Source organism: Chaetodon auriga, chromosome 12 (genome assembly GCF_051107435.1).
Source record: "Chaetodon auriga isolate fChaAug3 chromosome 12, fChaAug3.hap1, whole genome shotgun sequence".
Lineage (NCBI taxonomy): Eukaryota > Metazoa > Chordata > Actinopteri > Chaetodontiformes > Chaetodontidae > Chaetodon > Chaetodon auriga.
In genome coordinates this window covers 4737921-4865669 of record NC_135085.1, presented here as the reverse complement: position 1 = coordinate 4865669, position 127749 = coordinate 4737921, and the positions used below count along the sequence as shown (strand labels likewise).

Sequence of the window (127749 nt, the reverse complement as noted above, 5' to 3'; positions counted from 1 at the left end):
CATTTTCAAAAAATAAAGAAAATGATGTTTGCAGAAAGTTTTTTTTTTACACTGGCTTTCTATCCTCAATGGCTTAGTTCATGTAACTAATGGAAAAGGCCCTGGGGCCTCTGAATGAAATGGGAACAGAAGACAGACGGTAAAAGTGAGTTTGATACAAACACGTGCAGTTCCTCTGCACTGAGGGGCGCACAGTGGTCATCACTGTACCCTCACACCAACAAAGACCCAGAGCTTCAGGTTATGGCCCTGTGGGCGACCTCTGCTGTTCTTCTGTTCATTCTGTAAAATCTGAGCTGTGTGCCCCAACATCTTGACGCTGAAGTCGACCTGGCTTTTCAACACTTTAATGAATCCAGCCAGTGCTGACTTGGTGTTGTGTGAATACTGTACATTAAATGGTCACTGTTGAGTTCATATCTTCCATTTATCTACTGTATCTGTACAAGCACTCATTCCTGTTTAGAAGTAAAAACATGTGCAAAAAAAAAACTCCATATTTGTTCAAACATGTGTTGCCTTGTTCCACCTGGGAGCCAACAGTTTGACTTCAGACCAGAAATAAAAATCTTTGCCCATTGTTGCCGACTCCTCCACTCCACTGCTCCTTAATCCAGCCTCCTTCACAGGGCTGGAGGATTTAGAACAACACTCCTGCAGACGGCATCTGCAGATTTATTAAAGGGGGGGAGGAAGGTGATTGTTTGTGGTGGGGGCATTAGCTCTTTGGGTGTTTAACACCATGGCACCAGGACTCCATGTTAAAGGGACTCTTGTCCTTTTGTTTGGGCCACTTATTTTCCCTCACATAATTGACAGGTAGGTACCCAACTAAAGTCAACTGGCAGCTGAAAAATAAAAATGTCTGCTCAGTTCGTGAAAGTGTCTGCCGTTCTGACCGGTTACTATGCTTATTGCCTTACCTGGCACAATTATGCAAGATTACAGATATTACCAGGCTGCTTTCATTCCCACTTGTTCAAAAATGAGTTAAGACGGTCTGAGAGCTGTGGACACACACACTGCAGACAGCTGCTCCCTGAAGAGAGCGGGTGGACAATTTAGCTGTGCATTTAGTTAATGTTCTGCTCAAACAGTCGTTAACAAGCAGGATTTTTTTTTTTTTTACTAATTTAACCTTAATCTGCTAAAAAGTTAGAGATTAGCAGGAATTCATGCGAATGAAATCATCACTATACCTGCACAGGGCAAGGAAATATTCTAGTGTTGGCATCCATCAGCTATCTTAAGAGTGCCACTGGGATTTGTTTGGTACCCCTCCACAAAAAATGAAGAATGCACAATTTTCTCTGAAATAATTTGAAACTGACAAAAGTAATGATCATCCATCATTGTTTATTCCATATTTAATAGAAATCAGACTTTGCTTTGATTTTTTTTTCAACATAATATTTAAAAAAATAAAACAAATGAAAATGGCATGGACAAAAATGATGGTACCCTTAACCTAATATTTTGTTGTACAACCTTTAGAAGCAATCTCTGCAATCAGACGTTTTTTGTAGCTCTCAATGAGATTTCTGCACCTGTTAACAGGTAGTTTGGCCCACTCTTCCTGAGCAAACTGCTCCAGCTGTCTCAGGTTTGATGGGTGTATTCTCCAGACTGCAAGTTTCAGCTCTTTCCATAGATGTTCGATAGGATTCAGATCAGGACTCATCGAAGGGCACTTCAGAATAGTCCAGTGTTTGTTCCATTCTTGGCTCTTTTTAGCTGTGTGTTTTGGGTCATTACCTTGTTGGAGGACCCATGACCTGCGACTGAGACCGAGCTTTCTGACACTGGGCAGTACGTTTTGCTCCAGAATACCTTGATAGTCTTGAGATTTCATTGTGCCCTGCACAGATTCAAGGCACCCTGTGCCAGACGCAGCAAAGCATCCCCAAACACAACCGAGCCTCCTCCATGTTTCACTGTAGGGATGGTGTTCTTTCTTTGACAGCTTCATTTTTTCATCTGTGACCATAGAGCTGATGTGACTTGCCAAAAAGCTCCAGTTTTGACTCATCTGTCCAAAGGACATTCTCCCAGAAGGATCGTGGCTTGTCCATATGCATTTTAACAAATTTCAGTCTGTTTTTTTTTTAATGATTTTCTTTCAAAAGTGGAGTCCTCCTGGGTCTTCTTCCATGAAGGCTACTGTCAGTCAAAAAGTGACAGATGGTGTGATCAGAAACTGATGTACCTTCACCTTGGAGTTCAGCTTGTACCTCTTTGGCAGTTATCCTTGGTTCTTTGTCTACCATTCGCACTATCCTTCTGGTCAATCTGTGGTCCTTTGCTTTCTCTGGTCCATGTTCAGAGTGGTGCACACAATGATACCAAACAGCACAGTGACTATTTCTCTCCATTCAAATAGGCTGGATGACTGATTACAAGATTGGAGACATGTGAAACTAATTAAAGAACCTAATTAGTTTGAAATATCACTATAATCCAATTATTTATTATCTTTTCTAAGGGGTACCAACAAATGTGTCCAGGTCATTTTAGAACATCTTTGTAGAATGAGCAATAATTTATCTCTTCTCACAGCTTCTTTGCTTTATTCTGTGACATACCAAAAGCATGCAAGTATACATGACAAAATAGCTTTTAATGCATCACTTTTTAAGAGGAACGAAACATTATTTCAATGAGCTATAAGGGTACCAACAAATTTGAGCACGTCTGTATCTAATAACAAAAGGTCGGTGCCCTTTTCCACAGTGGCAAGTTTATCGTGATGACGTCAGGGTTCGTGAGCTGTGGCAGTGTTTGTCAGTGGGCTTGGTTTCCCTCCTCTGCCAAAAACATCCCAGCATCCTACAAACACACAGTTGTTTTTGGTTCAAAGCAGCAGTTGCTTTTGGTTTGGCCATGACATGACGTGCTTATCTCGCTGCCTAGAAGTGTCGCAGTACGGGCGTGTCACCATGCATGAATCTGTGTGCGTGTATGTGTGTGTCTGTGTGTCAGTGTGTGTGCAAGTGCATCTGAGATTACTTGACGTAACGAGAGTCACTTGTGAAAAATTGGATGTGACTCTGCGTGCGGTGTCTGTGCACGGTGTGCGTGTGTGTTGTGTGTGTGAGAGAAAGAGAGAGAGAGAGAGAGAAAGCAATTTCCTTTGCCTACTACCGTGGTTACCTGACCCTGACAGGAAGTGTTTAGTTGTGGCAGGTATGGATGGAAGGACACGACTGGAAGATGGTGGTCCTTTCACTCTGCACACTGGAAACTATACAGATGGTTACAATTAGGCAGGTCAGCGTGTGTGTGTACATAAATCTGAACACACAGTCACATTCTGATGACTCGCCTACCTCATGAGGACAAAATGCAAGTCCCATAATGTAAGCCATTCAATTTTAAGGTGAAGACTTGTGTCAAGCTTGGGCTAAGAGCCAGTATTAGGGTTAGGCAAGTAGCAGTTCTGGTTAGAGAAGGCTTCAGGAAATGAATTTAAGTCAGTGTAATGTCCTCTGAAGTGATGGAAACAACTGTGTGTGTGTGTGCGTGTGTGTTGTGTGTGTGTGTGTGTGTAGCAGCATGTACATGTGACGGTTTTCATAAAATCCCCATTTCAACATTTCTTCTTGACAAATACGTTAATTGTTAATGATTTTCCAGCACTGAAGCAGATCACGACACATTTAGCATCACACACACACATAGACACACGAAGCATCACAGGTACAGTTTGCCATCAACATACAGAAGTACTGTACAGTGTTTTTAGATTTCAATTAACTACAGCCCCAGTTTGTCTCTCATATATACTCACAATTTTTACATTTGAGGCTTTTGCACTGAACATTTTTTGAGTCGCAGAAATAAGCATAAGGTAAACTTTGAAAAACCTGGCACATGAACTTCTTTTTCAAAGACACTCACAGACCCCTAACAACTATTCTAACCTGCTCGTAATGAAGGTATTCCATTCATTGCTCAATAAGTGGCCAATTTCTCAACATGCAGCTATTTTTTGTCAAGTAAACAGTACATGGCAGAGCCTAGGCACAGATGTACTTGTTCTTATACATCACAAGTAGAATATGAATGTGTTACTTCACATGGAAATATAGTATAGATAAATAAAACAACACAACACATATACATATATACATTGACCTGGTCAGACGCATGTATATGTAAATGTCTTAACATCAGTGTGATCCCCATGGTTTTGGTGTAAGAGGACTTCGCAAAGCATAACACAAATCTAGCAGAGGAGTAAGGGGAGAGACCCCAGTCCACACGAGCCAGCTGTTGCAGGATATGCACCTTGTCAGGTCAGTGTTTTGAAATGGTCTACAGTGACCACACTGTGTGTGTTTTATTATTATCGACATACTGGTGTCTGAAGGAAACTGTCATTTATGACGGTCAGCAGAGGGAATGGCCAATCACAGCTACACATCAACATGTGGACACTAAAGGTGAACAACTGGTATCATCTGTTGGTCTATTTAATCTCTCCTCGCACTCTCAAAGTATTGCAGAAGCTGGTTGTATAAGGTTTACAATGTAATTACCACTGAGAATGGAAGATAAATGAAACACAAATAAGCAAACACTGATTGAGCTCCTGGTCTCCAGCCGTTCTAAAGCAGCGTTCACATGCACGTTATGATTAAAAACCTTGTGACTAAAAGCCCTACAGTGTTTCTGACATGTTGTTGTTGTTGTTGTTGTTGTTGTTGTTGTTGTTGTTGTTTTTCCAAGCAACTGCGAAGAGCAAATGATGTTTATCATTAAATTTCCCATGACCACAGCATGACATTATCGCAGAACATTTGATATTACTGTTGAAAGGGCAGGGTTTGTTGGTGGCTTAGATGTGGTGCAGTTGTAGTTAGTATTTTGGTAGAGTGTAGTTTTTTTTAACCTTTACTAACCTTTAACCTTGATTATTGGTTATTTAATCCCAAATGTTGAATTTTATGACAGATATTAAAAAAGGAGGATGAAGATACTGACAATAGTGAGGAACTGGTTTGACTGGGTCAGCAAAGATTCTGGATATGACTCCATGTTTGAGGATGACGAGGACTTAGAAGACGACGATGATGATGATGACATCAGACCTCGCTTCCCTCTCATCCAGCAGTTGCCCTAGAACATTTTTGGGGGGCATGTATGGTCACAAGTGTATAAACTATTATGCATGAGCTGCATTCACTGAGCGCTGTAATCCAAAGCACTTTCTAATGTGTCTCTATTTCACCAGTTTCACACACACACACACACACACACACAGAAGATACAGACCAGATGAGAAGGATGGTTGATTACAGGACCAGCTGGAGTGCGGTGGTCACCTTTCTTTCAGTGGGTTAAGTAAGTAATCCCCTCAGTGAGACTGGAAAAGCAGCAGTCTCAGTGTTGATAAGTTAATTTTACGTATATCAATTCTATTTATTACAGGAAGCTTCTTCAATTTAATTCCATTTTCCATCAATACAAATAGCTACCAACAATGCTCAGGTTTTATAGTTGTGTCAAAAATGTATTCATGACTTGTTTTTCTGCTTCAGGGCAGGACCACTCTGTGTCTGATGAGAGTGGATTAACTGATCAGTCATCTCAGGAGGACCACTGAACCCCTCTCTGGACCCTACCAGGCACCAAGCACAGTCTGAAGACCCAGACCCAGACCCTGCCTCTCCAGCCCCACCCCTGACACCACCCTCTTGAGGTTGATACCTTTTGTGTGCACACACTCACACAAGCACACACACACACACACACACACACACACACACACACACACACACACACACACACACACGAGACGGTTCGGGCTGAATGAGAGAATAAATGAATCCTCAGGTTAAAAGTATTTGGTTTGTCACACTCAGTCCAGACAGTTGCTGTATACTTCATGTACAGTATGTGTGCTGAATAGTACAATGCAGTAATTATAAGACAAATTTTCTCAATATTTCTTTTTTTTTAAGATTTTTTTAAAATGAATGAATAATGTGCGACGGCACGGTGGCGCAGCAGGTAGTGCGCGTGCCTCACAGCAAGAAGGTTGCTGGTTCGAACCCCGGGTCGGGCAGGGCCTTTCTGTGTGAAGTTTGCATGTTCTGTTAGGTTAATTGGTCTCTAAATTGTCCGTAGGTGTGAGTTGTCTGTGTATGTTGCCCTGCGATTGGCTGGCGACCGGTTCAGGGTGTACCCTGCCTCTTGCCCATTGCTAGCTGGGATAGGCTCCAGCCCCCTGCAACCCCAAAATGGGATGCGTGGGTAAAGAAGATGAATGAATGAATAAATAATGTGCAAATTATGATTTAGTGTGTCTGTATTCAACTAATTTGAGATTTTTATGAATATCCCAAAAGCATTGCATTGTGACAGCTCATCACAGAGGTGTAGTAGATAGCTGATAAGTAGATAGCCATAAGACACCATGACTTTCTGAGCACTGGACCTCCACCACATGCATCTGCCTCCCTCTAAATTTTTTTTTGCCAGTGGCCACTCAGAAGCCCTGAGTCCACCACTGTTTGCTCATATACAAAAAAATAATGTTTCACCCACAACAGCTTTCCTGCAGAGGCTCTGTCAGAGCTGAAATGCATACTGTTCCTGAATCCCGAGTGATTATTTTTTCATTGCTGAGGTACCTGAGCGCTGAGGCAGATAACCCTGCTCTGGAGTACACACTGTGCAGAGTTTGTACTCCACAACAGAGCTGCAGCAGGTTTGCAGTTGCAGAAAAGTCAAATTATGATACGTGAAATAAAAAGTGTCATGAAATAAAATACCATTATGACATAATAAACAATAAATCGACCTTTGAAAGAGCATTTTGAAATAAAAAAAAATCTAATATAGAATAAAAATGACCTCCTACAAAACTGCTAATGGATGAAAGAAAGAATGAGGAGTTTAATAATTTCTTATACAAATTGACCATATGTCTATTTTGTCAATTCATAATTACTTTTTTTTTTTTTAATATTGCACACTCTGGGGCTCCAGAGGATACAGTGTGAATGAATGAAACCTGTTTAAAACCTTTACACGTGCACATAAAACAGTCCAAAGTACGATGAAACTGATCTTACTAAACAAACACTGAGGAAGCATGAAGCACACACAAACACACACATGTCATATGTCACTCATAATAAAAGAACATTAGATATTGACAGTGATGGACAGAGCATGAAAATGTAGAAAATATCAATACTACTGTCTTTCAAACTGCCACATTTTCAGTAGGGTGTTAAATCTCTCAGCAGCATAAGTTTTCACAACCAAAATGAAAACAAAAGCCTTAATGATGATTACATGACAAGCACAGGAGCATATCTAAAAGTTAGGCAGTAAAAATGAACAGCAACATTTCAGCAGCAATACATTTTCCAGCTTATTAAACTCTTCATAGTCTGTGACCTTTCTCCTTAACCGTGCACACGTCTCCTTCCCTCAGTCTCTGCTGCTTGTTTTATCTCAGCATGCTGTGATGCATACGAGGATATACACAATCACTTCCTGAATGAGAGGTCAATGCCACCCTTTTCTCTCCAGCCTCACAATTTCACAATTCAAATGTCAATCAAATTCTACATGATGCAAAGCAAAAAACAAAGCCACCAAAAGGTGAATATAATGAGACAAATCATTTGGGTGAATTCTGGCAGGATTGCACCTTTAGTACTGAACGCGCTGTTGCCTGTTTTAGTCATTTAAGCCTCACATGAACATCAGAGAATCGTAAAAAATGAGTGCATTTTACTTTCTACTTCCACTTCTAATAACACAAAAACTTGATGTGAGATCAGACTGGTACTGTACCGCCAACCAACCAGCTCATGAGGTAAATAGTGTGTGTGCGTGTACATACTTCTCTTCTTCATCTCCAGCTGCTCTTTCATCTCAGCTACAGTACCCCATCACCAGGACAACCAAAATAAACAGCGGGATTGTGGGTACTGTATCGACATGTCAACAAAGAGTAAGGGGGCGTGGCCCGGTGGAACCAGGAGAGCGCCACATCTGGGCTTCATTAGCATCACAGGCCAATGACAGATGACTTGTATTCTGCACAGCGACACAATGCTCGGCTGGATGGCGGCCTGCTCTGACAGAGAGGGAAATGACATCATCAAGGGAAACTGATGTTTCCTGGGCCTCGGGGAGCCATCGCTGGACCTGGAGGGATTTTATTTACTTGAGTTTTATTAGGATTGCCATTAACTGATACAGTAGTAACCATATCAGATTTCCTGTGGCCCAAAACGATCTTAATGAGGTCATCAAAGTTGAAATGTGTTTGCATGTGTGCTCTCCTGCTTTCTGTAGAACAGCTGTCCACACAGTGTTATTGTCATAAAAATAAGGCTTACGTGTGAGTGCATTTCCTTTGCGTTGTCTACCTCAAAGCAAAGCACCAAAATTTGAGACTTCTTACAGAGATATTTCTATGGGCCCTCCCCACATCCACTGCTATTCATTCCAGTATCATTATGGGCCCCTCCTCACATAAGAGCCCCCAGTCCTACATCCCAAACTACAGCCAATGCACACAGTGATTTGTAGTTCTTAATCTACACAAAAATGCCCACAAAAAAAATTCATTATATTCTTCCTTTTCAGTTGGAATACCCTCATCTGACAGTATCAAGGAAGAAAAGTGCTTTCTGTCCTCTCACAGGCTGCATCACTGATGATTAAAGCTTAATTTGCCGTTGAAACTTTAATTAATGATCATTGAGGCAGCCATTTCCAGCTGGTTTTGACAGCTATTAGAGAATTCTGCTGCCTGTTTTACAAAGCCTGACAGCGCTCAAGCATAGAATGACAATAGCTGGCATTCATTTATGTATGTTCATGTGCTGTCTGCGAAGCGTTTCATCAAGACTGATCTGGCATATGAATAATCTCTCAACGATTTAAGATTGACATTCATTCACAGCGGTTCCTGGTGTGTTACCCAGTGTTCTGTGTAAGATGACATGATTTCAGGCTTGTGCTGTGCTGAAACAGTTACCTGGTCCTACCTGGTAAGACTTCCATATTGACTTTTAGAAGCACTTATTCAGAAATCAGACATAGATGGAAAATCACTGTCACATTTTCTAAAGGGTTTTTTGATATCTGCTGAATGCTGCTCTGCTATTAAGTAGTATAGTTGGTTCTCTGATGCATTCAAGTGACACAGGGCAGATTGATGGAAGGAGTGATGAAGGAAGACGAAAAAGAGGAGGGTAAGGGAGGCAGTTGCTCTTTGACCCTGCCGTCTGAAGTCATCAGGACATAGTTAACTGGATCAGCAGTAGGTTGAGGAAGATGATGTGGAGACATAACATTTAAAGTTTAAAGGTCAACACAAGATTAGCTCGGTTATGGTAGATAATTAACGTCCTCTGCTCTGATAAATATCTGTACGTTTTACCCCTCAGCTGCAGTCAAAACTCTCTGCATCTCTGTTTCAGTCAGTGGATTTTTCCAAACTCCCTCAGCGCTCCAAAGGAAACTGCTTTTTATCCTCAGAGGCTAGCTAGCGTGCTAGTGCTCTTCTGAGATTGCAGCGGTCAGTCGAAGCTTCTGGATTTCAGTGGTTACATTGCAACACAAATGCCCTTCACAGCCTCTTTGATGTAGGCACTCAAATACTCACAACATGAATTATTGATAGAGCTGTCGTTTGAATGGTGAAGCAAAAAAAGGCTGAGAGTTCATTGTTTTTACAATATCTTCATATAAGCCACCAGACCTGCAAGCTGAAGGTCTTTGCAGTCACAACATCCACGGGGTAATATACATTTCACACTGAAAGTGAGACAGAGGCAATGCAGCCATCAACTTATGACCACTTCTAAAGGTCAGCACACACCAGTGGATGATGCGTGTCAAAGTGCCAGCATCCAGTGTTTGTTATGTAAGCCCACACGCAAGTGGCATCAGGATACGCCACCCATCTCACTCCCCAGCCTTGACATGCATCAGCTCTGCAGAAAAGCAGCACCTTTATCGCATGGCTGCTGCACCACACAGCCCACAGCGCAGCCAGTGTGTTGTACTTAAGACTCTTTTGTTCAAGTGAAACTGCAAGCAACAGGGTCTTTCCTCAAATCTCCAAATAAGTCCTGTGGTGCTGAGTGCTGAAGCCACAGCTTCAAAGCTCTGTCTGTCAGTTGGTTGGCTAACACAGCTAAAAATCAGACTCCAAACTCACTGAAAGCCTGTTGTTGGTGTTGACAGACCACTTTCATCCCGTTTCTGTATTCCTGTGCTAGCACACGCGGATATGTTACAATATGTCTGAGAGCTGAGGGCAAAAATTCCATTCACTGTCTGTATGTATTGGCCAGCATGTTTGATACCCATCAAGGCACTTCCTACCTCTGTCACTCTTATGTTACAAAACATAGAGTGTAGCCCACTTCAAAAAAAGGACTTGATCTTCAGTATGTTAACATGCAATACTGAGGCTTTCTGAATATCTGGAGACATACAGTAATGCCAAGTAAACCTTAAAGAGCCTATTATAGCGATAGGAAAACATTCCCTTTTAGTTTTAGGTTACTTTTGCATGGTCACATTCTTTCATATGGTACCTCCATCTGTGAGTTTGAAATGTGTGAAGCCTGCAAAGTACATTTGCATTTGTAGATCCTGTAAATATACCTGTCATTGATTTATGCTTTTCTGAACTAAGTAAATATGAAACCATTTTTTTGCTTTTGTCTATAGACATGTATATGACCTTATAATGAGTTCTTTTGAGTTCAGGCTGCTGTCCAATCATTATTATTATATTGTTCTCATTCAAGGTAAGCCATACTCCTTTAAACAAGGACCTCTATATCAATGATTCCCAAAGACTTGTGACCCTTTAGAACGAAGCTGTGTGTGCCTGCAACACCAAAGAGTGATGATCCCCTGACAAAAGAAAAATCCCATGGTCCATTTCAACTTTGTATGATCACCTGATAAAGTTGATATGGTGAACATTCTAGCAAACAGTTGCCTATTTACACATCCAGCAGGCACATAAGTGTTTGGACTCATGTTTGTGTCAACCTGATGAACATAAGTCCAATATTAACTAACTTTTAGTTCTGCCTGGTCTCTACCAGTTCCAGAGGTAAAAATCTAGCTATTTAGCTGCTAGATGCTCCATTATGTTCATCAGCTAGTTGCTAACTGCCTGTCTGCTGTTTGGTGCTGAGCAGGTTATGAGCAGCTGTTTTTTTTTTTAGGTTTTTTTCTGAAAACAGGTGCCTGCTGGTGCTCCAAACAAGGTGGATGAGAGCAGTGAGAATGAACAAGAACAGTAAAGCTATGGGCTATGAAACCAGAACAGCTGAAAGACACTAAAACTCTCTGTAAAGCTGAGGGTCAACTCCAAAATCAGGTCATTATGCGACAGATTAAGTTTTTTCCATTGTTAACATAAAAATGCTCATTAATGCAGCTTTGATTATCTCTCCACCCCTGAAGTATCACATCAGTGATGTAGATGTCAGCTATGGCCCACATGGTGAAAAGAGCGGCTTTAAAGCAGCTTTTCATTCTGGCCAATAAATCAGTTTATAGATTACTCGATAACTTCAAACGCAGAAATATAATTCCTGTCTTCTAACTTATCTCTATATCTGTACGTTACATAACTCTTGTCTCAGTGGATAATTTCACATTATTACAAATTATTTAAGTAATTTTAGCCATCACTGCTCTCAGTTTTGATAAAATTGTGCTCACCACCATAAAAAAAACAGCACTCTGCAAAGACGTCCTTTATTTTCATCTCTGAATACTCCACATCTTGGAAACTATTATATGAGTTATACTTTATATTTATTCGCTTACAATATTGCTTGTTACATATTGAGTTGAGCGGAATATACATCAGTTGGTCCTCAAGGTTGGAGATCAAAGCTGCGTCTGTCAGTCTGCTGATGAACGCAGTTAAAAACCAAAGGCCTTGACTCACTGCTGTTATTAGAAGACTTTCATCACTTCATCTCAGGGCACTTACATCAAGCCACCACCGTTTATCAAATCATATCATAATCACAATAAACCACTCTGAGTCCAAATGTGGACTTCAAAGCTGTAGTAAGGTATTTTTTTTCTTTTTTCTTTATTTCAATCTTTCTTACTCCGTCCGTACTTTCTTCCTTTGTTAGTCTTGCTCCATTCTTCCAGTTTTCTTCCCTCTCTCTTGTGTTCTCCCTGTCACTTCTCTCTTTAAGCTGCTCCATCTCTCCTCCGTCTATCTGTCCCTCCATCTCTCGTCCCGTGCTCTTTGACATGTCTGTGTTTCCTGTCCTTTGTGAAACCCTCCTCCATGTCACATCTTGTTTTCCTCATTCTATCCTGTTTTAATCCAGTTCCCGCCTCCTTGTGCAGCAGAGTCACGCTATTGGAGGAAATGGGTGAATAGTGGCTGCTGAGTGACAGGTTATTCTGGGCTGACTGTGGAGGTAAACACGGCGAGGTAATGGAGGTAAACGTCCGGTCAGTAGGCTGGGTGGCACACAAACAATAGGCCAGTAGCTTCTGGCTGGCCAGCGACACAGTCAGGACTGCTGCTGGCCCAGAAAACCCAACCCAATATATCAAGCTTCTTTCTTCTCCTTCTCCTTCTTCTTCTTCTTCTTCTTCTTATTATTATTATGTGATGTGGGTCTTGTAGCACAATATATGCTAATAGTGAGTAAAGCCTCTTTTTTGGGGACCCTGTCCAATATTACATATTGCACAGAGTGACAGAACGCCATGAAATACAAGGTTATACAAAGTAGTACATGACATACCTTCCATGTCAGCAACAGTACAATCTCTTATAGAAGATTATTTTTGAGTTCTTCAAATAGCAGTAAGCAAAGTCATATACTGGAGGAAGGGTGAACGGTGAACCTGAGTCATTATTCTCAACCCAGTTGTATGTTTTTCTTCAAGATGCGAGGTGATAGAGGCAACACTATCATTCAAGGACAGACAGGCAGAGCAAACCAGAGTCTTGGCAGTAGAGCAGACGTAGTAACGCCGCTTGTGAACATAACTTTTAGTGGTCCTGGGCAATCGGACAATCGTTGTTGTTGGATCCTGTCCAGAATCATATAATTCTGATATTGAATTGTCTGTTTATGTGCCATTTTTATGGTGTGTTACTGACTGCTTGTCCAGCCTGTCCCAGCATGTAATACAATAGCACATGTGGACGGATCATCGCATCCATAAATATCTTGGCTGCATCTTTATGCAAATCCAACAATACAGCACCAACTACTTCACCAGGCCTAGATTTTATTCACTCTCTTACACTACCTTATCACTTTGAATTGTTTAATGTGTTGATAGTATTTGTAATCTGTATGTGATATCTTGTTCAGAAGTGTGGAGTAAAGAGGGGGTTTTATTTGTCTCACTTACTCTAATTACTGAAATATCTGTTGGATCTTTGTTTGTTATGTTGTAGTGACTAATGTAGCCTTGAGCCAAGAGTAAGCTCACTTCTTATTCCATGTTTGCATCTTTGAAAAGGGCAGTAACAGAGCAGTTATACGTGTCTATGGTAACAACAAGTGTCACCTACATTTTCAATGTGCTAACTGTTCATGTAATTTCAAGTAAATGTAAATTGTAATTATTGTCTTCTACAGTTCCAGAGGGAACGCCGCGATTGTCTTTGTTTAACTGACAAGCCAAATGTTACATTCCACATTGTGTTGAAAATAGAGTTAAAATCAGCTCCTTCAGTCAATCTCCTTCAAACTGAAACTGATATCAATATCCTGCCTCTGTCTGGAGGTGTTAGGCCAAGTGGGACACACACACACACACAGATAGAGAGAGAGAGAGAGAGAGGAAGCGTGTGAGGCCCTGTCCGCCTGAAATGAGACCTTTCAGTAATTTATTCACATTGTTGGCCAATGCAAACCAACTGCTAACATGACACTGTCTGATGCAGACATGCAAAGAAGTCTGTGACCCTACACACGCATACATGCATGCACACACACACACACACACACACACACATGGTCACACATGCACACAGACAGACGGACAGTTCTGTTAGTGTTTGAAGATCTTTAAAGCAAAATCTGTGAGCGATCATGAGTCAGCATGTGACTGCAGAAAAAGAGCATTAATTCAGTACACTCATATTGTGAATGAAACAGTATGGACTCCAGGTTGATTGGCTCTAAACAGCGTGTATTCTGTTCACTCTGGCTGGGAAACTAATTCATTGCAAGAAGAATGACTTGTGGTGGTTTTGCAAGCCAATCTGCTGCAGGCAGAATTCTTTCCAATCTTCACTCATATAATGTTAACATTAGCACAGAAGCTGCGTATTCACTGAGCTTTTGGCTACGTAAAAAAAAAGAGATTTGTATCCCCAAATAAGGCAGCACAGACTCACACAAAGCGTTCTCATTCATTTCAATGAGACAGAGCGAGGGGGCTGACGGAGAGGGCTCTCACAACGTTGAACCTTGCTCAGCTTTAGGTGCACCCAGCCAGGCACTGATCATGATGGAGAGTCAGTGTTCGGCTGCATCACTTTACAGTAATGTGATGGCACTTTTTCAGTAACAAGTCATGTAAGTTTTCAGTTTTCAGTTGGAGTTGTGGGTGCTGCACCAGTAACCACACTCAATGGCAATGTCCCTGGGTCCTGGTGTGTACCTGAACATCACTGCAGCAAGGTGAGAAGATAAACCACCTGAGGTCAGCAAGAAGAAGATTTTCAGGTGTTGTAAAGTAACTTTTAAACCAGCCTTGCTGGATTGTATTTCATCATCTCACTGGTACCTGATTTAAGGTGTAACAACTAATAATCGTACGGTTGCCAGACAAAACAATGATGGCTACTGCTGTTGTCATGTGTCTATAACTAAACATCTCCTGGGTTCAGAGGGTAAATGAGAAGAGGGGAGACTGAATGGAGGAGAGAGGCATGGAGGGGGGAGGAAGTAAGGAGAGACCCCTGGACCCTCTTTGAGTGTTTATATTGCAGTGGTAGGATATCCTGCTACATGATGAACTCATTACAGACCTGTGCAGTCTAGGTTCTGTGTGTGTGTGTGTGTGTGTGTGTGAGAGAGAGAGAGAGAGAGAGTGTGTGAGTGTGTGTGTGAGTGTGTGAGTGTGTGTGAGAGAGAGAGAGAGAGAGTGTGTGTGTGTGTGTGTGTGTGTGTGTGTGTGTGTGTGTGTGTGTGTGTGTGTGTGTGTGAGAGAGAGAGAGAGTGTGTGAGTGTGTGTGTGAGTGTGTGTGTGTGTGTGTGAGAGAGAGAGAGAGAGAGAGAGAGTGTGTGAGTGTGTGTGCGTGTGTGTGTGTGTGTGTGTGAGTGAGTGTGTGTGCTGAGTGATCATGCCAAGGGTCAGGGGGGGATCATGCCAAGGGTTTGTTGAATCAATATAGCTGCAGTCTGTGCTGTGCAGATCCTGAAGGAATCAAAAAGCATAAAGGTGTTTACTCTGAGCGTGAACCAAATATTAATTTGATTTGCATAAATGTGACTGCTTTTATTCTAAAGTCAGTGTTTTTGTGGGCCACAGTGAACCAACATTAAAGATGTTTGCTGTACCTAGCTGGTAACATGCATACACACCTTTGTGTGTCTGTGCGACTGTTTGAAATCCACTGCTATGTTTCTATGTGTCATCCCTCCTGCAAAATTCAGTCTGAGCTCACCTTGAGGTCCAGGTCATTGCAATTTCATTACAAGCCATCACAATTAGTTTAAGCATCGCACTGCTGGTTAAATACCAACTAGATAGAAAACTCTTTAAGCAGTTCCAGCATCAAACATAACAAATGACTGTAAACACAAACCTTTCATTTGACCAAAACGGGTGTTAGGAAACAGCATTTCTCATGCGTGTTCTTGTGCGATTGACTGTGCCGGTAACAAACACAGAAGACAATACTTACAAATGATCTGAATGCAGATACAAAGCACAGATCTAAAATTGTAAATAAAAATGCTGAAAAAAATAGAAACTAATGGAATTGTTTATCAAAGTAAGCATCCCAACATTTCTGAATATTGTACTGCTAACCCTATTCTACATTAACTGATTGTGGGGTAAACATATGGAGCCCCGAAACAAGAAAAGGCAATAAATATCATCAGACAAGTAAAAAATATAACCGAATACATCAATAAATGATGTAGTGACGTAAACAATTAACATGTGTCCAGTCAGCTAGTTAGAAAAAATAAAACTGGGGAATGAAGATAGAACTGATTTAATGATATATTTAATAATGAGCTGTGTAGAAAATAAAAAGGGTTAGGGTTAATGAGCCAGTAAATGAACAGAGTAAAATAAATTTTATTTTACTTGACTTCACCTTACCCTTCACTCCCTTTTGGCAGTTTTGGGACTTGTTGCAAATAACTCTCATCAAATGGGGACAAATATCACCACTTAAAACTACTTCATATAGTTTTTCCTTAAATTTTCCTTGTGAATATTTACTGCAGAGCTACCTCTGGAATTGAATGTAAAAGATTAGATGATTAGCTCTCTACAACTGCAGGACGCATTATATTGAGAGCTTCCATCATCGGCTGCTGACACATGGAGGATGTTGGTGTGTTTCAGCACTTTCAAAAAACTGACCATCAGGAAAATCGCCAAATCCTTGATGTGTTCCTTTAATCTTCACTGTTGAACCATTTCCATTGTCACAAATAAATACAGTCAGATGTAGAACACAGGAAATAGCATTAGTTCCTGTGGTTGCGCTCTACTAATAGATTTTACACATGTACACACACACACAGACTGGTGATCAAGCGCAGATCACCTTTCAGCAGCATGCAAGTGTGTGTGTGTGTGTGTGTGTGTGTGTGAGAGAGAGAGATAGAGTGCGTGTGTGTGGGGTCACTGGGCCTTCCTTCTCACTGTAGTCACTTTGACATAGAAGTGTGAGGCTGCTGCCACTTGATGGGATCAGTCATCCTGTTTCCATTTCTAACATCAATGAACACTCTGCCCTGAGCAAACACTCAGCAGTGCTGTTGGTTACTGTTGTTTCCTCCTAAATTAATAGTTTGATCAGATATTACTGTGACTAGTAAAGAATATGTGACCACCAAGACAGCGTTAAAAGGAGAGTGAATGTTTGAGCAGAAACTTGACTCCTGAATGCAGCTGTCATTCTGTGTCTGCTCAATGTGTGAACAGGCAGTTTTAGTTGAAGAGATGTGTCAGCCAGTGACATTTGTTTAGTTGTTTTCTGCCCTCTAGTGGCAGTGGTTGTTAATACATTGTATTTGAACACACACCGAGCGCTCTCTGTGCCACTTCTGTCGACTCTTGTAAACTGTCATGCTAACATTATCAAACTCAAGTAAACTTTCAGCCTTGTAAACGAGTCCCATCTGTCATCTGTACATGTGCAGGTGATGCAGACTCACTTTGCTAAAGATAACAACCCAGATGCCCAGACTCTCCAGAAACTGGCAGAGAGGACTGGCCTCAGCCTCGAGAGGAGTTTCTGTAGAAGTGAGGAATATTACTTTCAGACCGGTTATCAATCCATTCTCCCTGCATCCAGGTTTGGTTTCAGAACTGTCGAGCTCGTCAGAAGAAATACGTCAGCCCGAATCCTGCTTCCTCAGCCATGATGACTTTACTTGCTCCTGGTCAGCTGACACCACCTTTGATGGAGGATCTGCAGTACACCAGCTATGTGTCCCCAGATGCACCCCTCCTCACTACACTGACTTATATGGATGGTAACAAACATGACCGAACACTTTTTACAGTGACAGAAAGAAGCATGATGAGTCCTCTGATGAGGATGAATCACCTGTGGAGCTCATACTCCTGAACTACAGGGGCAGCTGTGCCTCAGGAGGTAGAGCGAATTTATATACACGTTGCTTTGGATAAAAGTGTCTGCCAAATGTCTAATTGTAATTGTACTCATACTTCTGCCTGGTTGCCTTGCTCTTCAAGTTTCTGTCCAGCTCTTCAAGCCACACTGTTTGAGTTTGTCTCAATCTTTTTTGCTCAGTTAATTATATATCTAATGTAAATAAGCGATTGATCACAAAATGGATGTAAACTCTCAGTAAGAGCACTCTGGTCCTGGATAATCATCCAGAACATAATGTGCACCCTTTACCAAAGTCCAGGTGTTCAGCAGCACCTGTCCCCCTTCACAATGCTGGAGTGTTGTCCTAAATCCTCCAGCCCTGTGAAGGAGGCTGGATTAGGGACCTCATGACCTGAAGCTCTGGGTCTTTGTTGGTGTGAGGGGACAGTGATGACCACCGTGCCCCCCTCAGTGCAGAGGCACTGCGCATGTTCATGTTAAAACATTCGCATCAAACTCACTTTTAGCATCTGTTACCATTTCATTCAGAGGCCTCACAGCCTTTTTCCATTTGTTAAATGAACATAAAACAACATTAAATATATGCTGTCTATTGTTAAACTGTAACTTGAATATTTATACATAGAGTATCAGGAAAAGAAAAGTGGTATATTGCAATAGTATTGGAAACATATCACAATTTGGTGTAACAACCCATATTATGTACTGCTGGTCAAGTCATGCTCATGTTATGTCTCACAAACCTGCAGTCATGTTTCTCTTCATATGCAAACACAGAGATTCACGCACAATTCAGAACTGTCATCATTTGTGTCACAAGCTGAAAGTGCTCTTTATCAACCTCCACACACAGAAAAAAAACATCAGCATCATTTCCTGAGTCTGTGTTTTTCTTCCATTCAGTCAGTGAGACACCTTGAAGCCGGTGGCAATGTGTTTTTTCTTTCACTTAAGTGTGATTGTTGGTCAGACAAAAACAAGCAAACTCACATATTTCCTTGTCCCATCTAGGAGGAAATTTTACATTTGTCACATTTGTGTGTGTGTGTGTGTGTGTGTGTGTGTGTGTGTGTGTGTGTGTGTGTGTGGTGAAGGTGCTGAAAAGCAGAGAGCAACAACTTACTCAACAATGAAACATGCATCAGCCAGAGACTTACTCATACGAACACGGAGGTGAAAGAGGAAACCAGAATGAACGGGATGATGAAAGAAAGAGAGTCAGAGGCAGTGAGGGAAGGAATGTGTGTGTGTGACTGAGTCCTGTGTTTTTGTCTCACAGCCGCTGAAGGCTGAAGAGAAAGGCATGTTTTCCACACAGAGAGACATTCTGTTTGAAGAATAAACTTAAGATAATGATTTAATTCCAACTTTCATAAATAAGAACTAAAAATCTGTTTTTAAAAGCCTGCTAGAGACGCTGGTGTACTGTCATATGTTTTTGCATATCTGCCAACATCAACACTACTGATCAATCTGTGATAAACCTGTATCAGCTGATACAATCCTCCCTGCTCTGCCACTGTTTTAGCTAAACTGTCTTTTTTGTTTGTGCAGCATTGATTATCATTCACTTTAATTCATTCTATGTGTGCACTGGTCATGTCAGCAGTGAGAGATACTGTATGTACCACAGTACTTCTATGACTGCTGGTGTTAATACTTACATTGCAGATGAAGATATTACTGAAAACAACATGTGGTCAGCATGTAAAAGATAGTACTTTATTAAAGATTAAACCAGTGGTTCCCAATCTTTTTGGCTTGTGACCCCTTGCAAAAAAGCACTGTATTTGGAGCCCTTTTGTCAACTTTCAGATGTCTATGACAGACATTTATCCTTTAAACTTCTTATGTGATTTGAATATCTCTTTGAAGCCCAGAGAAGTAAAATGACCCCTCATATTTATCAGATGACCCTTTGAAGGGGTCTGACCTCAAGTTGGGAACCGCTGGACTAAACAATAAGAGGCTGCTTATGCACTGATGTGTCAGTGTTAACAGCTGATAGTGTCAGATATAATGATGACATGTCCATCACAGGGATTTTTTTTTTTCCAGAATGAGTTCATATACTTTTGATGCTTTCAAAACATTTTGCTGATTTTTCCCCCTATACTCATATCTTCTATTCCACTTGTGTACCATTAATAACCTTTTAATGTACACTTAGCATTGTTCAGAGTGATCATGCCACATGCAGCCTGATATACCTTATAAGCCTTTAATCCACTGGGTGGTGCTGTACGTTCATGCTATCTCCATCTGGTCGGGATCCATGTTGCTGTCTTGTACACAGTTTTGTTCTTTGCAGGAGCAGCATGAACCACATTTCACTGTTTGATCTGTGCCAACTCCTAACTAGCAGCACTCCACAAACAGAAAAATAAGACTGAAAGTCAATTCTCTGCCTAAGCAGCCAAAAAATCATGCTACATTTTCAGGCTGGCATTAACCTTTAGGAGATAAACTGATCGTGTGCAAGGCAGTGACATATCAAATTGTATTGAAAATAAATGGGGGAAAAAAAAGGAAAAATGAATTAGTAATTTGAAAAACATAATATTGGTGCTTCTGCATCACTGGTTGTCTGCACTGGAAAAACCCAAAACATCAAAAAGGGTCGCAAATGTTGGATGTAAAACCACTGATGTTAGCACAGCTACAGTACAAGAGTGAGACACATTCCTCTCCCATCCTCTGCTTTTCTCTCTCTCTGCCCTCCCTTCATCTTCTCAGCCCCCTCCTTTATCTTTCCTCCTCTCTCATCTCTTCATCCTCTCTCATGCCTTCTCTGCTTTATTCAGATGGCATACAAAACACTGCTATACTGCCACAGAGCTGCAAAATAAAAGGACTTTCTTTTTCCTCTTTTATCCTTTACATGAAATTGTGAATAACAACGCACACTGAATTCAAAACACTGTCTACAATGCTGTCAAAGTAACGTTTGCAGCAGTATGAAGTCACTGACAGATTTTGCCATATGAATTTTATTAGCTTATCTTAGCCTCTCCAGTCTTTCAAAGAAGAATTGTGAAGCATCAGCAGCCTCCAGAGCATCAAAGGCTGACATGACCTTTTGTACTTTTGCAGGATAGACAAGCAAATGACCAGTGTGGAGGTTATGTTGTGTGTTTGTTCGTGCATGTATTAGATGCAGCAGAAATGTCAGAGACAACAGGAGACTAATGTCGGAGGTCAGATACAGTGTCTCTACAACAGTGTCTCTACAACTGTCTCTATACTGAGACATCATATGTTTCAGACCGACCACATCTTCTTTCCTCTAACTCTGCCCTCCATCACCATTCTATCATTCCCACTGCCTGCCTCACCCCTTCCTCACCCATGCATTTGCTATCTTCCTTTCCCTTCTCCCCCTCTAACCCAGACACCCCCTGTGCAGCCTCGCCCCCAATCCCCCTACAGCCTTAAAACTCTGCCTTCCAAATCTCCTTTCACCCAGCCGTCTTTCTCCCCACCCCCAAACCCTTCCATGCTGCCAATCATTAAAAAAACTCAACCTGTTAACTGGATGTTTGACTTTCATGTTAGCTGTTAGCGCTAGCTCAGAAAAACAGCACTCATATGATTTTAATGAGCAATCAAGAGGGATGCTAAGGTGGAATTATATGTGTTATCTTGCTGCTTGCCCGCATATACCCAGTATGAATGAGTATAAGTGTGTGAGAGTGAGCCAGTGTTAATGTGGCATATCCAGTGTATCAGTGTGTCAATCCCTCAGCTAAGCCTTGGCTCTGCAGGGGTTCACTCCTTATGTAGGTCATCAGATGGTTAAAGAGTTAAACTCTTCTGGATTGGTGCAGACTAAAAAAGAATGGTTTCCACTCCAACAAATGCTCTGTGTGGCCTAAATCCTGCACAACACTCTCATGCAGAGGTGGTGACCATCACAACCAGGCAATTTTTTGTAAGGGGGTGCTTATAAATGTTAGCAGCAGTTTTTGCAGTATTGATTCTATAATAGTGACACAGTAAGACACATGATTGCTCCCAGTTTAGTGAAAGTCTGAGACCCAGAATCACAATGATGTCCTGTGTGATGGATACAGAGAATTGAACCTATGTACATACATACATACATACATACATACATACATACATACATACATACATACATACATACGTGTGTGTGTGTGTGTGTGTGTGTGTGTGTGTGTGTGTGTATGTATGTACGTACGTATGTATATGTGTGTGTGTTTGTATATATGTGCATATGTATGTATGTATGAACAGATGTGTATACACACACACACACACACACACACACACACACACACACACACACACACTGTATATATGACAGTGGCCCTTTTCTGCATAATGAGTACTTTTACTTTAATAGTTTAACTAGATTTAGTTAATAATACTACTGTTAACAAGTTTGCCATATCAAATTAACAGGTGATGACACGTCAGTGATGTATTCACAGCTTGTTTCTGCCGCTAAATCTGCCAGTTATTGCAGCTTCAAAGCGGACAACAAGCTCACAACAACATACAGTATGTGAGAGCTCACTTTTGGAAAGCAGCAGTGGTAACATGTGGAAGCTCACTGTCCACAGTAGACTTACAGTTCACAAGACAGCTGCATCATGAAACCATGGAACTTAATCAACTCTCTGTGACACAGCAGCCGCATGTCAAGAGCATCACACCGCTGGTATTTATGACAGAATTATATAACAGAAATATAACACACACACCAAGGGTTGGTGTGCTGATCACTGCGAGCAGACTTGAGAGAAGGAGAAAAATGTTGCTCACTCTTGCATAGTTGCACATGGATTTCCTACTCTATGACAGAATTTCCAGTCAGAAACAACTTATATGGGCAAAAGACAGCAACCTGCACCCTTGTCTTTAGATGGTGTTTGATTAGAATATTAATGTCATCATTTAATTCAAATTAAATTTTCAATTTTCATTTTTATTTTATTATTTCAAATCTTTCATTGTCTTATCTATTTCATTGTTTTTAACGTCACTTTTATTTCTATTTCTTATGTTCATTAGTTTTACTATTGCACTTAATCTGTCTGACAGGTGCTATACAGATAGAGTTTGATTAAATGGGTGATTGAACCTGTTGTAAGTAGAATAAAACCTTCACCCAAGCAATGAAATAACTCCTCATGCTGATGTCTGTGTCTGGAGTCTTGTGTTGTCTCCTTGTATCTGAAATCTTCATCCTGTGTTACTGTATGCTTCAAATCCCTGGTTACGTCTGTAATTGTTGGAGTCCAAGCTAGATATTGGTATTTTTATTTCATGGGTTCTTATTCCTTGTCAAAGACCTGGTGCCTACATTACCCACAATGCAACTTGACTGCAGTTTGATCAGAGATTTGGGTGTGTTGTGCTAGCAGCAGCTAAGGTAGCCTTGATCCTCTCACCACAAACTGTGATTAGGAGTAGGCAGGGGTCTGGCAAACTCACTTCTTTGCAAGTCACACCCCCAAATTGAACTTTTCAGCTCAAACCGACACTGACTCAAGTGACATCACTTGAGGCAATTAATCAGACTTCCCACACATATCTTGGGAGCCACAAAAGACTTTGTGCAACTTCTTACAACTTCATTACACAGTGCCTGTTTAGCATCAGCATGGTAGAAATGTCATCCTGAGCATCTTAGCATGCTGATGCATTTAACCCAAAGCACCACTGTGCTAACTTACAACTTGACAAGGCTGCTAGCATGGCTGTAGACATGTTATCTGTTTTTATTTTCTGTGCATGTGTGTGTAAATGGCTTTTGTTGTAAAACCCTATAAACAGCAATATCTGCTTATATGTGCTTTTGTCAAGATGGGTCAATGTAGTGATGACAATTGGTGCATGGAAAGGTTGGTTAATGATGAGCAAGGCAATAGGTGTACAGTGCATGTGGGAAATGTATGCATTTGTACGTTGTTTTGTCTACTAACACAGAGGAAAGAAAAATGAAAAAGGCAGATGGAGGATTTCTGGAATGGAGTGCAATGATAAGAGGAGTGGAAAAGAGTGAGAAGGTAAGGAATGATACAGCAAAAGAGGAGCGAGAAAGAAAGAGGAGAGGGTGGATGGTGTAACAGATTGGGTTTGGCTCAGATAGGAACAAAGATACTGATGATAGAAAGAGAGAGGAGGGGGGATGATGCAGGCAGGCGGGATATTGCATAACACTGTGAGACCTGGAGAAAGGAAAGGAGAGAAGGAGGGAACAGCAGAGAGGTTGATGGGAAGATAAATGGTGGAGAGGACGGTGGCAGTGACGCAGTCTGTGAATGAAGCCACTCCTGACTCCTCCTCTGCATGAACCTGATGAAGCCTCTGGCTTGTCATCGAGAGCTGCTGCTTTTAACTGAACCTTTATTTTGCCTGAACGTCACCTGAGATTCCTTCAACTTCTGCCAGCTTCAAAGGAGACCTGATGAAGTCTCACATCTTTAGTAAATTGAAATACAATCAATACATTATGACAAGTAATATTCTTCAATATGTTTGAACATTTAACCTGAAAATTAGCTGATCACAGCTCATATCTATTGCATTACAATATCAGAGCTGCATGAATCAATATTTACATTTTAACAATGGATCAAATGAATAATATAAAGAGGCTGCTCCAAGCGATGGACACACTGAGAATTATGGCCTCTATTCTGCAGCTCAGTGACAAACTCTTATTATGTTTGCCTGTTTGAAGTGACCACATGGTCCAAACTTTATTTTGCTTATATTAGCTCAACCTGCCTGCCTTGGAGTTCTGCTCTTGTCTGCGGGACTGACTACTGAGGATTGGTCAATTCAATGTGAAATCTGATGGTTAGAATTGTATTCAGATAATGATGAAACATGGAGGGAGAATACAGATCAGGTAGACATGGGAGGTGTCAAATCGAAGGTGCACCACTCTGATGGCTAAGTTCATAAGACCAGAGGCATGGCCAGAGGGGTTGTTTAGTTGAATATGTTTGTCTCGTCTGCCTGACCAGGGCTCTGAAACATCAATAGTTTAACTGCTGTGTATTGATAGATCCATGACGCTGTCCGTGGTGCTGAAGTAGCAGATGGATTTGTAATTGCATCTTTTTCTCTCAGTCCCGCCCTTCTGTCAGTTTCATCTTGGATCCATAATATTCTCTAAACTACACACTAGAAATAATCAGTTCTATATTATTATATAGCCAATATACTCTAAAGTATTGTCACCTTCATGACCAAAGTGACAAAAAACAAAATGTAGTTGCAGAAGAGCGAGAGGATCATAGAGACACACTGCTTCCTGTAGTATTCCTATAATATTCCTACATTTTTTTGATCATTCAGTAGCTGAAAATACACCCCCAAACCAAGACACCTCTGTAGAAAAATATTTTAGGGGGGACATAACCCAAGATATAGTTTTTACTATAGATGTTTGGTATGACCTGGGAGTGGAGCAGGTAGTGTGACTGAGGAAATTAAGCTGCACTCAGTGCACCATGCTCAGCTGCTACAGTTATGTAATTTGAGGTCAAGTCTTTAGCATTAAATCTACGGTGTGTTTTGAAAATTGAGCATGATCGAAATGGTTAATGTCCACATGAAGTAAAAGAACAGTCCTTCACAAAATAAAGATTCGGCCTCATAGCAATTTTATTAAATCCAAATTATAATCACAATTCTAATATCAAGAATGGGTGTGTAAGTAGGTTGGTGGTGTGGGGGCAGGGGGTGCTCCCATTGGACCATCCCCCCTGTTAGAAATGAACAAATGACTGACTGCTGTAGACAGTATGTGATATTTGAGAGATTATAAACAAACCAACCAAATCAAAAGGGAGCCATAATCCCAGATAATCCTATAGAAACCTCTGCTTCTCCAACAGCCAGTTAGTCATCTGGCTAGCTACCTTCACCAGCCTGCAGGTCAGGCAGCCATCCAGTCAGCCAGTCAACTTCCTTTAAATCTGGACTAGCTTTTGATTTTGTGTGTGTGGTATGTTTTGGGTTACATTCATTATTTGGCCATAGACGAAGCCATTGCATGTAAACCCAATTTTGGGTCAGCTACTTGTTCCCATGTAGCACGTGGCTAACATGTTTTGACTTAAATGGCTAGTTAGCTGAACACTTCATTAGAGCCTATAATGTCTCTGCCTAAAACCCTGCATCCAAGCGACAAAATCTACTAATTCTAGTTATGATTTAGATTATATACAAAACTGATTCCAAAAAAGTGGGGACGCTGTGTAACGTGTATATTTTTGTAAATATCTGCTTATTCTGAATTTGATGTCAGCAGCACATTTCAAACAAGTTGGGACAGGAGCAACTAAAGACTGGGAAAGTTGTGGAATGCTCCAAAAACACCTGTTTGGAACATTCCACAGGTAAACAGGTTCATTAGCAACAGGTGATAATATCATGATTCTGTATGAAAGGGGCATCCTGGAAAGGCTCAGTCCTTCACAAGCGAGGATGGAGATTGTATAAAGGATATTACCAGAGGTAATACCAGAGGCTCAGGAACACGTGGAAACACCTACACAGAAATGACTGTATTCTGTTTTTATTTATGTTTTACACAGCACCCCAACTTTTTTCTTTTTCTCTTTCTTTTTCTTTTTTTTTAATTGGGGTTGTAGTACAGTTACATTGGAAGAACAACATCAAGAGATATTCCAATATGCTTAGGCAAGTTCAGATTTTTGGGTGTGCCGATATTTGGTCCACTATGCGCTACACAACAGAAGGAGCTCTGCAGCCTGAAAAGGATAAAAACACAACATATCAGAGTAAAGTAACAAATTCTTGGGAAAGCAATTCAGCTTCCTATTTGTGAAGTACTCAAATCTGAATTTGGTGGTGGAATCTTACAGTCTCGGTATGTTTGCTCTATTGGTTCATGCTCATCATTTTCAGTTCTAAACATCACGCCACAAACCATTTCTTACACAAACACTGCAACCATAGCACACGATCCAAGCAACAGCACCTCCTCACCTCAGGACCTTTCACTTCATCGAGCTGTTTGCACTACTTTTACACTGCCACTGCTGTTACTTAGGGCTCAGTTGCCTACTGTATTTGCATTTTAGGTTATCTGTCTTTGGAGATTTGTAGATAATGGCCTCTTTTACACTGTACCTGTTTGCATTCTAGCTTCTTGTTTAGATTCACTGTACTGTACATACTGGCGGTTCTGTCCATAGTGTACATATTGTAGTTTTGTTAATGGTACATCATTGCTGTATTCACTTATGATATTACTATAGTATGCTGTGTGTATTTATGTAAATTGTCAGAAATGTAGCACTTGAAGTGGTTCTTCACTGGTAACTGTCTCCCATTGAACACTAAGTTGTTGAAAAGAAGAGGGGCTTTTAGAGAGGTAATGGCTTATTTATGGTGCAGTGAAAATTCAATTACAATATCAATTATACGTTTGCTGTTGTTTTATTTGATCATTTTGAAGATGATAATTATTTTTGTGTTATTTTGTGCTGATGTGATGTTTCTGTTGGTCGAACTTGATCTTCAAACCTTTTCATCTCGGGTCCATGGATTGACGTGTCATCATGTTGACATGCTGTTCCTTGGAATTACTGAAATGTGTTTTTCAAATCCATAAACAAGATGAAATACATTTGAAAGTCTCATATTTACGGCAGCACGTGAAGGAAGCAGCAACCCTCTGCCTGCAGATTCAGGGAAAAAGCTCCTTGCTCCTGATTGGCTGAGCCGTCTGAGGAGGGGGCGTGGCCTGTGCCTGCGTCCTGGCACCAGTCTGCTCTGCAAGCAGCGAAAGGTGGAGAGATTTTCACCATCACACACTCTGACTGTCACACACACACAGACACACACACACTCCGCGAAAGAAACGGGACACATCGAAACGGTGAGTGGAGTAACCTCTTTCACAATTAACATCTGAGTCACGGTGTGTCATCGCGTGATTGTCCTTGTGTGAATCCTCGCGCTGCGCCAGCCTCTCGTGCGTTCTTAAATGAATGATGATATATTATATCATATTTATAGCGTTTCTTTTGTAGGTCTCGCGCTGCAGTGGCACGGACATGGGCCTATATTTAGCTTTTGATATGGCGGACTGGTGATTTGTCACGGTTGTGCACGGTGTTCCCCATCACAACGGTGGAGCAGAGTGGGCGTGTGAGGGGGGATCTCTGCCTCTCATGCAGGGCTCCGTGGATTCGTGTCTCTTTGTTATGGTGGTGCCGCAGTCGGGATGGTACACCCCTCCTGCTGAAAACCCACTAGGCTGTAGTACTCCAAAAATATATTCTTATTCTCCTCCTGCACGAGCTCATAGTGCTCCTCACTCATCATTAATGAGCGCATAGAGGCTTCACTGCATCTCACTTCACCTCTTTAACCTTAATATTCCCATATGGGACTACAGTAACCTATAGCCTGTGGATTTTAGTGCTATTTGTCTCCATCGTTTTTCTCAGACAGTCAGGTTCAGCTCCAGAGCAGTCAGGGCCTTGTTATATAAAGGCTTTTTTTCTGATGTTGCTCAGCCTATACACCAGTTTTAGGAAGAGTCTGTGATGTTCTATAGGGACTAAGCCTGCCGTTATACAATAATACCCCCACCCCCCGACTCCACACACACACATACACAGCTACACACTGCATCCCGTGTGTCTATGTGGATTAGTACACATTGTTCCAACGGCACTCAGGTCTTTCTCTCTCTCTGGCTGTTTCTGGTGTCGGTCTTCAGTCTGCCTCACATGTGAAATTGAACATGCTGTGTTTGAGGATGATAAATGCATTTTAAAGTCATTAATGGATGAGCTGCCGCAGCGCAGACACACTATGGAAATACCCTCTCAGAGCACGTATGTCTTCATCGTCCCTTACATTTCAAGCACAGGCAGAAGTGGCTCTGAAGTTTTACTGTACAGTAATTGAGTCTGGAATATGTGGTCTCTTTGGAAAGTTTGGGGTCTAGAAGGATTTGACTGTGGGACAGGGGTCAGTGCTTGGTGTTGACCTGCTGGTGGCCCCTGCAGGGTTGCAGAGGTCAGGCATTTTTCTGACACACTTTGTTTGTGCAGACTTTCAGCCTCGCCAGCTCTGCCTACCTGTCGCCTTGTTACAGTCTCAGTCGCTGTCACTCATCTGTCGCACCGTATTTAATCAGAAGATCCTCTTGAATTTTCATTATTTAGGCTACTTTTTGACACAGCTGCAGGGCATAGACTGGGTCTAATCAGTATCAGACAGTGACATCTGATGATAGATCAAAACATTATTTTATGCATTATTAATTTAAGGAGGTGGTAGGAGGCAGTAGACCAGGAGGGCAGCTGCTCAAGAGGTTCTTGGTCTGCTTTTTATTTGAATAGTTTTTTATGGTTTAAAATTTTTGTATCTTATGTAGAATGAGCATCATCATCATTTTTTACAAAGAAGAAGAAGAAGAAGAAGAAAACCATGATGGAGATGGGTTTGCCTTTTCCAGAGCATATATGACAAATGGCTCCATTGTAGATTTATTGTGGGTTCTTCTTTGGATGCAGGTGTATTTCAGCATCTCACTCGTAAGGGCCCGCTCTATAAAATTGGGGGGCCAGCTTTCATCAAGGCCCCCCTCACCCCACAGGTCCCAGTGTAACGGCACTGTCTATATTCACACCTCTGGTTTATTCCCCTGCTGCTCCTTATCACATGTCTAAGTGTGCTCGAGCAAGAGACCAAACTCACTACTGTTGTTCTGTGTGTGTGTGTGTGTGTGTGTGTGTGTGCGCGTGGGGAAAATTCGAAGTCACTTTAGGCAAAGGTAGCTAGAGTAATTATTTCATTATCAATTCATTTATTGCTTATATTCTCAATTAAATTTTTTCCACATAATCATTTAGTCTATTAAACATCCTGAAATGAAGAAATGGCTTCAAACTGCTTTTTATTTCCAGCACTTTCAAACTCATCAATATTCAACTTACACAACAGAGGTGAGACAAAAGCAGCAAATCCTCACATTTGAGAAGCTTGGACCATTTTTTTTCCCCTAAAATGCAGTTAATCTCCCAAATGAATGTATTGTTTTATTTTGATCTTTGACATGAGAGAGAGAGAGAGAGAGAGAGAGAGAGAGAGAGAGAGAGAGAGAGAGAGAGGAAATGTGGAGAGAGGTGAGGTGGTGTACATCAAGTCTTCACCTGGGCACCATAGATGTCACAGTTTAACAGTTCTGTGTGTGTCGTTGAACACTAGACCATCCGTTTGCTTTACTTTTAGCCAAACTTTGTGGGGTAATCCTAAAACATACGTACTGATGACAATAACAACATGAACTGCAGCTCCTGTAGTTTACGTACCAGAGGCTGCTCTCCAGCTGTCAGAACTGGAAACCACAGCAGGTATCGTTTGGGAGTTTGATGATTGATAATTCCAACATTTATCTTAAAATGTGTCTTTCCCTCATCCCCAAAATACAGACAAATTATGAGTTTCTCAGTGTTGTGATGTGAGATATTGGTCAGGGTGTTATGGACTGAAACTTTATCCTGCTTTTTGGCTCGGGGAGAAAACGTTCTGAAAAGATTCAAGGGACAGTGATGTGACAAAAATGTCAGAAACACAGGTTTGTCATGACTCAGGACCTTTGGTGGTCATGATGAATGTCTGTCACTGGTAGACAGCAGACCCATTCCTGTCACCGGCCAGTTTACTTCAGTGGTTCACAGGACGATGAGCAGCATGGAGGTGAATGAACATACACAAATACATGAAAGTATGGAAGGTGATTTTTGTTTCATTTAAAGATAAGTGAAGAAAACACTCTGGTGGTGAGATGCCAGATTTGTTGTTTTATTTTTTGGTTAAGGATCTGTGAAACAGTATAACCATCACAGCATAATGAACAGTGCCCAGCTTCTAATTACAGCTTGCTGTGTTAACTGCCATGTAAACTGTGTGCCCCTGTGGATGAGCCCCCCCCCCCCCCCCCGGCAGCAGTTCTTCTTAAATAGCACATATTTTATGGGAAATATCTTGATGACTGATCAGTGATGGACAGGCTCATCAGAAAGACAACCAGCCAAGAATAACAATAAAACATAAAGAAAGAAAGAAAGAAAGAAAGAAAGAAAGAAAGAAGAGGAAGATACACCCAGCAAGAGACTGCTGCAGTAATAAATGGATGGGAGGCACATGGGAGCAAAGAATTTCCGTAAATGCTCCTAGCAGGATCCCATATGCAGAGGGCCTTACAGTGTGTGCAGAAGTAGAAAATGGCTTTGTTTCCTTTATCGCCTGCATAGCAAGATGACAAGGATTGTAAATGCAAAAAATATGTCACAGTACTGTTCAGATAAGTAAGACAGAATGAAAAGAAAAGCTAGTTCAAGTATTAGTATTTGAGGTCAAGCTTGTGAAGGTGTGTTCAGACTGAACGTGAAACAAATGTTCGGGTGTGTGGACGTCATGTCAAGTTTAAAGTGTTTCAACGTCAGTGAAAAATAAACACTCATCCTGAGGCTGCCGGACTTCACTATCAGTTACGGAGGAGCACTGAGGGGAGACCTGCCTTGAGAAAAATAAGAAACAAGTGGAGTTCCTCTTAAATGTTGACATCAATTCAGAGGCTGAGACTGAACTGTCAACAGCTCCACTCACACACACACACACACACACACACATACACACAGTGACTGTGTATGTGAGTAGCAAGCTAATGGATCCACCTAACATCTGTACATTTGCTACAGTCCCAGTGGTCAAATTTCTCCAAAACACACCTGAGCTCTTCTCATGAACTGGCTCCACATGAGCATCAGCACAGGCTGGAGCAAATAATGTGTGTAAATATTAAAATGTACACCAGTTTCAAAACCTAGATCCTCTAACAGGCACCATAAGAAACAACATCAGCATGTTGGCATGGTAACACTGCATGCTGACATATGTTACAGCCGAGGATGACAAAGAGCAGTTTAAGATGGCCAACGACAGCTGAGGCAAAGTTTCAGATGATGAAAGTTAAGTCACATATCGTGGAGGTGAACTTTGCAAAGTGCGTCTGAGATGTTGTTGTGGCCAATGTTCTGGATACTGGGAGCAGCTTGACTGGAACATCCATAACATAACATGGCATTTCCCTTTCCTCAGAGAGACTAGCCATGACTGATAAGCTAATGGGGTTGGGATATCAGATACAATTTCTGCAGTTCTATTTGCAGAGAAATGCAAATTTTGAGGAAGTGAGAGGCAGAATGTAAGACACATGAGCATAAAGCTCCTGAGTGTATGGATCATGGACTGCAATGGTTTGGCCTTTGCACGTATGGCTGTTTTGTTGTTGCATGTTGGAGACTGAAACGGCGTGAGGAGAGAGGGGGATGCAGTGCTCCCACCCCGAGAACCCCCACACTTTTAAAATGGCTGCTCCACCCCTGCCTGAGACTACAAGCAGGAAGCTTGATGGATTATCAGAGATGTTCTAATGCATGGCTGTTGTGATGATGATGCCATAATTTCTGCTTTAGGGATTGGTAGGATTACAAGCAATCCCTCCCAGATTACCAGCCAAGCAAACAAGAAGTCAGGCAAGCGGTCATCCAGCCAGGTATACTCAACATTCAGCCAGTCAAGGCAGCCTTTCAGAGTCACGTAGGTTTCCAATGAAACAGGCAGTCAAGCAGTTATCCACCTGACCAGCCATTCTCTATGCAAGTAATGTGAATCATCACAGTCGGTCATAATGCACAGCTTTAACAGGAAATGTGCAAAGTGTCCAGTCATTCAGTAAGTCAACAAGTCAGCCAGGCAGAGCCAGCACAGTAGATATATGATCTAATAGTGTGTAGCCCCCTGAGGCAATCTCTAAGCCCTGATAGTAGTTTGTAAAACGTAAGATTACGTAACAGCGGGGTCAGAACATCAAGTTATCCCTTCGTGTTTCTGCGTAACATCAACTCCGCCTGTATGAAGGAGCGAGATGACTCCAGTAGTGCCCTCCAACCATACTGAAGTCCTCAGTAAAAGTGCTTTATGATAGCCTCCAGCGAGGAGGGATGGGGCAGATGGGAGTGAAAAAGATGATGATATGTAACCAGGGATCAAATAGTGCTCAATGATGTATATACAGGAGTGTACCTGCATGACTGGCATAGTTTGAATAAAGGCAGTGTTGCTAACAATGATCATTAAAACCCACAAAAACTCTTCTTCTTATTGCTCTGCAGATGGAAACATGCCAGCTTGTTAAATAAGTATGAGAATAAATTGACATTGTACATAAAATCCACCCAAATGGTTTATTTTAGGCCGTAAGTGAATGTTTCTCTTTCCGCCGTTTGTCCAAATCTGAACACATTAAAACGGCTCTTAAATATATTTTTATATTTACGATGGGTCAAAACGAGGTGCGATGTGTCAGGGGCTGCTCATAATAAGAAACCCACAGAGAAACATGAAGTGAAAGTTAATGTTCGACTATGGAAACAAAAAGCAGCAGCACCACAGCGGCTGCACTGGATGACGACAGGAGTCAGAGTTTCTGTCATCCAGTATTTCCATTTTTTTTTTAACTGGAAAATCTGTTGAAGTTCTATCTGAAAATACTGAAAACAATGCACAGTGTCACAATGTCTGCAGATGTGGAAATATTCCAGTTCTGCATGCTGTTTTTGCTGCTTTTCTGAGCCCGCCCTCTCTCTCACCCCTCACCTGATTTGATGAATTTAGACTTATTTTGACCAATCCAGAGTCGGTGGTGATTGTTGGAACAGTGAAAGACAATCCGAGAAGCTTTTGGTGAGTTTTATTTTGTTTCTGTTGTGTTTGACAAAAGTGTGTTTAAGATGATAAAATGACTGTTTCTGTGAATGGAGTCTGGTGGCTTTGGCGAGAACCAGTTAAAAAGAAGAATCTCACTTTTAGAAATAGTGTCTGTATATTGAAATATGGCAGCTGTTGTGTTTAAGTTTGCACTCCCCCCAGTGGCTAAAAATCAATGACTGCAGCTTTAAAGCATCAATCTGAAATGTGTTGGATATTACAGGACATGTATGCATTCTTGTATCTCTAACTTGAACAACCCTTTACTGTTCATCTACCATTACCTTAAGCTTTGTCGAGTATCAGTGTGAGGACATAATTTCAGGAGCTAGATGCATGAGAAATGACCATGTTGGATTCAGATGACTCACATGAGTGCGTGAGTCTGAGACTGCAGACGGGATAATTTCCCTCCGCCTGGTAATGAAGACACAGCGGGAAAACTTTCCATTGGTACAATATTGTCCTTTCCCTTTGAGTCCGTCAAGTCGGCCTCATGCTGTGCTGATGAGAATAAGGCTGCAATCTGTTGCATCAGTGACTCTTGAGAATCCTTCGAAAGACTTTCAGTGCACTTCATTTGCAGTAGTCGTTTTTATTCATTATTGATGACCACAGAGAATTATGTAAGCTGTGAGCTATCTGTTAGAAGCCCATTGCGATTGGCACGGTGGGATTTACAGACCCGAAATGCCTGCAAACATTCATTAATTCTGATAGAATAAATCATCAGTGAAGAATGGGAGTAACACTCCGGCTCTCTGCAGAGGCATCGTCCTGCCAGCAGTCATGTTATCAGCGAGATTCGTCCATGGTGCCGCCTGTTATCTTCATCGCCTCCTAAATTTATATGTAGGCCGTGTTTTTGTTGAATGGTGACTCGAGGGAGCTGATCGCTGAGGAGTTAGGCATGTTAGTAGCTTCAGTTGTGGTTACCATGGTGATCTTGCCTGGTTAACCGTGAATCAGCTCTGTGAAAGTGAAAGGCCTGTGTGAGGCAACCTCCTCACTGACTGAACGGCCAAGCACCTCACACCGGTGTGTCATTACTGTATTTTATTGCACGTTTTATTTCACATTATCATAATTTATCCATCCCATTATTTTCCCGACTCGGATCTTTTCAGTGGCTTCTTGATGAATATACAGTGGCTCTCTGTTAGCATATCTCTTTGTGGTTTGGTTTTTTTCCCTCCTCTTTGTTTTTGTAATTGCCTCGACGTCATTGTAAATGAGCATCGCTCCTCAATGACCTCTCGAGTATAAATAGAGGTTGAATGAATGGGTGAATGAATGTTTCATTGAGGGCTCTGCACTATAACAGCTCAGCTTTAAATAGGGGCTTTACCCAGAAATATAGTTGGGACTTGAGCAGTGGGTGTTGGATGGACCTGATACTCACAGAAAGTAAACAGAAATGAATGTGTGCCACCATAACTGATTAAAAATAGGTTGGAGATTGGTTTTGAATGCTCACTTTATTTAGTTTTTACATTTTACTTGTGTTAGGAATCAACTAAAAGATAATGGACGTATGAGCCGAAGTTAACAGAAACTGGTCCAGCTGGCGTCTCAGTGAGGGTGTCTTTTGTCTGTCTGAGTGAGCAGGACTTATTAGACCAGTTGTTTGCAACCTTTTTGGCTGGTGACCCCTTAAAACAAAGGGATGTTTCCTTAAGGCTTCTTGTCACAGGTTGCATATGTCTTACCAGCTGTCAGCAGCTCAGCCGAAGAGCATTTCTTAAACTCTGTTTTAATCGCATTGCAACTCTTCAAGTTCACCTTCTGTCCTGACCACCAGGCTGGGAACCAAAGCTGAATTAGTATGTACTGCCACGCTTGATCTAAGAGTTTGATCCTTTCGTGATTTTAACAAAGTTAAGCAAAAAGTTATTTGATCGTGGAAGTTCATTGTTGACCTTGGGAGCTGCGTGTGTGACTACATAGTCCAAACTGACAGATCCACATATTAGATGTTTGCTTCCTTTAACCACATCACACAATCAGCAAATCAATCACTGATCAAGACTGTAAGAAGCACCGAAGTCCTGGCCTGATGGAAATGGTGTTCTTTAAAGGCCTCTAAACTAGAAATAGCATACATTAAATAAAATAAAATGAATAGTAGACTATGTTGGTGCTGTAGAGTTTAGCCCTGCTCATGCTGGATTTTTGAGGCTAATGCTGCTATGGATATTTAGCATTTTAAAAAATCTGATTCTGAGACACATAAACATCACATAACCTATAAATAATCTCGACACAAATCTTTATACAGCATCAACATCAACCTGTCAGGGCTCTGTGGTGGACTATGTTTCTAAATGACCTCAAACCTAATTTGGCATTTCTGTACTGTCGTGTTGGGACAGAAGCTTCTGGTTTCACCTCAGCTTCCTGCTCTCTTTCCATGATTGGAAGGAGAAACATGTAACTGTAGGTAAACTAGCAGCATTTATAACTGATGTTCTTCTCAGAGGCAATTTAACCAATGAATACCAAACAAATGGAGTGAAGCACCATGACGACTGACCTGGATGTATGTAGGAGATGCAGTGAGCAGATCAAAGGGAAAGTTCAGAGGAAACAGCAAAGGTCGCTCTCTCCTGCTGAGGGAAGAGGCCGAGATTGAGATCCGACCCGACATCACACGGTACAGTAGAGCCCGGGCGGACGGGATGAGCGTGTGTCTTTCTCGTTTTCATCATCTCCTTCCAGCAAGCCTCCATCAGTGTGTGTTTGTGATTTGAAACAAGCAAAGGTCTTTTCTGTCCCGCTGATCACGGACGCTGACGTTCAGATTGGACCTGACATCAGACTGTACAGCAGAGTGAGGGACGAAATGTTCGACTGTATGGGACAACAGCAAGAGTTCATCGCTTCAGCTGAGAGTTCAGAGCAGAATAAATCAAAGTTCATGTTGTCTTCTTCAAAAGGTCAGACAGTCATCAGAAACACTGTATGTGAACGGTGAACGCTATTTCTTACATTTACATATTTATATCCACTGATGAAATAACACATTATCATGAATCCCATCATATAATGCTTTCCAAATTAATGACATAACCTATGAAGTGCTGTGTAGGGTACATTTCTGCTGTTTAGTCCACTAATGTTACTTAACATCATACGTTATGATAGATAAATATTTTATGTGCCACCAAAAAGAGCACTGTACTCATGTCTAATATTTATTTTGATTGATGTGCAGTCAAAGCATATTTTTAGGAGAATGGTGAATGTAAATAATGTGATGTAATAGATGAAACATTTTAGTCTTTTTCGGGAAAACCATGCAGAAGAGTTTGTATTCATTTAGCAGCCCTGAGTTGTGCCTGCAGTCCTCCCCTCTGTCTGCCTATCAGAGAGTCTGACAGCAGCCTGTATGCAGCCTGAAGGGACAACTGGAGAAATGTAAGTTAAAATGGTGCAAAGATTATAGTTTATGTGGATGCATAAACTGTGGAAAGGGCTATAGTATATACACATACACACACACACACACACACATACACACAAATATATATGTATATGTAAATAGATAAACCTGCATTGCAAACATGTGCTCTAAACTATTTGAAATGAAATCTGTTGCAGCAAATCCAACTCAGTCTAAATACAGTTCTTGAGGTATGACTCACCGCCGGTTTTCATGTGCCTCTATAGAGATAAATATCTGCAAATGCTAGTGTGTGTGCGCCTACTCGGTCACTGTATTCAAGATGTCTTGAGTTGCAGTAAAAAATATACCTTGATACCTTTTAAATTGTAGGTCTTGCCGTAGGAAACACTGAGCAAAGGAATTATTACGTTCCCTTTCCAAAAGACACATATAGCCCTGAGCTGCTTCCATCTGCTTCTGTTTGCCTCCTTTTTTTTTGCCTCCTTTGTTCATGCTGTCTGTCCTCCTACACTCTCCTTTGCATAAATAAACAACCGTTTTGCTGTAAGACGGTTGCAGTGTGGGGGACTGAGAGACACAGTGAAGGACGGTCTTTGTTTTCATTCTGGAGTAAATATATGGAGATATATACTGTGTGTACTTTGACTGAAGTAAAGTAGTAATAGCACAGTATAGAAACACTCAAGTAAAAGTCTGGCATTGAAGATGTCACTTCGCTGAGTGCAACAAGTATTATGATCAATATACACTTTAAGTACCTGCAGTAAATGCTCATCATGTATAATGACCCATTTCAGAATAACAGATGGAGGTAGCTTGTAAAGGTGGAGCTTATTTTAATTGCTTTATAAATTATGAATTTCCCCCTGAGGATCAATAAAGCCTCATCTTAACGTTTGATGATGAATACACCTGCAGTGATTGGATCATTGTGTTTTGTGTGTGTTATTGATCTGATTCTGCAGAGAAACTAGTAACTAAAGTTATCAGATAAATGTCGTGGAATATGAAGTACAGCACTTTCTTCTCAAATGGACATAAAGAATAAAGTAGCAGAAAATAGAAATACATGTAAGTACAACTACCTCAACTACCTTAGTTACTTTCCACCACTGTGTTTGTGTGTGTGTGTGTGTGTGTGTACACGTGTGTACAACAGATGGCATTATTGACTAATGTGAATTCATTTCTCAATAAGTTAATAAGTTGAGTCTATGAAATGTCAGACATAGCTCCAAATCACGGCTTCCCAGAGTGCAAAGGGACGTCTTCATAGGTCTTCTTTTGTCTGATCAACACTACAGTTACAACTATAGAAACAGAGAAAAGAGGCAAATCCTCACACAAGACGAGCTGCAGCAAATGAATCAACGATCGATTATCAAAAGAGCTTCACAATAAATATCTGAAACTATCTACTGTGGAACTGGAAGTGTTGACGGTGCCGTTCAGCTAACTTTAGGAAAAGTTGACTGGAGTTACCTTTCCACAAAGGCCGTTTTTGTTCTTGTTGGGATTCATTTTGAAACACAGCATGGACGAATTCCATTTGACTTCATCACATGATGGACACGGGCTGCTCAGTGAACGGACGTCTGCAGTGTAAAGACTTTCACTGAGTCTTCTTCACCCTCCTAAATGCTTCACTATCATCAGAACCGTGTAGGAAAAAACACGAGCAACCCAGACTGACCAATCACAGCTCTTGCAGCCTCATGGCACCTGCATCGCCGTGTGGACTTGGCAGGTTGTGTGATTTCGGGCTAGCCTGGAGTGTAACCACTGAGCCTTTGACCACAGCCATCACACTGTAGATACGGCTCTGAGCATAAACTATAAATCCAGTTCAATTTCCAGTGAGGTATAGAGATTTTACAAATGGATTGATACTCTGTCAGCAAGTACCTTGACTTTAGGAATTGGGATGGAGTTTGGTGTCTGACCACATGACTACATACTGAACGTACATCAGATGCAGAACAACATATGAACGCTGTCCTGAACTTCGAAATAAACAACGTGCTGCCTTCCTCACAAACTCCAGTAAAAACACAAGATCTCCCTGTAATCGCCCTCCTCTGCTCTCATTTCACCTCGTTGCTTGCTCTCCTTCACTCGCTCCTCGACACTCCTCTCCCTCTCGTCTCCTGTGTGCAGCCTTCATTTTCCCGATCATCTCTCACTTTGAGAACACAACACGCAAACGCAGCGCAGAGCCACATCTGACAGATTTGCGCCGTTAGTCATGCGGAGGGTTGAATAAGCTGACTGTCTGCACCTCTCTCTCATGTACTGATGCTATGTCTGTGTGTGTGTGTGTGCACGTATGTGTGTCCTGTGTGTGTGGATAGGTCGACACAGTGTGTTGTCAGCAGTAATCTAAACTGCTGCTGTGCATGTATGTGTGTACATGTGTATGTGTGTGTGTGTGTGTGTGTGTGTGTGTGTGTGTGTGTGTGTGTGTCGGAGCTTGTGCCCATCAATAAGGAGACAGCGAGGAGCTGCTGAGTCACCATGGCGACTGGCTGGGCAGCCATGACAGGATTTCATTAACTCATTCGACGCCATGAGTCTGACAAATGGGAAGATGTCTCAGCTACAGCCGTGGTGATGCTTTGGTTTCCCCTTTGTCCTCCGTGTTTAATCACACAGACGGATTCTTTTCTCATGTCTCCATCCATTTGTTGCAGCAGGTTTTATGAACAACATGAACAAAAGCCCAGAGGGAACTCATGCAGCATGCCTGCGACCACGAGTTAAACAGATTAGAATGACATGGCTGTAAGTTTCACAGCTGACGTTTCCGAGCTAAGCTAGTGGACTCCCAGACGCATTTCAGCTGTCTGGATTGTTTGCTCCAGACGAAATGAGGCAACTCATTTATCCTCTGCAACTGCTGGCCTTGACATCTTAACTGTTGACGAACACATCGAAAGGAGCAGTCCATCATTTTAGGAAGTGTTCCTGTTTGCCGTCTAACCACACAGATGAAATAGATATCGATCCTCACATCTGAGCGGAGGGGAGACAGCAGCGGGCAGGAATCATTCCTAAAATCTCCGACTGTTCCTGAAAGCCGCATGAGACAACTTTACAAGGTCGTCATTGTTAAGAAATCATCAATCATGAAGCTGCATTTGATGTAAATGTGCATTCGGTCAGGGTGCGTCAGTATTAGCAGCATGTTAGCAGTTGCTTCTTCACACAGACGTTCTTCTATTTGGTACGGTGACAGAAGTATTCTAATGGCCTAATCCGAGGTCAAAAAGGTGGGGTGGGGGGAGGAGATTTTTGAAGGTATTCGACTGGCCAACAAGCAGTTCCGACATAGTGAATACTAGACCTTTAAATCTAGTATTCACTCTGCTTTTAGCTCAGTTTAGGTCTCCACCAACTCTTGAGAAAAGTATTTGGCTCTTTTGCTGCTAAACGCTGCACCATGTTCACCAGTGAGTCTCTGCCTTTGTCAGCCTGCTGTTTGCTGCTGAGCAGGTGGGGTCAGGGCCCTGTGAAATTTATAGAATTTTTTCCAGATTCCATTATATTTTTTCCCAAATGTTCCCAGTTTTCTGGTAAATTTTTTCTGAATTCTGTGCTTTCATATTTAAGCACATTTTCTCATCCGAAACAATGTCTCCTGATGTGATGAATGAATACAATTTCAACTGATAAATAAGAAAAGATTCAAATTTTAATGAATATTATTGAATTTGATGTAACACAACGTTGCATTTTTTTTTTTATCAAATGCATGCAGCTAGAACACAACGGGTAAACGGCTCTGACAGAGGCTGCTCTCACCGGCAGCACCATTTTCTGTGATATTCTGAATTTCACAGTTGATTCCATTTTTTATTGTCAGATTCAGAGAAATCATACGACCCTGCCCAGAGTTTATCAAGAGTTTTATTTTCTTTTCACTGAAGGTTGATGGGATCGGTGAGAGTGAACCAAAATGGTAAATCCCAAAGCATTGAGCTGAAAAATGCTCTGCAGAGAGCTGAGCCGAGCTGCAGTCAGGTGACAATTCTCTGTCGGTTCATCACTACAAGTGACTGCTCAGACATCACACATAGTGAGTGATTGCACTGTTAAGATACGAATATTAATCAGTGCAGCCTTACGATGTTTTTTGTGTGAAAATCCTTTGCTGGTCTATCTTTAATCAGACAGACTGTGCATGTGTGGTTTGTGTCTATAAACTACTTAATTTCCTTTATACAGTATTCTGTATGGGAGATCTGTGATCATCCAAATCAAGTCATCACACCTCAGTAGATTTCCTTGTGATTTTAATCCATTTCGCCACCACTGATGACCTTTTAACAGCACACACGTACACATTCTATGCTTCATCTGCTGATCCAGGCCCAGTATCAGCAGTTTTACAAAGAATAACTCAGCACATACTCTTTAAAGTTGCAGTGCAGCTGGTTTTAGAGGTGAATGGGTAGGCTATTATTCTATCTCACAGTTTTACCTTACGGCTAAAGTGTTACAATACTATTCCACACAGCTGTACCCACGAAGGCAGAGCTCCAGCTCACAAACACTGAGCTCCAGCGCTGATCGATTTGAATCATTTACATCCTGAACCGTCAGATTAAATGTTTGAAGCTACACTTTTTCTTACATAGAAGAAAGATCACACTGCTGTGAGTCTCTATATTTAAAGATAAAACTGGAGAGGAGATAACACACATTATGTTATATTTTATTCAGGTTTGCAGCTACTTTTATCCTCTGCAGCAGAAAAAACAGCTCATCACACAATGCAGTGAAATGTGAAGTTCCATGTTTTGGTAGCATTAAGTTTGGATGAACTTCTTGCTACCTTTGGTGATGTTCACAGTATTGTCGGGCGAGACTCACCTACAGAGAGTCAGCTTAAACAGATTTATTGAGCAGACAGAGCTTACCTCTTTATGCTGACTCAGACGCAGCATCAGTGTGATGTACAGTAAGATATCCGGAGAGACAGCCGTCATGGGAGACAGAGAGCAAACGACTGCATGTGAGCATACAGTTGATTTTCTGCCGAATGATTATTCCAGGCTACAAACTGACTTTTATTCCTTTTTATTCTCCCTCTGTCTCTGTCCTCCTGTCTGGGTGTCTCTGTTCACCTGTGTGTGAACCTTTCAGCGGGTCGGACAGTAAGACTCAGAGCTGCAGAGACCTCAGGGCTGCTGAGTAACTAAAGTGCTCCAAAAGCAGCGATGTGCTTCACTGTGTGTCAGGCCGCCAGGCAGGTTGCACATTAATTTATCATGATTACACTGAGCCGAAAATAGTCCTCGCCACTTTACATGAAACAATCCTCAGAAAATCTAACCACAAACAAAGATGCTTTATCGACTCACGTGAGCATAAGAGCTAAATATGTTGTTATAATATTAACATTAATTGGCAAAACCTCATGTTGTCGCAATATGTTGTAGAGACTAACAGAGATGGATGGTTTTGAATGACTGGATTCTTTATTGCATTTCTAGTGGCAAACAAGCCCATGAATGCAGGAATAAGCTGCTCTGGGCAAACTAACCTCTCCATTCACTGGTGTTACATCATTACAAGTTGTTGCACTGTGACTCATGAGCTGGACTGACCTGCGGCTCAGCTGGAAAGCTAACTTGTATCATACTGTGGAGCTAAAACAGCTGTGCTCTGCTGCGTGGTGGGATGATGTTGACTTGTGTTGCATGTTAAGCCTGAGCTTTTCTTTTTTTGTATTACCGTCTTCAGTAATTCAGTAGTGTCTTGCTCAATGGCACCTTTGCAGTAGTTGAGAGACTGTGAGCATCCACTGAAAAAAAAATTAGCATACTGTATATGACCCCAAAATACCACAGAAATAAGGAATAACTAAGATAATACAGCAAAATTACTGTCACCACATCATTATCATTAGTATAGCTGCCAATTTACTGAGAGGTTTTTGGGTTTTTCTCATTTCATTGGCACATTTTGGCAGGATTCTGTCCAGTATCATCCTCACTGCACCAACAGTGTACCATCACCTACTTTAGGCTAGAATGTTTTATTAGAGACTGCCACATGACAGCCTCTCATATTAGTCATGGACCACTTTGCTGTAAAGATGTTTTTTAAGAAGAAGAATCAGGGGAAGACATTCCCCTTTATTGTCACACATCATGCACACGAGGTAAAATTTGTCTTCTGCATTTCACCCATCCTGGTCGTCCTTCCTCCGCTGCAGACCAGGAGCCGTGGGCAGCCAGACCGGCGCCCGGGGACCCAGCTCGTTGTCACCATTGTTCAGGTGGTGATCTTCTTGCATGTTTTTAGTGCTTCTTTTAGTGTTTCTGTTTTTAGAGGGGGTATATTTTACGGAGGATACCCAAGGTGAACACAGGGAGAACATGCATGGTGGAGGCATGGTGCCACCATTTTAGCATCTGACTTCATGTCAGAACTCTCACTCTTTATTTCTGTCTCAGTCCAGCTCTGATGACATGTCACTGACAGCCACAGTCAGTGTGTCTAAGTGTTTTAGGCCCTCTAACACCGCTGCTGACACTGCTCAACTTGTTGCATGCTTTTTCTATGGCCGATTACATTCGCTCCTCTTCAGCAGCTCCTCGTGTTGTTGCTGACAGCCTGACACATCGCTTGTATTTCTGTGAAAACTATCTTCTCATCATTGTGCTGAGTATAGACATTAGAGAACAGCTCAGTTTTCCTCTTTATCAGACTGAGTTGTTAATGTGATTTTTGCACCACATGTGTGATGAAAAACTACTTCAAGTTAAAACAGCTGCTGTGCTGTGTATTAAAATACTAATTGTGACATGGCAGTTAAGTGCTCTGTCGTCATAAAGGATGTGAGTCTTAGTCTATACTTGTCTGTATGATATATACTGTGTACAGTCTCTTACTCTATTCTTGGACATTTTCTTAACACTCAACCTGACAGACCTGCTTCAGGGCAAAACATCCTTCACTCTATGCTGACATTTACCTCCAGAACCAATACAGCAGCTGGTGCTCAGGGTGTTAAATTACCAATGAAGGTCATACTTTAATTTCCTGCTTCATATGTTTGCTGTGAAATTGAACATTTTTGATTGATATTACAAGCATTATTGTTACAGACTTTGAAGGTACACTATGCAGGATTTTCCTAAATAACAATGTATAGACTCATGCAAAAGTGATCCCTGACAGTCATCACTGATAACCCACTCCGAGTGTGTCCTGGTGTATTTATCTGCCTGTGTTTGCTTATTCATGTTCTGCTGGGGTCAGGACGTGTCTGGGCTGCAGCCACAGGTGAGGTTGGGACTTTATAGAAAGGTAGCAACCAGGTGCCAGACCATAACTGTTGTGCCAGGGGTGAGGAGTCGAGTCTGAATGTTGTGTTCACAGACAGTAATCGACAATTCCTGCATAGTACACTGTACCTTTAATGGTCATTTCACTTGTCAGGAAATAAGTTGACATGAAAATGTTCTTCCGCTCACCGTTGTGATTTTTTGTGCTGAATGTTCCCTGAGCTTTAATATTTAACAAGCATGACGTGTTTATTTTCCTGAGCTCAGTTCATCTCCTGTTTCACTTGTTACGTGCTGTATTATGGTTATTTGTAGCATTGATTTCCCTGTAAAACATTAGTTTAAGCTACACAATGTGCTTTCTTTTTTTCCAGAAACAACATGTTGCAAATTCAGTCAGCGTTGGACAAAATAATCACAACCAAATCCTGCTAGTGCTGATTTACAGTGCAGCGAGGGGACGGGAGGGTGCTGGGGATTCGTTTCAGTGATGGTTTACGTCCACAAACTCACACACATACAACACAAACACTGTGTTTTCATGATACAGTAATGTGTTTGATTTCCTGCCAATCTGTGGCCTTTGTGTGTGTGTGTGTGTGTGTGTGTGTGTGTGTGTGTGTGTGTGTGTGTGTTTGTTTGTGTGCGTGAGTGTGTGGGCTTGCGTGAGAGATGTTAGTGTTCTGGAGGATGAGATGATTATGTAGCAGACGGTTGGGTTCAGAGAGGGAGAGGTGGTGGATGCTGGAGCAGGGGATTGTGGGTACAGAGATAGTTTTTAATCCCTCAGAGTGCAACAGCTGTGTCACCCAACAACCTCTCATCATCATCATCATCGTCATCATCGCTCTCTCTCTCTCTCGCTCTCTCTCTCTCTTTCTCTGACACACACGCACACACACACACACACACACACACAGCTTTTTACTTACCACCAGTTACATCATAATGCTTCTGTGTAGCGTTGATATTATACACTTATCATGTCAAAGTTGACCAAAGTTGTGCTCTATGCTCCAATTCACAAATCCACCGATTGCAGTGATTCCCTTGAAGTGAATTGATTTGTGTCTAAAAATATGCAGTGAAAAACATGACATAAGTGTCAGTCAGACTTGTTGTTGTTACAGTTGAAACCTTTGTAAACATGAAGCTGGAGTAAAATACAATGGGAAAATTATTCATATACGGCCTGCGACTAACATTTATTTTCATTATTGGTGCCTATTATTTCCCCAATTAATGGACTGGTCTACAAAAAGATCAGACAATAGATTAAAAATGGCCATCACAACAGCCTAAAGCACAAGGTGAAAGTCATTAAACTGTTTTGTCCAACCAGAAGTCCAAAACCTAAACATGTTGAGTTTACTGTTTGATAGGAAACCTGTGAATGACCACCAGTTTTAAAACATTATTTGATAATACAAACAGCCTATCGACTAATTAATAATCTACTGATCATTTTGGCTCTGAATTTCATGTGGGCTTCTGATTCTTATAGTTTCAGCAAACAGCGTGACATGGGGACATTATTGATTTATGCTGTAACACTTAAAATGTTTCATATTGAAACCTCAGTTATATTTGCTTTAAAGGTGCATTCGCTGATTTTTTTTTGCCACTTGGGGCAAGTGATGACCAGAAAACAAAACACTGGCATATTATCACCCCATGAAGTTGTTAAGGCTACTGTGTTAGCAAACATTTGTCACACCAACAGGCACAGAGCAATTATCGAGCATTCATTTGACTATATTCACTCTCCTTTTGGCTCTGTTTTTGGTCTCTACCAACTCCTGAGGGAAATATTTGGCTGCTCTTTAGCTGCTAAATGCTCCTCTATGTTCACCAGCTAGTCTCTAACTGTGTGTCTGCTGTTTGGAGTCATTTGAAAGCATCAGCTGTGGAGTTAACAATACAATTACGATAATAATTTCATACATCATATATAAAAAAAATATTGATCGGTGCAGCTTTAACATAATATGAAGCAATAGCTTATGTACAGGCTTCAGTTCCAGAGGAAAGACATGATCCTTGATAATGGTCTTTTTTTATACAGAGCTCTTCCTGGTCCTTTTTGATGATTTAATCCAGTGAGGGCTGTGCTGAGGTGCATCTGCTTGCGGTGCTCTTCATTCCTGTCCTGTAGGACCAGATGTTATCAAGCTGCCTGCAAAGACTGAAAGAATCATCCAAATATCCTGTTAGTTCAAATTCAAGGTCATACAAAGTTTCAGTGTCAGGATAAACAGCATGTGTCTGCTCATGTTATACTCAGCTTGCATAAGAAGCCTCATCTCTCAGCTGCTCCTCGTTAGGGGTCACCACAGCAGATCATCTGTTTCCATCTCGCTGACAAATCCCACCACCACCCAACCCACCATGGAAATCTTTTTTTTTTTTTTTTCTTAATGACCTGCCAATTTGATTTGGTGTAGGCTTTGTACGCTGCAAGCCCTTTCGGACGCAACCCTCCCCATTTTTCCCTGCTTGGGTCTGGCAATTAGGAAGGCAGGAAACCAAGGGTTCAGTGTCGTCCCCAAGAACACTTCAACATGTGGACAGGAGGAGGGTGGGGATCCAACTGCCAACCCTGTGATCAGTAGACAACCTGTTCTATGTCCTGAACCACAGCCTCCCCAGGATGAGTAAAAATATCGTAAATAATTAAATCCCCCCCCAAAATCTGCTGTTGTGAGTAATGAGAGGCAGAATGGGTGAGAGAAAACAAAGAACGCCAGCTCCAGGCCACTGAATGCTCTGGCTTATGAAACCTCTCCAATGGAGCGATAAATATGGCAGAATAATACGCTAAGAGGGTAATAGAGGTTAGCAAGCCTCTATTTGGGATTGGTTCATTTTTGGATTGGAGTGATGGAATTATCGAGTGCATCGCGAGCACGCGTGTGTGTGAGTGTGTCTATGTGTGTGTTAGAGAGAGTGCTATGTCATTATAAGCCAAAATGTGTGTGGTGAAGACTTTCAGTAACCAGAATTCATGTGGAAATGTGTGTATTTAAGAGAAACATGAGAAACCCAAAGTGAAAGTGAGTGTGTGTGTGTGTGTGTGTGTGTGTGTGTGTGTGTGTGTGTGTGTGTGTGTGTGAGGTATCCACTGTACTGTGTCCTTCCTCTCAAACAATGGCCTACAGTTCCACTCAAGGCCCTCTAACACTCTACTGTATGTCCTCATACTGGCTACTGGCCACTGTGTGTGTGTGTGTGTGTGTGTGTGTGTGTGTGTGTGTGGTACAGTTGTAAGACAATGACAGCTTGTTTGCTGGGAGGCTGGATCGAGGGATAAACAGAAACAGAGGACAGAAAGAATTAGGAGTTTGTTCGTTTGTTCACTGGTTGTGCTGTCACCATTTCTGTTGAAGGTTTGCGGCGTGTCGCAGGTGTAATGACGAGTCGATCCAACCCAAAGTCAATCTGCAAGGTTGAGGTTGAGTTTTAGTTTGAAATAATTGCCCACAGATGATTTAAGCTCAGTAAAGTTGTGTGATGTCTCTATTTTGGATTTTTGTAGGTAAAGTTAAGTTACTGTAGGTTTAGCTAAGCGGTTCTTCCTCTGTCTGTCTGTGATTCCAGATACTGGGTGTTAAGAAAAACAAATGTAATACATTTTGCAGGTTTATTCACTGTTGTGTTGCTGCGGGGGGAATAATTGACATTTGAAGTGTTTCATTCTTAAATTCTGTGCAGTCCACTGCCTTGGGACAAAGTTGTCCACATGGCTCGCATCATAAAGTGAGACAGTGGGTAAGCTGCTACCTTTGGCTTTAAGCTGGTTCACTTGACTGGGGTAGATCACTGTGGTAGCCTTTATGCACAGTTAACTTGCTCTGAAGCAGCGTCAATTACGAGTATTACACCAAAACCAGTCAAAAACCCATCAACCGACCAATCAGGTGACTGGAAAAAATGAGTCATCATTCCAGCAGAATGCTGACATTCACAAAAGCACCGAGCAATGAGGTTGTAAGTTATAAAGGGCCACAGAGACGCCTTCACAGATCAATAGACTCACTCTGTTTTCTCTGATGAAGCGTCAGAGTTTGAAGAAACAGAAACAGTGCATATAATATCAGCATCAACAATCCAGAAAAGCAGAAATTTGATCTCATTCTCTCCCTAAATCAACACGTACTGGCTAAAAAAAAAAAAGAGCCTTCTGGGAACCCTCACCACTGACGCGTACTGTCCTCAGCATTCATGACGTATTGTCAGAGTGAGACTGTGTTTCAGAAGACATTTATTTCTGTATAAGGTGTGTGAGTATTAATGTAGGGACAAAAGACATTGTTTTCTGGATCCTCGGTGGATTTATGTTGTCTTCCTTGCGTTACTTATTTAGAGGCCTTAGTGAATCATTGGGAGAAGCACCTGACTCATGATAAGCAGCTGCTGCAGGATCAGGGGGAGCGACAGTGGAAAAAGGGAAACACAACACACTCATTAAGTCTTTCACTCGTGTTTTTCTGCATATGCTGGAATATTCCAAAAAATTAACAAGTTTCGGATCAGTTAAAAACAGATTTGTCCATGTTTTAATTCAGTTTCAGGTGTTTATATGGCTTTGGCTTTAATTACTAACATTAATTCATCTCATTATTACAAGGAAGGAAGAAGTTAGTTTTACTTATGACACACAGGTGGTAAGACTGTCAGACTACCTGTGACGTGGAGTGAGTAAAGGAGAAAAAATGGCAAAAAGCAAAGAATAATAAAAGTAAATGTTCCTTTTTCTCCCCAGTAACAGGACTATGGACCTGAGCCTGCGAGATGCTCTGGGAGGGGGTGGAGGTGGGGCCCCTGCCGAGGCCCTGCTGAAGAGAGACTTTGTCGCCACGCTGGAGAAAGAAAGCTATGATGACAAGGTGGGAGAGACGGTCTCCAAGAGCGACTACCGACCCTTACTGGATGGAAAGGACACCAAGAGCGGTAAGTCGCCGTGAGCTTGTTTATGCAGAGACGTGAGGAGGGAGAGATGCTTTTCTCCAATGTGATGTTGATCCCTGCAGGAGGAGGAGGTTAGAGCTGAGTTGGCTGCTAGGCTTTTAGAAAAATCAGCTCTTTGGAGAATTTGGATAATCACTGGGTTTGAATTGAAGTTGTTTAGGTGAAATTGGCTCCAGTTTCAGGGTGGTATTTCAATTTGAATTATTTCAAATTCAACAGTGTTAGGTGATATGAACTTAAAATTCAGAGCTTTGCTTGCAGAAACACAGCTCTCACATGTATGTGTGCTGCTGTGTCGCTAAAACTGACCTTCCAGTGTAACGTCAGGAAAATAATTTTCATAGACTTTCAATACGACTGACAATCACATCTGACATTAGTGTTCCTGTTGCTTTCAAAGATTACAGTGAGGGTTGCAGTTTTATACCGGTTTCATAGTATACTGCTGTGTGGCAGCTGAATGGGGAAGGTCTGATCTTCACGTCAGTACATGAATGCACCACCAGGAAGGATTCACAGATTACTCTGCAACTACAACACTATAAAATCTCTGAAATTAAGTAACTCTAACAGAAAACTGTGCATGTTTTTCATTATGAAACGTTAGTTATGTTGAGCAAAAGATTTGGAAATGCTTGTCAGTAATGTGAGCTGTAAGCACACAGGATTTGCTGGGCTGATGCAAAAGAGACCATTTGTACTGGTCTACTTGGTCATGTGTCATATAACACACCTGCAGCTTTCATGAGAAATGTGACAGAGTTAAACAGTAACAAATGTCACATTTACTGCAGTTATTTGTACAACACAGAGATGGGATTGGCTGAATAATCCTTAATACTGAAAGGGAGAAATCAGTGATTTAGTTTGCGTTTCTATAAAGCTGATGGACATGTAAGAGACTTTTTTCTTTTGTAGCAACAGAAATATCCTGACTTTTAGTCCCTCAAATGGATCAAGCTCCAAAAACACTGGATCCATTTGATCCTCCCTGCCTGGTAAAAAAAAGTCCACATATTTAAACATTTCACCCCAAGTGTCTACTGCAGGCTTTGTGTAAAACATTTGTCGTGTCCAAGGCCAAGCTGAGATGCCCCTGATGGTGTCACTGTGGTCACATGGTGCGTTCGGAACACTGGTGACAAAGCAACAGGCTACAAGTCTTTCTCAGTGGAAGTCGGCGTCATGACGGTGCAAACTGATGCCTGACCCTGGTTGCTGACAGAGCTCCGATGATGCTGTGGAGCATCAACCAATCATGTTTTTGTTTCACCATTTCCACTCCCCCTCTCTCTCCCAACAATTCCTCTTCTGTTCCATCTAAACAAATGGGGAAAAAAAAACTTATTGTAGCTGTTAGTCAGCTCCTACTGCTGTTTAACTCTTTCCCATGTTTTAAAGCAACATTAAGGTTATGTAGCTTGGCAGGGGGGTGGCAGTTGTGGCGGGAGTTCCAGGTATGTAACATACATTTCTAAAGGCACAATGGCTCGCTGTAGCAGTGTGTCATTTAGAGGTTGGTAGACACACACAAGGCTGTGACGACATAACTGCGTCAACGAGAGTTCGAGCAACTCCTCAACAGCGACTCGGAAACAATGCAGCCGTTTTGTAGCTTTGTCGTTCATGCTGTGAGCATGCAGTGACAGCATCAGGGCAGCCATAGAAGACATTTATACGACTGCTTTCACAGTCAAATGCCTTTTGACGCGTTAACCTTTACGTGTAAAATTCCTTCACTGGAACAGGGCCGGTAATTCCATTACTTGGAAGGAAAACTGCCTTTTTATGATCACCTCAAGGATTTCACAGTGGTTTTAGTTTAGAAACGTCGATTTTTAAACCTTTCTACGCTGACATTGCAGAGCAATAGGATAAGCCCTGTGTAAACATGCTTACCTAACACGATCAATGCAGTGAACAATGGATGGGTGACAGACAGGAGGGAAGGGAAGAGCTGGGAGATTAAGAGAGAAGTAACACAGATAAGAGCAAACTGGAGGGTTTGAGGAGAGCAAAGGATGAAGAATAAGGGAGTCATCCAGAATGGGGAGTTAAATAGAGCAGACACAAAAGCCCTGTAGACACATACAGACATGAATTATTGTACAGAAGAAGTTGGTTCAGTCTTCAAGGGGAGGGGGGTAATTTGTGTGAACAGGGGACTGTAGTAGTTTCTGTTCTAGTGAGAGAACGTCCACGTGTAGTGGGTCTGCTCCTCTGTAGCCTGTACCTTTGAGTAAAGCCCCTTCACATCACTGTGTTCATGTCTAGTCTTCTGATCATTACTGCAATTGTGAATTTAAATTCAGCTCATTCAGTAAGATACATTTGTACCAAGCATGATTCCAGATGTGTTTTGTTTTGTTTTAAAATCGCTGTTTTCAGGCCAACAAACCAAAGAAAAGTTGTTTTCTGTTGACATAATCTGAGATTGAGTTAATATTACTACACTTATTGTCTTACTTTATTACAGTACTTGATATAAAATCAGTGATTACGCTCTGCTGTCAGAGGATGCCAGTTTCTCACTGAAAATCTCCAAGTTGATAATGTCCTATAACGCAGTGATGATGTATTGATGTTGGATTTAACATGCACTGCTTTAATAAGGTTTTTCCTCTGGTTATTAGAGAGACATGATGTGTTAGTAGTTCATGTTGTTTTCAGCAGTGCAGGGTGCAACATACGGAAACATGTTTTGCATCAATGTGGAGCCTTTGGTACAATTCAGACGGTTGAAATTAAGAGTTCATGTGATATCAACAGCAGTCCAGTCATGATCCTGGATGTCTCTTTGTTAGATCACTGCACAAAACACAGACACTACAAGCTCCTCACATTCGACTTTATGTTTCAAGGCCATCAGGGATCCTCCTACGAGTGTGTGTGTGTGTGTGTGTGTGTGTGTGTGTGTGTGTGTGTGTATGTGTATGCTTTGAAGATTAAGTGTAATTGCTTCGACACTTTGGCCGACCCTGTCTAGACTTAAATTAGCTGTAGGACTGTCTTTCACTGTCTTATCTCTCAGGCTTGTTCTCTTTATTTTTCTTGTCATTTTCTTTCATTCTATCTGTGTCTCCTTTTCTCTGGCCCCTTTTCTGCTTTCTCTTTCTTTCAGTCTCTCTTCCACCCGTCCTCTCGGCCTTCCTCTCTTCCTGTCATTGTTACGCCGTGTCAGCCTGGAGACAGTGCTGTATTAGCATCATTAGCATCACCACATGCACACACAAAATTAGCACCCAGCCACTGGCAAAGTCTGGTTCAGTGAGTTGAATGCTAACCTGTCGAGCTGTCAGTGTTTGACACGCAACAGTCCAGAGCTGCAGGGGACCAGAGTTTGGCGAGAGCCAGAGTCCACTTGTAGATGGACATTTTAGTCAAATCTAATCTTGTAATATTCACTTCCGTATAATTGAAGGGCTCACAAGAGACAGAATAATAAAAAAGATCCCACATTTCCCAGGATACAACACAATAGGTTTTTTTTTTTTTTTTGTTAGAAATCATGACATTACAAGGGTTACTTTTTCAGACATTTTTTTGCAGTGACGTGTTTCCAGATGAGTAAACTGAGTGTTTGAAACTGGTCACATGACCTGTTAACTCAAGGCTCACTTTCTAGCTTTTACCAAAGCTTTTAACTGCATGTCATGGTCTTCATCAGCAGATGCTGTTGGCTCAGTTGTCATGGAGAGACACTGCATTCCCCTAAAAATGTTGCACTCTGGTTTAGTTTTGAATATTAAAAGCATTTCTGGCGTGACTCTTGTGCCACTCTGATAAAGGCCCAGACCTTGTTCAACCATTTTTTCTTCAGTATAGTTTAATGTATAGTAACTGGTAATACTTGACTTTTTTTTTTACCACACTAACATCAGGAAACCAGTTTACTTTCATCACAGATGACTGAATGGTTAAGAGTAAAGGCCTAAACAATTTAGTTTATTCAGTGAGACAGTGTCACTTTTGAAAGAAGAATTAATGAACAATGAAAAGGTGAATTCACGAGACCAGTAGACTTACTGACTCTTCACCTGTGCTACAGTTACTTTGGCTAAATGGTAACTTAGACTGCATGGACGTCTGTGATACGACTATGGTGTTTTAGGCCATTTTTTTATCTAAAAAGGCAAAACAGGAAATGGAACTGTGGGCTTATTGAAACGGCTACAAGGTTCCTGGTGTGTTCGATAGCTCAGCGACAGAGCATGTGAGTGGAGCGGGAGGATTTTTTAAAAAGTTGGAGCATAGTTTAATCTCCTGCTCCATCCCACTCCAGTTTTGCTCCGGTACTGCTCACACCATGAGTTCAAAATTAACTATTAGCTTAAAATAGCTTGAATTATCATGAAGCTAATCAAGCATTCAGTGTATTGTGTTTATATACACAGTGTAATGTAGCCTCATGACCATGACATAAAGGCTATGGATGGAAAGCAGATAGTGGCATAGATCCAGAGTTTGATGAGATGAGATCATGTTGATTGGTTTGATATTTATGATGCTAAACACAGATGGCACATCAGACAGAGTCGCCTGTATATATTTTTTAATCCGTTATGATAAACCATCGGCCTGTCGTATCATCTCACAGAGGCTTGTCACATGCCCATGCACAGCTGGTGTCGTAATGATGACCAACAGAAGGCACATGTCCTCAGGCTGTGCGTGTGTGTGTGTGTGTGTGTGTGTGTGTGTGTGTGTGTGTGTGTGTGTGAGTGACTATTTAAAACACTGGTAACTATATAGGCCTGTAAGCTACATCTGTATGTTCCATGTGGGTGTACCTGTACTTCCTGTACTGAGGAAGCTGGCAGCAGATGTTTTACCGCAGGCTTTCTCAAATGTTTTCGTATCATAGATCATCAGTCAAATATGCATTACACCAAAGACTCACATGTGATAAGATTTAACCCAGAGATCAATGCGGGACCCCTCAAGCATCATTTCTAGGCCCACTTTTCTTTTTTTCTGCTTGATTTATTGCTAACTTGCAACAAAGCAAGTTTAAATTTGACCTGAACTTAATAATGATATTTAATAATTTTTCAATTGTGGAACAAAAGGTTCACTTGCCAGCTTTCAAGGGCCTCCAGTCACATCTCACAGTGTTCTTTAGTGATGGAGCGTCTTCAGGTGTCTTCATGGGACCTAATTGTAGAACGTTGGTGACTTGATGACAGGTATATTTTGGGAGGACATGGTATCCTCTGTCTCTGTGTAAAGATGTCTCTGATGCCCTTGACCTTTCTCCTGCAGTCTCCTGACTCCTTGTTGATGACCTTCGACCCCGTCCTTGTGGATCCTGTGAGAACTTTTGGTCTGGTGTCGACATGATGAATCTTCAGTTTTGTCTTTTGGGTGTACCAGCAGAAATGTGAAAGTGGTGAATGGTTTTTGCTGAGTATCCGTGACTTGAAATCTTGACCAGATGTTCTGACAGCCCAGCTTAATCCCACAGGGATGCTTTTGGTGATCCCTGCTGAGTTAGCAGTCTCCATCCTGGTCTTAAAGTCTCACTTAAGTTTTAAACTGATCACACTTCAGCCAGTGTAGGCTGGGGCTGAAGACTACCAGTTTGAAAAAGAAAATAACTCGGGTTTGGAGTTAAAAGAAGTGATCTTACCAGACTTCTGTAGCTGCTCCTCATCTCTGCTTGAGGCTAGCAGCTTCAAGCTATATTAGCCACTACTTGCACAACACACCTTAATCTCTTACTGAAGTCCAGTTGCATGTGGGTAATGAACGCACCAGATTTTGACAAGAAAGAACAATGCATGGAATAAAAAAGGCAATATCTCTGTTATATTAAGTCACACAGCATCTCTTGAGCATCTACATCAATTTTGACCCTTGCCAGTGATAAAGGGAGCACAAAAAGCTAAATGAGAGGAGAAAGGTGAATTATGAAAAGACAATATATTGTTTACATATTTGAAGTATTTTCTACCGTACTTTTATTGCAGACACATGAAATTTGAATGCCATTTAATTTATGGCACTATGAGCCCAAAAGTTTCTTGGCAGTTAAGACAGTCAGTCACAAACATGTAGGGTGCACTGTTTAGAGCTGAAGTGTGGGTGCTGCAAGACCCTCATGTTTCTTCTTATGTGTGAGAGTAGAGAACAGAAAGCCCTGATGATGGATAGTTCATTTCAGATAAAATGCTATTTGTTGAGATTCACAGAGTCGGCACAGCGGCCTTATGTAACTCTGTAAGTTTACATCAGATGAAATCAGCTCAGACTCAAGGATGTGCTGACCACAGCCTCCTGTCAAACTTCAATGAATAATACATGCGTGTCTTAGATACCATATGTAATTTGATATCTGTGTGTAACAATAACAATAATATATTATGATCACAGGTGGAAAATGCTCTATTAATGTAAAATATTTCTGACATAGGAGCTTGCCAGACTGACATATTGGCATATCTAGTTGGATGGTCAGAGTACATGTCAGAATCACTAGCGATCAATCAGATCTATTGTCTGAGACAGGAGAGTATCTCCCCATCTCTGAGTCTCCCTGTTTTTTACAGCGATATCTCTGCTTTCCTCTGTATCTGTCCCTGATTCTCTGTCATTTCTTCATCCTCTGTCTCTTCCTCTTGCATTGGTTGTCTGACACTCATCCCCTCTGTCTCTTTGTTTCTTCCTTTCTTCCTTTCTTGTCTTGTACCTTGTTTATCTCTGTCATTTCAATTCTGTAGTGGGAAATCTCGTGCTTTTTCTTTCATCTCAGTGTTAATAATGTGGAAGCTGTGAGGTTATATGTGGCCTGAGCTTTGATGAAGGGCTGCAATAAGCTTGACTCCTGCTATGTGAACTGAAAGGGAAACCAAAAGCTCATCTGTCCGCAGTGTCAGTAAGGGCAAACCTTTGGTTCTGCTTCAGTTTTCTTGCTTGAGCTCGTTTTGTGCCGCACCTACAGTGTTGCCCTTTGCAAAATCATGCATTTTCTGTTTCTATGTGAGTTTAAACTTATTAAGTAGAATTTTGAGAATTTTAACACAAGAAATGAGGATCTGTCAATCTTACAGGTATACTATAAAGGATATTAATCGAGGTATTTGAATGTGCTTTCCTGCATGGTTTCTCTGAATGGAACAGACTGACCGCAGGATGACAGCAGGCTGTGGGCTTTGAGTTGGACAAAAATGGAGTTGTTCTTGTCTGTAATTGGATCCTTGAAGTTGTCTTTTCTTGAAGTAAATTAAAATATTCACCAGAGAAGTAAAAATATTTTGACTTGTTTCCAGTGCCTATTAATATTTTTTCAATCACTTTTCAATCATAATTTTGTTTTAGCCTGGTACAGCAACCTGTTTAAGAAAACAGTCCTTTCTCTCTCTTCTAAATAGTTTTAATAAAAAATTCAGATAACTTTGACAAATCTGTGAATTTTATGTGTGAATATTTTCAAAAAATAGTTCTATTGTAAAAAAGGCCAAAAGTTTTCTGCTAATACAAATTGTTTTCACAACTCTCACAGCAGTTTTCATGGTACACTAATGCCAGAACTCAGACTAATTTACTTGTTTAATTAATTTAATTTAAATGTTTTTCACCTTTTCATTTTCATTGAGTTTGGATTTAAGATTGTCCAGGTTTCAATGAAGGCAGAGTGAGATTTGTTGACTGTGGACTTACGTAGCAGCACAGTAAAGGTAAAATTACACTGCAGTCTGCTTGTGTTTCCACCAAGCTGGGAAGGAGCAGTGTGTGCTGAGGCATGAGAACACATCGCTGCAGTGTGTGTACTTTCACTGTATGTATGTGTGAGCGTGGTGCGGTGCGGGGGGGGGGGGGCCTCTGCATTGACAAGTATTCTGTGTATGTGTGTGTGTGTATGTGCGTGTCTGAGACATTATATTTTGTAGTGCTGAGTGAATGGGTGTACATTTGTGTGTGTGTGTGTGTGTGCACGTGTGTGTTACAAGACACTGCAGTCACATGTGACTGCAGTACAGTGGAGCATCACTGCCAGCAGCTACACACACATGCACTTCCGACGAGGTCATCACACACACACCTTGGCTGTCACTGTCAGTAATTAGGACGTGTGTGTGAGCTTGCTGAGCTCAGCAGATATGTTGAAGCGAGTATGATGTAAGTGAAGCTTTTACAGCACTTCTGGAGTACAGCACTGACTGACTGAAGGACGGACTGACAGACAGACGGATGAGCCTGTTTGACATCCTGAACGACTGAGACAGACAGACAGACAGACAGACAGACAGACAGACAGACAGACAGACAGGATCTGAGCTGTGCAGAGTTTAAACTTTAATGGTTTCAGCTTCTAACTTTGTAGTATCAGTTATAATGTGACAGCTTGAGATTAAGAATCCAAAGGACAGTTTTGTTTATTGCAAATCGTCATTTCTGTCAGTTGTGATCAAGTTGTACTCACTAAACTAATTGCTGAGAACTGGGAGCATCACTACAGCGAAGTCTGACTGTGCTGAAAACACAAGCAGTCAGAGAGCTTGTTGTTCAGCCACATTTTATTTGGAGTGTGCGCATCTGACAGGAAGGCGATAATACCTCATTGCACAGGAAAAGCACAGTAGCTCGTAGCTGAAGCAGGAAGTCGTCTTTAAAATGATGGTTGTTCACAGCAATCCAGTAAATAACGCCATTGTTTGCCTTCTGGTCCCGTCCCAGCTAAGTTTTACCTGGGTTTTATACGAACCTGTTTTATGGCCTGACTGCCTGTGTTTCTTTCCCTGTCAGACTTCTTAGTGATCTTTTCAAATTCTTAGATCTGTGCAATTAAATTGGTGAGTACAATGTCATTGGTAGTAATTGAAATGAAAAATAACTCAAAACTGTTTTAAGGTCTCTTTTTTGATGGAGATACATTCTTAAAGACAACTACACTTTTTTTTTTTTGCATTGTAGAAATAATCACTCACATTCATGCTGGAATATAATGTTAATGCAGATGATTTTCCCATCACACACAGTGCATAAAAAATGCTTTTTTTGGCTCAAAATTAGCTTTTGTGAATTATGTCACTGCTCTGTGACAGTCCTTGTGGAAAATAATACCCAGGAAACACAGGGTGTGATATCACCTCAAAAGGATAGTTCAGGTTTTGTTTTGACATGAGGTTTTATGAGTTTCTCTTTGACATTAATGAGAGATTTCAGAACACAAACATGACAAACTACAACATGACATGTAATAAGACGCTGTTGTATAAAAACCTATTTTTAATTGAGTTTAATTCTCCTGTCGGCCACTTTGGTACCTTGGATCTACTTTGTTGAAGGTCAGTTTATTTTGATGCACCAGAGGCCATGTGGTTAGGTGAAAACACAAGATTGTAGTAGTAAATCTAATCATGGGAAGAGCCTGCGTTTGACAGCTCAGAGGAGAAGCAGTGCCCCCGGAGGTACCACCAGTTCCACAGTCTGTCAGTCACAATAACAGGATTTGCATCGTGTGTTCAACAGCCATGGGATTGCAGCGTTATAACAGAGCACCTGGAGTGTGTTGTTACGCTGTTAATGGTTGTCCACAGGGGACAGAATGATTTACCTGAACTCGTCTCCGTTTCTGTCCTCTGTCTCACTCTGGTTCTATTTCCATGTCTTTATTTCCCCTTCATTGACTCATGCTCTGATGTGTCTGTTTCTCTCTTACTGTCTCGTGGCCCATTCGATCATTAGTTTGCTCTGCATCATTCATTTTATTTCTAGTAAAGGGCGCTCACTTTCTGTGTATCCCACCATCCATCATCTAAACTATGATGAATTAAACGTATCTTCCGTCCTGCTCTGGGCCCAGTCCTTTGCGTCTTTCCACCTCACATCATCCCTCACCCCTCTGTCTTACACCACTCTTGATTTATTTTCCCTGTCAGTGCAGTATTAGCATGATATACAGTATATGGTAAAACATTGTAACACTGTTCAAGGAGAGATCAGAACTCATTGATTTCTGTGGGACAGTGTGTATCATCTGTCTCACACCACATCTTGTAACTAGGTTTGTTAGTATAAATATTAGTATGCATTTTTGGTTTTGATTAAGCACTTTAAAGGATTCAGGTCTGAAGTGGCACCACGTGAATCCCTGCTGCCCTGTGAAATGTCTTGGTGACTCACTGGGTGAACTGATGATCTGCTTGCAGGACGATGGCTGACACACTAGCCAGGTGAGGTGATTTAGCAGTGAAATGTAGCCATTTCAAATGTTGAGATGTTCTCATGTGGCATGTAGTTAAAAGTGTAGTATTGTCAGTAAAACCCTTTGACCAGCTAGTATTGTCTGTGTGTCAAAGCCTGTTATATCTGATTTCTCCATTGCTGTCCAAAAGCTATTAAAAACACATCACTCTTCTACTGGGTGACATGTTCATTTATTACCATGAACACACACACACTTTACACACACAGTCATTTACTTTGACTCAGTCCCTCACTGCCATCCTGCTGCCCCAAATACTCACCGGAGCACCAAATGTTGATTAATCAGCAGCTGAAAATAGTCCCCAGCAAATACACCTTTCCTTCCTGTTTGTGCAACATTTGCTACAACTGCCATGACCAGCTGTTTAAGAACATTACTGGGTGTTTTTTTTTTTTTTTTTTCTTGAAGCTGTATATTTGTGACCCATTTTCCTAAGATTTGAAACTTCATTAGGACCTAATGAGCATGACGCAAACAAACTGGGTAGGGAAATCAGAAAGTAGTGGATAGACAGCTGAACGCATCGTTGGTTTGTCGTTGCAGCAGGAAACACTGGGGTTTTATTAGCAATGTCATTTATTTGTTTTTAGCACCAACAACACCACAATTAGTTGAGTCTACCAGGAGGGCTGGGCCGATGTAAAACTTTCAAACCAGGCTGATATTCGGCCAAATACTTGACTGGACCGGTAATACAAAGCTTTACCACTGGGTGTCACACGTGAGTCAGCCACTCCTCAAGTGGAAGAAAATAAGAACCCGTGAATGAGAGTTTAGCAGCCACTGTCAGGACAGCTGACGTGTTTTTTAATTTCTCACAAAAGCCATTCAGCTTACCTTTTTTCTTCCGGTTTAACATCAAAATAACTCCCCTCGCTCAGGTATGAGCTGGCCCCCCATTCTTTATCACATTCACTCTCTCTGTGGTTGTTTGTGTTGCTGTCATGCAAATGTTCTGCAAGAACACAAAATGTGATGGCCCACATTTCCCATCATGCATGTTCCAAAATGCGGATGTTTCTTTTGGTAACACTGACATCAAATAAATATATACAAATGAATGTGATTGATGTTTGAAGTATGTCTCATTCAGAAGGTCCTTTAACTAACAAAACACTTTTACTTCTTTATGTCCACGAATAGTTCAGTGCTGCCATCACCTGCCCTTCCTGTCCGTCCATCCCTCTTCCATCCCTCCCTCTTTTTTCTCCCCCTCCTCCATCCCTTTGCTGTCCACTGCCGTCCTCATCCCTTGCTTACTTCTTTCCACCCTCCCCTCTCTGCCTCACTCTAAGTGCTTGTCTTCTCCAGAGATGGTGACAGCTGTGACTGGGGATGGGATGCTGTCGTCTGACACTAACCTTCCTTGTCCTTGGCTTGGAGAGGAGAGAGAGAGTTCAGCATTAGCAGCGTGCACAGGCCAATCTTAGCTTCATGAAACTGGGAGCAGGGAGCAGGGACAGGTCAAGGACAAGCTGATGGAGGACGATGGTGTTTCATGTTTTGTTTTGTTTTTTTTTTACATATTTGGGGTAAATGTCTAAACGCTGGGGAAGTAAAGGGAGAATTGCTCAAAAATGAACAGTTCTCTGTTTTTCAATCATTCATGTTTCATATTGACCTTGTTGCCCAACTGCAAGTGACCCATGAGATGTTTATCTAAATATAGAGGCAGCAGGTTTGCCCAGAGGCTGGCTGCCATCATCTGGAAGCTGTACTCTTGCTGTGAGCTGAAGTGCAGCTGGGTTCAGTCTTGGTACCCCTACACTGTATGGTCCATCATCGCCAAGTGCACTTTAGCAAGCTCCAAACCACTTAAGAGGCACTGCACAGCGAACAGTCCCGCACCCTGACCTCTGAGAAGAAATGGATGAGCTGGAGGGTATTTAAGCACCATTAAAGGTACATTGAAAAAATCTGGTATTTCCATAAATTTGGAGCACTTGTGAGAGACAGATTTGAAGGAAGGATAAAATGAATGAAGCAGAAGTACACATATCCTGACTTTAAGTGGTGGTTGAAGCTCTAAAAACACTAGCACCTATATTTCCCATAATGCTAGATAGGATGTTTTCATTAGACCTGCACAGCCTGGTAAATTTCCACTTCTTTTAATAGTTTCGGGTCTTGTGAGTGGCTGGGTGAGGAAGGGGAAGGCAGCTAACCATGAGGACAACCCTCTGTGTTTTTAAGGGCAAAGCTAGAAAACCCAATGACATAAGCAATTAGAGTGAATCATCACCTTTAACGAGTAGTTAATGACTCATAGGGCCAACATAACACATGATGCAAACGTGGTGCTGAGCTAATTATTAAATGCTATCCATTCTAAAATATTCTGATGTAAACCACAAAAGTACGCTGTTGTGTACCTTGTACCTGTTTTTTTTTTATCCATTTTCCTTCCCCTCTATACCAGTTGAAGGTGATTTAACAAGATGGGCTAAAGCAGAAGGTCAACTTTGCATCTTACGAAACACTGCAGTCTAATAAGTACTGAGCAATGACGTGAAAGTACAAACAGTGATGAGCCCATTACACTGTATTTCTTCAAAGTACACCATGAAAGCTATTTTTTGCAGTGGTGGTTCCCCACTTGGATATTTGGACTTGTTTCTCTTGGCAGTGTGTTTCAAAGAGCTTCCAGTCCAGTGATGCAGAAATGCCATAAAAATCATGTTTGAAAAAAAGAAGGTGTTTGACCTTGAGGCTTGATACTGGCTGCTGTCCTCAGAGGACTGTCTGGGTCCTGACTGTTCCTGCACGCACATACTGTATGTGTGTGTGTGTGTGTGTGTGTGTGTGTGTGTGTGTGTGTGTTTTATGGTGATGTCTGAGAAAAAGAAAGAGATGAAGAGCAAAAAGTCAGGGGAAACTTTTTCCATTTAAAGCACCTCATGCACCCAGAGTCTGGCCTATTCGTTCATTTACGGTGAGACTGTGTGCCTCTATTAGATGAATGCTAGTGTTTGGTTGACAGTGCTAGTGTCTCTAAGACTGCCTTTATTTCCCATAGACTAGAGCTAAATGGTTTTTGGACCGATATTGTGGTTTACATTGCAACAATTTCCTGTATATTTATCTCAAGGCCATTTTTGCAAATTATTTGACAAGACATGACTGTAGCACGTAGCAATAGATGGAAGGACACATTATACAATAAGCAAAGCAGTCATACAGATAAAAGACAACACACAGATAGACTTACATGAGTGTCCATACTTAGTATTGGTATTCAGAAGTAGTTGTGGCATTCAAGCTGCCCTTACATGTCTCATTAACAGCCCCCAGTGGTCCCACTGGCGGCTCTCCACCACTGCTTTAGCTAACAGTAGCAACTCAGAGGCACAGCTCCAGCTGCCTCACAGCCCTGCTTACATGTGTTTAGAGGTTTAAGTGGAAGGTTTGAATGCTGATCACTATCTAGCAGCCGCCTGACATTCACAAATAATGATAAAAATAACTAACCGCTAAGCAGACTGAACAGCGAGACTCCCGCCACTCTCTACTGCGTGTTACCAGACTTCAGAACGATACAGAGGCGTGTTTGCCACAAAAGAAGACCCTGTGACGAGTATTAACACAGCCACCGTCATGCAGACAGGTTCATCACTGTCAGCAGAGAGTTTTCATTTCGTAGTTTGATCAGCTGACTAAATTAACGTTAAATCCAGACTATGTGACTTTTGAAAGAGGAAATGTATAACTTATTATTGATTGCACAGAATGAGGACACCATCAGCCTTGCTTTCACTGAGCAGCTCTGTCTGCCAGCAGGTCCCATCTCCAGAGAAAACAAAGGCTCGATTTCCATCAGAGCGGAAGTGCGTCAGCCATTGTTAGTAGATCGATCAAGTGAGCCTGATGGCTGATCTACCTGTTCATATGAAAACCAACATGCAGTAAATGTGTTATCACCGTCTCTAGTGCAGTTTCATTTAGTAAGAACGTAAAATAACATAATACCAACAGAGTTTGCTTTCCTCAACACACACTACAGACTTCCTGTCTGCTTTCATGTCTCATTATAGATTAAATGAACTCGCACTTTTCCTCCTCATCTCTTCTTCTACTCCCCCTCCACCCTTACACCAACCCCTGCACTGGGAGGAAAGCTGAAAAGCTTTTTTAAACGAATAAACAATAAATCAGTCCCATGCTAGATCCATTACACTCAGCGGCTCTGGAGATAACGTCAACAAACGTTAGACACACATTGCTGCTTGACTGACCGTGTGTCACTTTGCTGACTTTATGACTCTTCGACTGTGTTTTAGCATTTAACATTATCCCATAGGTTTCTCTTGTGGCCACAGTGACAGCTGTGTAATTAGCCACAGCTAACCAGATTTGCCACACTTGTCTTCATATCAGGCAAAGGTGACAGCTTTCATCTAAAGAAAAAGTGAACTTTTATAGTTAAGACATTAATCATGTAAATTCTAAATTAGCTCTTGGGATTTGAAACCCGAAGTTTGGAATTGTAGTATGCTAATTTATCGTTCAGCTCTGCCTTCAGCCGTCTGTGCTCTGCCACAAAGACGATGCGGCTATGTGTTCACCTTCACCCTCCGCGCATCATGGAAGTGATCATAATGTGATCATGGGAGGGATATTTGACAGAAGGGTTTATGTGAAATGCCAAATGAACGTATTCGTTTGTGTACTGTAATGCTAATTAACCAAACCTGATGTGAGAATGATGTATTAGAGCAGGCATGTTAAAACTGATTTTAGCACCTGAAAACAAATATGACTGAAATGTTCTTTTAAGCTTACATACTCGCAACATCTTGCAAACGTAGAGAAAGCAAAACAAGGACTGGGGGGGCTGGGGGGGGGGGACAGCTAGACAGAAAACTAGACAGAAGGATCCTCTGGCGTTCTGTCTGGAATGACTCTGCAGTTATTGTGTCTGCTGTTTGTCTGAGTGTGTGTGTGTGTGTGTGTGTGTGTGTGTGTGTGTATTGTTTCCACCTGAATGTGAATTCAGCAGTCTTACCTTTATAAAATCCCCAAAATGGCCCTAAAGAAACACACAGTTGTTAATTATTCATGACAACCACCATTACACTGACACTGGCCCTGTGCCAGCGAGATTGTGTCCTCATTTCCCTGAATAATTTGATAGCAAACAGGTTTTCAGCCCGAGCGTAGTCTCTGCGTCTCTTTATTACAGTGACATCTTTTCAATCATGTTGCACGTGTCTCAGTGGGAGTTACATGACGCGGCTCTGTGCAAATTCAGCTTCATTTCTTGTTATAGGCCACGCTGTCTATCCTTCTCCTTGGTATTTCAGGACCACGGACAGATACATGCTTTACCATGTGTTGTGTAGCAGTGTAACTGTGCAGCAGCAGCAGCAGCAGCAGCAGGCTAATGCATGGGAAGGAAACAATGATCACATTATATTTGATCCAACTGTGCGTCATCAAAATGAATAACACAGATCAAGATGGTATTTATTTCAAAGCATTCCAACAGGAAATACCTCATAATAGACGTTTAGAGCTGGTGGAAAGGGAAGGTTAAACCTGAAACTAGGTGTATTTACTAAAATACTGTGCCTAAATACAATTTGAGGTAGTTGTACTTTGATTATTTCCACTCACAGGAGTCATTTTTCTGCATAACGAGTCATTTTGCTTTTAATATTTGAGGTAATGTACCTGAAGTACTTTCTGATTGTATTTCTGATGATGATACTTCTGCAAATTTTAGTACTTTTACATGATGTCGTCGCTGCTTAACTGTAAAGAAAATGATCAAACAATATCATAAACATAAACATACATTTGACTTATAGCATATATCAACAGTGAACATGAGTGTGTGTGCGTCTGTGTGCGGGTGTATTACGTGTGTCTCAGTGGGTGGCAACTCGCATCGATCCTTTCAGACACGTCTGCCAACAGCGAGCGTTGCCTAGGGAACCACAGATGCTGTCATCCTCTCCTTGCGTAACCATGGTGATAGTCCCTTCAGCGACGTGTTGTGTCTGGTTGCCTCACTGTCAAAAGACACGCGCACACATCACACAGACACGCACACACAGGCTGGAGAGGCTGGTTCTGGGAAGCGGGACCTGTTTGATGGTGGCGCAGCTGACAGAGCAGAGTGACAGACAGACAGATGCAGGTGCAGTTTTCAGTCTGTCTGACGATGTGGAGAGTTTAACGGGAAGCCTGCAGGATGCACTGTGTGTTTGTCAGAAGCATCTAGGTCATCAGCATCGCTCTGGGTTTCAGACTGTCGTTTACTCACAGATGTTATACCTGCAATTGTCTGCAGTTAGTAATCTTGGCAATGATGTTTCTGTTCGCTGATTGACGGTGATTGTGCTAATGCTTTTTGTCTCCTCTAGGTCCAGGGATGATGTCATCAATGATGTCATCAGGGGGACACCAAGACTCAGCTGGACAGCCTGCCTTCAGCTCTGACTACCTGTCTGGTGAGGGTGGAGGGAGTGCCAGTTATTCATCACACGGTTTTCTCACTTTAGTATGAAAATGGTTTGCAGAGTCTTTCTTTTCTCCTGGAGCTCAGGGGGCTGCAGTGCCCCCTGTAGATCAGGCCCAAGATAATACTTACCCATCATGACCTTATGAGCACAGCTTTCCATGTGTTTAATGGGCTGTATTCACCAGTAAAAGCTTAAATGTTCAGCAAATCATTCTGCACTGAACTCTGAACACACCCTTGTCAGACGATGAAGTGCTCTTCTACCTCACAACATCAGGACACCGCCCTCTTCATGTGGTCACCGTGAATACCAAAACAAGCAGTGTTTTGTTACATAATCCACAAATACATGTCCCCATCGACACTTATTCATAACTTCTGTTTCCATCAGCCTTTACTGCTGTTTTTCTTTGTTGCTGTGAAAAAATCTGTTCTTAGACCTTGTTTTCTTTTGACTTGTCCTCGTGGGAAAACACAGGTGTTTGTCCAGTAACATTAGTGATGGCTCCTCTTTATTCAAAACAATGTGACAGTGAGCCACAGTGCTTAACAGAACGAGCCTGAGACTGAAGCAGCTAAATGGAATCATTTAGATATTCACACCTGTGATTTTCATACTGTGACACCGTGACAAGATATTCAAAAATGTGCTACATTTGATTACATTTTTGGGATTTCCATTTAGCTTTACGCACTGCATGAACGTGTTTGAAATGCAACATAAACAGTAGATTGGTCTTAGGTCCACATTTGCCTTGCCCTTTTCTTTTCATGTTCTACATCACTGGTTCCTTTCATTCTGCTCTTCGTCCCTCTCTCCTGATCATTCACCTCTTTTCGTCTCTCCTCCCACTCATTTTGACTCTATCTCTTTCTCTCTGGCTCTCTGTCCACCTCTGATTCTCCAATTTTTCCTCTTGTGGTCACTCTTCTGTCTGTCTGTCTGTCTCTCTCTCTCTCTCTCTCTCTCTCTCTCTCTCTCTCTCTCTCTCTTTCTCTCTCTGTCTCTCTCTCTCTCTGTCTCTCAGGTCCTATGATGGGTGGGAAGACAGATCAATGGAGCCTGAACAAGACAAAGGACAGCAGCATGCCTGACTCATTTCTAGGTCCACTTTACTTGTTTTTGCCTCCCATGTCCTTCTGACCTCTGAATATTCACCTCCACAGAGGATACATTATCCCTCCTCTTTGTTTGTATCTGAAGATACTGAGTGTGAAAAGCTACGGAGTCATTTGGCTGAAATTTCTGGTTCAAATTTGGCTCAAAGGTGAATTTGAGCCAAATTTGTCATGATGATTTGAATCTGACTTACTGTATGAAATGTTTTTCATATTTGAAATGTAGATGTTTCGTTGTCGTGTTCATATGCTCATAAAACAATTCATTATCTAGTAACAAATCAAGCTGGTATTGCGTGCGAAAATCAACCTGGGAGGTAAAGAATAAACAAGCAAGCTGCTGCTTTGTAGTTGTTCAGCACTCTGAGATGTTTATGATCCACTAGTTTGATACACTGTATGTATTATATATACATATATATGTGCTTGGTACTAGGTCTTCTGACATCTTCACCATTGATGGCCATAATTGGTAGAAAAATGGCATAATCATGGTGAAAATTGGTGCAGTTGGCCTGCAGTTTATTTGTTAGGTAGAGCTTAATTAATTATCAGTAATTATTAATTGAAGTTGTACTATGCTTAATATATATATCAGGCAATATATTTAATATATATATTTCTATGTTCTGTGTCTCATTCAGGCTTCTCTCAGTCTGGGATGGGAGGTACCGTGGGGTCCAGCATGCCGCCGTTCCAGACCAGCATGAGCTCCACTCTTGGCCAGACAGGGATGGGGTCAGCAGTGGACACCCAGAAGAGTTCAGGCTTGTTTGGTGTGGAAAACAAAACCACCAGTAACACCAGTGGAAGCAGTCCATTTAAAGGCAATGATATGTTTTCTTCCGGTGGCCTGGGAATCCACTCTATGGATCATTCCACAGGTATGACAAAGAGGCTTTGTTGCATGTGTTACTGTATGCTGGGGGCTGCAGGGGAAGGTGGAGTCAGGAGAACGAGGAGAGAGGAGGAAGTGGTGGTATATGCAGATTGGTTTGGGCATTCACAACCTTTTCCAGAGAAAATCTCAGCTGAGGAAGTTTACCTGTCCCTTGATGTGCTGAGCAGGTGTTTTCATGTATGTTTTAGGGAGGGTTGGTGGATTTGTTACACGGTTATGAAAACGGTTGGAGCTAGAGCCAAGGCCCTAAAACACAAAAATGTTATGCTAATCTTGTCTTAGCCTACCGTACTGGCTTACTAGTAAGTTGGGTTGGGTTTCTGCAGCAGGGCAGCAGGGACGGGTGGTGACAGAGGAAGTGGAACAATGTGATCCCACAGGACATGCTTTCAGCAGCAGAGGGCAGCCTTTCCTAGTGTTCACGGCGTTCTAACAGCTCCTTCTCACCGGTTGCCTGATGGCTTTAAGCTGTGTGCTCTCTGCTTTTCTCTACGTCGACTGACAAATGGGAGTTGTCCAGTAATCCTTTTAGATAATAACCACTGGACAACTGATAGCTTTATGTCTTCTGTAGTTACTGAAGTTCGCTGAAAAGCAAGCGGCCTAAAGGCAAATTACTGCTCCTCATGAATTTTCTATTTGCCGTTCATTATGAATTGTTAATGTTTCTAATAATCAGTAGCTGCCCCAGTCAATAACAGCTGAACATGAGCTGAGTTTGTGGTTGCAGAGCAACAAAAACACAAACCCACAGGAGGATTTGACCATGAAGGCAGAGCAGCACGTCAGGCCTTCTGCAGTCTTCCTCTGTAATTGTGTCCAAAAGCTACATTTCATTTTCTGTAACAGAGACATGCGTGCAGTTCTGCAAAAATTATTTCATCATGTGAACAGATTTTACATTCAGTCAGACTGTGAGTCCTCCCAGCATAAAAGCTTTGCATGCTAGAAATCAACAACAAATCAAGATTTTAATGACAGGGCCCCAAAGGCCTCAACTGAACTTTTAAAATGACTCAGCTTCTGAGTTTCAACAGGGCAGGACTTATTAAACATTTACCAGCTCTTACTCAGGGTTTTATTTTTTATCTCTTCTACCTCTCTTTTTGTTGGTGGACTAAAGATAGCTTAAAGCCAGCCAGCGGTACAGGCTGCTTCTTATGCAACAGTTACTATTCTAGTTCAGTCACCATTGAAGCAGATATGCTGCATCAGTGACACAGATGACAATACAGTACAGGATGTTTCAACAGACCGCTTCTAGAAACCAGGGATGAGTCGAGGACAGATTGTCTGTTATCTGAAAAGTCTTGCCCAACAAGTCCATTAATGGCTGTCACACATTTCACCTGGTCTCTAGAATAAGAAGTGTAGTTGTATTTGTTTGAGTGTAAAAATAACTTCCTACTACCCATAAAAATTTCAAGGAAGAGATGAGTGATGTAACCACATGCTGCTATTTTAGAATCCTGTTTAACAAACTGCTCCATCACACAAAATACCTGCAGACATTCTGTAGCTGTGCCAATCCTGTTACATAAGTTAGATGACAACAATAAAGAATAACATGTAAGCTTTGGATAAGTAAACCCAATCTTTGATCCTGCTGTTGCAAATGTACTTCTTTGTTAAATGTTGTGTAAAATGTAGCCTGTTGCTGTATGGGTTTCTGAGCGCCGTCATCTGTGAGCTTATGACTAGATCAATGCGCAAAGTTGTTTTTGTGCCTTAAACTGCACAACTCACCATAGTAATGTGTGGAAAATTGTTTCCAGAAAGGCACCTTCTGGTTAGCTTAGCAGAGCTATTAGCTCCAGCTATCAGTCAGAGCCCTGGATTTTATATGGTGCAAAGTACTGGAAGGTGGTACATAGTTTTCCACTGTTGAGGATTTATGTAGTTATTCATGTAGCATCAAGAATGAGGAAGCACAAGTGTTACTAATAACATTAACAATGACTTTGTTCCATTCAAAAGTCCCAGCAAGCCCCAACAGCATGCACAATACCAGACTCCCATGAAAAAAGGCCTATTAATGTCACAGATATTGAAATCCTTTGTTGTTGGCCTGGTTGCTTTTGCTCATTATATGTGGAGTCTCATTTAAGTCCTCTGACATCTTCACCATTGATGGCTATGTTTTTATTTATTTAGTAAAATGTAGCTGTTTTAACAGCTGTATAATTTCTCGTAATTGTTCTTGTAAGGGAAGTTGAGTATGAGTAGTTCATCCCTGTTGGCAGCCTGAAAGAAACAAGTTATGTGTTGCACTTTCGCACATCACTGGGCATCTAATGAAGGCAATCAGTCATAAAACTTTTCATAAAAAAAGGACCAGACTATGCCTTGTTTGGCCTAATGATTTTTACAGGACCCGTAATATTTCTGCTGCTGGATGGGAGTCTAAAATGAGTTACAATATGTTACAGGTTGTACTGCAGTAATAATTGAAGGGTTTTCATGTGACAGCAGGAATATGAAAACCCATCAGTAAATACCATTAGTAACCTGCTTTATAAATCTTAATGACTATCATTAATAACCCATATTGTCAGCCCATAATTCAAAAAAGGATTTTCTGGAGCTCCAAAACTTCTGCAGGACACTGACAGTACACTTACCAACCAGCCTTCAGCTCTGTCTGTGTTGCCTCTTCACACAGTCCTTACATACCCATTCTTCTGTAAGTGCCAATGGGCGTCAGTGAGATGAACCCTTACACAGAATTTCAGATTAACTCTCACGCAGCGCACTTTTGCATAGCCAGTGTGTTTGAGGCAGCCAGCGCTCCAACATTAATGTTTCTCTTGGCAGTTTGCCAGAGTCCAGATTAAGATGTACTCCCATTAAATACCTTATCACATCAAATATAGATGATAATGCCCTGGCCTCATCTCTTCTTCAAGCTGTTTATAGCTGGGGAAGCATCGGAGGCCGAAGGGAGAAAATAGCAACTGCAATCAATTTAGAAACACAGGGAAAGGTGCCAGATTTAGAGTGGAGTGCACCTTTTTCTGGATTCACATTAATATCCAGTGATGTAAGATAGACTGAGAGGAAAAGAGGAGATGGGAGGATGAAAATTGAGATAGAGGAATAATAATTTAGAGAGGAAGATGACATGTTGAGTAGACTGAGAGGGGTGTAGAGGTCAGAGAGTTTTATGTCTATGGTCTATCCCTCTGTCTGTTTCTGTCTGTCTGTTCATCTCTCTGCCTCTCATTCTCTCTGAGTTGATGAAATGCTTATCAGAAATAATTGAACAACATGGCTACAGAGGGGAAAAAAGCCATACCCAACTGTGATGACTTCACCCCAAACAAGAGAAGATAGTGGGAACAGACAAATGAAGGGATCATTTCAAGCTGGATGTCTCTGTCAGAGCTTGCATGTGAACAGTTTGGGATTGTTTTGAGATTCTGCAATACATTCCATATCCATATCATTCAATGTGTCATTTTGGATCATTTTAGTGTTTCTGCATGTGTGAAAATGATCCATTTAATACTGTGATTCTGCAGACATGCATGCATTTGTTTTGAATCATGCATGTTAGACCCTGTTGAAATGTGCTTGATTCATTTACTTTGTTACGTTGCTTCAGAGCTCTGTTGCTGCTTGTGTTTGCTTCACTCTGTTATGTGTGCCTGCTCCCTACACAAGTGCAGCTCTGCCCTCTGGATTATGATGATGATGATGAATGATGATGATGATGATGATGATGATGATGATGATTATGATGATGATGACATTCAACAGAAAGAGAGAATCACACATTATGTTAATTTGATCATATCTATATGCCCATTCCAGATTCCATGCAGAATTTTCACAATTTAAAAGTTACCTGATATGATATGACCAGGAAATGGATGTTTCCACCTTTTTTTTCCTCCCATTTTACTGTATTCATCTGTGTTAATGCAAAATGAACCTGCAATGATCAAAAGCGAGGTTCTTGAAAGTGTTAGCCTACTTCAAAAGATATAAAATGATGATATGCAGACCTCCAGTCACAGGCAGCTTCAGTCCCATAAAGTTACTATAATAATTTGGCAAATTCAGATAAAAACACCATTGTATATGACATGTAAATTGAATTCAGCTTGGCAGAGATGAGACACAACCACGTCCCAACTGTGACACACCCAAGCAGATAAATCAGAGCAAATTCTTATCACCTGATACCCAGTGCTGAGCCATTATGTTGCTATTAAACAGCACCAGTAAATCTGAGTCTTAATATAAATTGATTTTGCACATTGAATCCAGTGTATCCTTTGCAGAACCGTAGAAAGTCTGTAAGAGGTAAGTAAAGAACAGGTTGAATGTATTTATAAAAGCAGGCACCATCACATACATTGTATTTTATGAAAAGTTCAAAAGGTTGTGCCACAGGAGCCTAAAAGCAGTCAGACTATGGTTACTTTGGCTAGAAACACCCTATGATGCAATTTTAACTTAACTGCCTTTCTTGATGTTGTCTGCACAAGCAGCATATGCAACAATGCAAAGGCCAAGGCAAGAGTCATTGCTTATTTGTTTATTTACATGTATCATCCAAGTGCAGGGGTAACACATGTTATTATACATCAAATACAAATATTACTAAATGCAGTACTTCTGTCATAGTAGCTACTATCATAGTACCATCTTATCGTTGCTGCCACCACCCAGTCTCAGGTCTCAGTAGATCCAGTACAGTGAAAGGAAATGCGGCTCCTCCTCCAAGTTCCACACACAGACTGGCTTCCTCCATCTTTACATGCAACTTATTTAACAATGCATTTACACCACCATTACCATCTTTTGATGGTATTTGAGGCAATACCAGAAGAATTTAGCAGGATTTTAAAATACCCCTCCCGAGGACACTACCAGGGCTCGAGGTAGGCTAGGTAATGGACAGGCAATGTACAGTATTAAGCACAGAGCATGCCTTTGTGTTATTGTATTCATCAATTCAAGTAAAACATTTATTAAGTTGGCCAGGGTCCGACAAACTCATAGAAGCCTTTTTATCTGCAAACAAAACAAAGGTACCTTTAGTGGGAGTTTAGCCTTTGCTCAGGTGATGGTTGTCTATGACACCAAAGTAACTCCCCTGAACAGAGTACACCTCAAATTTAGCATTGCGCTCTTGAAACATTGCCTGACTACATCTGGTAATGTAGCCTCTAGCTGCTAGCCTTAAGCAGGGATAAGAAGCAGGCAAACTCTTTCGAAATCCATACTCCCAGATTTTTTTTATTTTCATACTTGTAGTCTTGAACCCCAATTGGCAATTTCAAATATGCAGTAGTACTATATCTGTGAACAGACACTGATTCGTTAAATCTGTAGGCTCCCCCTTTAAAAACAAGGAAATCTCAACCACCACACTACCTCAAATTTATATGTGCAGTCCAACCAACCAGTTTAAGCCTCTCAGTAAACACACCTTGACTCTTTGCACATACTAACACATTCATGAAGATTCACTTAGTCCAGAGTGCCCTAATCCCAACGGTTGCCCTAACCCTTACCTTTTCAACATACCGTCAAGCTACATGCAAAAGCATAAAAAAATGGTATCCGTGGGTTTGTCTGACTCTGTCTAAGAAGGAGTAACTACTTATTTGCAAACACTGTATCACAAGCCAATATTTCACCTACAGTTATGAGTAATTTCACAAGCTCCCCCTTCAAAATATGACTTCAGCTGGTGTGGACCATACATTTACTCCCATGAAACACTAAAAACTTTAGACATGAAGTAGTGAAAACCACTTATGGTAACCACAATCTGATGGCTTTTTGGCAGGTGATTCTCTGACACAGTATGTGATTGGTTCCTCCTCTTATAAAACCCTCCCCCCCTCGGCAGCTCCCATCCTCTCTCCCAGCGGCTCAGTGGACGACAGCAGTCCCACTTCCTCCAACTCTGAACCCCTCAGCCCTGAGAGAGTGGGGCTGGGGGGTGAGGCTGGCAAGCAGCAGCAGAGACGGAAGAAGAAGAAGAGGAAGGGCCACGATGAGGTCTACGACTTCTTGGATAGCCAGGAGAATAACATCTGCCAGTCAGACAAGCATGGGATGCTGGATAAGGGCAGGCAGGTGGTGGAGGAGGACGAGGATGAGGAGGAGAACTGGGAGTGGGAGATCAGAGAGAGTGGAGGAGGGGGTAGAGTCAAAGGCAAGAAGACTAAGAGTCGGGCAAGGCTTCCAGAGGAGTGGGGAGCGCCCCAACAGCCCATCTCTCCTAAGCTGGCAACAGTCACTCCTTCCGGGGCTACAACTGCTGACTCTGGTCCTTCTGACTCCAAAGCTCCAAACTCCAGCCCCAGCCCTCTTTTGCCCTCTGCCCCTGCACAAACACCCACAAGTTTCACCAACCATTCCCATGCTAGCCTTGTAAGAGATTCATCTCCACGCTCCTATGAGCCCATGTGTGTAGATGATTTCCCTGCATCTCCTAAAGATAGTCTAAAGAAAGCACACGAAGAGAAAGTTGCAAGCAGGCAACCTGAAGCTAACAGTAGCTCTGCGGCCAGTGCTGCCAACAAGAGTAGTGTAGCTGGGGATGTCAGCGGTAGTCTAATATTGATGACAGGGGACAATCTGAGCCCAGTCTCTCAGACCTTCTCTTTCCTGGATTCAGTCCTACAGACCCCTCCAGGTTCCACTCCTGACTCACAGACCACCACCCCTGTCACAAACACCCCCTCACTTGCTACTGCTGCCCTGACAAAGTCAATCCCGACAGAAACTGTCATCCCTGCTTCACAAGCCAATTCTGTTTTCAGCCCCTGCAAGAGCACTCCAGACCTTCTTCCTACCTCTGCTTTGTCCACCAACCAATCACCCTTAGCTGCCACAATCACTCACCCTCCAACACTGGCAGGGGGATCAGTCCTCAACGTCGATGCCAAGCCTTTTGTCCCCTCAGCTAAACTCATATCCTCCACAACTACGCCCAGTATGACTGCATCCACTCCCATTTTTAGTACAACAGCAGAAGCCTCCACAGGAACCACTGCTGCCACATCCGCTACCACCTTAGCCACGCCCCTTAGTTCCTCTGTTTCTGCCCTTAAAAATGAAGCCACACCCACATCACCACCAGACACTCCCCCACAAAATGTAGCCATTCCCATTAGCCAAGCAACAGCCAACCCCCCTTCCTCCGTCACCCCCGCAGCCCCTCCCTCTCTCCCTGCACACTCAGAGCACCAGGAGTCCTCGTCGTCACCGCTCCCCCCACTGGAAGGTTGGTGAACTACAGGGAAGATGAATATGAGTATGAATAACATGGGGCTAATTTGAATAAAATAATTGTAGGTTAAGATAGCAGGAGGTAGCTACTGTTTGTCCTCCTGAATGCATGGCTCTTTGTCTGTCCATTGAACACCAGGCCTGCTTGGTGCTTGATCCTTTCCTTTATGTATTTGTAATAACCAGGGCCCGACAGATAAATGTAGAACAGCTTATGTTTGAATCACCTTTTAAGCTATTTATATCTATAACAGACATACACACAAATCTGGTCCTTATTACCATTAAAAATCAATGAGAAATATGATTTTATCACAGAAATTTACCAGAGAAACATTGGTGTCCAGATATATCACTCTTCCCAGCTGCTGGCGTGAGCATGGGAGACAAATGTACTGTGATGGTCGGGCCCTATTTTAACAAAACTGCAAGGGTAAAGTGATATGTTGTCTGATTTGATTTCCCTCTGCCTGCCTCTGTTTATCTGTAACCATGATCATAACAATTTTATTACTTGACCTGCTGTTGATAGCTCCACTATCTATGCTTGCTCCACTGTCTACTGTTTCATCTGATTGTCAGCTGCTTGTGTAACCTCCCACTATCTCCTCTCTGTCTAATGAACACAAACATTACCTGGGTCCTTGCATTGCAAAGCTAGTTTGCTAATGCATTTTAGCTTCATAAAATAAATAATATTATAGTTGTTGCAGTTTCCCAACTGCGTAGAGCCAAATTAGTGTAATAGTGGAGACGTTAACAGTAGACAGTTAACATTAGGTACATGGCTGTGTGATAAGATGTTGACAATTAGTTGACCAATAATGTAAAACATGGTTTAGGTTTGTAAGGCACAATCTGTCAATTCTTCAATTTTCTTGATGCCTCTTGGGTTTATTTTGCTTTTATTTTGTGTCTATTGCAACTGTTTATAATGTATTTGGCCACATTTAGGGTCATCAAAGATTTAGATCTGAAGATGCAGAAATGCTAATTGAAAGAGCTTGTAAAACATTCAGATTTAGGCAGCAAATCTGACACATGCACTGACATGACATATCTGACATATCCACTGAAGACCAGACTGTAGTAAACTAATATCTTTTAAGTGTGCAAAACACTTCAAGTGTCATGAGATTTCTTAAGAATATGGTGTTTGAACCCATTAGACAAGAGTTACAGTTTGACAAAAATTCTCTTAACTCAAAGTCGCCTGAACAAATATCTTCCTCTGCCAATATATGACCACCTGTCAGTGACCAAACAAGTCATATGACGACAACTGAACCATCTATGAGAAAACTACATGCAGTGATATAGTCCACAAGATATGGCTAAAAGCTCTGGTAAAGGACTTTGAGTTAAGATGTTTTTTGTCAAACTACTGCACTCAGTGGCGTTCTTATTAGGTAAACTTGTACAGTCTTTTGCAATACAATAGCTCTGCCATAGTAATGTTGCCAAGTGCAATATCATCACTAACTATGACCTGGCAAATCTGCAGAACAGCTGCATTGGACTGCACTAGATTGTGCTGGTGTACCTAATAATGTGGCCACCAAGTGTGTTGTCAAGGTCAAGAATAAACCTTCAACCTCAGAAAGTTACAGTATCTAAATTGAGATGAATTGATTGGAGACATCTTGTGACCTTGTGCAATGCAAAGATCCAGTGCAGTTTATGGGTTTATAAAATCAGTGTTTGTTCCCATTTTGAATCCAGTCCAGGTTAGAATCTGCTTGTCTGGTATGTTATCCTAAATGACAAATACAATCACCTTCAAATATCAGGGTCTCCCCCAGTTATTACAACAGAATGACAGACTGTTGACAGTATCTAAAAAAAGGTGTCTGTACGACATAACTTTGACAAATATAACCGACCGCCCCCACGAGTGTGACAGCCAGCTGCCCTCTTGGCCTGCCTGACCTCTTGTACACTGGGGAAAACCCTGAGATGACCTCCGTCTAATGCTTCGTCCTCCTGATAGTGCTGGGTTTCAGTCTTAAGTACTTTGTCTCTGGCTACATCCCACAGTCTGCAGAATGAAGCTTTATTTTTCAGTGTGATTCTCTCTATGCTTCTTCTCAGCCCTTTCTCACTACTAATATCTGACCCAGTACTTGACACTGTTTGTGAAATGTGTGTTAACTGCTCTTGATCAATTAATTGAATCTGTAGCTTTAGCTTCCAGACTCGATACTGTAGGCCTTTCTTTTGACATAGTAGCATTTATTAACATGGTGTTTTGTTCATGCTGGCCTACTAGCTGTTATAGTGACACGTCTATAAATTATCCTATAACTTCCAGAAATTCTGACTGGAGTTTTGAAGCACATTCATGATTTACATTTTGTAAAAGAAGTATTAACACTGAGACACTGTTAGGCTTGATGCTAGACTAATGATTCTGAACCGACTGAATATCTTTTTTTTATTTCTCTCCCCTTCCCTTGTTTTCTGTTTCATAATGCCACGTGATACCATGTGATCTGGAACAACAGGTAAGACAAGTTTATTTTTTTCAGTTTGCATCTTGTGACCCCACAGTGGTATTTTTTGTGATTGTGCGATGAATAGTTATTCATTTACTTACACATTCCTGGGTAGTTTTAACAGATATGGAAGTGAAGGATTTGCATATAAACAATAAGTAAAACTGATTAAAATCAGGCATGAAAGCTTTTGCTTTAAGAGTGCAAATGAAGAAAGATTGGTACAAACTGCATCCTGACTGTAATGCTTATCTGTAACCTGCCTCAGTAAGGAAAATGTGTTTGCATTAGAAATATATTGTGGAACTGATGGTATACAAACATGGGGTGTTTGGGAGGCCAGGAGCATAGCATAGCTATGGAAAGTTGAGTGCTGTTGTCCATTAAATAGAAAAAAAAAAGAGAGAGAAACCTCACCAGATTTTCTTCAGATTTGGTATGACGATATCGCTGAACATTCGGGCGGGTTGTGCACCTCAAATTTGATGACATTTGAAAAAATCCACATGTATTGTCTAAAGATAATTGGAGAACTGTGTTACAGTGATATCTAGTGTTGGACCAGATTTGGCACAGTAGATGTGGAGCGCGTCCAGGGCTGGTGGGACGTTTTCCATTTGTCAAAGCAGGAAAAGCACACATGGAATAAATAACATTAATGATGGCTCCATTCAGTTTAGGTGAGCCACCTCAAGGGTCCTAATACTGTGCATGCTAACTCACTGACATCACTTACAGACCTTACTTGGGACGCTTGATGGAATGGAGCCAATCGTTAATGTTATTAGTTACACCTGTGCTGTGCTGGCTTTGATGAGTCAAAATGTCTGCTGCCAAAGGGTCCATTTGGTGTGACTTCACTTGTCTCTCAGAGTCTGTTGGTGAGGGTAAGGGTTTCATGTTAGCTGTAGCTGGAGTCGATATACTTTCAGGTTGTCCGTCCATCTGTCTGTCCCAGTCTGTTGAACGTGATATTTCAGGAACGCCTTGAAGGAATTTCTTCAGATTTGGCACAAACATCCTCCTGGATGCAGATTTGAACAAATCAGAATTTGGTGGTCAAAGGTCAAGCTCGCTATGACCATACATGAAACACATTTTTGAATGTGCAATGTATATACAAAATCACATGTGATTTTATCACAGTGGTTGCTATGGGTCAACGTTCCCAAGTGACAGTGAAGGTATCTCCATTTATCACCGTCACTTTCCACCGAGTGAAAGCTGCAAAGGAATGCAATTACGAATGAACTGAGCTATTGCCATTATTCCACTGAGCTGGTTTTACCGTGGCATGTCCTCCAGTGTCCATCAGATGGTTTTACGTGCAAGATAATTATGTCACATTTCACACCACATGAGCTGATGTTAGGCTCTCACTTTAGAGAAATGTGAGTCTTTGTATACTCAACAAATGATGATGATGTTCCAAGAGCAAATGCACCTTTAACTGCCACAAAGAGGATTCTATCTCATCTGTCCTCATCTGTAGAAATCACAGTGAATCTGAAGAAAAGCTGCGGCTCTTCCTTCATCTCTTAGCTTTGAGTCTGTGCCTTTGTGTTTCTTTAAATGCCGCCTCTGCTGCAGAGGGTAGGACCATCCAGCCTGTCTACTTAGCTTATTCAGTCAGCACTAAGTTGTTCCAGGGTGAATGTGTTGCTCTGTGGCTGGTCCTCCCTCAGTGCTGGACTTGACTGACATCTGGTGCTGGTAAAGCACAATCACACAAACTTCATGGGATTTGAAAAATGGAGGTTATTAAGGCGAGAGTGCAAACAGTACAGTGTGTTATTTGTCAAACACGGGAACTGGTCCACTACAAATTGAGCTTTTAATATTTCATAGCCTGTAAAGTGGTAATAACTAAGTTTGTGGTCCTTCCCAATACTAAGAACCTTTTCAATTTTCAGGTCATTGCTGTAGTGTGTCTGGACATGGAGGAGTGGGGGGTGCTTACTTGTATTTGTTTTTTGTTTGTTTGTTTGTTTGTTTGTACTCAGGTCTCACTTGCAAATGAGATCTTGATCTCAGTGTGACTTCCTGACCAAATACAGAGCAATTATTTTTATATATAAGTCGTTCTGGTGTGCCAGATGGCCAGTACATCACTGCCACCTTCAAAAACACTGTTTTCTTCACCTTGGAAAATCTATGTCCAAGCATTGCAGCCATAAATCTACATCTACAGTAGTGTCTGATCTTTTGGTTTAATAGCAGATTCCTGCACACTGATGATGGTTATTCATACTAAAATGTTTGACCTGTCTGACTTGGAAATGAGTAATAGGTAGTATAAGAAGTGATTGGATTATGAGTTGAGCCTGGTGGCCTGGTGGTAGGAACTGTCCTTGAGCCTGGTGGTACGTGCAGTCGTGCTCCTGTATCGTCTACCAGACGGTAACAAGGAGGACAGTCTGCGTGCTGGGAGGCTGTGGTCCTTGGATGATGCTGTGTGCTGTCGGCAGGCACTGCTGGTGGAAAATGTCTGATGCACTGTGCTGTTTTCACCACTCTCTGCAGTGATATGCAGCTGTTGTACCAGACTGTGATGCAGCCTGTCGGCAAGCTCTGGATGGTGCATTGGTGGAAGTTGTGAGGATGCTGGTGTTAATGCCAAACTTCCTCAGTCTCCTCAGGAAATAGAGCCACTGGTGAGCTTTCTGGACCAGAGTGTCAAGAAAGAGGAGAGGTCCTCAGTGATGTGCACACCAAGCAATTTGAAGCTGCTGATGCTGTCAACCTTAGTGTGATATAAACAGGCAGTAAATGAGACAGCAAGTAGTTATGTCCTCTGTGCAGTACAGTCTTATAAAGATATCCAGCAAGAAATGGTGGAATTATTAGAATCTGTCACGACTGGAGGTTCTGCTGTAGTATTTGATGTTCATAAACTGTAATTCCTTAGTCTTCTATGCAAAGTATACCCATACAGACACACACAATGGGTCGCTCAATCAAAACAATGAAAACAAAAAAACATAGTTTGATGACATCGTGGGATTCTCTGATGTCACTCAGGCTGAATTGTTCACTAAACGAGGTAATATATTAAACGTTTAGTCACTTTCCTCATTCTGTTACTTATAACTGATGTTTCCTGTGTTTCCCTGGAAGTTATAGCAGCTAGAGGTGGTAGAGGACATATGACACCACTGACAGGTGATCAAATGAAACACACCGTTACATGAATGAAGTTAAGGATTTCTCTTTCTTTGAACACTGTTGGAAACATTTGTACACATCTCAGCAAAACACATAGCACAGGTCTAGCTGTTTTGAGACATTTGAATGCTGAAATGTTGCTTATTATACCTTTAAGGTTTGGTACACATCTGCTCTGCCAGTCTATTATTCTATCTGCGTCAGTTCTTTCTTCTGTCTTTATCTGCTCTGTCTCTATTTATAAACCTGTGTTCAGCCTTCACATCTCGCTATCTTCTCTCAAATACAATATTAATGCCTGGGACTATTTCACCCTTACATAAGGCAAGGACACCCTGACCCTTTACCATGTAGAGGTGTGTGTGTGTGTGTGTGTGTGTGTGTGTGTGTGTGTGTGTGTGTGTGTGTGTGTGTGTGTGTGTGTCCTGTAAGATGGGCAAGATGGGCTGTCATCTTTCAGTCTGTGTTTATGCAGAAGCTTGTGTGTGTGTGTGTGTGTGTGTGTGTGTGTGTGTGTGTGTGTGTGTGTGTGTGTGTGTGTTGGTGTGTATGCTGGCTCTGTCATTATTCAGCATTTTTCAGCCACATGGGTTCATGTGTGTCACAGACAGAAACCATTCTTGTGAGCAAAGCAGAGCAGTAACCACCTTTTGCCAGTCAGTTAGTGAGTTTGCAATATAAACACACACACACACACACACACACATGCACACACACACACACAAGATGCACTGACCTGGTTTTGTCCTTGAGAGCAAGCCAGTGAGAGTAAATCCAAGTGAATACTATACATTGAGATAATCTCTGGAGACCCACGTGTGTTGTGGTTGGCAGTGTAACGTTGCAGATAGATAATCATATTGCAGTGTGTTGTGAGGCGGGGTTGTTGAGCCTCAGGTCTGCTCTTTGGCTCCATCAGGTGTCTGCTGGGAGGACTGCAGCTCTGTCCACAAACAGCAGGAGCTCATCAGCGGTAAATAGCTCCTGGTGGCAAAGACGTGGCACAGCAGCATTACTCAGGCAGGCCATGGATTAGGAATATCCCCAAATCTGAATCCAGTATTTGCCAAGGTACAAATATGCATATAATATAATGTATATTGTGATATAACATAGACATATGTGTATTTCATTTTCAGTTTGTCTCTGATTAGTTGATCAAGACAAACCTAAATGAAAAGAACTGATAAATTGATGGTTTAACCAAACAAAAATGGCCGCCATTTTCTACTTCAAGCTGCTTAAATGTTAGCATTTGCTGCTTTGTTTCTGTTTTACATTACTGTAAATTGAATATCTTTGGGTTTTGGACTGGTTATCAGACAAAACAAACAACATTAAGATGTCAGTTTGGGCTCTGGGAAATTGAGATAAGTAAAATGACATTCCAGTTTTTTTTAGTAGGGTTTACATCATTTGTTGGTTGGTTAATATCAATGTCAGCCTCAAAAATGCAGTATCTGTTGGGCTTTGTCAAGGTTGTGATTGTGTAGCAGACACTGGTTTCCATTTATTTCATTAGGTAATCCATCACAGTGAATACATCCAGTTTTGTCTTCGTGGTGTGTCGTGAGAGGTCTGGGAATGTGAGATATGAGTGACAACTGCTGAGCAGCATTGGATTCTGGAGCTATAATGTCTGAAAATCAAACCCAGAGGACACAATCAGCAAACAGCGATGTCATGAAAAAGATCACAAGAAATGATCTGTAGTGCTCTTTGCACTCAAAACAACGCTTTTGAGGTGGAACCATGAACATTTTTTTGTTGATGTCATCTTGAACTGAGTTTTAACTGCTACAGGTTGAATAAATTCTTTTTGTTTTGGGTGATTTGTTCCTTCAAGGTGCCATTATGACATCTGGGACATGGCAGATTTCTGACAAGCCTGATTAATACGTCTGTAGGATTATCCATCAGTGTCAAGCCAGGGTGGATTTATGAAAACATATTTTCTTTTAAGGCAGAATTTTCCTCATGAGTGAGCCCAGCACTCGTCTCATTTAGGACACCTTAATGACCTGGTTAAAGACGGACATCTGTATCAGTCCTCTTTGTTATCTTCTACTTTGTTTAGCCCATATTTGCACTATTCCCTTCAGGTCTGTCTGTCCTCTCTGCTGCATATTTGTGTAGTGATTTTTGGTCTTTCGCTCCTTCCCATCTGCTGTTGCCAGAATGCCTGAAATTTCTCCTTCCTGCTTTCCTGCCAAATCTGACTCATTGACATCTAACATAAATTGCTGTCAGAGAAGCTGCCAGTCTTCTCTTTTTGTTTGAAGTCATTATGTAGGTCTTCTAATTGATGTTTTCTTGATTTTACCAACATGAGGTCAACACTCTTTCTCTGATCCTTTTTCAACTCCAATTTATCTAATTAAAACAGGTTTTGGGCCTTTAACCCTATTTCAGACCACAGAGAGACAGACAGCCAGACCAGATTAAAGTGACTAAAGTAAGAATTGGGCTAGTGGAGAGTTTTTGGAAATGTCCACTTCTTCTTGTCCTCCTTTGCTTGCTCCTTTAACCTCAATCTCCATCATTACTTCATTTAACATCCCTTTGCCCCCACTTCTGTACTTCTACTCTGTTTTGCCCTCTCCTCCCTTCCTCCATAAATGTTACCTTCATCTGTTGTCCTTCATCATCTCTCATCTTTATCTATTCCTGGATTCCTCCCTGCCTCTGTCTTCCTCTGTCCCTCTGTCTTCCCCCCTCCATCTCCCTCCTTCTCTCTCTCTCTGCTTTTGCCCTTTCTTTTCCCCCTCCATCCCTCCAGTTTCCCTCTCCCTCCATCTCTCTGCCCTTTCTGTCTCCTCTATCCACGTCACGTCTTCCCCTCTCCTGCCCAGACTCCCTGTGTTGCTGCAGTACCGTAATAATCACTGCATTGGCGATTGACGGGGGGAGCAAGGGGGCTGTGGGGTGTTGGTGGTGGTGGTGGTGGTGTTGGGGGGGGGGGGCGTTGTCAGGGAGACATGGGAGGCGGTTGCTGTGGAAACAAAGAGACTCTGCGAGTGAGGAGTGAGGGATGGAGGGATAGAGAAGGGGTGGACTGGGTGTGACAGTCAGTGAGGTCGAAGAGTAAAAATAGAAACGCTCTGACAAGAGCCTCCTCCCTCCTTCTCCTCCCCTCCCCCCCATCCCCCACCCTTCTCTCTGTCTCTGCCCAGCGTCATGGGCAACCAGCTGTAGCGTCCTCCCTCTCTGTTTCCTCCATCTCCAGCTGATGTTCAACAGTGTGTGACCTTCAAAAGGAGGACTTACAGTGACCTCTGTGATTTTTACCTGCACAGAAAGCCACAGATTTAATTTAAGCCCTCAGCTGCTTCTCCTAAATATACGACTTGTTATTTAGTTCTGCAGTTTTTGAACTTATTTTGTCGTCCTTGTCTCCCACAGAGTATCTCTGTGGTCTAGCTTGTTAGTGTTAGTTCAGCAAAAGTTGCAGAGATTTTTACTGTTTCACTTGGGGAGTCACATTTAACAACCTCAAATTTATATTCATTAAACTTTTCTGACATGATTTGCTGTAGACTTATTAAACTTACAGCAGTTCTATCATAGGCTAAATACAGCGACATTCCATTTGCATACTAATGAAAGGAACTAATGAAAGCTGGACCAATGGAATCAAATATATGATGTGTATAATTCCAATTTTGGAAGCATTTTCTTGTCTAAGGTCAGTTTTGCAACTATTGTGCATACTACAACAAAATATCTTTAATATAAACAGACAAACAAACCTTCTGAAGTTTCTCTCCAGTGTTCCAACAATCACCAGCTCTGGTTTGGTCAAAATACTTCATCAAGTTAGATGTGAAAATATTCCTGCTCTACAAGCTGTGTTCCCCACTGCCTCTCTTGGCTGTTGCTGGCCTCTTTGTGTTACTCTGCTAATCACCAATAGCCAATACATTTGTCCCAACCCTTGGTGCAAAGCCAAAATAGAGGAATAGATTTTACAAAATGATCTGTTTCACTGCAATTTGTGCACTTGGTCCTTTGTATAGCAATGATTTTGTTGGAGAAACTTTATTTTTCTCATTGTCAGCAAATCCCAATGTTGGTTCCCCCTGAAGCTCCTGAATCCTCGCTGTGGGACTGAGTTAAGATAAACCACAGTGTGTGTGTGTTCATGGTAATGAAGGAACATGTCACCCAGTCCAACAACGTGGTTTACTGATGTGTTTTTCGTAGTTTTTACACAATGATAGAGCTCAATGGCACAGAGGAAGAAGATATATCTGGCTTTGAATACTTGTTAGTTGAATACGTTCATTGTTGATTTGAGTCTTTTCATCAAAGTTATTGACAGTAGAAAAGAGAATATGGACAACAGACCAAGAGAAGGGAGAAGAAGAAATAAAGGCACTTTCACAAAGACGAGGTCAGTTTGCACACTATTTTTAGCCATTCAGTAATTGTATGATGAATGTTAGTTTGTTCTGCCATAGCATCTGATCACGATTAGAATCCATTCTGCACAACATGGATACTAAGTGGTATCCATGATGATTTTGGACTATGGTAGCCTGCCTCCAGACCTTTGAATTACTAATCAGCTTCTATCAGAGCTACGTAGGTGGGGCTAAAAATGGTGACATCATTTACATGTGCTAGAGACAGAAAAACAGGGACAGAGATATGACTGCAAGCATGAGTAAGATTGACACAGCTGTGAAGGTTATTGTATGTCGGGGAGTTTCAAACTGTGAGGCGTGCCTCTCAAGGGTGCCACGGGAGAGTTGTGGGGTGCCAGAGGGAGAGACTGCATGAGGAAGAGACAGGTGCATGCCAGTGGGAAGGATAAGGTAGTCAATTTGGCTGCTCATCAACTCAGTCATCAGCTGCAATGGTGGCAGTGTAACACAGCTCATGGTACCTTAAATTAAGGTGCCTTAATTTTTTGTAAGTTATTATTATTATTATTATTATTATTATTATTATTATTATTATTATTATTATTATTATTGTATTCCTTAGCACCCAATTTCCCCAATTTGCATCACAAATTGTATTCCTTTTCAAAGCTCAGTCAAAGATGATACATATATTTTTAGTTTCAGTGTGACACATCCTGAGGATACGAGGATCTCCAATGTCCATCATTAATAATTGTGCATAAATCCACTTCAAAACCAGAGGAAAAAGGCATTCCTTGCAAAACCAGAATTTGCCTGACAATCATCAGGTTTTTTAGTCTTCTTCAGCATCAAAGTAATCCAGTGGTAGTTGTCTGTTTATCATCATTACCCAACAAATAAAAATGCTGTTAATGCTGTCATCAACTTAGAGGAGTCTCGGGGGCCCATAGTACAGATGTTGAAAACCCATGTTGCACTTTGACTTGCAGAAAGAGGAACTCTTAGATCAGCATATATCTTAGACCAGAATGAAAAACATAAGAGTTACTGTTAGTGGTCTCACATTTTAGTGATAGCACATCGATGTTGACAGAAAATGCCAGATACAATACATTAGTCGTTGCTAATTGGTGAGGGTAGAATAACCCTCCCTCTGCCAAACAGAAACTGCCAACATGACCACACTGTGAGGCTACATTATGAAATGAGACAAAATGGCAATGACTTTGATGACCACTACAGTGATTTCAGTGTATAGCCTCAAGAAGATTAAGCTGTTATTCAACAAGCAAAATGCCAAACCTAAATCAAAGAAATCTATGGTTGGGATTTTCTGGGACATCATGAGGAAGAAGGGGAACATTTCCACAGCAGTGTGAACTGGACAGAGAAATGACAACTAAATTAGCTAAAGGTCACTTCCACAGGCTTTCAGACATGACAGTTCAACAAAGACCTAATGAACATACATACATCTGATTTGATCCATTCTCACATAAAGGTGATAACAGTTGGTGAAAAGAATTGAACGCAGAGGGGTTAGTCCTTTGTGTCTTCCAAGTTTCAGCCCTGCTCTTGTCTTGTCTCTGAAATGTCACAACCTCAGCTGTCGAAGCAACAACTTTCTCTACTTTAACCAGAGAACCCACTTGAATGTTAACATATGCCACCTCTGAGCCTGTCCCAAAGTTTATGCTGGGATCTGATAGGAGCGGGTTTGGTTAATAGTAGATAGATAAGGACACTTATTGATACAAATAACTGCATTAATATCAATTAAGTATTCATATGAATTAAGGATAATAATGGGGCACCACCCTGAGATCAGGGACCAGTAACCAACCCTGGACAACAATCAGTAATCCTTCAATCAAATAAATATCTGTTGTCCAACTACACAAACAAGCATAAGGGCAGTAAGCAAGTGTGTTGCATGAACATATTTACACATCTCTCAAAACAAGACGGTGGCAAGCAGAGCTGAGTTATACTACCTCTATCTGCACCTTCAAGTTGTCTGTGTGAGATTGTCTGTAAAGGTGCGTGGATGTGCGCATGTGTGGGTTAGTGAAAGAGAGAGAGAAAGGCATTCAAAGCAAAGCAAAAAGAGTCTCCATTGCCAACACACAATAACTGTCTCTTTATCACTTAGGAACCCGGCATGCACACTCAACCTGTGGAACTGGTTATTTAACTGGTAAAATGCAGCTTACTGACTTTATGTGTGAATTGTGCTATATAAATAAATTATTATTATTATTATTATCTCAAACAGCAACAACAGAAATCGGTGGTCTGTTCAATTCACAACAATACAGTAAAGCTTATACAATGAAGCTCACAGTGACACATTCTCATTAACCTTTCTCTGCCCAGACAAAAACTTGAGATTGTTTTCAGGGCAATTAAAGCTGCAGTATGTAAGATTGAGAAGAGAGCAGACTTAGCCTGAAAATTTGAACCAAAACCACCAGTAACATTATGCTTAGCATTGGAAACAAGCTAACTCTGCAGTCGCTAACATATGGTACGTGCTGCGGAGTGTTACTGTAACAATCACCATCTTAGCTTTATGGTGATTTGTTGTCTTAGCCATATATGCTGTTGTTGTCAGCGGCGGTATGGACAGTTTCTCCTTTGTGGGTGGCTGTTGCTCCGCCATAGCTTTCACTGGCCTCCTGACGCCGCTCACAGAGCTGTTTGACTAAGCGGCAGCTGGCAGCATGAGCGGAGGGAGGGGGCGGTTCGCAGCGTGTGTCAGTAGTGATTGGCAGATGTCAGACACTCCATCAGACGCTCATCTGTCTCTGATTGGTTGTTTCGTGTCGGGTGCGGTGGATTCTTGCAAATCGACGTAGGAGCAGTAAGTGGGACCAATGGAGCCGTTTTTTTTTCACAGATGGCATGTTTCATGTACTGCTGTCTGGGCGTAGGGACAGTTTTAGCAAATATGACAGAAAATTACTTTTATACAAGTTACCTGCTGCAGCTTTAACGGGCATCCATTGCGTTCGATGGTGCTTCTTTGAGCTCAGACGATGACAGCGGGTTCTTGTAGGCAGTGGAGGAGGAGTTGACTTGAATTAAACTAATGGTAAATCCAAAACTTCCCTCAGCAGGCAATGTGAAATCACTGGCTACACAAACAGCTGATCATTTTGACAATCCAAACGTGTTTGGTGAACACAAAAAGGAGGTTACTTGACCAGCGAGACTGTTGCTAAGTAAAAGTACAAACATTTGATTGGGGACAATACACCTCCTGCAGCAACTTGACATCGCAGTGGAAATATGACATGTAGCAGAGGCCATCGATTCTTATGTCCTTGATGATTTCATGGCTTTGTCGTCAGGATTCCTTCATGGGTCTCATCCAATGGGAAACCAGGATTTTGAGTCAAACAAAATCTTATACTCAGGTGTGATTTCCCAGGATTTTGGCTCTGTTTCTTTGTTCCTTGCAATGAGTTCCTTATCAGGCTTTTGGATTTAAATGCAGGCCTGTTTTTGTTCATCCATGTGGTGAGGTCCCAACATTTAACAGAAGCATCAGCTGGATTTCTTGCATAACACCTACCCTTTCCAAGTCCATTGAAACTGAACAAGGCTCTAATGTCTTCCTCTTCCTCTCTCTTTCTCCCTCTCCCTCTGTGGTTACAGTAGACAAATTGTTTATGGAGGATTATGTAATAATACTCATTCATTTTCAGTCATGCTTGACAAGCTGCTCTTGTAATTTTGGCACAGGCCTCTGGTGTGTTCGGGGTGAAGTGGGGTTGTTGGGAGACAGTCAGCTGTCATGTGCAGTGAAAAACTCTTTGGGCATTTGTTTAAAATGCTGTTTCAGAAGCAGGGTCAGGACCCTAAGCTGGCTCACTGACAGATCAAATATCTGGAGATATTTACCACTGACTGCACATGTACTAGCTGCCTGTGCTTTCTACCTCTGTTCTGTCTCCCCTTGTCTTGTGAAAGCACTGAACACTTTCTGTTTTTTGTGTCATCACTTTTAACATTGTTAAGGCACAAAGATCCCAAGAAATGCAGCTCAAAGGCATAACACACATAAGCACCATTTACCCACCTCTCAAATTCTGGAATATTGTTTTGTTAACCCCCTTCAATCTTAACACAGGTAGAGTAACTGAGGTAAGGTAGTCCTCAACATCTGCCCTCGTTCTGGGATTTGTGTACTGCATATTGTGAGAGTTATATCCCCTTTTCAGCATGACCTTGGTCTTTGGGAAAAGTTGCTCAATGCTTCAAGTAACCAGAAGAATTATCAGTTCCAGCAGAGATTCTGTCAAGAGAGAATACTGAATTCCAGATGGTTGCACTCCTTGAAGTCAATTAATGCTTTCTGCATAGCATAATGAGTTGATGATATGAGAGCTGCACAGCTTCAGTTAAACAGCATCAGTTAAATTCCAAGAACATAGTTGTAAATTTCACCTTGCATTGCTTATTAAGCCTATAATCGCTAGATGTAATGTAATACTGATAGTAAGCTCCTACACACAATTTCTCAGTTAGTCCGTGAAGTCAGTGCTAGGCAAAATGTGGAGAAAAGAGATGCAGTGTGGAGGATGAGACCCTTTGCCGTCAGAACAGTTTTAATCCTCCTTGCAAAGCTGTAGTCCAAATCCTGAGCGGAGTGTAGTGGGATATTGCACCATTCCTGAAGTGAAAAGGCTCCAGTTCTTTTTAGGATGGAGGAGATAACAATCTATGTCACCCTCAGCTCACCACAGCTTCCTGTAGTCGTGGCCTATATTTTAAATGAGGTGGCCTTGGATTCCATCTAAATTTAATTAATGGTGTGTTATAGGGGTATCATTATCATAGGAAAGTGATAGACAACTGGCAGCCTGCGGGCTACATCTTGCCCACCAAAACTTCCCATCAGGCCCACAGAATATTAATGAATTCAGAAAATGCGCACATCTAACATTACTCACCAGTGGAAGAGGTCCAGTCTGTCCCGAGAGTGATCATCAATTAGCTTGTTTGCTAATTCATAGTTTACCCATTCTACAAAATAGGATTATTCTCCAACTCCATCCTGTCTGCTCCATAGACCCACCATCAAACTGCTCGGCTCTCAGGCTGGTCATTCCCTGGAGCCGACAGCAGCTCCAGTTCTCTGAGAATCACTGAGCTTGTCTATCAAACGCAAGATGCGTCAGCCAGCTGTTATATTAAGTCTCAAAAGGAGTTTTTTTATTTGCTTCGTGGGATCCTGAAGAGGAGTTTTTAGTTGAGATAAGGTCACATTCATCGATAGTTGACCTGTGGATTGGCATTTTCCAGTTGAGTATGTAGTTAGCATCATGGATTTTTTCATGTTTTTATGTGTCTGGTAACAGTGACATAGACTTCAAAACCTGAGTTTTACAGCTGTTCTTCAATGAAGTAAAAACAGCAGCAGGCCTTTTTCACACCAGTGGCCCACTTCCATTTAAATGTCCCAAGAGCCATGCCTGTGAGCCAACACCCAAACTTGCACACACTACTGGCAGCCACAATTAATGCTATTAGCTACACCTGTGTATTTCCTGTCAAAATGACTGCGATGGAAATTTTTTTTTCCTGCTTGTAAGCTTCAACTTGTGCCCAATGTTCTTTGCAGTTTTTCTCTGTTTCATATATTCGCTCCATATTTAAAGTGGCTCTAATCAATATTTTTTGCATAAAAGTGTATCAAATGACTGTAGAGACCAAAAACAGAGCTAAAAGGGAGTGACTATTGGACTCCTATTCGTCAGGTAGCCAAAAACACGACTGCAGATGAATGATGATTTTGCTCACCATATCAACTTAAAAGGTCATCTCTTTGCATTCTTGGCCCCCTGAGGAGTTTACTGTAAAACTTGATATTCCTAAGGTCCTGAGAAAAATGTCTCAAAGAAAAAAGACTACATGTTTGACTTGGTTCCTCAGACGCTCCTTTACTTTGGCTCTTTGCCATCGTGTGCTAAGCATATAATGTTAAGTGACATTGTACTAGCTGACTTTGTGCTACACATGTACAGTTAGCTAAGAGGCTCACAGTCCGCATCTTTTTTTTTTTTTGTCATCAACATCAACATCAACATTAGTATTTATTGAGATTTTTTTGTTGATCTATTCATTAAACACAATATCTATTGCATGTCTGTCCATCCATCTGTTTTCCTTATCCAAAGTGAGGGTCTAAGGAATGAGGGTGCTATATGCTGACCAGACTGTAAACCTTCTTGAAGCAAACTGTGTGTAACTTTGTGATTCTGGGCTAAATCAATGTGATTCGCTTGAGTTGACAGACAGTCCACGGCTGCTTCCATTGTTATATCAGAAGAGATTTCTTCAGTCCACAGAACCAAATCAATTCATGAATAAATATAATTGTTTTATCCAAGCTATAGCTGGAAGCCATTCAAGTTGATTATCAACACCCAAGTTTGAAACTGTTCAATGTTAATATTAGAGATTGTGCTGAATGAGTCTGTTTGTATTTTTGGAACTTGTATTTGCTTCCTTTATAAAAATATATATCAAAGTGCTAATTCTAAGAGCTTTCTTACAGTTAGCACATACCACTACTGCTACAAATCAAGCTTATAATTGTCTTGTTGTGAATTTTTCAAGTCCCTTTTCCATATGATATACCACATCAGGGATAAATACACACGAAAAGATGCACTTGGTTTAAAATACAGGGTTTTTGGATTTGGATTTGATCAACTCTAGTTAATATAATATATAATATAATACACAATGTAATTTCTTATAAAATATAGCATTATAGCATTGCTAAAATTTGAATTTGAGAGTGTTGAAGCCATTAGTTCTCTATCTTTGTCAATTATTTGTCATTAATGCTTTGCATTGTAAGCCTCTGCTAGTCAGTATTAAGTTAAGTCAATATTAATGGTTCTATTCTGGACATCACCTCATTAAGAACTTGCCTCCTTCTTTTATCTTGTATGTGCAGATATCTGTAACCTATTCCTGAGAATCCAAAGTGCCAACCTGAAAAATGTTGCACTTCAAAGTCAGTCAAGCCACCAGCACAGCCCAGAATTAAAACTTTAAAAAAAAAAAAGGCCTGCCCTGCGTTTAGTCGCTATCAAATATACTTAATTCAAACAAATAAATCAATGTAATCAACTGTGCACACACAGTATCATCTCATGACGTCAAATTATAGCCTGAAAATATACACGTTTTTCTTTCTTTACTTCTGTGGCCATTCATGGGCTATTAGAAGGACACAAGTGCAATCAGAGCTTCGTCAGGATGATTACAGTCGTCAGTGATGTCTCACTAATCTCTCCTTGTGTCTCTCACTCTGTATCAACATGCGAACAGTGGCTGTCATATGGCAACTGAGTAACTGTGAGAGCCATTGATCTGTTTGCTGATGTGTATGTAGGCATATTTGCCACTATACATGTGTTTGTGCGACCTTGTGTCTTCATGTGTGTATGCTTGTGCACACTTGTCGCTAGGGGCTAGATGCTGAAATTTTGCTCCAGCGAATGAGGGAATATTCCGGGTGGTCATGTGACTTTGTGATGTCAGAGAGAGAGAGAGAGAGAGAGAGAGAGAGAGAGAGAGAGAGAGAGAGAGAGAGAGAGCAAGGTGCAATTTAGCCCCACAGCTGATCCGTGCAGTGCTCAGAGAGAAGCCGAGACGACCAGACACACATACACTCACTCTCTCTCACACAGACTCCTTTTGCCTCGCCTGTAAACACACGCATGCATTTTGCATCCACACACGCGCTTCACACATCAGCTCAGTTACACACACACATAACTTCAAGGCATTACCTTAAAAATACAAAAGATGCGTTGCTTCCTGCACTTTCCAAGCTCAACATACTTTGGATACTGAGGACATTTCTGTCTCCTGGACAAGAGTAAACCGGCACTTACTGAAGACAGAAAAGAGCAGGAGACAGGAGGAAGAACTGAAGACAAAGAAGAACAAATACGACAAAAAAGACAAAGAAGGAGTAAATAATAGAGAAAAGAAGAGACAGATAAGAATCCAAGCTAAAAAAGAAAAAAAAAAAAAAAAGGAGCAACACAAGAGGACGAGACAAGAGACCGGGAGAATGTCCTTCTTGTCTGGCTCACCCTGGCAGCAGCCTGGCATTATCAGTGGTAACACCGGGTACGGACAACCTTCCAGTGGGCATCAACAACAGCAACAACATCAACAGCCACACAAACCACCCAATATCCTCTCTGGTGCCAGTATCCCTGCGACCCTGGCCTCCTCTCCACTATCGCCCTCCAGCTCAGCCTCTGACCGACACAGTGACTGGCACTGCCAAGGCCAGATGGCACCAGGGGGGCAGGTTGCCGCTGCCGCACAGGGGGGTTCCAAAATAACTTTGATGGAAGACAAGGTGAAATTAGGGCGAGGCAGGACCGAGGGGACGTTGTCTGGGACGGTGGCCGAAGCACCAGGAACTCCGATCTTCAAGATGCCAGTGCTGAAGATAGAGGATGAGGAGACAGGAGGGGGGAGGCAGAGGGAGGATGGACAAAGGGTGGGAGGGGCAGGAGGGACATTAGGGACATTAGGGAGTGCAGGACAAAGCCCTTGCAGCCCCCTTTCTTCCCACTCTTCCCCATCCTCTTCATTACCCTCCCCATCTAGCTCACCCCGGAGATCCTTTCCAAACTCTGTGCCGACATCAAACCCTAACTTTGAACAAAATAATCTGCAAGAAAACTTTACATGCAGCAAAGATGGATTTTACATCCAGGGAAATCAAGTGTCATTGAGCCCTTGCTTAACTGCAAGTACCAGATCAAATCCAGGAAATAGAGAGGATGAGAAGAAATCTGTTACATCCTCTGCAACTGGAGGCCTACTCGGAAGTCTGAAGGAAAATTCTTTTTCAGTTCTAACCGGAAATCCACCCCTCAAGCCATCTTTAGGAAAGGAAAGTGTTACTCAGCCTACTGGTACTGTTGCTCTTGCTGCTGATTTAACAGGCAGTAAAGCTGGTGCCACTGCAGGGCTTGGAGCAGGCCTATCTGGCGGTGTTGGGGTGAGTGATCTAGGGGCGAGTGAGGTGGAAAGAGAAAACTTAAGCCATACTGAAAAGGGGAGGGTGGGGTCAAGTACTCCACCTTGCAGAGTTGTAACAGGTGGGGTTGCTTTTCATGGCCTGTCACAGGATTTAAGTCATGTTGAGGATGGAAGAGTGGGATCATGTGCTACCTTAAACAGAGAGACAAAAACTAGCCAAAGCAGCCAACCACCACAGCGGACTGCAGTGAGACGCGCAATGTCTGACTGTTCACATCTGTCCGTTCCCATGGTAATGGCGGGAACGTACCCCACTGGTATGGGAGGCTCACAACTGATGATGCCCAATGTGCCAAATTTTGCCCTGATGGGAACAGTATGCCCGCCCAGGCCGCCCTACCCACATGTGGCTGTCCGACGCTCGCTCACGGTCACAGACGGCACAGAGGCTGCAGCAGCAGTGGCGACAGTGATGTCATCCCCGTTAATGACGTCACCTGTAATGCCATCATCCCCACCTCCTAAGAGACATCATGGGAGTTGCGAGACCAATTTTTTACTTGCCGTCCCACCCCCTGTAGGAATGCCCACTAACAACACCCAAGATAATAATCTGAACATAACGGGTAAGAGTTTCTTCTTGTATGCCTGTGTGTCTGTTGGGCTGGATATGAGAAAACATAGATCATCATATCATATACAGGGTAAAGTTTCCCTAACTGGGTTCCAGACCTCTGAATCACCATCCAACCCTCTGATTTATACAGTGGTTCATATAGGTCTGGTTTTGCGCCCATAAGTGGCAGTTTCCAATGCTGGAAGAAACCGTTGACCAATCAGGGCTTAGTATGCAGGATTGACAATGGGAGCGTCATCTTGCTACATGACTAGGCAGCTACCTAGCAGCATTCATGAAAAACTGTGCCAAGTGTGGATAAGATTGACGCAGCTATGCAAGTTATTGTAAGTCACCTTACAGAAATAGGAACCCCTGAATTGCCACTTTTCTATAATCGACATGAAAAAAACATTAGGTATACTGCTCATAGGTTGGTTAGAGCTAAACATAAGATTTCCAATCGTGAATCACTGCAGTAATCCTGTTCAGGTTCTCTATCTACTGTGATACAGAACGTCGATCATGGCAAGCAGAAGGTTTGCAGTGGCAATGGCTTTGCTAGATGTGTGCTGTATGTATGATGTGAGATGTCTGCAAAGGGCAGAATTTAGACTTTTACTTCAGCTTGCTTGATGTCATCTCCACTATCAACAATCTCCAACAACATCCGAATCTTGTGGGAGCAGTCTAAGCTTTCCAATCACAGTTCTTGTTTTTTCTGTAAGTGGTACCCAGCCAACATAGCCCCAGTGTATATTTTTGTGGAGGTGTGCATTTGCCACAGCATTACCACACTGTGTGTGTAGGCTCTGTTGAAACCCCTTGTCTTGTATCTGTAAATCTAGCTTTAAATTCACTTGCTTACAAGCTGATCTAACCAAAGAATTTAAAGCACCTGCACTGTCACCTGTCATCTGAGCTGTGATAATACAGAAATGTCACATCTCCAACGGATTGCGCCGTGAGGACTGTTCCAGCTTTTATGCTACTCTGCCTTCATCTTCATGAGGGGTTGTAGCATGTGAATGTCATCATTATACAGCTAAGATGGCATTACAGCTCAATTGCATTTGGCTAAATATAGGTGGTTGGCTGTGCCTTCTTTTCAAAAATTAACTATGTCTGAAAAGAGGTGTATTTTAGAATATCAACAGGAGGCTGCCACACTGCTGGTTGCCACTTTGCTAGGAAGCACATGCATCATGCTGTGCCTAATGTTAGGCACTGAGTATGCATCCTAAAGCCACTTCCACTGCTGCCCACCATAATTTTTCATTTTTCACCTGCTTATCGGTTCAGTTTATTTGTGTTTTTCTTTGAGTTGCATTTGTTCTCCCTGTTCTCAGTTACACTAACATTGAATGTCACTCACAGGGAGATCATAAGAAGCAGAGCCTTGCAAACATGTCATATTTTTCTAGCGACAGTGGAGTAAAAATCAACTGACTGACATGTCACGTTAAATTAAGATAGTGGTTAATCAAGTTAATGAGCTGAGTTGAAAGGAGTGTATGTTTTGCACATGTCAATACATTGAGCATTAGTTAGAGTAATGAGGTGCATCTTTAATGTACCCTTTAGGTCACAGCCATCATTTGTAGCCCTTTAAATTTGATTAAACTGAATTTGGTTGGGGATGCACATCAACACAGGTGATAGCAGCTCATACTGGGTGGAAATGGGTGCGAGTTTGGAACACAGTTTTTTTGCATTGTGTGTGCTCAGTATACAAACTGAATGTGCAATTTCTGTTAGTATTTAAATCACTAACAAAACAAGTGGAAGTCAGAGACTTAACACATCAGTAAACGTGGGTGAGGCTCGTCCTAATGAGCTTCCTTTATCAGCTGCTGCCATATTAACTAACAACCTAGCTGTTGTGGCTTCGACTGATCATTGGAGTGACTGAGCTTTGCTTTCTCAGGGATAAGAGATAAGAGAGTTTCAAAACAGTTCAAACTGCAGTATCACACTTTTGATATCACGAGTGCTGTGTGCTTGGTTAATTCTGAGCAAGGATGTGGAATGAGTTTAGGAAAACAGGTCGTCTTTTCCATTATCTCAAAGGTTAATGCTCTTTTAATCGTCATCTCCTCCTCTAATAGGGGTTTTGATCAGGTGAATCAATATGGGAAAATGGGCTTTGCCAGGCTTCACATCATCACTGTTTTTCATTTCACTTGATTAATGTCACACAGATATGATCACATCTTTGTATTTTATTCCACTCTTAGAAATGACCATTTGATAAATTCTAGGACGAATTCAGAGGACATTCTGACAAGCTGAGGTTGATGGTGATGTAACAGAGAAAGAAAGAAAGAAAGAAAGAAAAAGTGTGTGAAAGGAGCTGGCAGAGGATTATGGGAGGACCAGCCCAGGATTTAGAATTTAAAGTGAATACTGATTTGGATTATTGACAGCTTTTATGCGGCTCCATATAACAAAGCTAATGATAGAGGAGCCATCCATAAATTTATTTCTGACTTTTTTTCTCCCTCATTGGGATTCTTCTATCCATTTTCACTGAGTATAAAGTGTATGTTTCTCTGCCTATGTTATCCATCCATCCAGCCATGTGTTCTGTTTTTCAGACTGCAGTCGACAGAGAAAAGCTGGGACATTGATTAGACATTGACTCTGACTGTACTCATTCAAATATAGAGCAGCTATTTCTAGCTTTGTGTGTGTGTGTGTCTGCACGCACACTGGGATGTGTGTGTATGTGAAAAGCCTCAACTGATGTGAATCTTACAGATTTTAAAGGCACACGCCCCCACAGACACACTGTCAGTAGACAGCGAGTGTGCAACTTGAGGTGTTTTTTCATTAAGCACGGAAATAGATCACAGCTGCACAACAAGACACACACATGCACAAAGAAGTACACAACTGCAAGGGGAGGAGGAGGCAAGTGTGAGTGTTGAAGCTTGAACTAGGGGGAAACTCAGTGATGATAAACAACCAATTTATTAAACAAATGGGCTCAGCTACCTGCAGTCCTCAATTAAAACACTTCTTTATGTTGGAACCAGTGTTAGACCCCTGTCCTGACCCCCAGCGGTGAGGGTACAGCAAATCCAGAGGGGCAAATAACCAAACATAGAAAAACAGTACTAAACAGATAACATTAACTTTTAGCTTGTGGTACGTCGGCAGCTCCTTGCAGAAGAGGGAAGGCAGACAGGTGAACCAGGTGCATGTGGGCAGGCAGGGGGTCTGCACAGGTGCGTGGGGGGGCTCACTGGCTCACAGTGTCAGGCTTTACAGAGCTTTTTCCAGTAAAGAACCCCCGTATAACAAATATTTATAAAAGAGCCATAAATAGTGAATTAAATAGTGAATTTCTAATGAGTGTGTGTGTGTGTGTGTGTGTGTGTGTGTGTGTGTGTGTGTGTGTGTGTGTGTTTATCAGTCTGTCTATTGATTGTCTGTTAGTGTGGTGGCTGGATAGCTGCTGTATCATGCTAGCAAGTAGGGACTATAGTGGTCAGTACTCAAACTGGGTTTATGTGTGCATGTGAGACAGCAAGAGAGAAATTGCCTGTGTGTGTGTGTGTGTGTGTGTGTGTGTGTGTGTGTGTGTGTGTGGAGAGAAGGCCGCCTGCAGTAAAATATCCTTGCACCAGCTCCATGTCTGTGTGTGTTAGTCATGCCCTGATTTATGTGGCAGTCCACTCTCTCTCTGTTTCTCTCTGCCACACACACACACAGAGACACACACACAGCTGGCCGCCAGCAGCTGTGTATTGTAGCGTGGTATTAGATGGATCCTCTATGTTCTCAGCCAGCGGTTTCATGTTGGATGAGTCATATTGCTGGTGTTGCAGGGTGGAGTGATAAAGTGATGAAAGCTGCTGTAGCATGAGCAATAAAGCCACCAGTTTGTGTTAAAGCTTCAATGATAGTCAAATAATATTAAAGTCCCTGTAGGTGTGGATGTTTTATGAGTATAGCATCTTAAAAATGATTCAAAAAGCATTTGTGAAGTCTTGATGTGATGTGATGACCTCAGATGATCGGACAGGTTATGAAAACAACAGTTTATCCAGATTATCTGAACCACTTTGTTTGGGGGTGAAACCACTTTGAACACACCTGAAATGTCGCTAATGACACCTCAAAGTTGAAAGATGAGGTTGGCCTGTAAACTGTGATGGACGATTAGATTTTGCTGTTCATCATCGTCTAAGCTGGCCGTTTTACATTCTGTCTGATCATCTTGTGTTTCCTGCCTCGTGCCTCATATTTTTCACGGTGAAATTGGAGAATGCAACGTCATTTTAATCTTATACTAACAATCTCAAAAGCTCAATTACCAGCTTTATCGGAGCTGATGAAGATGACGAGGTGTTGTTGAAAGCTCCAGAAAAACCTCATGTGGAACTTGATTTGAGATTGTTTTGTCTGACTGTATCTCTGTCTGAGTATATGTCTGGTTCTGCTGCATCGATTTAGGTCCTTTTTTCAAAAGCTGTCAGTCATGAGTCTGACAGTGTCATAGGAGTGCGATGCTAAATCAGTAGGGGACTCTTTCAATGCCTGGATTTTCATTGTCTGAGGCTGTCAGGAAGAACAAAGCAGAACTCGCCACACCACCCAAAGCAGACTTAAATAGCAAAATTACAATGTGATAAATCAGCATGACTAAACTATACAGGACAGAATTTTTCTTTAGCATCATAGACTACAGGCCTCATTCTAGTTCATACACCGCTGTTGAAATTAAATGGATTATATTGATTCACATTTTCTCTGTCAGACACCAACATCAGACAGCACCAAAACACTGCTAGGAATCTTGGAATCAAGGACATTAAAATTCATGAAAGTAGGTGTCAGTGAGAGGCTTTGTGAAGCTGCTGCAGCATGTGATGAGTTTATATTAACATCAGCTTAACATTGCAAGGCAGGAACTGACTTCAGTGGAGCCTGGTAACGCACGACAAAACAATAGTGTTCGACAGAGAGTGAGAGCAGGGATGCAGGAGGATAACCAAATTGCCACACATGAGCTGTACATGTGAGGCTCATAATCATAGCCTGTGTCTGGATCCAGGCTGAGCGAGTCTGCAGCCACACTGTCTTGTTTGAAGGCAGCTATAGTTCTGGAGGAACCTCCTCCATGTTGTCTGCTTGATTGCTAGAGAAAACAAATTTGCATCGTTTCAGAGGATGATAAAGCACGGCAAACGTCAACACAGAGAGAAATGAGGGGCCTGTCCAGTGTCACTGTTATGTAAGAGATGTCTTGATTTCAACAAAGAGTCCCTGCCCCCCCCACCCCCACCCCCCCTGGCAACCTCCTGCACCCCGTATGTCTCTGTCTGGCTCCCTCTGCTCTGCTCACAGTATCCTGTCATACTTCCCTCTTACTTTCACTTTATTCTCTCTTTTTCTTTCTCACCCTGTGGCTCATCCTATGAATCAGCTGTTGGCAGCATTGGTGCTGCAACCCAGTTTGACCTAGTGTTTCCTCTGAGGGGGATGGATGTCCCTGAATGTTGCTTTCATTATGCTGGCACGCAAATGAAGAACACTGAAATGACACATACCTTTCAAATTAAAATGTTAAATATCAAAAGTTTTGTAATCATATCCCTGGTTCTCACCTGAAAAATCTGACTAAATGTAACTGTAACGGGAACTTACGATACGCATCATGGGACAGAAAACGGAAAGGGACACTTCACAAATGTTACACATTAAGCTCATTTCACTCATCAGTACTCTTTACTCAGGCTCTAAAACTAGTTGTATAATGTCTTGTGTGGCTTTGCATGAGCTTTGTGTCATTAAGGTTAGCTTGGATTAAGCTTGGACTGAACCTTTATACAACAGCCTGTATACAAGAGCCTGACACACCCCATAGTTTGTTACACAGAACCGTCGGGGAAGTCATCCATGGGAACTGTTTGGAAAAGGGCAGGCACTTTAATAAAAATACGTGTCAGGTGATTGGATGAACCAGCTGTCTATCCTCGTCCATCACAGTCTGACTTTAATCAGTCAGATCAAGAGTGAAAACATCTTTTCCATTTGGAAAAGCCCTCAGTCTCCATCTTTGCTCTTCTTTCAGTGAAGAAATAGTCTGCAGTTCTGATGCTAAAGCAGCATCTACGCCAGGTCTCCAAGGCCCAGTGTTTCTCTTATCAGACACTGTGGGGCCTGGACATTCAAGTCAAGTGCATTTATTTAAGCCAAGTGAGCCTATTATTGGTTAATATTTTCACTTTCTCACAAAATTACTATTTTTATTAGCCTGTGTCAGTGTGAGCGGACACCTGACAATCAAGGAAAGTCCATGGTAGTTCATTGAGGAGTGGATTAAACTAGTTTTTGTCTTTTCCTTTTTTTGACTGAGATGTTTTGGTTGTTATTATGCGTCACAGAGGGCCGCCAAGTCTCACGCATTCACTGTGAGACTCAAGCAGTTGATAGGCTACTTTAGACACGCTCTCATAGCACCCGTCCATTTTCTCACACAATGAAAAACAAATTTGTAACTGATAACAGCACCAAGAGAGGATACTGATGGCACACAGACAGAGAAGAGTCAACAGCTAAATGCCAGCAGTTTCTCACTCTGCTCTGCGCAGCGCAGACTGGCAGGAGTGAGGATGAGTAACTTTTCAATTTAGTTTGGAGCAAATGAGTATCAGTGTATCAGTGAAATGGTAAATGGACTGCATTTATATAACGCTTTTCTAGACTTACTGAGCACTCAAAGTGCTTTACAGCACAAGTCAGCATTCACCCATTCACACAAATTCAGTCACTCGTGGCATACACAATGCCACCTGCTCATCAGGAGCGATAGCCATTCTTGCATACTCACACACACCGATGGAAACGCAGTGAAGTCAGTGAAGGAGTTGGCGTCCTGTGGCTTTATCCACCGCAGGGGTCAGGGTCATAATAATCAGGTGTAGTCAAGAATCGTGGTCAGTGATGAATGAGTATAGTTGATCGGCACACTTGCCAACCACCACCAAACCTAACCGGGGTATCTGGACATCTTCCCAGTTACATTCCTGATTTTATGCAGACATACTAACTTAATAATAACCTATTGCTGGAAATCGCAAGAAAGTTTCAGTGTAACAGAGAGCATCCTCGTCCCGCAACTATAGTAACTCCCTGTCCCTCCTGTCTGCCTGCACAGTGCAGAAGAGACGCTGACTGTTGTGTGTCCATGCTGTCATCTGCCATCCTGTCAGTGTCCTGCCGTGCTTTTATCAGTTGTACATTTGTTGTACATGTGGCGTGAGAGCATGTACAAAGTGTGTGTAAATATTCTGTGGGCCAGCAGTTGAAAATCCCTTATCTACAGTAGCCTCTCTCAGAGCCCTTGTTGTTTTCAAATGAACAGTTGTGTGTCGTCACACCTAAACTAGGCTCCCTGTAGCTGCAAGTAGTTCCTCATCAGACTCCGACTGGTTCAAACGACTGTGACTCGACCACAACTTAAAGCCTGAAAGAAGGCATGTCATTGATCAAACTCCAGTCTTCGTCAAAAAGGTCACTCAAAGGCGAGTCATCTTAGCTGGGTCCCAGGCCTCTGGATTAACCCCCATGTCTCATTATTTTTAAGATAAGCCACAGCAACAGAAAAATCCCTGCCTATTGTTTTGGTTGACCTAAGTTACTTACTTGTTACCCCTGATAAAATCCAAGCCAAATGTATTTGTATGGCACCTTTCAACAACAAGGTAATTCCAAGTGCTTTACGTCAGCACAGGAGAGGGACTGGAGGATTTTCTAAAAGCGGTGACAAATCAGCATTATCACCGAGGCCAGGATATACTCTGGCAAATTACAAAACAGTCTGTTCACCTCCTCTGTCAGGGCTGGCTATGACCTCATTGACATCGACTTCAAAGACACAGCGTCACCACTGTGGACACTTGCATAATGCAGAGCAATGGAATCACTGGGCTTGGCCTGTTTACCAACCAGACCCAGAATCATCTGTTGGTGCGACCTACATAAAATAACCTACATGGATTTTCATATCTATAAATAACTAAAGTGCAGTTGCAATTAGTGGATTATTTGATGTGATGGATTTAGTCGGTGAAAACATTCTGACACATTAGAGCTCCACAGTGTCCACAGAAGTCATAGTGATGCGACCTGGCTGCACTTCTGAAGTTTTCCCATTTAACAGCATTTGAGAACAGATGTCATTTGTTCAAATGGCAAAATTGTTTGTTTACCTGACAAGAACCTCTAATGGCCGTGCAAATAATGATGTTGTCTCTCAGAAGAAAAGGTGGAAGTAGTATTGCGATGTTATAAATAAAATAAAAAAACTAATGTGGAAGGCTCAGAGTAGATGGATGGGTCAACAAAGCTGTTGGCCATCGTGTCATCCAAAGCTGCTTTCTGCAAACCATGACCACATGTTTCCTGTTCCTTCGCCACATAATGTTTGTGCCTGAAACTTAATCGAAAATATTACTCCAAACATACCCCTAGAGTAATGTTAGTCACACTCAGTCAAACTCCTGGATTTTATAGAGAACACATGTGATCTGACCTCTTTCATCATGGATTATTTGCTTTAATAAAAACTGCAGTTATAAAAACTGCAGAAGGATAAGCTTTGCTTATACAACATGATCTGATGATCAGATTTGATAAGCAAAACATTTTATGGTTCACTACACAACAGCCTCCAGTCCCTGACTATTTTTCATTTTTGATTTAATTTTATTTATTTATTATTTTAGCACATTTTTGGTCAAATAAGCTTTGATGCTGACGATGGCATTCTTTCTCTCACAGTGAAATCTGACAACAAGGACAAGCAGGAGAAGACAGACATCATGTCCAGCAAGACAGACAAGATCGACATCTTTGACAAGAAAGAAAAAGAAGAGCAGCAGAAGAAGGACAACGGTCCAGACAAGAACCAGAAGTCTGAGAAGATCGTTAAAGATGAGGAGAAGATGGAGAAGATGAATGCGCAGAAAAACAACAAGGCCAGCGAGAAGGCAGAGAAGGTGGACAAGCCGGAGAAGACCAACAAAGACGAGAAGAAGGAGGACGAGAAGAAGATGGCTGAGAAGAAGGAGGAGAAGGGAGGGAAAGGCACAGCCAAGTCTCCAACAGGCAACGGCAGCAAGACTCTGCCAAGCCCTGACAGCAAGAGCAAGGTGGGTCTCTCTCTCTCTGTTTCACACACACACACACACACACACACACACACTACTGTCCACACACATTTCCTGCAAACAGATTCACACACCCAAAGTGGCAGAGTGTCCAGTGGTTATAGAAACAGCCCTGTCAGCCAAAGGTCACAGCTTTGAACTCTGCCACAGCCGGTGTGTCCAATAACAACCTGCTAAAGTGTCCTTGAGCAAGACACGCAAAGCCCTGCATGTTCACACGCGCACACACACACACACACACACCCACACACACACACACACACACACACAAACATAAACACACACACACAAATGCTCATGCTGATTTCATAAATTGCACAAACATCCTTCACTTCAGCACAGTGCACTGCTCCTGCTGCTTCCACCGCTCTCTTCTGTGTGTGTGAGTGTGTGAGTGTGTGTGTGTCTGTCTTCAGGCCAGTTGACACCAACATTTTAAATGATGATGTGCTGATTTATTTCAATGGAACTGCAGCGATCAGTGGATTTGCTCATAGGGACTAAATAAAGTTGTTCAAATCTCTTGTGTCAAGTTCAATTTTGATGAACTTTGACTTGCAAATTTGTTCTGTTAACCAATAGAAAACCACCTTGAAGAAATGGAAAGCCAGAGAGACCAAAATGGAGAAAGCTGTCATAGTGTATTGGCTGTGTTGCACCATCCACGTTTGGTTCGGTCTGCAACTAACGATTATTTTCACTTTCATTTATTGAACCTTCCTGAACTCGTTGTTGAATGAAATGATGCACAATCCACAACAAAACAGCAGGAGGGCAGTAAATGGCACAGTGCTGAGAAAACAGACAGGAGCTCAGGGAGCCATGATGACTGACAGGCACCAGCATGTTCCCAGCTGGCTAGCATATTAGCAGTTAGCTTGATAGCTACAGAAGCTCACCACCTAGCCTCGAGTTGTCACTATGAATTCAAGTTCAAGACCTTCATTGTCTTATGCACAACAGTTACAGCGACTTATCATTGGCAGAAAGATTGTTCGACGTCAGGCTCCCTCCAGCAATGCTGTGCTTGCTGGGCCTGTAGTTTATATTTAGAAGTGCTGAAGAGCATATATAGTACATCTATTATTGACTTTTTCTGGATGTGTATTGTGTGTTTGCTGATTCTTCTGTTTGCGTGTGTATCCAATACCTGAGACCTGATTTCCATATCGTGCTACTTTTGGACTGCTGCTCATCTCATCAGATTCAAGGCTAATTTTATGATTTACTGCTCATGAGTTCTCTAAAGTGGCTATGAATTGCAAATTTATTTTCAGAGTTTATTTTATGATTGTCACATGGTTGCTGGCTGTGCTGCCATATCACGCTGTCATTGCAATCAGTGATTGCTTTTCTTCCTTTATCTCTTTTCTTCTATCCGTCTTCCCATCTTTTTTTCCCTTTTCTGTTTTTTTTGCTGTTATTGTGGCTCCTTTTAATTCCATTATCACCAGCCTGACGTGGGTTCAACTAAACCAAACTCAGCCAAATCCCGCCCATCCACCCTCTCCACCAATGGCGAGGCCACCTCAGCCAAACGCCCCTCCCCCACCACAACCTCAGCCAATAAAAAAAGCCCTGTACCCAAGGCGACCACACCCACTGCCGCCAAGCGGCCACCAACGGCAACTGGCTCCGCCAAGGCTGCCAAGGTGAGTATAATCCACATGGGCAGATAGATTTCTTCTTGGCAAACTGGATAAATGTACATCTTATTTCATGAAGACAGGATTTCATGGGACCTTTCTCAGTCTGCGTTCTTGTCTGTACACGTAAAACATCATCAGTCACATCCCAAAATAATGTACACATTTAGTCCATGAAAGTGCAATGAAGTGTCCTTGCTCTGCCTGTTTATCAGAGAAAACTTTAGGTAGAAATGTATCCCAGCATGCATTTCTGCTTTCAGATCAACCAGAGGCAATACTGGAGGATATGAGCTAAGCTGATCCGTATCTGGATTTTTATCCCATCAGCTGTTGTTCTGTCCCCATGCCTACCTAAAGCTTTGCTATTCTAATTTTAAATATGCTGTCATTTTGTTCAAATATTGGCTACTTTTTGAGTGTTTGGATGTGAGGACTAGGCTAGCTTATCATACCACTGTGATTTTAGAGGCTCTTATACCTGCATGATCCTGTATGATCTCTGACATCAGCAACCTTCCCACTCTGCTGCGATGACTGCATCTCAATTTATTCATTATGTTCAATTTTAGCACATCAGGTACAGAAGCGGTCTTTTAACCTCATATAGTGTATCACAGTGGACAACAACTGACATTGCGTCTAGGATGCCTCACAACATCCTGACAAAAAGACTACCATGTTCTAATTTTTTTCCTTCCATGACAAATTTCCCAAAATGTTCCAAACATTGACCAATAGGAGCACAGAATGCTCTTGTGTGCACAACTGTAAACGTTTGAAATGAAGCTGAACGTGGGTGTTGGTGCTGTGAGGGGAAATTGTCACTTTCTCTGTGTCTTTTAGGCTTTTGTTTACATTCACATCCCAGTCGGTCCCTAGCACCTCCTTCCCAATGACGCCACGCATGTCCTGAAAAACGGCAAGCTATGATTGGTCGGGGACCAACGTGTAGTGTGTCATGTCTCTCAGCTAATCCACGGGAAAAATTCATGTCTGTCTAATCACCTGATCTGACTCGTTAACCACCATCAGACAGAAATATTGTGTAATCTGAGCCCGACATAACTTCTATATTTTTTAATCTGGCTGGAAGACCTCAGTCCTCCTTTCCTCCTCCGTTCCTGTTTGTCATAAGTCTGTCTTCGCCTTCTTTCCTCTCTTTGCTTTCATTCTGCCTGTCATGGTTGCATGATTGTCCTCTCATAACACCGGAAAACAGGATAACATAGCCTCTATGCACACAGCAGCAACAGTACACACAAACCTGCTGTGCACGCATATACATCAACTGTCATACTCACAAACTGTCAAAAAACACACTCCCACAGCTTATCTCTCCTCTGTTGATTGATCTGTGATTTCCAGACTCCAGAAAATGGTACAGCTGAGAAACGCCCACCTGTGCCAAAGGCCACGCCCACACCCCGTGCAACTGCCAATAAGAATGGTTCCTCTGCGACTGCTGCAAGTAAAACTGCAGGTGCGCACACACACATACATTTGCACAGCTTGTACGATATCATCATTTCTATTATATCTGCAGTGTCTGTCTGCCCTCTTGTACCTGACCTGTGTGATATGAACATTATGTCAGAGACAGTATCTCCACTCTGCCTCAGCTAGTTCATGGTGTTGCCAGTGCAACATGACCTCTACAACAGGACCTGAACTCGCTACAGTAGGTGGAAAAATGACTCACAGTACGGACTCCAGGCAACAGGCTAACTGAATTGCTACCATATGTTACACTTAATCGGATTCAAGAGCTGGCTTTTGAAGAAACCAGACTGGTATTTTTATCTGCACATCACAAACAGTATCTCACCTCTCTAAGCGAGGGAGCTATGACTCAGTCTGAGCCATGTTAGTCAAACAGGCTCTCTGCTTTTTGTGCACTTCAGCTCAGCACCCTCAGAGAATATGATTCATTCACCCGGTTCACAGTGATGGGTGTTATGTACGGCAAGGTGCATATTTCATTTTAGTTGCATGAGTGAACTTTTGTGACTGTTGCACCAATGGCACCAGTTTAGTCCATAATGCTTCTGCCACATGATGGCAGCATTACATGCAGCACAGCTTTATCAACGTGATGGATAATTCTGTCACACCTTTGTAAACTGTGAAATGACTCACGTCACAGGTAGCCTTTAAATCTCCTGTACAGTTAATCAATCATGAACATTTGCAGCCAACAGCAGGATTTTGTTGGACAGGAACTCTTGACTATGGCAGGACTTTGTCAGCCATTAATAGCCAATTACCTCTTCTTTTCCTTTTGATGGCAACTAAATGACCTACAGTTCAAAGTTTAATATTTGCATTCATTTTGTGGTGACAAGGGGGCACAAGAACTCTATAACAATCTGACAGCCATGATATATTATCAATATAAAGTTGTTACAGCACACATGTTAGTCTCTCTTCTGTCTCTGATTTGGTCTCCACCAACTTCTGAGAAAAAATCTCCTTACCTGCCAAAACTTGTTCCCTGACCAGCTAGTTGCTAACTTTGTCTGCTTGCATCTTTGTATTGAGCAGGCAGTAGATGGGTAGGAGAGCTGCTGCTGTTCCAGGAAACAAGGTTGATGAGAGCATTAAGAATGAACTTAAATAATCGTAAATGTGCTGTAAAATCAATACAAGGAGCTAAAAGCTACAAAAACCTACATCATTGTTAATATAAAACATTTTATCAGTGAAGCTTTAATATGCCCTGTTAAAGTGCTTGCAAAGTAATGCCAGAGCAGTAAGATACAAACTCCATGCAGTTACATTTAACAAAATCTGGCAGTGACCCATCAGCTGCTTTGTTTACAATCTAAACATATGGCTGCACTTTATTTCAGACTGCAAAACAACATCTTGCTGCCTATGGTCAGCCCTGTGATACACCGATAAAGGCTACCTCAGTTGTGTGTTTAAGCTTGTGTGATGTATTCTTTGCTTTCAGCCAAGAATGACAAGACTGAGAACAAGACAGGAGAGCCCAAGAAACCCAAGACTACAGGTAACAAACCAAGAGATAAGAAAGCTCAGTGACTCTGCGTTTCAATATTGTTCTCTTGGAGTGTCGCTAGGAAAAAAACAAAGATCATTGATAGAAATTTACACGTGGTTTCATAGCCAGTATATATAACATTTATGCCCACACTGTATGGATCAACTGACCGGCCACACCATGGAGCTCACACTGAATGTAAGCACAGACTGCCACCTTGGATAAGTTTAGCAAAACTGTTACCCCAACCAGGTTGAGGTAAGAAGCTTAATACAGTGTGTAACAGATCTTTTGGCAGCAGCCATGTTGGGAGTTCTGCGCATCAACTTCAGACAGCCGACCAAAATTAATCATTCAGACAGTTAATCAGGCGCCACCAACTCAAACCGCACGTCAAACGACAACTGATCTGGCAGAAGTTTGCCCTGATTTTAAAATTCGCTGAGGGCGATCAGTTTGGGGTTATGGCTTAATCCATACAGTGTCTGTGCAGCTTTAGGGGACAACAACTGTAGCTTTATGTTAATGCCCCATTACGCAAAGTAACCATAACATGTCTGATGTATTGCATTAGACTACAGCATGATATGCTGATCAATGCCAATACCTCAGTGATGAATACTCAGACCACAAGCTCCCCATCTTCCCTCTTTACTATACACAGCTGGCTTTCTTGTTTATGACTAACAAGATGACAGGCTTGTACATGTGTAGAAACCCTATAATACTTACTTTACATGTGGAACAGAAGTTGTTTTGACTGATGTTCAGATTTCCCAAAAATGATCAACACTTAATTTCTGGTACCTGTTTTTTGATTTCACTGTAGCCCGTCCTCGGCCGGCCTCCACCGCCACTCCTGCTACCCCGGCTGCCTCCACCAACGGTGAAAACAGCTCCACTCACCGCCGCAGGGTCATCACCAAACCCCCCGTGCCCAAGCAGACCCCATTGGAGAAGAAGCCGCCAGTGCCGCGTGCTCCTCGAACCCCCCGGCCCATCAACGCTCCGACACCTGACCTTAAAAATGTCCGCTCCAAGATCGGGTCCATTGACAACATCAAGTACCAGCCTGGTGGAGGAAAGGTAGGAAAACAGATAGAATGAGAAAGGTCGTAAGGTATGAATAATTCAGAGCAGCGATGTACCTGTCAAGATTCTCGAAATGCTACAGAATGATTTTCTTGTATCAGCAAATGATTTTGGTTTGTAATTCAAATATGTGCTGTACATCATAATAACATGTTTAGCATATTTTACTCAGAGGGAGTCCTCTACGCTGGGACCAGACTGGCTGTCACAATAAATGTTAATCAACTGAAACTGAAATGTTAACTCCAATTTGAATCTCAGCTTATCCTGATAGATTTAAGTCTTGTCTTAATGCACTGCAAAGTTAATCAAATTGCTACTTTATAATCACCGCTAATTATAATTATCAGACAAAATGGCAGCGGCTGTATTGTGTGATTGGTTATATGACACATAAATGGGTCAGAAAAAGGTCTTAAAAGCTGCACTGGACACAACTGTGTCTGAGCAGGAATCTCTGGAGGTTTTAAAAGGGCTAAACTAAAACAAATCAAACACAGTAACAGACATTGCGATATGTGTTTCCTTATTGTGTGTTTACTGTGGCAAAGTAAAATTATTTTATTTAACTTCTTGTCTTTAATAACTGAATTAATTATTTTTTCATTGTGGCATGACTTTTCCGTTTTATATTAAAATAAAATTGTAACACAGAAAGCAAACTGAAGAGGTGTATTGCAGTTCACTGTTGGAGCAGATGATAACCAGCTTCATGATACTGTTAACCAGAGTCACCAATGTTAGTTTTAGTGAAGCAAGTAACTCAGGATTAGTTTATCATCCTTCATTAAATCAGTTACTGGAAGATAAAACTAGCTAGCGAACACTGATTAGCTTGGCCGCCAACACCAAGAATACTATCCAAAGATCCCTTTAAGCCTCTATGATGTGCTGCTGGACAACACTGAAATGCAGTACCCTTCACCCCATCATTTTGTGTTGATGTCAGACTGAAAAACAATTCATTCAGTTATCAAAGACAAAAAGTTAGAAACCGTCCTTTTACATGTGTTTTTCATTTCATTGTGACACAGTAAACACATACATAAAAAAGAAATACAGACTTTATTAGAATGTGCTTGGTATTTTACTCTCCATATCTTGCATTATCGCTTTCCAAAATCTAGATTTTCACAATTTACACTAAAATAGGCATTAATTAGGTATGGCAATGTACGCACATAGTGTGTGGCACTTGCTCCTTCTTCTTTCTTTCACAAGCGCCATCATATCACTGTCCCACACATAGCTGCTTGTCTATGCCTTGACTCACAATCTCCTTACAGAAAGCAGTAGCCAGTGCTTCTTCACTACAGTTCGTCATATTGTTGGTACTGATTACTCTAATAATTCCTCTGAACATAGTGGACGAACACAGCAAGCTGTTCTGTCTTTGATGTGTTCTTTTTTTTCATAGAAAAGACTCTTTACCCATTGATGATAGTCTTTTTTAGTCTTCATTCTGATTCCAGTCATTGTATGCATGTATTATTCCAATCGACTGTATGCACAATATGTACTCATTCAGGCCTATTTGTCTATATTTTCCTATTTGAAAACAGACCTCTGACAGGTCCATAATATGGCCATCAGTGAGTATGAGTGTCGGTGAATGAACTTGTTTGTTCCTCCATGATTTTCGACAGTGTGTTAGGCCACATTTTGCAGAGCTGCTTTAAATAAGTGCCCGGCAGCCTGTGCAAATGATATCCATGATTACAGGTGTTTTCTTCTGGTAACGGATGAATTCAAACATGTTGCTGAAGGCTAAAATCAGCTTTTCTTTAGTTTATGTAAAGTTTAAACAATTGTCATCTTTTTCACATCTCGTCATCTCTGATTAGTTCTGTGACATCATTTTGCCAGTAGACTTTGCTGAAATAATGCCCCCATCCCTGTTTGGATGTGAAATATGCTGGTGGGGTAGAGACAGGAAGCCAAAAACAAGAGAGAAAAAGATAGATTTTCAGATTTCACTAAGTGAGGATGTAGTCTTGATCTCTCACCAGACAGTCCTGCGAGTCTCATTTCATTCTGTCAGAATGTGCAAGCATCAGATGCTTTATTGACAAATAGGACAGACTCTGCATTCATGAAACAGGTTCAAGATGTCTCGCTTGGTTGGCAAAATAGCCAGATGGCTTTCCCACAAACATTTACAAAAGAAGTTTAACACCAAATTCATCTAATAGCATCGACATTCAAACTTCATTTGAAAAGTAATTTCACTGTCTCACAGTTAAATCTACCAAATTGTGTCCTGGCAGATCCTCTGAGAATAAAGTGGCTCATGTTTCTGTAGGAAATCATCGTTGGTCTTGAGGCAATGCTGACTGATGTGGAAGTAGATTTCATGAAGCGTTGTGAATGTGGTCCTTAGATCCCCATAAATCTGTAACAACAATGTCTGTGTGTCTGAGCCTGATAACTAAAACCAACAGAAGATCACTGCATGCTCTGCCATCAAGCCTCTACTGATTCTCTACTGGGTTCAGGCACATTTGCAGCACTCGCATTCTCACTCCTGTGCTATGTAAGGCAGCAGTGGTGACACATGTACCAGAGGATGAGATTGGGATGGACTGACAACAGGAATTAGCATTTGTACTGAGTTCAGGGAGGAGAAGGGACATGACACCACCTTACTGACATTCAAGTGGTAAACACACACATCCTCAGCACTTCATTTGACAAATGTGGTGCAGTCTCTTACCATACAAAATCATGTGTGACTCAGGAATACCTCACTGCTGCACTGCAGACACTGAGTGTTTTCGAGGTCATTATCATTACATGCCGACTGAAGATACGGCAGCTATCTGCCTCTGTTTGTCTTTCTGTTTCCCTATTCTAGCTTCCCTCATCCATCTGCTCTTTAATCATCTTTCTTTCATCATGCAGAATTATCATTGTTTACCATTTCCTTATGCTGCCGTGCAGACTTTGCTTCTGTCACTCGCAGGTACACCTGTCTTAGAGTATTTCAGAGTCCCCTGCCACCTGCCGTAACACACACAGAGTGGCACTTACAAAACAGTGCAACGATCCTTCTATTCCCCTGTGATAGGGGTGCACAGCACAACATGGACTGACATGGCTCAGACACCTGGTTGTGTGTGTGTGGTTGAGTCTTTGGGAAAGATTTGTGCCTTTGCTTTGAATCATAAACATCATCTGCTCTCCGTCTGCCCTGGTTGTTGGTATAATGTATCATCATCCTGTTTCCATCATCGTTTCCAAAGTTGTTTAACCTAAAATTCTGCCTACCAACACCTATACAACGTACTAATTCATGTATCGTCTTCATTTTCATTTAAAAATGATGATAGATTTATTTTTTGAATGTTGGAGTGAGGCAGGCTAGCTGTTCCCCCCTGCTTCCAGTCTTTATGCTGGACTAAGCTAATCATCTCCTGGCTCTAGCTTAACATTTAGCCTACATGTAAGAGTGCTATCGATCCTCTCGTCTTAAAGTCATACCAAGAATGACACAAATAAACAACACAAAAAAATTTAACAAGCAGTGGATTCGTTTGCTTCAGAGATGCTGCTCCGTGTCCTGTACTTTGGATGATTCTCCTTCTGTCCAGGACTTTTCCCTGTTTGTATATTTTCATGTTTGTCTCTTAAGATACAGATATAATTTGTGTCATTTCTGCCTGTCAGAACTGCTTCATTTGAAACTGTTCGCTTCTATATGTTGATGTAAATATATAAGATACACAGTACATTTATATGCTCTAAAATTGGTGCATTTTCATTTTTTTGCTTTAATATCTCTCTGTCACATCTGACTATATTCCATTAACCTTCTCCTGTGTGTTCACACTGTAGAGCTGCCTAACACAGGTATGGCAGGAGCTGGCTGGGTAAACAGGGTTTGCAAATCATTTATGATTTGTCATACCCTGCACAGATGCCATCTTTCCCATATTTATCCAGGGAAACAGCATGCGTGCTCCTTTTTAGCAACACCCTGTTTCATATTCACAGTCAGCCCTCTCTTCTTGATCCTGTATCATTTAGACATGATCACAAGGCCAATTAAAGTCAGATCAGTGTTGAGAGGGACCTGTAGTTACCTCTCCAAATGGTTCCGTGAAATTGAACTAACCTCATATTTCCTGGACACAACAGAAGAGCAGTCAATGGGGAAATGTTGCAGAGTCTCTGGTTGTCAGCGTCAAACTGTAATTTGTGGGCACTATTCACTCTTTCAGGCAGATGCTCTGTGTTTTGCAGGAGCAGGTCCGGTCCTGCTGTGCCGTCTCCCTTCCCTTTCAAAGATATGCTCCTGCTCTTTTTGTCAGTCTGTCAGAGTGAAGCCACTTTACACACACAGCACATCCCCGCCCTGCATCACAATAAGTGCCACTGACTCATTCAGTCTCCAGTGATATAAATATTGACTTTTCTGTTAGGTATTTTCATATTTTTCATTCAACAGGGGCTTATTGGTCTAACAAACTTTCCATCTTCAGTATCCAGGAATTGGGCTTGTGTCGTTGAATAATAGTACATACTCCAGTAATGTGACATTTGATGTGTTGTTTACTGATTGTTGTTGTAACTCTTCATACACTATTTTTTATGCTGATATTTGATTGGCTCTTGTCACTAACACAGGACAAGCTATGTTATATTGGTAGTAATCTACTGTAATGCATTGTCATGTGAAAAGTGTCATTTTCCATCTGATACAGTACATGTGACTGACAGTCCTACAAACAAATCTACACATATCCATTCATTATCCTCCCATTTGATTAACCTAGAAATAAATGTAACGTCTAATTAGTGCAGCTGCAATCAATTATGTCAGATTATTCATACACCCACACATTTATCTCGTGAATCTGATTCTAAAGCTCGGTTCAGTTTGCTTCTTTACGATCCATGCTGTTATTTTCCATATATATTTTTGATTGGCTGCACTGAGCCATACACTCACCTGATTGGTCCAGCTGCTAAACCACACATTCAGCCGCTCCCCTCCATTTAGTCAGCTCTCATGTCCCCACCCCTCCACTTGCTCTTCCGCCCCGTTGTGTTGAGGTGTGTGATTGGTTGGAGGTTGTATTGACCAGGGGGTGCTTGTCTCCCCAGGTCTCCTCCACCCCGAACAGCAAGGCATCAGACCCCTCCACCCCTGCCGCCAAGGCCAGAGTGAGTCCCTACCATCTACACCCTCACACACAAGTACATCCTCTCACCTTCTCTCTGCATTCACCACATACACCACCCATCTGTATCCACCCAGCACACACCGCACCTTTGCTGTATACCTGTTAACACTACATGAAGAAGGAATTAAATGTCAGTCCACACTGAAGTTTCCACTTCAGACTGTTATTACTAAACAGTTTCCTTGAAAGGAACATTTTCATATGATCTAATAAATCTAAATAATGTACAAAATTTAGTGAATATTATGCTAAATGGTCTTTGCTGAACAGTGGCCATTGTGGCCAAAAGTAGTAATTACAGGAGGCTGGCACTAAGAATTTCGCTACCTTTCCTCCAGTCATCATCGTTAGAGGACCGGACTGAGAGGTAGCCATAAGGTATCTGTCCTAGTGGGCAACTGCACAGAAAACATTTTTCCCATAGACATCCATCCATGACAGTGATGTCAGAAAAACTGTCGGCAGGACATCTCGAAGTGTAAACAAGGTAATTCCTTACTCACTGTATTATACATTTCTAAAACAAAGGTTTCATATTTGTTCAACATTTCCAGAGCCTTGACAATGTAAAGTTTTTGGGTAAAGTCAGCAGGGCCAGAGGAAGAGGCTGCACAAGAAAGAATCACACAAAGAACATTTTTCTGGTGTATGTAGTCAATGAAAAATTTTCATGGTTTTGGAGGGTGTATTTAGCTCTTACAATACATTTATGGGCAAAAGTTAAAAAAAAAAAAAAAACACAAACATGTCTTTATTTCTTGTGTTATAATCTGTTATATGTTATGGTAACAGTGGCAGAAAATGAAGATTCAAAGTAACTAAACTGTGCCAGTAATTTTAGTCACATAGCAACATCTAACTAAAGTTAGCTGCTGTTTGCTAACATTAGCCACTGGTTAGTCCATTTAATTCATTTAAATAAGTAAGAAATCAGAAGAAGGTACAAACTGTATTTGTATTTTTTAAAAACAATTCAAGTTTCATTTTTGTATGTAGGCCTGTCTGTATTTAAATTTTTGGGTGCTGACCATGGAAGTAAAATGGAAATATGCAGTACATGTATTTCACTGGTTTTTAAAAGCTGCTGTGCAAGGTGCATCAGTCAGTGTCTGTCTTGAACATTAAAACATATCACACTAAAGAAGGAATACCACAGCTCTCACGCACCAAATACTGCTGCTAATACAAAAATGAATGTGAAAACAGCCCAGTAAATATTTTAAAGCCGCAGTGTCATGAGGCGTTCATCTCTGAGCTTGTAACACTGCACTGCTTGTACTGCACCACCCTGAGAGAAAAAACTCAACACTCAGTGAAACAGAGACTCAGTTTACCTCAGCAGCACCTCCAGCTTGCTGACCCTTTCTATCATACACAACAAACAGTTTTTGCGGATGGGAAGCCACTGATGGATCATGTCCTTGTTGCTGCCCAAGTGACAAAAAGGGGGAAATACCAAACTAAGAAAAGAACTATGGTTAAAAAACAACTTTTGCTACCACAGACTCTTAGCCGTACCGCTCCTCTTGTATTTATAAAGAGCCTCTTGTATGTTCTGCAGCAGATAAGTTTCATATCAGTGAAGTCAATGTAAACCCCATGATGTCTTCTCATTTACCCTAACATTTAACATGCACTGAGCTTCATGTTGTGTTCAAGACATTAACAAGACAACAGCCTCTAACTTCACCAGTATCACCATTCACACTTCTACATATCTGGACTTTCCTAAGGACACTCCGGTGGGGACTGATGACCATTTAGCACCAAGATGTTATTCCTTTTACAAAATAAAATTGAATTATGGTGAAGCTATTCGTTCCCAGGTATGTCCTTTTTGGCTTGAGCACCAGTGAACATTGATTTTAGTGCAACTGAAGATTACTCCCAGTGACATCATTGCATAACACGCAAACGGCCTCTATGTGCACCCGCAACTGTAAACCCTCACAATCGCGTCATGACTGATGTCACGCAGTCTCACTGGCTGTGTGTGACTTCGTAGTTTGTTGGTCTGTGCTTCCATGAAGTCAAACACTTTTTTGTGTAACTCCTTCTAAAACATACCAATGACAAAGGAAGCTGGCATATTGTAGAAATTGAAAGCAAGTACAAGAAACAGGTAATACATAAATGCCGCTCCTGAAAGTCTCAACAAATAAACAATAAGCTTCTCCTGCTTTGTTTCACTTGTTTGTGAGTCGCAGGTTTGTCCACTGCACTCAGTACATTGCTGGGTTGTCAGTACTGCAGTATGTACATATCAGTGGTTGCAGACAGGGTGCAGACAGATGTGCACAGAAGAGTGCATGACGCACATAGACATGGAAGGTGTCGTGAAAAGGAGCTAACCAGTGAAACAATGGTGTGTGTTTGGCTGGAAACTTTCAGTCTCGTGACACTCCATGAAATAAGGTCACCTTTCTCTGGCCTTCACTTAGTTACTTTTCTTCACTTGCAGTAGTATGGGGAAACATTTTCAGCATCCTGCAATGCTTTAGAAGCATTCCTCACAGAAATGAAGGGGACATGATGAGTCACAAGGTTGCAGCTACTACAGGTGTAGTGAAATCAATTAGGATGTTTACAATGAGAAAATAGTGAGAGGGAAATTTTATAGTCTGTTTAGGTGTGTGTGTGTGTGTGTGTGCTCATGCATTATGCGCATGTGTGCTAACTGCTGAGTGAGTCATCCTGGTGCCACCTGCGTCATCATGCCAATTTCATCCAAGAGAAAGAGACTATGAGGGAGACAGGAGAATGGAGGAAGGCGTCTCACGTCTGCTGCAGGGCTTGTTACAATACAACCACAGAGGCAATGAAACTGATTTCACAGAGGACAAAAATATCATCCACAGGTCTCTGGTTAGTCATTAGTTTCAATGCTGCATGCTGACTTTTCATTGTAACATTGTAACGTGAAGCAATTGATCAAAGGGAGCATATACTGGAAAACGCCTATAAAAATAAAGGAGTGTCCTGACTGTTTTCCCATAGGAAAGTAAAACTTAAGACTAATGGGACACAGTCGTGCTGTCAGTGTATAGCAGTTAATATCTTCTTGTTGGCAAATTAAAGAGGAAACAGGGAAAGAAGGTGCCAGTCTGTAGTCTGTTAGTCTGCCTAATGTCCAGTTTCTGCAATAAAACTGATGAACTGCAAGCTGACTTCAGAGACACTGGCTTCTCATGACGTGACTGAGATGCTGACTTGGATGTGGATACAGAACCTTCTGGTTCATGCTTCAGATCTTCCTACTATGAAAACCAACAGACCCCAATTCACATTTATGTCCATTGCAGTGGCACCGCTGAACTTCAAGTCATTTTAATCCCACTGGTTACTTAATTTGTACCCTTTATATTTATTATATTTTTGCGTGTTGTTCTAAACCTGAGATGACTTGATTTAATTACTTACTCATCCATTTATGTTGTGTCGTGTTAATGCTTCCCCTTGGGTTTCTGGCTCTTTTTGGTGTCCATGTGATATAACCCTTTTTGTGACATGATCGTACCTTGCTGCTTGTAGACAAAGTTGAAAGTTGAAATATCAAAGAGATGGCATTCAATGTATGCCACATGAATGATTTTGGTCATCTCCTCATGTTTACGTTGGCCAGTGGACCAAACTCTCCAAATCTCTGAGTATCCTGGCCAACCCATCCATGCAATATGTACTCAGAATTTGTGTCATGTTTCTTAGAACCGAGGGACTGGCTGCAGGGCAGAACAACAGGCTGATAAAAGCTTAAAGGAACATCTTTTATCTTCCATACTGCTGTATTAACTGCTTGCAGTTGCTTCTTTGCATAGAGCAGCACGTGTTAACACGAAATCACTGACTGTCTTGTGTAATATTGTTGCATGTGCTCCTGTGTCCTCTTCCAGTGTTTGTTTTGTGCTTGATCAGTTTTGGTTAATGCTGTTTATGGAAGCACTCTGTTGTTATTCAGTCAGCATCCTCATCTTTTGGTACGTCAGCATTGATGATTGTAAGAATTCACTAACTTTTCCTGTAAGAAAAAGTTGCACCCTCATTGTGCATCACAAAACCATTTCTACAGTGCCATGTTACAACTTATCACATGCTACAGACAATCACTGAACACATGTAGTGGAGGAATCATTTGATTTGAATGGCAGAATCTCTTCCATAATTCCGGAGCAAAGCTGCTCTGTTTCCTGTTCACTTAAGCTGCCAGCTGATCTGCTCTTCTCTGCTGCTCTTGTCTGTCTGCCTGTCATACCTTTATTTTTTTCTTTCTTTCTTCTTTCTTTTCCCTCTCTGTCTCCTCACTCCCTTGCTTGTCTGTGTGTCTGCCTGCCTGTCTTTAGGTTCAGATAGTGCACAAAAAGCTGGACTTCAGCCATGTCACGTCTCGCTGTGGCTCCAAGGACAATATCAAACATGTCCCTGGAGGTGGCAATGTAAGTACTGCTGGAGCTGAAGGCAGACTGTGTTAGGGTGGATGCATATCATGGTTATGCTAATTTAGCCTCATTCTGGCTGTCATACTCAAAATCTAGATTCATTGGGTATCTCCTTTTTGTTTCAGCAACAAAAAGACCTGATTTGTCACTAAGGAATAAGAGAGGAATTTGGATGCACATTATAGTTGTTCCATCCAATTGAGTTGTACACAGAAACAGAAACAGTAGTGATGGTTCAGTGATATAATATGGCCCTTACTTAACTATTAACGCAGGCTAAATCAAGCCACCATTCTACACATTTTGCGTTTGTTTAAGTAAACATGAGAAGATGTGATACTTTTTGGAAAGACATTAAATCAGTCTGACTGTGTATTGTCAGCAGTGAGAATCCGTCAGGGCTTGAAGTTCAACAACAACAATACAAGAAACCCGTACAAGAAAGGAGGAGTTTTCAGAGTAACTAAGTATGAATGCACTGTGACTGGCACATTTATAACCCCCTCCGCTTGCATTCCGGATTGATTTCACATTACGTGAAGTGACCACAGGTCCTTCCACCTACCTTTCCAGATGTTGTTTCCATCTGTTCCAAACACCTGCTGCACTATCCATTTCTGGGCTGCTCTCACAATCACCACTTTAGTGTCTCAGATGAATTAGAGGAAATGCAAAAGGTATTGGGAAACAGCTAATGTGGCATCAAATAAAGCTACAGGCTGGACCAATCACACATACACACAATATCAGCAGCTGTTCAGTCTTGTGGACCCTTAAAAATATACCTTTAGAGTCCTCTCATTGGTTTAACCCATAACTTACAGAAATCCATTGCTAAATGTATGATACTGAAATGGAAACAAGACATTTGGAACAGAGATTGCAGAAATCTTTTACACATTACAAAAAAATACATATTGATATGGTGTGATCTTATGAAAGACATTCCTCTGTAAATCTAATCTCATCATGTTCAAGTGTTTTATCATGCTACAATATAAAAAAGTCACATTCCCCATGACTGGTCCCACCAAGAACTCTCAACTGCTGTACTATTATTGTTATTTAGATATGTGTGGCTGTTTTACCTGTAAGTATAAAACAGCACATGCACAACACAAGTATGTTCCTCATACAAACCTAGTACAAACCAATACAGTACCATAAGGTATTGATACTACATCACAAAGGCACTGTACAAATCTCATGTGAGTGTACTGTATTAGGATTAACACATTAGAAAGTTGCACAAATATATTAAAAAAAATGAACTGGTGTTTCCTAAAATGACATAATGAATATTGAAATTAGCTGACAAGAATTAAAAATATTTGTGTTTACATTATTAAATCAGCTAACTAATATGTTAACCTGTCAAGCATCCTTTAATGAGGGAGAGCTCTAATTTCAACCAGGCAATTAGCAATAATCAAGGTTCGCTAACACAAGTTCAACAGCACTGATGGTCATCCTGTCTATCATCAAGTATGACTGATCTTATCACATACTGTCAGGCAGGTCACCAGGTCTTAAGTCCGTCACTGCTATCAGACTAATCAGGATTATTCCATGTGATCCTGCAGTCACACTCTCATGATGTGATGACGGTCTAATAACTGCCTTCTCCCTTCCTCCAATTACAGCCCACCCCAATTTAGCTGCCTAAACGGAGCACCATTTACCAGCCTAACAAAACAAGAAGGCACCTTCAGTAAGATTAAAACGGGTCAAAGTAGGGAATCAAGCATTGGTACGGATTCCAGCATTTGCTGTGTTGTATTCATTCCATTGTACCAAATGTCATCCTGTCTAGAAATGCACCAGGTGCATGATAATGGAAGACAGTGATTTTCTAAAGTGGATAGAGTGGACGCTGAAGTAAAGATGCTTTGTATTGGATGTGGCGTCTTTATGAGTTAGTAAAAGAGGCTACATGATATATCTCTCCTCTTCCCCAGGTGCAGATCCTGAACAAGAAGGTCGATGTCAGCAAGGTGACGTCCAAATGTGGCTCCAAGGACAACATCAAGCATAAGCCTGGTCAGTCTTACTTCTATTCTGCTCCGTTTCCCTCCCTTTTATACTTACCCCTATATTTTTTTCCATGCTGGTCTCATACTAACATTTTCTTTTTGACCTCAGGTGGAGGTGATGTGAAGATTGAGTCCCATAAGCTAAACATTAAAGCTAAGTCTAAGGTTGGATCCATGGACAACATGGGGCCAGGCAATGGACAGACCAATGGACACAAGGTCAAACTTTAACACAGTCATTAATATTATCTGTTAATACACAGTTAACTTCTCTGGTTCTGCTGAGTCATTGTGCTTGTACCTGTCGACACCACTAGATGGTGTGGTAGCATGAGATAGTACTCTATAAAAAAAACACAGTGTTCTTTGTGTGTGTGTGTGTGTCTGTGTCTGTGTCTGTATGTGTGTGTGTCCCTGTCCTTGCTTTCTATATTTGGTTACAGGAGGAGAAAACAGAGGAGAAGACATCTTCACCCCCAAGTGGTGCTCCGACAACTGGACCAGCAGGCGTTGCTAAGGCAACAGCACCAGGAGGCGTTGCCAAGGAGAATGGGGTGAAGGAGCCCACACCTACTCCTTTTGGGGGAGACGGACTGAGGGAGCCCCTGAGCATAGACAAACGCATCACTGAGACAAGTGGGTGAACACAGACACACACAGCCGTCACTTTTAAAAGCACTGAAGAAAACTCTGCCTCCTGGTGACATCTTAATGTTTCCATCTGACTTGTTTTAAAACAACAAGCCTGTTAAAGGTTCTCAAAAATGCACGTAATGGCTACATACATGATATCATGCTACATACTGAGGCTAAAGCTATATGTCCGAAATCAAAGGGGCAGCATCGTTCTTGTATTGTGTGGTAAAGGTAGTAAGCCCAAGTATTACAGTGCAGTTCTAGCATAACCTTTGGATGATCTGAATGGTTCCTATCGAAAAATATACCTGGAAAAGCAACATAGAGATTAGATGTATGCTTTATTGCTTGTGATGGGGAGTAAACATTGAGTCTGGCAATGAAATTTAACACTATCTAATGCCAACTTGGCTGGAGTTGCTGGAGTGTAAACATCCACAAACTAAAGACTAGGACAGAGCTGCTTGTTGTTTCTCTAAACTGTGATACACTAGAGCCTTGGCTCCCAGGTAGTCCTGTACATTTTTCTAATGTAACCTGTAACCCCATATAATAATATAGTTAGTTAATCTGGAAAGAACACTGCAGCTTATATTAGAACAGATGAACTCACTGTGTAATCCATTCCTTACACTTGTTTTGGTTTTGGAAATGTGAGGAAAAAAGGCACCACCTTCCAGACTCTTCAGATGCTGAGTATTGCTCTTGTTATGGCACCATGTACACAGCTTCATCATGTGTGGACATCCAATGCTGGACATGTCTGACATGCCTAGTTACCGTTGCTAAGCTATGATTGTACAATTGTAGGGGTTTTGCAAATGGTCAGTTAAAGGAATTGGCAATAAATAAATAGAGACTGTGTGTGCATACATGCATGTGTGTTGTCTGCTCTCTGCTACATGTGTGATGGAGTGGGATGGTAAAAATAGCAGACACTTTGCTCCAAAATGAAATTATGAAGAGACCTACAGAGTAAAGATTAGCCAGTCTTAGTGGATAAATTCATCTCTGGCACTGCAGCTGGCCTCCACACTCACTGAGTTCGAGGGACAACAGGCTTGCGCCACCGATGCGGTTGCCAAGCTCAGCCTAATTGATGGATGGCTGTGGTGCTAATACAATAAAAAAACAGGAATGTTTTATAATTTGGCCCATAATTCATATGAGCGTACCCCAGACAGTGACAGCCTCAGAGACTGTCTGGTAAAGTTTTCCACTCATGTTTCTGCACCACTTTTCTCTCCTTGTCTCACCTTCTTTTCTCTTTTTCTTTCAGTCACTTTCTCTTTTCTTAATCCAGTTTATTCCCTCCACAGATTGAGTCCCAGTGACCTGTAAATTTTGGTGGGACACGCATGGCGCTCGCCAACCTGCCAATCAACTGACCAACCAACCTACCACGGCGCAGTCACTTCCCTCTGCCCCGCCCTTCATCTCGCCCACCGCAGCACCGAACTGACCGATTGCCTCTCAGTGTTTCTCTGGGGTCCGCCTGCCAGCTTCCTGCTACTAACCCTGACCTTTGACCTCTCAACCCTCCCCGGGTTGACCTTTGGCCCTGCCTACCACAGAGAAGAGCACTTGGTGTTTGTCTGTGTTTCTCTACATGGGTTCCACCAGCTTCTTGACTGATAAAATTCCCTTGTAAGCACTGATTTAGAAGACTTCAACCTCAAACCCCAAATTTAACGACCCCAACAGAAGAAATCCACTTTAGTAGTCATAGAATATTTCCTCACCCACCACTACTGTTTTAACACGTGTCATTATAGCGCTAACACCATGCCTCAAAACTCTGTTTCGTACTCTTATATATGGTCTCTCTTACAGGCCTTCACAATTCAAAACCACTTCCAACCTTATTAGCAGACCTATGCTAAGATTACTATTAGCTCCACTTCCATCCCCAGCCCATGTCCCCGACCACACTAACCAGCTGAGAGCCTGCTACCAGCCAGCAGCAGAGCCAGTACTGTCAAGTCTGCTTTAAATCAACTCATTCCAGCCTCCCAGCCAGCCAGCAATTATTTCCAAACCTACAGTATTTACAGCACTGCACGTTGTCTCATTATAGGTAATTCTACAGATCACTCATCAAATGATATCTCCCATTACATCTCTTGGTATCATTGCACCATTTTGTCTGCTCCAACTACATTACAGTAATGCTTCTTTATCGCTGGACCATAAATGTCATGATGTTCACAATTAGAAGTGATCGGTGCAGAGGTCAAGGGCTTATACACAGTAGGGCAGAGGGATTCAGTTGTAGAAGCAAGGAAACTGCTCTAAAGGAAGGAAATAGATCTAAAGATAGAGTCAAAGATAGAGTCAAAATCAGTGCAGAAAGTCAGTGGAGAAGCTTTCAGGATGTAAACAATTCCAGTGCTGTGCTTCAAGAAAAGATGCATTCATTGACAGTGACATCCAACAAAGCAAATGACTATTACTACCATTAGAAACATCATTTAATGATGTTATTAGTGCATGATAATCATCAAAAAAAAGGTGGGTGTAAAGTGATCGTGGAGCTCTGTCGCTTCTCTGGGTGGTCTTGGCTCAAAAAGGATTTGGCAGTGAACACAGGAACCTGATCTTGAAGCCAAGTCCTTTTTAAGTTAAGCTCACAGAATTTGACCTTGAAGGAGTGGCAGGAGTATTTAACCCTTTCTGATATCTCGTAAACCTTAAACTGCTAGCTGCTGCACCTTTTAACCTAGCAACATGAAAGCATTAATGCACAGTATACTGTATGTAGCACTTTTTTATTGTAGACAGTGTCAACCACAATGTCAGAAGCTGCTGTGTAAAGATCTGGTCTTTGCACTTAAAATGGCAAGAACCTATGGCAGAATCAATGCTTTACAATGGCTACGCAGTGATCAGTGGTTTGACTCGCAAAGTAAAACTGCCAGTTTTTTGCATCAAGTTCAAGTTAGTGAAAACTGACGCACTAATTTGCACCCTTAACCAATAGTAGGCTGTCCTAACTGTGTTGTTTTTTGAGGAATTGGAGAGCAGGGGAGTCCAAAATGTAGGAAGCTATCATAGCGTACTAGCTGTGTTACACCATCCACTCTTATTTACCCACATCTGTTGGAGTATAAGCTGCTCCATGAAAGAGGATTGGTTGGCAGACAGTTATGGCAATAGTCGTTGAACATATTCTCCAATTAGCAACGATGTGAACAAGCTTGCTAAATGTCAATTAGCAAGCTTGCTAGCTTGGAACAGCACAGTAGAGAGAAAACAGAAAAACCTCAGAGAGCTTGTTAGGGTCTTAGCGATTAGCTACAGTAGTTTACCAACTAGATCTGTGATTAGTCCCTATGTCACCAAGCTACTAGAAACATATTTTGAGAAGACGCACAGATGAATTTCACCATGCCACTTTCTGGTGTGACCGGGCCTTAATTCACTACAACACAGTATTCTTTCTTCTTTATTTGGATCCCCATGAGCTTCCACAAAGCAGTTGGGAGTCTTCCTACAACACAATAGCTTGAAAATCTGTCAGTACATCAGGGTATACACAGGTCTGTAGAGTATATTACCCACCTCTGGGGTTATTGAGTGTAATAGCACTACTTAATGTTACTTAACTGTTCACATTCTGCTCATGAAACTGAACCTGTAACAGTCCTGGTTACATGGTCTTAGCACCGGTTCAGGGACCACTGTGGATGTTTCAGCACCGCAGCCCTGTTCAGTTTGAGCCGATGAAAGTTAAAAAAAAAACAAAAACAAAAAAAAAGCAAAGACAAAAAAAAAGCAACTAAACAACAGAATTGTTTCAGTGTAAGACTTACAAACCCTTAACCTTTATCACAAAATAAGCTCACATACCCATATGTCAGACCCTTTGTATGGCATGAAGTTTGGAGGCACTGACACCTCTTAGTCTTAATCTTCTCAATAAGACTATTTCTGTCACAGCACATGCAACCCTGTTCTCCTGCACCTTAACTTTTTGATTCCCACAGTGTCTAATCACCGCCCACGTATTCCACAATGCCACTCATACAGCTAAAGACTCTCCTGAGAGGGACCCCGGCAGTCACCCTGAGTTGTGCCGAGCATTTACGGTTCACATGTGGCTATTAGAGACAGACAGACAGCACCTTCCTTCTCTTGCGCATGTGGCACTTCCTGGTCATGTGGTTCACCCAAGTGGAGAGGGGATGGGGCTACAGAGCCGCACCCTCTTAGTCCTCCCCCTAGCCAGTGCGTCTTAGAAACCTCTCCGTGAGACCTGCTAACTTTCGTCACACACAAACACACTTACACATAAGCACAGACATACTATACAGGAAAGCACACACATGCTTGTTGGTGTGCATGCACACATACACACACACAAACAGAAATCAGCACATATACACACATACAGTATGATACACACAAACAGAAATCAGCACCCTAAAATAAAAATGGTATGCTGTTCATAAGCGTTTCTCTGTTCCAGAATGAAACCAACTCTTTATTGTGTTTTGGTGGTCTATGCTGATGTCGTTAAAACAATGATGAGCTGTGTTGGTGTGTTGTTCCTATCATAGTCATTGTCGGACATTTTCATCATAGGCTCACTTCACCCTGCCTCTCCTCTATTTCCTCTACCTGTGTTTCACTCTAAGTCTCTGATAGCAATACAGTGATCTTGGTTGGGAACGTCTCCTGTTCCCCGCACATACACGTGACATATAGACAGACATAGATAGACAGACACAGAGAACAACCACAGAGGTCAACATGGAGTTCAGAGGGGAACAAGTCCACTCGCAGGAAGAGCTGTCAGAGGGAATAATGTTACATTCATGGCTAGTCTGAAGTTGGCATTTTCTTTGCAATCTTTTAACAATTTACTGATTTATTTACTAGAGACTATCATGCAGATTGAAGAGCTACTATCAAGCCACTTGAGGCGACGGCCGCACAATGGCAGATGATTGAGTTTGTAGTTATCTAGTGTTTTTGGCACATATTTTACTAAACACCTGTAGTGTAAATAGATGGAAGTAAATAGCTTTTCAAATCCTTTTTTTTGTTGCTGTTCCACTTTTTTGTTCATTTTCTTGTTCTTTATTTTGTATTGGATAAAAGAAAATAATGCAATTCTCAAAGGTTCAAAAGTTATTAAAATATTATTTTTGACACTGGACAGCAGGAACTGCCCAGCTCCAAAATCCCATGAATGCAGCAGTATTTCAGCAAGGCAGAGCCAAGAACGCCCTGCAAATACTGTAGTTGGTACCATGATCCAGTGGTGCTTGAAGCTGTCTTTCCAGTGAACAGATCTGTAGAATAGAAATCCACATTTTAAGTGCTAGAAAGATGAAAATGGTTGTACTACACTCAGAAAATCTGAATAATGGTTGATGAGAAATTAGCCTAAAGTTCTAGGTAACCGTATTTTTGCTCAGTCTCCACAATTGTTAAATGTCTTAAATGGTCTAGTGTGGAGACAAAAGGTTATTCATTTTTTTCAGCCTGTTTGTATTATTTTAGGAAATTACCTAAATTTAGTTTGGGCATTTTAGATTTTATTAGAACAACACTGTGATGTGACCTTGATTTACAGACCAAATGCATTGTTACGTGTCACACCAGTAAA

General features: G+C 41.7%; 1 protein-coding gene across 8 annotated transcripts; it reads left to right on the top strand.

Moving 5' to 3' along the window:
- The first annotated feature begins 27588 nt into the window (after positions 1–27588).
- Positions 27589–125866, top strand: LOC143329053 (uncharacterized). 8 transcript variants are annotated; one of them, XM_076744706.1, is made up of 17 exons: positions 27595–27719; positions 49095–49282; positions 65876–65962; positions 67002–67079; positions 67737–67976; positions 73860–75242; positions 103717–104087; positions 105560–105757; positions 107120–107234; positions 108708–108764; positions 109585–109841; positions 114954–115013; positions 119371–119463; positions 121425–121506; positions 121609–121718; positions 121943–122135; positions 123455–125866. In XM_076744706.1, the coding sequence occupies exons 2-17, from the start codon at positions 49105–49107 to the stop codon at positions 123457–123459; spliced, it is 3507 nt and encodes a 1168-aa protein (XP_076600821.1). In that variant the 5' UTR covers positions 27595–27719; positions 49095–49104; the 3' UTR covers positions 123460–125866. The 8 variants fall into 8 exon arrangements, with proteins under 8 accessions (XP_076600822.1, XP_076600825.1, XP_076600827.1 ...); XM_076744707.1 differs by lacking the exon at positions 67002–67079 and having other exon boundaries at positions 27589–27719; XM_076744709.1 differs by lacking the exon at positions 105560–105757.
- The last annotated feature ends 1883 nt before the right edge of the window (positions 125867–127749 follow it).

Excerpts from the sequence above, each read along its gene's own strand:
- LOC143329053 (XM_076744706.1), top strand. The coding sequence starts at position 49,105 with ATGGACCTGAGCCTGCGAGATGCTCTGGGAGGGGGTGGAGGTGGGGCC. Across the intron at positions 108,765-109,584 it reads CAAGAAACCCAAGACTACAG|CCCGTCCTCGGCCGGCCTCC; the intron begins GTAACAAACCAA and ends ATTTCACTGTAG. Across the intron at positions 119,464-121,424 it reads ATGTCCCTGGAGGTGGCAAT|GTGCAGATCCTGAACAAGAA; the intron begins GTAAGTACTGCT and ends CCTCTTCCCCAG.